General features: G+C 42.0%; 5 protein-coding genes across 11 annotated transcripts in view; 1 reads left to right on the forward strand and 4 right to left on the reverse strand.

Moving 5' to 3' along the window:
• zmat1 (zinc finger matrin-type 1) overlaps nucleotides 1–8,190 on the reverse strand; it is an 8,469-nt gene extending 279 nt beyond the window's left edge. Inside the window, exons 1-7 of one of the 4 annotated variants that reach the window (XM_014167549.2) lie at nucleotides 8,020–8,190; nucleotides 5,430–5,530; nucleotides 5,049–5,123; nucleotides 4,160–4,307; nucleotides 1,817–2,086; nucleotides 1,539–1,629; nucleotides 1–1,390 (exon numbers count right to left, since the gene is read on the reverse strand). The exon at nucleotides 1–1,390 is cut by the window's left edge and continues 279 nt beyond it. In XM_014167549.2, the coding sequence (XP_014023024.2) occupies nucleotides 385–1,390; nucleotides 1,539–1,629; nucleotides 1,817–2,086; nucleotides 4,160–4,307; nucleotides 5,049–5,123; nucleotides 5,430–5,530; nucleotides 8,020–8,158 (1,830 nt within the window). In that variant the 5' untranslated portion in view covers nucleotides 8,159–8,190 and the 3' untranslated portion in view covers nucleotides 1–384. Of the gene's footprint in view, nucleotides 1,391–1,538; nucleotides 1,630–1,816; nucleotides 2,087–4,159; nucleotides 4,308–5,048; nucleotides 5,124–5,429; nucleotides 5,600–8,019 lie in introns of all 4 variants that reach the window. The other 3 variants (XM_014167548.2, XM_014167547.2, XM_014167550.2) reach the window with 3 other exon arrangements.
• An 856-nt stretch (nucleotides 8,191–9,046) lies between these two features.
• gon2 (Progonadoliberin-2) lies at nucleotides 9,047–11,635 on the reverse strand. Its single transcript, NM_001141139.1, is given in 4 exon segments — nucleotides 9,047–9,313; nucleotides 10,223–10,306; nucleotides 10,417–10,562; nucleotides 11,453–11,635. Coding segments are annotated over 3 exon segments (261 nt in total). The 5' UTR covers nucleotides 10,555–10,562; nucleotides 11,453–11,635; the 3' UTR covers nucleotides 9,047–9,274.
• A 6,284-nt stretch (nucleotides 11,636–17,919) lies between these two features.
• ptpra (protein tyrosine phosphatase receptor type A) lies at nucleotides 17,920–76,682 on the reverse strand. 3 transcript variants are annotated; one of them, XM_014167544.2, is made up of 23 exons: nucleotides 76,251–76,682; nucleotides 40,245–40,291; nucleotides 39,937–40,027; nucleotides 39,285–39,706; nucleotides 39,123–39,143; nucleotides 36,379–36,463; nucleotides 35,252–35,325; nucleotides 34,510–34,646; nucleotides 34,038–34,128; nucleotides 33,149–33,225; nucleotides 32,146–32,182; nucleotides 31,887–31,984; nucleotides 31,402–31,521; nucleotides 30,798–30,964; nucleotides 30,468–30,603; nucleotides 29,021–29,170; nucleotides 28,568–28,661; nucleotides 28,360–28,436; nucleotides 26,292–26,426; nucleotides 25,399–25,524; nucleotides 24,832–24,983; nucleotides 24,505–24,640; nucleotides 17,920–19,644 (listed from the first exon to the last, which is right to left on the reverse strand). In XM_014167544.2, exons 4-23 carry the CDS (start codon nucleotides 39,574–39,576, stop codon nucleotides 19,570–19,572), a joined length of 2,280 nt encoding a protein of 759 aa, XP_014023019.2. In that variant the 5' UTR covers nucleotides 39,577–39,706; nucleotides 39,937–40,027; nucleotides 40,245–40,291; nucleotides 76,251–76,682; the 3' UTR covers nucleotides 17,920–19,569. The 3 variants fall into 3 exon arrangements, with proteins under 3 accessions (XP_014023019.2, XP_014023018.2, XP_014023015.2); XM_014167543.2 differs by having other exon boundaries at nucleotides 28,568–28,658; nucleotides 31,402–31,557; nucleotides 76,251–76,672; XM_014167540.2 differs by having other exon boundaries at nucleotides 31,402–31,557; nucleotides 76,251–76,665.
• A 1,310-nt stretch (nucleotides 76,683–77,992) lies between these two features.
• Nucleotides 77,993–87,716, reverse strand: LOC106583358 (isocitrate dehydrogenase [NAD] subunit beta, mitochondrial; the record flags this gene model as incomplete). The annotated part of the gene is made up of 10 exons (XM_014167491.2): nucleotides 77,993–79,124; nucleotides 79,338–79,398; nucleotides 79,477–79,571; nucleotides 79,698–79,844; nucleotides 79,912–80,014; nucleotides 80,110–80,242; nucleotides 83,208–83,341; nucleotides 85,074–85,134; nucleotides 85,246–85,366; nucleotides 87,696–87,716. Coding segments are annotated over 10 exons (966 nt in total), but the record flags the coding sequence as incomplete, so codon positions are not given.
• A 1,650-nt stretch (nucleotides 87,717–89,366) lies between these two features.
• On the forward strand, nucleotides 89,367–110,649 carry LOC106583413 (WD repeat-containing protein 1). 2 transcript variants are annotated; one of them, XM_014167545.2, is made up of 15 exons: nucleotides 89,367–89,592; nucleotides 90,314–90,435; nucleotides 90,648–90,738; nucleotides 91,154–91,301; nucleotides 91,964–92,144; nucleotides 96,612–96,689; nucleotides 97,718–97,798; nucleotides 98,468–98,701; nucleotides 99,216–99,303; nucleotides 99,754–99,910; nucleotides 100,925–101,012; nucleotides 101,176–101,286; nucleotides 105,010–105,183; nucleotides 105,440–105,584; nucleotides 109,684–110,649. In XM_014167545.2, exons 1-15 carry the CDS (start codon nucleotides 89,577–89,579, stop codon nucleotides 109,788–109,790), a joined length of 1,821 nt encoding a protein of 606 aa, XP_014023020.1. In that variant the 5' UTR covers nucleotides 89,367–89,576; the 3' UTR covers nucleotides 109,791–110,649. The 2 variants fall into 2 exon arrangements, with proteins under 2 accessions (XP_014023020.1, XP_014023021.1); XM_014167546.2 differs by lacking the exon at nucleotides 89,367–89,592 and adding an exon at nucleotides 89,787–89,805.
• The last annotated feature ends 33,530 nt before the right edge of the window (nucleotides 110,650–144,179 follow it).

Consider the following 144,179-nt stretch of genomic DNA (forward strand, 5'->3'; position numbering starts at 1 on the left):
ACTACTGCTTGTGTCATGACTGTGTAAAGTCAGTCGTCGTAAGCCAATGTTGTTGTCGTTGTTGACGTCTGTAATGTCCGGCTTGACAGCTGTAAAACTTGGAACATAACGCGTTAAGACGTCTAGTGACATCATCAAGAGCTGACAGTTGGTGATCATAAAAAAACAAGAACATGGGAGCTTGTTTGCTACAAATTGTGATGCCAAATGGATCGGTAGCATTTCTTCATGCGAGCCTACTTTGCTTAACAAAGTTACGAAAGCACGTAGAACTTTGTTGCTTTTGTTCATGTTCACCAACTTTTTATCATGTCACTAGACATATTTGCATTGAGTATGTTCCTGGCTTTAGCCTTCATGGTGGGTTCCAGGAGGGTCTCTGCATCATAAGCCTATGATGGACTCATCCCATAGCTTTTCCTCCTCTGTCCTGGTGTCCACTTTCTCCTTGGTCTTCTTCTTGTCTTTCCTGTGTTTGGCCTTGGTTTCCTTGGCCTGCTCCCTCTCTTCCATCTCTTCCTGAATCTCAGCCTGAATATGCACCTCCTTCTCTTCTCCTCCTCCCACCCTTTCCTCTGTACTCTCTTCTTTCTCCTCCTTCCTTCCTTCTTTATCTTCATCCTCTTCCCGGCGTTTCTTTGCCCTGTGTCCCTCTCTGTGACTCCTACTACTATAGTGCAGTCTTTTTCTCTTCCTCTTACTCTCTTCCTCCGCTTCTTCGTCATGCTCTCTTCCTCTTCTCCCTTCTGTGTCGTCATCTCTTAGACTCTTCCCTCTCCTCCTCTTCCTCTCCTCCGAGTCCTCCTCTCTCGCCCTCCTCCCTCTCTCCTTCCTCATCTTCCTCTTCCTCCTCTTCCTCTCTCTGTGCCTGTAGTCACTGTCACTGCTGTCACTGCTGTCACTGCTGCAGGAAGAGGAGCTTGTGTAGGAAGAGGAGGAGCTTGAACATTCCTTGCCCCTCCCCCTGGCTTTAGGCCAGCCAATAAAGCCTGCAGGAGCAGATCCTGGGAGGAAGCCCTGAGGGAAAGCGTGGCCCCAGGCTGTTTGCTCATAGGTGCCTCCCTTGAACCCAAAGTGAGTGGGAGGAGGCTGGTAGGGCGGGCACCAAAGGGGAGGAGGATAAAAGGCAGCAGCAGGATGCAGAGGAAGAGAGGTGAGAGGAAGAGGAGGGCGGGAAGAAGGAGGAAGGACCAAGGTGGTTTTATTTTGGCCGTCAACCTTGCCGAGGTTCGCTTCTCCTTCTCCCTCTTCCTCTTCCCCGGTAGCCCCGAAGCTGGTTTTTGGGGCTATACCGCGGGCCTTCTGCACGTGGATGTAGTCGGCCAATTCATCTGCGAACGAATCATACACCTTCTTCTGAGACTTGCATAGGTCAACAACCTTCTTCTCTCTGATGGGACACAGGGTGAGAGCCAAAGGGTTACATACTTTGACATAGTGCAGAGCTGGGAACTTAGTGAAAACTATCTGTTTTGGGGAAACAAAGTGTGTTCTTCATGAAATGTATTAGGTCAAAATGAATGTGGCTGTCCTCTTACTTGATCTGGTGCTTGTTTCCTTGCATGTGAGCATGGTACATCTCCACAGAGTCAAGCTTAATGTTACACACCGGACATGTGAAGGAGTTGGCTGCAAACAGATGAATAGTGGACAGAATATTATAATTACTCCTCAGAGACAGAAACCTTGTTTTTGCATTTTGGGAGAAGATGGAGCTATTTGAGGGATTAAAAGCCTTGGCCAATTGCTTCCTTTCCACCCATTTCACTGACCGGTCTATGACCACAGACAGACAGACAGCGTAGGGCATGGGTACCTTGTGCAGGGTCCTCTCCCAGGTCTTTGAGCAGCTGCTGGCGGGAGTGGTTCCTCTGGTGCTTGCGGCCGGCGTAGTGCTGCTGGGCCATGTGGGGGTTGTTGAAGGAGGCGGCACACAGGCGGCAGTGCTTGTTAGGGTCACTCAGGTCCACAGTCTCTGAGGTGTTCTGGGGTCCCTTCCCCCCCTCCTCGACCATTCCCTGGTCAATGCCAGAGGCCTGGAGTGGCCCTGCTATGGCCAACCCGGGGCCCCTTTGAGAGAGAATGTCTGATAGCGAAAGAGAGATGTGAGGGTTCAGTTTTAACCCTGACTATAATAGTATTAGATTACTTGTACTAACCTGCCTATTAGACAGAGTGAAATAAACTTTAACACAATGAACGCACTACAGTCATATAAGCAGTACTTACTTGTCTATTAGAATGATACAGGCTGTACTTACCTGTCAATTAGAGTGATATAGGCTGTACTTACTTGTCTATTAGACAGAACTTACCAGTCTATTAAACAGTGTGATACAGGCAGTACATACCAGTCTATTAGACAGATTGATATAGACAGTACTTACCTGTCTATTAGATAGAGTGAGTAATTAACAGTCAATTAGACAGAGTGATATAGGCAGTACTTACTTGTCTATTAGACAGTGATATAGGCTGTACTAAGCTGTCTATCACAGTGAGAAATAGGCTGTACTAACCTGTCTATTAGACAGAGTGATATAGGCAGCACTTACCTGTCTATTAGACAGAGTGATATAGGCAGCACTTACCTGTCTATTAGACAGAGTGATATAGGCTGTACTAACCTGTCTATTAGACAGAACTTACCAGTCTATTAAACAGTGTGATACAGGCAGTACATACCAGTCTATTAGACAGATTGATATAGACAGTACTTACCTGTCTATTAGACAGAGTGATATAGTCTGTGCTAAACTGTCTATTATACAGTGATATAGTCTGTGCTAACCTGTCTATTATACAAAGTGATATAGTCTGTGCTAACCTGTCTATTAGACAGAGTGATATAGGCTGTACTAACCTGTCTATTAGACAGTGTGATATAGGCTGTACTAACCTGTCTATTAGACAGAGTGACATAGGCTGTACGAACCTGTCTATTAGACAGAGTGATATAGTCTGTACTAACCTGTCAATTAGACAGTGTGATATAGGCTGTACTAACCTGTCTATTAGACAGTGTGATATAGGCTGTACTAACCTGTCTATTAGACAGTGATATAGGCTGTACTAAGCTGTCTATCACAGTGAGAAATAGGCTGTACTAACCTGTCTATTAGACAGAGTGATATAGGCTGTACTAACCTGTCTATTAGACAGATTAATATAGGCAGTATTAACCAGTCCATTAGACAGTGTGATATAGGCAGTACTAACCTGTCTAAAACAGTGTGATATAGGCTATACTAACCTGTCTATTAGACAGTGTGATATAGGCAGTACTAACCTGTCTAAAACAGTGTGATATAGGCTATACTAACCTGTCTATTAGACAGTGTGACATAGGCAGTACTAACCTGTCTATTAGACAGAGTGATATAGGCTGTACTAACCTGTCTATTAGACAGATTAATATAGGCAGTATTAACCAGTCTATTAGACAGTGTGATATAGGCAGTACTAACCTGTCTAAAACAGTGTGATATAGGCTATACTAACCTGTCTATTAGACAGTACTAACCTGTCTATTAGACAGTGTGATATAGGCAGTACTAACCTGTCTAAAACAGTGTGATATAGGCTGTACTAACCTGTCTATTAGACAGTGTGACATAGGCAGTACTAACCTGTCTATTAGACAGTGTGATATAGGCTGTACTAAGCTGTCTATTATACAGAGTGATATAGGCTGTACTAACCTGTCTATTAGACAGAGTGATATAGGCTGTACTAACCTGTCTATTAGACAGAGTGATATAGGCTGTACTAACCTAGCTATTAGACAGTGTGATATAGGCTGTACTAACCTGTCTATTAGACAGTGTGACATAGGCTGTACTAACCTGTCTATTAGACAGTGTGATATAGGCTGTACTAACCTGTCTATTAGACAGTGTGATATAGTCTGTGCTAACCTGTCTATTAGACAGAGTGATATAGGCTGTACTAACCTGTCTATTAGACAGTGTGATATAGGCTGTACTAACCTGTCTATTAGACAGTGTGATATAGGCTGTACCTACCTGTCTATTAGAGTGTGATATAGGCTGTACTAACCTGTCTATTAGCGTGATATAGGCTGTACTAACCTGTCTATTCGAGTGATATAGGTTGTACTAACCTGTCTATTAGACAGTGTGATATAGGCCGTACTAACCTGCTGGCTGGGTGGTGGGATAGAGGGCCTGTTTTCTCAGGTTCTTGGCATGGACCTTGCCGTCGTAGTGGGAGCGGGCCACCACCGGAGAACTGAACACCATGCTGCACAGCTCACAGAAGCGGTCCTTGTCCATAGTGATTCCTCTCTGCTCAACACAACATCAGACACCCACACTCATAATGGTAACTATAACATGATAGTCTACAACCTTTCAGAGAAAGTAACAATAATGCTCTCTAGAAGCTTATTGATTTCACCTGGATCGGGTTGGAACGCATTGGACCATGTCGGACCCATTACAATAACACTTTAGGGTTGCGATCATGGCATTCACGGCAGGTAGCCTAGTGTTTAGAGCGTTGGGCCAGTAACCGAAAGGTTGCTGGATCGAATCCCCGAGCTGACAAGGTAAAAATCTGTCGTTCTACCCCTGAGCAAGCCAGTAAACCCACTGTTCCCCGGGCGCCGAAGACGTGGATGTCGATTAAGGCAGCCCTCCGCACCTCTCTGACTCAGCAGTGTTGGGTTAAATGCGGAAGACACATTTCAGTTGAAGGCATTCAGTTGTACAACTGACTAGGTACCCCCCTTTCCCCTTCTGATGGTTAGAACGTCAACACAATGCCTAATTTTGATTTCATCGGGATTGGTTCATACAATTGCTACCAGAAGCTGGATTTACACACACACACACACACACACACACACACACACACACACACACACACACACACACACACACACACACACACACACACACACACACACACACACACACACACACACACACACACACACACACACACACACACACGACGTGCCTAGTTAAATAAAAAAATAATGCAAGTAACATTTTGTCCAGGCATCTGTTCCATCAATGTCTTACCTGGAAGTCTTTACTCCGTTTCTCATCTTTCTTGGTCTGCACGTAGAGTCTCACTTTCTGAGCATGCTTTTTTCCCTGCAGTCAGAGGAGGACATTATCATTTTTTCCCTCTAGCTTCTTTGCAGAGGAGCTCAAACTGTACAGTTGGCTAACATTAAGATGGTAAAATGAACACACTCAAATATGATGAGGAAGATGGTTTCTGTTGAATTAAACTTGGGTTGGTGGGTAGACAGACACATTGGTGGTGGGTGGAACGAGTTACCCCCAAACAATGTCAAGTGCATTGAGACCTAAAGGAATGTACTGTTTAAACGTTATTGGTTATCATAATTACAACACAAGTGTTGAGACGTGGAAGACGGACACACACTCACATACCTCGTAGTGTGCGATCCTCTGGGACTCGAACAGCAGAGAAGCCTCACACACATGGCAGTGGCTGTCCGTGAAGAGACCCTTCAGGTCACTTTCTCCCAAGTCTGCTGGGAACAGGGAACGCTCCTTTAACATTTTTGAATGTTCAGAGAACGTTCTGAACAAAAGACTGCCTGGATGAAAGACAAAATACAAATGAAACCCTCAAAACAGAAGATAAATATTTGCACCATGCTGTGAAAAATAGAGTACATCTGTTGTTGTTGTGATTGCATGAATCACTGTGTGAAATGGATAATAATGTTGAAAGAAAACACAAGAGAGAAAACTTGGGTAATCGACCCACATGTATACTGTACATAACCAAGACAAAAATAAAATAACTATGAAACATTGAGCTTATTGAAAGCAGCATCTGAGTTAAGAGCGACCATAGGTCTTCACTCAAGTCAACATCTTAGTCCATGTGTGCAGATGAATGAGAAGATATTTGGACATTTGACAGAATGGAGAGGGCAAGTTGTAAGAGTAAGGAAATGTGACCATTTTGTTGGAAGACACAATATGAAGTACAACTATAATGAACCAACCTCACTACTCAGATACAATTTTCTCGACCCAATGACTGCCAAACCTGAGTCTTGCAATAAATCAATGTCAGTCTTTGTTGCAAGTGAGTTTCCCCAGTGATGTTTAAATGTTCATATGTGACCTACAGTAACACTAATGCACTATTTTGATTCATATTAGATTGATAAGATGTCATCTAATTTGGGGGTCATTGGGACCTTTTCTACTGATCATTTTGACAGCAGAACGTAGACAAATCACAGTTCGCACAATGTAGACACTGATACGGTGCTGGAGATCATGAATGTGAGGCTAGAAAGTGCCCCTTTAATGTGATAAACTGGTATGAAAATCAGTGACACAGAAACCTACTGTGTCGATTGTGTAGGGTGAAAGCTCAGTTCATTACATGTACACTATCTACTTCACTACATACTGTATTCCAAGTGTCAGATGTCTGAAACCATAACACTCTTACTATCACTTTTACTGAATTGATCATTCCAAATGCTGTCAAGCTCATTCTGAAATATAATAACAGAAAGCAACACTCTTGCATGCAGACAGTGTATCATGTACACTACCATCTTTCTGTAGAAGGAAGGAGTAAATTGAATTCACAGATGTGGCTGAAACTTTGGGTGAGGACAATGCACTGTTCCTCTGCCTAGTCACAAATCATTTTAACTGTACCCCAATCATAAACCGTAAAGTAGGCCTTAAAAACACTACTCAATGTTACTGATAACTTATCTGTCTTGATTATAAAGTGCCCATATTTTGCCTTGACTACACCCTGTAATATTAATTTAGAAATCAACTATGTTTCCTTTCCCACTTGTTGGCTCTCCTAATTTTGAGAGGACTGCATGGAGAATAATTCACCGGCAGGCTACATACTAGGTTCATTGACGCATGCCCATGCTTGAATCTTGGGAGTTATAAATCATCGTTTCAAAACCATCTACAATTGAGAATGCACTTAGTGCTATTGCTAGAACTCAAAATGGCTATTGCTTCCACAATCTTTACTTTCAAAATATCCCATAAAGAAACTGGATTTCTACACACATATACTACTTTAAAGTACAGTACTTACCAAATGTTAACCGCACCCTTTAGTGATGGTAAACAAGATAGCAGAAATAGAACTGAAGTTGATGTTCAGAAGGTTTGAACACCAGTGTGTGGGCATTTTCAATATGGCTGATGTGAATTGACAAAAATGGCATACAAGTCCCTTAGTACTGCAAGTTATATAGTTATATTAAGTATAGCAATGAACTGAAAACAACTTTGTTTATGTTGACAACCTATTGGTATTGCAAACTCTCTCCAGACAGTCATGTTGAGCACAGTGTAAAGAGATAGCCTATGCCTAATAATGGAATTGAATGTAATACTAGACAAGTCAAACAGTTTCACAAGAGGTAACAATGTAACAATGTTTAGCTAGTTAGGCAGCAGGTTTGAATAAATTAGCCAAGACCCTATTTCAAGACTGGTGACCCAGGAAAGACAAAAACAATGTGCCTTGTTGTGTATAGCTAGTTTCTTAACCCAGGCACCGGTTCTGATTGAATAGGAGTTGAATAACTAGTCAATAATTTCGTGCTAACCAATCCAATGTGACAGCAACTGTAGTGGGGGGAATTGTGCTAACAAATTGGCTTCAATGCAATGGCAGCTATTTTAGGGCCTCTCAGTCAAGTGTTTGAGTGGGTCCTTGCTAGCGAACTAACGTATAGCTAATAGTTAGCTAGCTGGCAGAGTGATTACAAGGATATGCGTAAAACGACGTTCAAATGGGAAAGACACGATTGTTAACCGACAGAAAGTGGTCATATCGGATAACTAGCTCGCTAAAGTTGATCCTATCATAGGCTAAAGTGCCTAATTCGACATTTAACAGTTTGCTAACTTTGAGAACGCCCTTGGCTAACGTCAGCATTGCTAGCTAGCTTGCTACGAACTGGGCATCCATTCACCAGACGCTGTAATTTCGCGTTCTTAATGAACTCACCTTCAATCTGTGAACTATTGGTATTATTAGTGTTTATTACTGTGTCAGCATCTGATACAGAAGCCACGTTATGAGTAGAAATAATGTTATTTTCAGTATCTGACTCCGCTAGCAGCGGAGCACAGATACTTCCCTCCATCTTTCTTCCTATCTGAGCAACGCATGCGCAATGTGTCGATACATGTTTGCAGAACATGATAACTAAGGTTACGTATGTAACCACGGTTATGTGAGCTATATGGATGACTCCAATCCAATATAGTGAAACATAACATGATTTACTCTCTGTAAAGTTAGAGTTTTGTTTTGACTTGGTTGGGAATTCTGTGTGCTCAACTTGCATATAATAACTGAGAACCTTTTACTGTATTGTTAATGTTTTTCTGCTCAATTGTATTTTCAGATCTGAACATAAATATAAAGGCAACATGCAACAATTTCCAAATGTTTACTGAGTTATAGTTCATATAAGGAAATCGGTCAATTTCGGTCAATTCATCGGTTTGACCGATGAATTGGAAATCGGTCAATCGGTCATATAAGGCCTAATCTATGGATTTCACGTGACTGGGCGGTGGCGCAGGGCATAGGCCCACCCACTTGGTAGCCAGGTCGATCCACGCAGAGCCAGGCCCAGCCAATCAGGATGAGTTTTTCCCCACAAAAGGGCTTTATTACAGACAGAAATACTCCTCAGCACCTCAAAATAGTGGAGATATGAACATGACATTTTCTGGGAACAGCTCTGGTGGACCTTCAGCATGCCAATTACATCTCTAGCATTGTGATGTGTGACAAAATGGCACATTTTAGAGTGGACTTTTATTGTCCCAAGCACAAGGTGCACCTGTGTAACGCTGTTTAATCAGCTTCTTGATATGCCACACCTGTCAGGTGGATGGATTATCTTGGCATGAAACATGGGACCAACACTTTGCATTAAACGTTTATATTTTTGTTCAGTATATTTCTATACCTATTCTTTCTTTGGATCAAATTAAATGAAGAGGACAAAGATGAAGACATTAATAACAAAATAGATACTTTATTACAGGAAATGGAATGTGCATGATGTTACATCTGTAATTGAGTCTAAAGGGACAATAAAGAGGGTGCAAGGGTAAAGAAGGGATGCGACATTATTATCAAAATTGATAAACCATAAAATTGGATCAAAGGACATAAGATTAGAATAGAGGTCATTTGAAATAAACAGATAGACAAGAAAGGATTTAAGTCAGCTTCAGTTGATAGGTTACTTTATCTTCTCAAATTCTCTGGCCAGGGCATCCAACTGCAATGAGAGTAACACCATATGAATTACAGGTGCAATATACCCCCCCCCTTTTCCACCTCTATGCAGCATGCTTGTAACACATGTAGATACAATACACTCATATGCTCACACACAAGTGGGCTTTTATTCTTCTCCTTTAATCAGGGACTGATTTAGACCTGGGACACCAGTGCTGCATTCAGCAGGGCACAACATTAAAGGGTGGCAGGTAGCCTAGCGGTTAGTTAGAGCATTGGACCAGTAACTGAAAGGTCACTGGTTAAAATACCTGAGCAGTTAAGGTGAAAAATATGTCCATATGCCCTTGAACAAGGTACTTAGCCCTAATTTGCTCCAGGGGTGCAGTACTACTATGGCTGACCATGGAAAACAACACATTTAACTGCACCTATCCGGTGTATGTGACAATGAAACATATTATTATGCAATGTTCAGATAGAAATACATTACGTACAACAAACATGCCTCTCTGACACATTGAATAAGGATTAAAATCTGCAATGTTCAACAATGGTTGGCTACGGTACATGGCTGTCAGGCTCTGAGTGGCCAATCAGTGAAAATTAAACTAGCAGTATTCCGGCCTCCCAGGCTCAGATTTGAGGTACTGTATCCCTGGCCTATGTGAATGCCACCTGATACATTATCATTACATTAATGTACTACTGTTCTTACACAAATAAATTGCAGTTTTGAAACTGCAGTAAAAGTGCAGTAACTGCAGTCGACTGTGTTATTTTGGATGCAGAATAACTGCAGTGTTATATTGCACTCTAACTGCAGTTACTTTGCAAAATTATTGCAGTAAAAAAAACGGTGTTATTTTAGATGTAGTATTTGCTGCATACTGCAGTTATACTGCACTCTGACTGCAATATTTTTTCGTAAGGGCGCCCCTGCACTCACAAGAATGTTCCTAAGGATGTTCCTTCGCTGTGGTCTCAGGTAGCTGCATTCTCCTGCCTCACAGAGTTTAATCTCCTCTGAAATCTGAGAGAGAGAGAGAGATAATAGAATGATGGTGACACAAATGGCTACTGTGTATTTTACACATGCATAATATCCATTTGAGTCATTGTGATTGTAGTACTGTGACCCACCTCAGAGGTGGTAAATGAGTCCAGTTCCCGCTTGCCTCCTGGGTACCAGCCATGGGACCAGTGTTGGGAGGAGGACAGCTGGGCTCCCAGACACAGCAGCAGCCCCAGCATCAACACCAGCCTAGCCACACTCACCATCACTGGAGCTGGAGAGATGTAATGAGAGGGAGGGTGTGGGTAAGAGAGCATGAGACACCTGTCAGGCTTGCACACCTTTCACAAGGAAAGAAAGGGAGGGATGGGGGATCGTTATACAATTCAGGCCACGGGAACGAGAGAAAGTGCGAGAAGGGGGAGAATACTGTGATGACCCTAGAGCTCTCAAGGGAGTTAATTCTCTTGGGACTGCATGCTTGCCTTAGTCTCGTAAACCCGACCCTAGGCAACAGTAGCACATTGTGGGAGGCAACCGACTGCCTAGGGAGATTATGCTTGCCTTGGGGTTAGACAACTGGGGTTGAACATCCCTTGTGGCCGTACCTACTGCTACACGGTCGCTACATTGGTGTTAGAAGTGCGATGGCGGCGTCTGATCTGCCAAGCAAATTAGGATAATTATTCAAATCTTGGTGAAGAGGCACGATTGGAGAAGCAAACAGCAAAAAGCAACAAGCCTTAAAGTTTTTTTTGTGGGCAGCTCAGAACTTAATTTTATGCAGGATAAATATTTAATACAATACATTAATAATATTTATACACAGGGGAAAAAATCTCCACAAACAAAAACAGTACGTTTACAGTGGGTTTCAAAAATCCATTTCTCATAGGCAATTGTTGTGGTAATTTCTTCTCAAGATTCCACTTAGAGAGGCAGGCTTGAAAATAATGTTAAGCGTAATTTTTTTTTTTAAAGATCTAATTCCAAAATATATACTGGTACTGCCACCATACAATGGAACCAAAAAATGTATATGTCTATGGGTTTAATGTATACTTCATGGAAAGCATAAAACCTAAAGCAAATGCAAAAATTCTCTCAAAGAGCTCACTTTTTAACCCATTGATACCCAATAGCAAAAATCATAGCAATCCTTACCTTAGATCCTGTCTGATAATACTTGTTGTATGGAATCGGTTATCACTGTTGATGTCCACCAAGTCTGTCTATGTGCACTGTTCACTTCTATTAATTTCTAACCTGTTGGTATACAGCAACTCAGTGTCAAATCACTTTCCCGAGGCGACGATGAGTGTTGTAGAGCTGCTCTCTGATGATATCTCTGAAGCCTCCTCTTCCTCCTCAATTTATGTCCCCACCTCAAATGCCCCCCGCCACCTCCCTCCCTCCCTCACCCTACCCCACCTCGCCCCCATTGCTCCTTTCCCTCCCAGCGGTCAGCTCAGAGGTGTTAAGGGACGCAGGGTGTGCGTAAGATCCACTCAATTCCAATTATCATCTCTAAATAGTCCTGACCTCCCCTGGGATGTTCATCCTGTCTGTACCCTTCCATTACACTCCCCAGCCACCCTGCTCCCAGCCACCAAAATCAATAGGTTGACATGGTTTACTATAAACATCATGTGGATGGATGAATCCAGTTCTGTTCATGGAAAAATGGATTGGAAGAAAAATTTCAACTGGACTGGTTCAGATTTTGTCAGTTGCATTGAGATTTCAGAACTGTGTAGGACCCATAGACAACCTGACAAAACCTGAAACTAACAAAGATTGAACACATTGAATCTTCAATGTTTCTCAACCTTGTTATATCAGGGACCGGCAAGCTACGGTCCTTACTTTACCAGGGACTGGCAACCGGTTGCCCTTCCTGCTTAGAGGGACACCTACAACTAGCACTTGAGAACTGTAATTTCGTTAACAGTCTGTGGGACTGGTCAACAACATTCCAGGATCCACTGTTGGTCAGCAGACCGGGGGTTGAGGATCACTGACCAAGGCCAAATCTAATTTCCTCTGTATTTGCCCCTGCTTAAAGTGGTGCAGTGGCCTGTCTCGCACCCTCCATCACACCCGAGTGACCGTCAGAACACTTTGACCATGGGGACACCGGATGACAAGCAAACACGAGCATGGGCAAACACACCAGCCACCACCATCTCTCTTAATTCCAGTCTGACAGGCCTTTTGGCTTGGGTGAGGGGGTATCAATTGGGGACTGGCAAATTTTCATGTTTAAAATGCATAGGGAGTTCCTATCTGGCGGTTGATTGACAGCATGTCTTCTCGCCGTTGACTTAGTTAATCTGCTGACTGACACGGGGCTGCCAGCGCGAGGAGGGCGCAGGAAGCAGGAGGACATGACAGAGCGCTGCATGAGTCACAGAGGAGAATTCATCACGCGTGCCAAACCTTCCTGAGACGCGGCCCGCCAACGGAAGCGGAGAACTTGGGCTACACAAAACTTCTTAGAGTAGAATGTAGGATCAGTTAATCTAGGATCAGTTTTGCCTTTTTAACCATAATGAAGAGGGGGGACCTGATCCTAGATCAGCACTGCTACTCTTAGAAGATGTGAATAGGGGCCTTGGACCTTATCAAGGGTGTGGGACCGTCAAGTTGGATCTCGCAGAGATGGACAATTCCACTCCTGGAGAGAGCTATAGCAGGGTGTGCAGGCTTTTGTTCCAGCCCAGCGCTAATACACCTGATTTAGCTAATCACTGATCCTGATCTTCAGATTAGACCATGATTAGTTGGATCAGGTGTGTTATTGCTGGAACAAAATCCTGCACTGAGAGTGGCCTTCCAGGAAGGGGCGTCATGCACCACAAAAATCTGTGGGGGCACAAAGTACATAAGGATAGCTGGGTGGTGGAAGTTGGAGAATTTGGAAATGTTCTAACACCCAAAAAAAAAAATCTTCCTGCAACCTAGAGCCATAATCATTATGCTTATATGTTTCTTTTTCTGCATATCTAAGCATACCTCGAGCTGTCTATCCTACTGACTGGTGGTTATCTTTTTAAAGAAAATAAATATGATTCTTTGCATCTCTGCTAAAATCTGGGTAAGAGATGGAAAGAAATGCGAGTTATTCAATACATTTAGTAATTGCTTGCCAGCAGGCATGCCAGCTAAAATAGACAAGCTAGCTACTCTAACTTGATAGCATGAAATGGCTGCTTGGTAGCTAGTTATGAGGTTAGGAGATTGTGAACCTATCTGGGCTTGCTAAAGCGAAAGTCATAAACGTGCTAGGTGGCTAGTAGTATTAGAGAGAAACAAAAACAAAACAGATTTGTCCTGTATAAAAATATATGAGGGGGCACGTGCCCCTGTGGGCATGACGCCTCTGCTTCCAGGTCCAGAATCCTCCCATTCCTGCAGGAGTAGTGTTTACTCCAAGCTGTAGATTCTAGATAATGTATTATCTGGTTATGGACCACAGAAGGTTGGTGTCAACTTAATTTGGAAGGATGGGCTCGTGGTAATGGATTAAGCGGAATTAGTGGAATGGTATCAAATACATAAAACACATGGTTTCCATGTATTTGATGCCATTCCATTCACTCTGTTCCAGCTATTATTAGGTGAAGTCTTCCCCTCAGCAGCCTCAACTATTATGGACTACTATAACGTTCAAATACAAATAAACATATGGCTTCACACACATTCCACCACAACCCCTGCTGCAGTGAGTAATGTAATGTGTGTTTTGTCCTATATTTTTAAACCCAGCCCCTGTCCCCGCAGGAGGCCTTTTGCCTCTTGGTAGGCCGTCATTGTAAATAAGAATTTGTTCTTAACTGACTTGCCTAGTTAAATAAAGGTTAAATAAAAAAATATATATATAAAAAAAGAGAAATTTGATTGAGGGTAAGGGTTAAACTCTTAACTGAAAAGCCAGTCCAGACAAACATTCAATAACAGTACATGACCTGGATGTGCATTGGGGCACATAATCATCCTCATGCAGTGTAAATAGTCTCAGAACAGGGTTGTGTTCAGTAGGGAGAAAACATTTAGAAATGTAATTAAAAAGGGGAGGCCTGTAACATTACTTATCAGAACACAGATTTCCATTTTCCATTAGGTTTGGCTGTGGATTGCCCTACTGAACAGAATGCAGGTTAGATGTTGGGATTGGTGTTACCACAGAACATTTGTAACTATTGCAAATTTCACCAGATAATGCTGTAGCTAACAAACAAATAACACAGCATCTCAAGCATTTTATTAGGTTTAAACAATATCTTGCTTAGAAAGGCCATTTGGCATTATATAATTATATATAATTTTATCATATATATATATATATATATAATTATATATACATATATTCAACATTTTAATAAAACACTAGAAAATAAAACAGATGCAAATAAAAAATAGGATTTTCTTAAGACAATAATAATAACAAATAAAAAAAATAGCAAGAAAAACAAAAAATCTAATACATTTCTAAATTGTCCCAGTACAGCTCATGTACATTTTCTTAAAAAAAGCTAAGAAAAAAAAGCAAGGCAGCAGACAGGAATTAAATATAAATAACCCTACATTATGTACAGAAGGGAGTGGGGAAGTGACCGGTTATCGATGAGACAAAACCAGCCCAAGGGGCAAATTGAACAAGAGAGGAAGGAAATATAAGGGAAGGAAAGAAAGAAAGAAAAAGAAAGGAAAGAGAGAAGAGAGCGAGAGAGAGAGAGAGAGAGAGAGAAAGAGAGACAGACCGACAGAGAAAGAAAGACAGGCAGAGGCAGACAGACATCCAAGGGACAGCTAAACAGGATCAGGAGGAGAGAGACAGGTTTAAGAGGTGGGGTCGCCAGAGAGAGACAGGTTTAAGAGGTGGGGTCGCCAGAGAGAGACAGGTTTAAGAGGTGGGGTCGCCAGAGAGAGACAGGTTTAAGAGGTGGGGTCGCCAGAGAGAGACAGGTTTAAGAGGTGGGGTCGCCAGAGAGAGAGACAGGTTTAAGAGGTGGGGTCGCCAGAGAGAGAGACAGGTTTAAGAGGTGGGGTCGCTAGAGAGAGAGACAGGTTTAAGAGGTGGGGTCGCTAGAGAGAGACAAGTTTAAGAGGTGGGGTCGCTAGAGAGAGACAGGTTTCGGGGGACGAGAGACTGGTTTAAGGCTGGGAGAGACAGGTTTAGAGGTGGGAGAGACAGAGAGACTGGTTGAACCCTAAGAAGCCCCACTCCTCCAGTCTGTCTCGCTCTCTTTCTCCATCTCTGAAGAAAGGTGTGCCCTGTTGCTCAGACAGGGACATTACATTACTGGGGTGTTGCATCACATTTCTATCGGCAGCCAGCAGGGGTGTGGAACAAGGGCCCGGATGCACCTGGCTGTCCTCTGTAATAACCAGTAAACAATGTCATTGTGATTTGTGGTTGGAATAACTCAGGGCAATGGATTTTACCCACTATAGTGGGTGAAGGTTAGGTAGAGGACCTGACTAGGGGACATAATGAAGGAATAGTCAAGGGTCCAGCACTTCAGTGGAATGGAATGAAGACATGGAGCCAAGACAAAGCTGGTTCAAAACAAAGCAATGGAGTTTGATTGGAATGGAACCCGGCATTACAGCATGAAATGGAAAGGAGGCTGGTGGATCATGAACTTGAACAGGATAATAAAAGTCCCTGATCTTGGTCTCAGTGTTACAAAGCCAGGCGTCAGCTACGGTTTTAGGGCTTTGTACAGAGGCTCAAAAATAGTAGTGGGAAGGGGCCAAATAGATGTACTAATCTGTAGGATGATACTGGTTTACCAAGAGTCTATACACCTACACTCAATCAACTCAAATGAGGGAGAGTTGCAGTGAACATATTTTCCATATAAATCAACCCGTGAGGCACTTTCTAGAGTAAAGCCTTAAGTCATTAGGGGTTGGGGTTGGCAGTGTCGTGGGGGACAGGTGATTACATTCAGCAAACCTTCTGGCTCAAAATGAGAGTTAAAGCCTCTCCTCTCCAGACCAACGCCCACCCTGATGATTACAAAGATCCAACACAACCAAACATCCGGGAAGGAAAATAAAATGGCACACGGGCATTTGAGATGCTTTGGAATGGGACACGGTCTGAAATGACGTTGACAGTATTTTTTTAAGTGACTGGTCTAAGTGTGAGATCCGGTTTGAAGATCTTTACCTAGCCAGCTATGTCCTGTGGTTTAACCTAATAGAACTAGTCAGAACTAGAGGCCATAACCAGAGTCTCTAAAAAGGCCTCTTCAATGCTGACACAAAGGTTGCAAAATATTTTTCTTTAAAGACAAAAATCTGTTTTTCTTTTTCAGAAATCCTGTAATCAGAAGGGAATAAGCTGCGAGGGAATCCTCCCAACTAGAATTCTTCAAACAGGATAAAAGAAAAACATTTAAAAATAATTTTGCAACCCTAGTTGCCAAGTGATTAACTATCTCAGGGTCATGTTACCCATCTGGCCTTCGCATCACCGGTGCTGATTTTTTATTTTGATGCAAATAGTACAAGCATTCGAACAATCAACAATAACAACAATTTGTCAATACTGGTGCTTTTTTTTTGTGGAGTTTCAGAGACTATTTCTAATTTCCTGATCCCATATGATTCAATCACGACAGAGTTGGATTGTGCTCCTTCCTTTCGACCTATAAAATATAGAAAAGGGAGAAGCTAAACCAATCCATTCCAACTCCTGAACAGTAGGAGTTGTGCAGGTATTTTTCTACAGACTGGGCTTTCCTTATGTCCTAATGACAAAACAATGCTGAACCTTTATGACCGGACAAATAGGGCCATCTGTGTATAAGAGAATGCGTTTGGCATCAACTAGGTTTGGCAGATCTTCATGGCTCTCTAGTATACCCATCAACCACAGGAGGTTGGTGGCACCTAAATTGGGGAGGACGGGCTCGTGGGAATGGCTGGAGCAGAATTGGGGGAATGGTATCAAATTCATTGTTTTCATGTGTTTGATGCCATTCCATTTGCTCCATTCCGGCCATTATTATGAGCCGTCCTCCCATCAGCAGCCTCCTGTGCTGTCAACTCCACAGACCAATGAAGAAACTGGGATCAAAATGGCAGCTTTTATAATTGACCAATAATCCCCGATCACAATTGACAGCTAAAACCTCATGTCAGTTACCCTTCATACACTCAAACCTTGCAGATGTCAAGTGAGTGGGGTGGTTGGGTTTGTTGCGAAGTGGGTGAGAATCTCTTACGCATGCGCACACTCTGTTCATTACAATCCTTTGAGGGCAATTGGTAGCTGTGATTGGCTAACGGACCAGGGGCAGGGTCAATTCCATTTGCACTCAACCAACTAAGTAGACAAACTGAAATGAACTGTACATACATTGAAAGAATCCGTACAGGAACCCCCACCCCCCGACAACTTTAAGTCATTTCCTGAGTTGACCAAGCAGAGATGGAATTGACCTCAACCTTGTTGCTAGCTAACTGACATCATTTATCTTTTATTACAATCTCAACTAGACTGTGGTACGCCCGAGGGTGGCCTCATCCACAAACCCATAGCGTGTGTTTCTAGCCAAGCTGTCCTTATAGGCAGCCATTCTGAAGAGAAAAAAAAAATCACTGCAAACATTCCATCATGTCACACATTTCAACATTAAAATGAACAATTTATCCATTTGAGGGTGGGAGTATCAAAGCAACAGCATTAAAGTACAACAAATTCTCAGTATGTGGCATCGGAGTAGAATTCTATTTCAATAAAACACTAACAGATAGACATTCTAAAATTTAGAATCTAAATGGTGCAGATAGAAATATAATGAAGAGCTGACAATTTCTGTTCTATATGACAACCATATATGTTCTACACAATACATTTCTATCTGAACATTCTGTAATGTTTCATCACCCTGAACAGGCCCCAGTTGAAAAACAGAGAGGGGGTCTTCACATTTTGACGCCATCTTCTCAACCAACCTATACCGAAAGAAATATACCCAATAGATTACACACAAGTAAATGGAATGACACGTAAATAATAGATAGGAAATGTTTTCCCCCATTCCAACTGTAAGCAATTAAATATATGAAAACATACATAAGAATTGGTTCATTTCCATGATGCAACAAAGGATAGGAAATGCACAGTAATTGCATGGTTACTATATGTTGAGATATATGGACATACACCCAAAATCGACAGTTTTATACAGGGTCATTCTGAAAGAATAATTATATTGTGGCAACATATCGACCTCATACTCATCATTATTATGCAAAGGCTATTTTGAAAGCATTGCTGGCCAAATCTTCAACACGCTCCTTACATTTCAATATATTTGACGTTTGATATTTTATTTCTTTTCAGTACGGGAATCTTCAACTTCCCTAAACGTTCTACACACATATAATCCACTGTGACGCCCAACATGTGCAAGCCAATCTAAATTACACCGTTTCCTAGGTCCTTGAACACAAACACAGCAAAGCCACAATGTGTTGGAGATATGTGGCTAGCTACGCCCTTAGTCCTGCCATGATTCCTTGACCTCTGTGTGAACTGTGAACTCAACGGAAAACTAGTCGAAAGAGTTTGGACCATGTGATTAGCAAAGCCCTCGTGGCCAATTCTGGATGTGCTCCTGGCCAGCTGTAGCGTGTGTGCGTTCGTGTGAACAGAAGAATTCTGATTGGCTGTGTAAATCTATTCCTCTGAGGTTGACCTATCAGCTTTAAGCTGCAGCCTGAATCAGATGAAGCCATCAACCACGTAAGTCTCAGTCACTTAACCGTATAAAACTAAAAACAAGAGATAAAAAAACACCAACATCATTCCCTCAATTCTACATTTTTTACATAAGCCTCTAAAGTGTCCGATTTATATTCATATATTTATATAAACCAATAAAATACATTATAAATGTCACCCTAAAATTGCAGCAAAAAAGGTCTTAAAAACAAAACAACAAAATGTGACAGGCTAAGTATATGTACATGATTGGGGGATGTCTGGATGGGGCAAGATTGGGACAAGGGGGCCGTATTAACAAGATCAATATTACAAAATATTCAAGAAGGCATCTCTGATATTCACTCCCTCCCTCCGGTACACTGCAGCGCTGCACTTTGCTCTGTCACAAGACTTCCCTTCCATTTTCCTTCTAGCACACAGGCTGTCCAGTCATCTAAGCCGTGACCAGTTTCTTTGCTTCTGTTGGGTACACGTGTGTTTGCTTTGTTTTTATGACTGTATATCGATGTCCGTCCCCTGTGTGGGTCTGTCCCTACTTGAAGTTGGCATAGTCAGAAAAGGCATCAATATACTCCTGGACCACTTTGTAGCAGAACTCGTACTGCTCCTAAAACAGAGAGGAGAACATCACAATGATGATTAAAAAGGATACTACTAAATATACAACCAAGATCAATTCATTTGTACACAAATGGAATTGCAAAAGTCACTGAAAAAGTTGTTTTAAATGCTGTCCAAAAAGACAGTAGAGAAAATTGTGTATGTGAACACACACTCACACACACACACACACACACTAAAGTATCTTATATGGCGGTGATCACATAAAGAGGAAAGAAATATGGGGGAAAAAGAAAACGTGGACAGAGGTGAGTTTCTGACGTGGTGAGTCAAGAGCTCGTTGATGAGTTCATACAATCTTGTTTGTGTTTACATTTGTTGTTGACAACAAAGCTGGTATGGTAGAAATGGAGTCAAACCTATATTGTTGGTCGATATTGTCCGTTTACCGCTATATCGGTATCGGCCCATAATTAAACCGATATTCAATGAATAGGATGAATAAAGGGAATCTCATGCTTATCTGAACACTTGTGACATTCTCATGACGTGTCATTATTGGGCTCCCAAGTGGCGCAGCGGTCTAAGGTACTGCATCTCAGTGCTGGAGGCGTCACTACAGATCCTGGTTCGATTCCAGGCTGTATCTCAACCGGCCGTGACTTTGAGCTGCTCTTCCTCCCGGGGAAGGACTGCCCATTCCATGATCTCGCCATCACGGTTGACAACTCCCTTGTGTCCTCCTCCCAGAGTGCTAAGAACCTTGGCGTGATCCTGGACAACACCCTGTCGTTCTCCACTAACATCAAGGTGGTGACCCGATCCTGTAGGTTCATGCTCTACAACATTCGCAGAGTACGACCCTGCCTCACACAGGAAGCGGCGCAGGTCCTAATCCAGGCACTTGTCATCTCCCGTCTAGATTACTGCAACTCGCTGTTGGCTGGGCTCCCTGCCTGTGCCATTAAACCCCTACAACTCATCCAGAACGCCGCAGCCCGTCTGGTGTTCAACCTTCCCAAGTTCTCTCACGTCACCCCGCTCCTCCGCTCTCTCCACTGGCTTCCAGTTGAAGCTCGCATCCGCTACAAGACCATGGTGATTGCCTACGGAGCTGTGAAGGGAACGGCACCTCCATACCTTCAGGCTCTGATCAGGCCCTACACCCAAACAAGGGCACTGCGTTCATCCACCTCTGGCCTGCTGGCCCCCCTACCTCTGAGGAAGCACAGTTCCCGCTCAGCCCAGTCAAAACTGTTCGCAGCTCTGGCACCCCAATGGTGGAACAAGCTCCCTCACGACGCCAGGACAGCGGAGTCAATCACCACCTTCCGGAGACACCTGAAACCCCACCTCTTTAAGGAATACCTAGGATAGGATAAAGTAATCCTTCTAACCCCCTCCCCCCTTAAAAGATTTAGATGCACTATTGTAAAGTGGTTGTTCTACTGCATATCATAAGGTGAATGCACCAATTTGTAAGTCACTCTGGATAAGAGCGTCTGCTAAATTACTTAAATGTAAATGTAAATGAGTCCCATAGGGCGGCGCACAATTGGTCCAGGTTTGGCCGGGGTAGGCCGTCATTGTAAATAAGAATTGCCTAGATAAATAAAGCTTAAATAAAAAATATTGCAGGTAGCCTAGCGATTAAGAGCGTTGAGCCAGTAACCGAAAGGCCGCTGGTTCGAATCCCCAAGCCGACTAAGTGAAAAAAAACTGTCGATATCGCTCTGGTCACAATGTATGAAATCAACATTTGAAGTATAGTTATTGGACAATTGCTCTTTTCAAATCAAATGTTATTTGTTACATGCGCCGAATACAACCTTACCGTGAAATGCTTACTTACAATCCTTTAAACAACAATGCAGTTCAAGAAAGAGAAAATATTTACTAAATAAAATAAAAAATGCTATAAAAAGTAACAATAAAATAAGGCTATATACAGGGGGTACCGGTACCGAGTCAATGTCTGGGGGTAGAGGTTAGTCTAGATAATTTGTACATGTAGGTAGGGTTAAAGTGACTATGCATAGATAACAAACAGCGAGTCCAAAAACAAAGGGGGGGGGGGGGTGTCAATGTAAATAGTCCAGGTGGCCATTTGATTACTTGTTCTGCAGTCTTATGGCTTGGGGGTAGAAGCTGTTAACCTGTTTGGGATAGGGGGCAGTATTTCACGGCCGGATAAAAAAACGTACCCGATTTAATCTGGTTACTACTCCTGCCCAGAAACTAGAATATGCATATAATTAGTAGATTTGGATAGAAAACACTCTAAAGTTTCTAAAACTGTTTGAATGGTGTCTGAGTATAACAGAACTCATATGGCAGGCCAAAACCTGAGAAGATTCCATACAGGAAGTGCCCTGTCTGACAATTTGTTGTCCTTCTGTAGCATCTCTATCGAAAATACAGCATCTGTGCTGTAACGTGACATTTTCTAAGGCTTCCATTGGCTCTCAGAAGGCGCCAGAAACTGGAATGGGGTGTCTGCTGTCTCTGGGCGAAGAACAGCAGGAGAATTTGTTAGTGGTCAGCCTGGGAACAGTGAGACAGAGGCGCATTCACGAGAATTCTCCATTTTTTTTCTTTCAGCCATTGAATGAATACAACGTCGCCCGGTTGGAATATTATCGCTATTTTATGAGAAAAATAGCATAAAAATTGATTTTAAACAGCGTTTGACATGCTTCGAAGTACGGTAATGGAATATTATTATTTTTTTTGTCACGAAATGCGCTCGCACGTCACCCTTTGGATAGTGACCTGAACGCACGAACAAAACGGAGGTATTTGGATATAACTATGGATTATTTGGAACCAAAACAACATTTGTTGTTGAAGTAGAAGTCCTGGGAGTGCATTCTGATGAAGAACAGCAAAGGTAATCCAATTTTTCTAATAGTAATTCTGAGTTTAGGTTGTCCCAAACTTGGTGGGTGTCAAATTAGCTAGCCGTGATGGCCAGGCTATGTACTGAGAATATTGCAAAATGTGCTTTCGCCGAAAAGCTATTTTAAAATCTGACACCGCGATTGCATAAAGGAGTTCTGTATCTATAATTCTTAAAATAATTGTTATGTTTTTTGTGAACGTTTATCATGAGTAATTTAGTAAATTCACCGGAAGTTTGCGGTGGGTATGCTAGTTCTGAACATCACATGCTAATGTAAAAAGCTGGTTTTTGATATAAATATGAACTTGATTGAACAAAACATGCATGTATTGTATAACATAATGTCCTAGGAGTGTCATCTGATGAAGATCATCAAAGGTTAGTGCTGCATTTAGCTGTGGTTTTGGTTTTTGTGACATATATGCTTGCTTTGAAAATGGCTGTGTGATTATTTTTGGCAGGGTACTCTCCTGACATAATCTAATGTTTTGCTTCGCTGTAAAGCCTTTTTGAAATCAGACAATGTGGTTAGATTAACGAGAGTCTTGTCTTTAAAATGGTGTAAAATAGTCATATGTTTGAGCAATTGAAGTTATTGCATTTTTGAGGTATTTGTATTTCGCGCCACGCTCTACCATTGGATATTGGTGAGGCGCTAGCGGAACGTCTGTCCTTAAGAAGTTTTAAGGAGCGTTTTGGACCTAGACTTGGCAGTCCGGTACTGCTTGCCGTGCGGTAGCAGAGAGATGTCTTTGACATTTGTTGGGGCCTTCCTCTGACACCGCCTAGTATATAGGTCCTGGATGGCGGGTAGCTTGGCTATGGAGGTAGGCTCGCGACACTGGGCAGCTGGGTTTCTCTTTGTAGTTTGTAATAGTTTACAAGCCCTGCCACATCCGACGAGCGTCAGAGCCAGTGTAGTAGGATTCAATCTTAGTCCTGTATTGACACTTTGCCTATTTGATGGTTCGTCTGAGGGCATAGCGGGATTTCTTATAAAGCGTCCGGATTAGTGTCCTGCTACTTGAAAGCGTCAGCTCTAGCCTTTAGCTCGGTGCAGATGTTGCCTGTAATCCATTGCTTCTGGTTGGGATATGTGCGTACGGTTACTGTGGGGACGACGTCATCAATGCACTTATTGATGAAGCCGGTGACTGAGGTGGTATTCTTCTCAATGCCATTGGATGAATCCCAGAACATATTCCAGTCTGTGCTAGCAAAACAGTCCTGTAAAGTAGCATCTGTGTTATCTGACCACTTCTGTATTGAGCGAGTCACTGGTACTTCCTGATTTAGTTTTTGTTTGTAAGCAGGTCAGATTTGCCAAATGGAGAGCGGGGGAGAGCCTTGTATGCATCTCTGTATGTGGAGTAAAGGTGGTCTAGGCACCCCGATCTCGGGATATATTTCCGTCTTTTCTTCAAGCGAATGACAGGGCTTTGGGCCTGGTCTCGGAGAAGACTCATTAAATTAAAGCTCTTCGTCCATTTCGAGGTGAGTAATCGCTGTTCTGAATTTATGAGAATTCAGTGTGGGAAAATTACACTATTTCATTTCCCTGCTGTAAAACAGTATATCGGCAGATATTTCGGTATCACTACGTTTTGTTCCCCAACCCCAAAAAACGGTATCTGACCCCAAAAAACATTGGTTGAGCTCTAGGTAGAAACTTTAGTCAGCACCGTTTTCACAATACTTCCATATTTGTGACATTTAGTGTGAGCAATTGGCACTGATCGAAGTAACTGTCAAATTTCCAAAATACAGGAAGGCATATTTATTCAATACGAGTTCTTAAGCTTGTAACTCGTAATTGCATCATGTGCATCCCATGCATTGTACAGTTGGCTAAACTCAGGTTGAATAATTGCATTATTATAACGCATAGCATTAAAGCTGGAATCCTTAATTGGTGAAACTGCAACGTCCATTTGAGATAGTGTAACAGTAGTGTAACAGTCTGCATCATGTATGTCGGTGTCGTGTAACATAGCGTGTCCTCACCAGTGTCTGCACCATGTGGGGTCTCTGCAGCCGGAGGCTCTTGACGGTCTGGAAGACGTCCAGGATGGCCTCAGCTTTCACCCGCTCCAGGACCGTGCTCAGGGCACAGAAGGTCCCTGTCCGCCCCGCGCCCGCACTGACACACACACACACACACACACACACACACACACACACACACACACACACACACACACACACACACACACACACACACACACACACACACACACACACACACACACACACACACACACACACACACGTTAGCTGTGGTTAGGCACACACAAGATATGATAAATTGTTAAAACATTAGGTGTAGGTTACCTGCAGTGGACAGTGATTGGGTGGTTGCCAGATTGTTGCTGCTGCTTCTGGACCGCAGCAATGATGTTGATCATGCCCTTCCCGTCACTGGGAATGCCCACTTCTGGCCAGCCATGGAAATGAAACTGTCTCACCGTACGAGCCTTGTTCTCCTAAAGAGTGAGAAAGGAAAGAGTAAGACAGGAAGAGACACGCCCAACACCAGTGTTTCCCAAAGGGATATTTTCAGCAGCGGTTGCAAAGTTAGCGTAAGACTGCCACTACCCCGCTAGGCTATCTGAGTGACTCAAATATTATTACAAAAATCAGTGACGGACCCAAGCCATGCCATTTTTTTAAATGTTTGATTCTCCCTGACTGTCTAGTTTTTATTTTGGTAGTTATTGGTTCTCAAATTATGATTTATGGGTAAAGGGGTAAACTCTGCCCACACATACAAACACCCACTGAAGACACATAGAAGTGACTAATCAAATCTAGTTGACATTTGATTGGGGTGCGTGCGAACGTAGTTTTGAATGGGTTATGTTGACTGCTAGTGTTTTTTGAGGCAGCCTCTGTCCTCACCCTGTTGTTGGTGACCAGGAGGTCTCTAACAGTGTAGCTCTCACTCTCCTCCTCCTTCTTCAGCTCGATGGAGATGTCCCCACACACCATCACCCCATCACTGGGCCAGTACTGGGCACACTTCTCCTACAGAGAGAGGGGGAGGAGAGCAAGAGCGAGGTAAAGATTAGAGACAGACAGACAGACAGACAGACAGACAGACAGACAGACAGACAGACAGACAAACAAAGGTAGCCTGGCGGGTAGGAGTGTTGGGCCAGTAACAGAAAGGCTGCTGGATCGAATCCCTGAGCTGACAAGGTCAAGATCTGTCCTTCTGCCCCTGAGCAAAGCAGTTAACCCACTGTTCCCTGGGTGCCGAAGGCGTGGATGTCGATTAAGGCAGCCCTCCGCACCTCTCTGATTCAGAAGGGTTGGGTTAAATGCGGAAGACACATTTCAGTTGAATGCATTCAGTTGTACAACTGACTAGGTATCCCCTTTCCCAAAGATAAACAAAGAGACAGACAAAGATCTGATGGCACACTGCAATCAGCTCCAGGAAGTATTTCAACTAACAGAGAATGATCCTCTAATCACGAGACAGAACCAGGAAACAGACCAATAAGGAGACGTTTCTCTTCCAATCATTGTTCTCAGTAATAACATATTTTACTGGCATGACTGAGCTTAGCGAACACACTGTCGTCAGATTAGTTCAATGGCCCCCATCCTTCACTGCGCTCTCTCCTTTCTGCCCATCGCCTCCTTCCTATGGCCTCCATCCTCCATCCTCCCTCTCACACCTCTCAACCTGTCCTCTCTATCTTCTTCCTCCATCCCTCTCTATCCATTTCCTCCATCCCTCTCCACATGTTGTCTCTCTGTTGTGTCCTCTCCCTATCCCTCTGTACCTGTCCTCTCTCCTCCAGCTCAGTGAGCATGACTATGGAGCAGCTCCTCCACTCCCAGATCATCCTCCAGAAGTCTTCGATGGTGTGCTGCAGCGGGCCCTGGCTGGCCATGTACGAGTCCTTCTGACGGTACCCCTGGACCAGACACAGGTAGAGATACGCAGAGGTTAGGTGTGTACACACACACACAGGTTTTTCTTTATTTTTACTATTATTTTCTACATTGTAGAATACTAGTGAAGACATCAAAACTATTAAATAACACATATGGAATATTGTAGTAACCAAAGAAAAAAGTGTTAAACAAATGCATTTTATATTTGAGATACTTCAAAGTAGGCACCCTTTGCCTTAATGACAGCAATGCACACGCATGGCATTATCTCAACCAGCTTCATGAGGTAGTCACCTGGAATGCATTTCAATTAACAGGTGTGCCTTGTTAAAAGTTAATCTGTGGAATTTCTTTCCTTCTCAATGCGTTTGAGCCAATCAGTTGTGTTGTGACATGGTAGGGGTGATATACAGAAGATAGCCCTATTTGGTAAAATACCAAGTCCAAATTATGGCAAGAACAGCTCAAATAAGCAAAGAAAAACAGTCCATCATTCATTTAAGAACTTTGAAAGTTTCATCAAGTGCTATGATGAAACTGTCTCTCATGAGGACCGCCACAGGAAAGGAAGACCCAGAGTTACCTCTGCTGCAGAAGATAAGTTCATTAGTTACCAGCCTCAGAAATTGTAGCCCAAATAAATGCATCACAGAGTTCAAGTAACAGACACATCTCAACATCAACGGTTCAGAGGAGACTGCGTGAATCAGGCCTTCAGGGTCAAATTGCTGCAAAGAAACGACTACTAAAGGACACCAATAAGAAGAAGAGACTTGTTTGGGCCAAGAAACACGAGCAATGGACATTAGATTTTTGGTTCCAACCGCCGTGTTTTTGTGAGACGCATAGTAGGTGAATGGATGATCTCCGCATGTGTGATTCCCACTGTGAAGCATGGAGGAGGTGGTGTGATGGTGCTTTGCTGGTGACACTGTCAGTGATTTATTTAGAATTCAAAGCATACTTAACCAGCATGGCTACCACAGCATTCTGCAGCGATACGCCATCCCATCTGGTTTGCGCTTAGTGGGACTATCATTTGTTTTTCAACAGGACAATGACCCGAAACCCCTCCAGGCTGTGTAAGGGCTATTTGACCAAGAAGGAGAGTGATGGAGTGCTGCATCAGATGACCTGGCCTCCACAACCACCCGACATCAACCCAATTGAGATGGTTTGGGATGAGTTGGACCGCAGAGTGAAGGAAAAGCAGCCAGCAAGTGCTCAGAAAATGTGGGTACTCCTTCAAGACTGTTGGGAAAGCATTCCAGGTGAAGCTGGTTGATAGATTGCCAAGCATTTCTCTACATCCGCAATAACATCTGCTAAACACTTTTTTGGTCACTACATGATTCCATGTGTTATTTCATAGTTATGATATCTTCACTATTATTCTACAATGTAGAAAATAGTCAAATGAAGAAAAACCTTGAATAAGTAGGTGTGTCCAAACTTTTGACTGGTACTGTACATAGGCACACACATGCGCCAGCTTAGACATACACACAACAACCACTGTAGGGTCCATTTCTGCCCGTATTAGACTCATCTCCTGTGTTGTGTAGATGTCAGTAGTTGGATGTTTTTGTACACTAGGGGTCTACCCTTCAAAAAGGTCTCTACTGTATCCTCACTATCATATCTCCTGATAGGCATCTCCTTACATTGACATTTGAGTCATTTAGCAGATGCTCTTATCCAGAACAACTTACAGTAGTGAGTGCATACATCTTCGTACTGGTCCCCCATGGGAATCAAACCCACAACCCTGGCATTGCAAGCGCCACATTGTACCAACTAAGTCACACGGGACTATCTTTTCACCTTTTATGTGACGACGAACTTGTATCGGTGCTAACGGTTTGTTAATTTGTCTCATTTTAAAAACACTCATAACACAGGTGAAGTGAGCCATAATCTGGTGTCGGTTTCACAGTTGTTTCGTCTACTCACGTCAATGAAGGAGGCGTTGACATAGTCCGTGTTCTCCTCCCCTCTCTTGACTGGGATGATCACTCTGTTGAACTCATCTACGAGACACCAACAAACAGGTTACATTACATGGAGTTATGTGACCGACTAGGTTTGAATACCAGACTGCATTAATCTGCTGAGCTAAAGCCTAGGGATTAGTTTAGGGAGGTTTGGAGCCGTGACTCACACGGGATGATCTGGAGAACTCGGTTCTTCTTCATGTTAGCTGGCAGGTTGCCTGTTCTCATCTTGTCGTTCTGGATCTTGATGGAAGTCAGCTTCTGTGTGGGGAGACAAAACCACAGGCTGGGCTCTCATACTCAGGGAAAAAACACATCTAAAAAAACCTAACAATTTAGTTCTCACAGTGCTACTTCAATGGTTTAGACCTGGGTCATATTCATTGGTTCACACCAAAGCAAAACATGCTGCAAGGAAAACAAAAACAAGCATTTTCAGGTAGTCCCTCCCTGTTTCAATGTATCAATTTCTTCTGCTTGGTGCCAAATAAATATGATCCAGAGTCAAACGGACAGGCTGTCAAACATCTAAGCGTAGCTGAAGTGAGCTTGCTTAAGCTTGTGCTTTGTACTTTTGGGACTATTCCATTCGTTCCATTGTACCAGGCAAACTAAATCACCTTGAACTCCGCTTCCATGCCCCCACAGCCGGCGGTGGTGGAGGGGGCGTAGAGCTTGGCCAGGTGGGACTCCAGGGAGGTCACCTCCAGCTCGGTGTCCCCATACAGATAGTGCTCCAGCATGGCCTGGAAGATGAACACGTATTGCATCTGTGGAGAGAGGGAGGGGGAATAGAGAGAGGGGAGGAAAGAGAGAGAGTGTGGTGGAAGAGAGAGGGTGGAGAAGAGAGAGGGGGGAGAAGAGTGAAAGAGAGAGGGGGAGGAGAGAGAGGGGGGGATGAGAAAGAAAGAGGGGGGGTAGGGGGGAATAGAGAGTGGGTGAGAGAGAAATCGCTAAGACTTTTAGTGCACTTGTGATGCCCATATCATACATCCAGAAGAGGAGTCAAATGACAACACAACATAAACGGGAAATAACCACATACCCTGAACACTGCCAGTATTGAGATTTGAATGGAAACCTGGTCATATAGTATATTGCTATGAGTGTGTGATCCATTTCAGGTCAAGGTAATGTGGTCTTAGTCAGGTCAGGGTTATAATGTTATGCGATTTTGTTGCAGTCTGAGTACCTTGTGGTCTTGTGTTGGCCAGGGTACTAATGAGCAGTGGTTTGGTTTGGGTCCAGGGTACTAATGAGTAGTGGTTTGGTTTGGGTCCAGGGTACTAATGAGTAGTGGTTTGGTTTGGGTCCAGGGTACTAATGAGTAGTGGTTTGGTTTGGGTCCAGGGTACTAATGAGTAGTGGTTTGGTTTGGGTCCAGGGTACTAATGAGTAGTGGTTTGGTTTGGGTCCAGGGTACTAATGAGTAGTGGTTTGGTTTGGGTCCAGGGTACTAATGAGTAGTGGTTTGGTTTGGGTCCAGGGTACTAATGAGTACTGGTTTGGTTTGGGACCAGCATACTAATGAGTACTGGTTTGGGTCGGGGTAATAATGAGTACTGGTTTGGGTCGGGGTAATAATGAGTACTGGTTTGGGTCGGGGAAATAATGAGTACTGGTTTGGGTCGGGGAAATAATGAGTACTGGTTTGGGTCGGGGTAATAATGAGTACTGGTTTGGGTCAGGGTAATAATGAGTACTGGTTTGGGTCAGGGTAATAATGAGTACTGGTTTGGGTCAGGGTAATAATGAGTACTGGTTTGGGTCAGGGTAATAATGAGTACTGGTTTGGGTCAGGGTAATAATGAGTACTGGTTTGGGTCAGGGTAATAATGAGTACTGGTTTGGGTCAGGGTAATAATGAGTACTGGTTTGGGTCAGGGTAATAATGAGTACTGGTTTGGGTCAGGGTAATAATGAGTACTGGTTTGGGTCAGGGTAATAATGAGTACTGGTTTGGGTCAGGGTAATAATGAGTACTGGTTTGGGTCAGGGTAATAATGAGTACTGGTTTGGGTCAGGGTAATGTTGTGGTTAGTGCTTGTTGCGGTCAGTTCAACTTACGTCTGTCTGGACCATTTGGCAGCGTTGGGCTCTGATACGTGTGACAAAGCCAAAGACGTCCACCTTTCTCTCGGTGTTCATCATGTCCAACATGGCATCTATCACTATGAAGGTACCTGTCCTCCCCACCCCCGCACTGACACACAGACAGAGAGAGAGAGACAGACAGACGGAGAGAGAGGTGGAGAGAGAGTCAGAAAAGAACACGCACATAAAGATAGTATGTGGTATGTGACTAAACCTAGGGCGTGTTAGCCCACCAAGCTTAAGCCTAGGCATTAGCTTGGGATCTAAGCGTCACAGAACCACCTACACTAATAACACACTCACCTGCAGTGGACCACGATCGGGCCAGCGTACTGGGGGTTGCAGGTCTTGACCTTCTTGAGGAACTTGAGCATGCCGATGGGCGTGAAGGGGACGCCAAAGTCTGGCCAGCTGGTGAAGTGGAACTGGGTCACCAGCCGCTGAGGCTTCTTACCCCCCACATCCCCCACCTAGATAGATAGATAGAGAGATAGAGAGATAGAGAGATAGAGAGAGATAGAGAGAGATAGATAGAGAGAGATAGAGAGAGATAGAGAGAGATAGAGAGATAGATAGAGAGATAGATAGAGATAGATAGAGAGATAGAGAGATGTAGATGTAGAGACACCATTAGATTAACTGTTTTGGAGTATTATTCAAGACTAATGTTATCTTCAAATGATTTTTTGTTTTTACATTTTCACATGAGCTGCTAAGAATAACCTTCAATAGTGTATATGCTTGGTGTACATCCATATCACATGGGTTTGATAGATGGTGTCGTGAGAGGAGAAAACAAGACAAGAAAAAGGGAGGAGAAAGAGAACAGTCCCTGAGGAGAAAGATGTCAGAAGACAAGTCCAGAAAAGACAGGAGAAGGAGAGAGGAAAAGGGAAGAGCAGGGTACCTGTTGGATGCAGAACTTGCGGATGGTGTAGTCCACCAGCACCATCATGTCCTCCACAGAGACCCGGATGTTGCCGTAGGTCCAGCAGCCCTGGTCTGGCCAGTACTGGGCACACTTACACTGAGACACACAGAGAGATTGCCGCTGTATGGATTTCTTTCAAATGAAAAGAAACAAACACTCATAGTCGTACACTCATATGCCTTTTCACATTGCAAACTTGACATGCTGAACATACCTAATCATCGTCATATAGCAAATACTATGAAAGACCTAGTAGAGGTCTGTTCAGAAGGGTGGAACATCACACAACAGTTCCAATAGATTTTGTACTGTGAAGAACATATTTTAAATGCATTTCATGTTGAGTAGGCAGTTGTGTCAATTGTTTTAATGAACTTTCTATCTGCAAAATTCTGAACCTTCCACCTTCCTGAACACACCTGTTGTCACCCCTCCCCCGCTCTTCCCTCCTTCTCCCCTACCTCTTTTCTTTCCTTCAGGTTGGTCACCATGACGATGGTGGCTGTGTTTTGTTCCCAGATCATTCTCCAGAAGTCGTTCACCGTCTCCTCCTTTGGCCCTGAGAGAGAGGGAGAGAGAAGATATATTATAATCCACTGTTTATTATCATCATTGATTTAATACGTTCCTGTATGTTTGCACAGGAAATGAAATATGATGTCATATTCACATGGCAATCACCACATTAGCCTATCCCAGTGGCTAGAGTAGCCTCTTTACCTTGAGCTGCAATGAACTTGTTCTTCTCTTGGTACCCCTGTGAACAAGAGGAAGGCAGAAGAGGAAGAGTGTGAGAAAAATGTTCTGCTGTATCATCGATGTTTCATGACCAGGTCTTGAATTGTTGGGTAATGTTCTGCTGTATCATCGATGTTTCATGACCAGGTCTTGAATTGTTGGGTAATGTTCTGCTGTATCATCGATGTTTCATGACCAGGTCTTGAATTGTTGGGTAATGTTCTGCTGTATCATCGATGTTTCATGACCAGGTCTTGAATTGTTGGGTATTGTTCTGCTGTATCATCGATGTTTCATGACCAGGTCTTGAATTGTTAGGTAATGTTCTGCTGTATCATCGATGTTTCATGACCAGGTCTTGAATTGTTGGGTAATGTTCTGCTGTATCATCGATGTTTCATGACCAGGTCTTGAATTGTTAGGTAATGTTCTGCTGTATCATCGATGTTTAATGACCAGGTCTTGAATTGTTGGGTATTGTTCTGCTGTATCATCGATGTTTCATGACCAGGTCTTGAATTGTTGGGTAATGTTCTGCTGTATCATCGATGTTTAATGACCAGGTCTTGAATTGTTGGGTATTGTTCTGCTGTATCATCGATGTTTAATGACCAGGTCTTGAATTGTTGGGTATTGTTCTGCTGTATCATCGATGTTTAATGACCAGGTCTTGCATTGTTAGGTAATGTTCTGCTGTATCATCGATGTTTAATGACCATGTCTTGAATTGTTAGGTAATGTTCTGATGTATCATTGATGTTTAATGACCAGGTCATGCATTGTTAGGTAATGTTCTGATGTATCATTGATGTTACTCTACTTTTTGATGTATTGATGTTGTTTCTACTTCATGTGCATTTAGCATGGGACCTGCGTTCTACAAATGAAATATTATTTTCATTTTGTAAAAAAAGAGAGAAAGAACAAAGGAGAGAGGGAGGGAGAGAGAGCGAGAGTGATGAAAAAGACTTGTGGCGTCACTCACATTGATGAAGGATGCGTTGATGAAGTCGGAGTCTGGAACTCCCTCTAGTGATGACAAATGCACCCTGGAGTGATCATCTGAAACACAACAGAACCTTGATTAGCTGAATGACCAGCCTGTTTTAAAGGAGCTACATGTAACATTTATACTACCGCTCAAAAGTTTGGGGTCACTTAGAAATGTTATTGTTTTTTTTTTAAGAAAAGCAAATTTTTTGTCCATTAAAATAACATCAAATTGATCAGAAATACAGTATAGACATTGCTAATGTTGTAAATGACTATTGTAGCTGGAAACGGCTGATTTTTAATGGAATATCAACATAGGTGTAGAGGCCCGTTATCAGAAACCATCACTCCTGTGTTCCAATGGCATGTTGTGTTAGCTAATCCAATTTTATCATTTTAAAAGGCTAATTGATCATTAGAAAACCCTTTTGCAATTATGTTAGCACAGCTGAAAACTGTGGTTCTGATTAAATAAGCAATAAAACTGGCCTTCTTTAGACTAGTTGAGTATCTGGAGTGTCAGCATTTGTGGGTTCGATTACAGGCTCAAAATGAACAGAAACAAATAACTTTCTTCTGAAAGTATTACGTCTGTATTACGTCTTTGCAAATGGTAAGAAGCCACTATGAGATGTTAGGCGTTATTAAGCAGTATCCTTAAAAAAAATATATATATTACATGTAGCTCATTTAAAGTCTGTTCCAGGAAGAGTAGTATGACAGACTAGTGCCCGATTCAGACTATTGGGCCAAACCGATCCAAGCCGAGCTATACTGGCGCGATTACGCATCCGCCATAGATTCTGGAAAGGAAACATACAAGCTAGCACAGCGCGTTCCCAAAGGTTGAATCAGGCTTTAGCGCCATGTCGGGGACTCACATGGCAGGATGTTGACGTATCGGTTCTTGTCCTTGTTCTCCTCCTTAGAGGCCGCGTCGCACGACGCCTGAATGGGACACACCGGCAGCGCCTGGACACAGAGAGCATTAGACACACAGACAGGTAACAGTGATATTAGATGAATGCCCAGTGATGAGTGTTTCTATGGGTGATATTCTTATTCCCAAAACCAGCCCAGCTGGACATGAAAATAAAGCAAATAATGAAAGAACGGCAAAAGGAATTAGGAAGTATTGGAACACAGCCATAGGCTCTGTGTAAGGTAGTACCTCTCCAATCTGAGTCAGTAGCTAGAATCACAAACATAGAGGGTTCTAGTTGCAAGTACGATCTGCCCATTGTCCTGATGTGGCCCATAGACAACTAAAATGTGTGTGTATAAATGTAAATGTGTGTGTACGCGTGAGAGTATGAGTATATATATATATGTATGTTTATAAGGACTTCATACGTTGAACTCCTCCCGGAAGAGCTTGTTGTCGTCAGCCATGCGACGATTCATCTCCTCCTCCAGCTTGTCGACAACAAGGGGAGGGTACTTCCTGTTGGTGCTGGGTGAGCGGGCCAATAGTGGCACACTCTGGAGCTCTGCAAGAGCAGGAAGCAGGAAGGGAGGGAAGAGGGAGAGGAAAGACAGGAGGGAAGGAATGGGAGGAGAAAGATAGAGTTCCACAGGAGATAGACAGAGACAGAAAGATAGAGACATAAACCCTTATTTTTGTGACACTGCCAACAAAAAATTATACAAATACAATTAATTATATACACTATACAAATAGTATTTCAATACTTTTTACAGTAAAATACAATAAGAAAAACCTGTTGTAAGAGCCAGATAGTGACACATTCACCAACCAATGATTATAAACTAAATCAATACACTGTAGAAAAATATATTACATGTCCTAAACATTACATTCCAATCTGCACACGCAATGTCTCCAAACTGACTGTCTGTTCTGTAACAAAAGCCCACAAGGGGGCGCTGTAAACCAATCCAACACTGCTACTGAACCACAAGTCATCATATGGAACAACAGCATAGGCCGAGAACCAGTAAATGACTACAAAACCAATGCGATCTTATCCAAACAGAGAACAATGCAGAAAGTTGGCTATGATATAGATTACAAGTCCCTGTAAGTGTACCACCACAGGCAAAACGTGTGTTCACACAACTACAGTGATTTTACCTGTATCATCTGATCTTCCGTTGGTCAGCCTGAAGGAGTTGGAATGGCTGCCGGCCTGCTTGTACTTCTTAAACCTGTCAATCACACGACATGCATGAATAGATATATCCAGAATGACACACACTGCCATTGCCATGGTAACTTCTGTAACACTTAGTTTATCAATACCGTCCTCAATAGGGTGTGAGTGTATGAAAGGTGACAAGCAAGCCATTTCCGCTCTGCCCTTCGAAAAACTGTAATGAATTGTGTGAGTAGGTTTGGGTGTACAAGACAGTTAGCATTTTACGTGGGTCTCATGTCTTAATATTGTATAGCTCTACACACTTTTCTTTTCAGTTTTAATATGCCAGCCTGAGATGAGGCTGAAGACACTTCTGTCAGGCAGAAAACCAAGGATGTATTCATTATGGCGCACCATAGCAAAACGTAGTATGTGTTTCTTTTTGGACAAAACAAGCATTTTTTATTGGACAAGTTCCGGGAGCCCTCCCGGTGTCAGTGCGTTTTTTCTCTTTGGTGCCTCATGAACACGACCCAGGGGCGAGTCCCCCTAAAGCTTCGTAGCTAATGTGGCACTATTTTTACCCTGACGTAGAGTATAGATCCAGGCCCCTGGCAGAACAGCAAAAGGCTTATTTTTGAGAGCTTTGCTCGCTTCAAGCGAAGAAGATGGACAGTCAAACGTAAGATTTTACCATTCTGACTCTCTCACTGCTGTGGGGGATGGTTGTCATTTAGCCACAAAGCTGTCAGGGAACCCACCCCATGGTTGTGTTCAGTAGGGAGACAGGGAACCCACCCCATGGTTGTGTTCAGTAGGGAGACAGGGAACCCACCCCATGGTTGTGTTCAGTAGGGAGACAACTTTTGAAAAGGACAGGTACTAGCTGAACTCAGACAAGGTACTAGCTGAACTCAGACAAGGTACTAGCTGAACTCAGACAATTTTCACTTCGTTGAAAATTGTTTTGTTACCATGTGCCCTAATAAACAGGAGCCAGGTGAGCGGTGTGGGTGGGTCAGGGTTAGCGGTGTGGGTCAGGGTTAGCGGTGTGGGTCAGGGTTAGCGGTGTGGGTCAGGGTTAGCGGTGTGGGTGGTTTCTACCTGAGTGAGTATGACTGACCTGAGCATGTAGAGGATGATGATGATGAAGACAATGACGAGCAGGGACGACAGAGCCACCATCACCGCAATGATGGGCGTGTCATCTGAGAGAGACAGGAGAGAGATAATTCACAACCTATTTTAAAAGTGTATCTATCCATTGTACAATGAGTACTTGTCTTATGTTGGTCACATTACAAGACCCAACACACAAACACACGACAGGCTGGGAGCAGCACAGGGTCAGCCTCAAAGCAGCGCCCCTGGAGCACTTTGCCACGCACAAGGGCACAACGGTAGTAGGTGGCGGCGGGGCACAAGAGACACCAGAAACTCCCTGGTTGCCGGTTCACTAGCCAACATTTTCATGTCAGCACTGGGATTCCCTTTGGCAAGGCAACTTCTTTAATTCCCAGTACCTACAAAAGCAAGATGGTGGAAGTGCCTGGTGTGGGGTAATATTTGATTTGCTCTCGAAGAAAAATAACCGTGCTGAGCGTACACGTGGACACTGTCCTTGAGAGTGCAGATACATCACTATTTAATTGGCAGGCAGAGTCAATCTTTCACATGATAGGCTACAAAATAGGAGGCTTGGGTCAGGCACTGAAACTCAGTTTAACATATGCTCTCAGTACGCATCAGACTTGGGTTCAAACTGTATTTGACATTTGATTGAGCCTGTCTGGATTGACAAATTGGGTTTGGGTTGGCACTTTGCGCTAAGCAAGCTTGATCAAGTGCACAAATTAAGTATTTGAAAAGAAAAACAATTCTATTTAATATGCTTAATGGTAAACATGTTAGACAGGCTATATGCAACTCTGGCTGCTTTGTGACTTCTACACTGACTACAGGAGCTCCTAACTAAGGACATCTTGGTACCAGTTACTCTGGACAACTTTGTTATGTCTTTCGTATCATTTTCATCATAGTGACATGAGGTCCTTAACCGTCAATACAGACGTCATTAACCGTCGTTATAGAGACTTCATTAACCATTATAGAGACATCATTAACCATAGTTATAGAGACTTCATTAACCATTATAGAGACATCATTAACCATCGTTATAGAGACTTCATTAACCATTATAGAGACATCATTAACCATCGTTATAGAGACTTCATTAACCATTATAGAGACATCATTAACCATAGTTATAGAGACTTCATTAACCATTATAGAGACATCATTAACCATCGTTATAGAGACTTCATTAACCATTATAGAGACATCATTAACCATCGTTATAGAGACGTCATTAAACGTTGTTACAGAGACGTTATTAACCATTAACCATTAAGAGTCTAAGCCAGGGGGAGGGGGGGTTCTACTAAGCTATATGGAATTGTATTAATTAGGTCATACCAAGGATCATTTAGCTATTTGATTTTAAATTTCAAGACCCCTTGAAGTATAATTTTTTTTAAATAATAATTTCAAGAAATTATTTTTGGCCTTACTGCTATTAGCCCATACAAAATGCATAGAATAACAGATTCACTACCAAAAGACAAGGCATGTGAGGCCTGTGGGTGTCCTAGAGCAAAAAACAACCAACATTTAAATTTTTTGTCTATTAAAATAACATCAAATTTATCAGAAATACAGCGTAGACATTGTTAATGTTTTAAATGACTATTGCAGCTGGAAACGGCTGGTTTTTAATGGAATATCTACATAGGCGTACAGAGGCCCATTATCAGCAACCATCACTCCTGTGTTCCAATGGCACGTTATCTTAGCTAATCCAAGTTTATAATTTTAAAAGGCTAATTGATCATTAGAAAACCCTTTTGCAATTATGTTAGCACAGCTGAAAACTGTGGTGCTGATTAAAGAAGCAATACAACTGGCCTTCTTTAGAGTAGTTCGTATCTGGAGCATCAGCATTTGTGGGTTCAATTACAGGCTCAAAATGGCTGGAAACAAATAACTTTCTTCTGAAACTCATCAGTCTATTCCTGTTCTGAGAAATTAAGGCTATTCCATGTGAGAAATTGCCAAGAAACGGAAGATCTCGTACAACGCTGTGTCCTACTCCCTTCACAGAACAGCGCAAACTGGCTCTAACCAGAATAGAAAGAGGAGTAGGAGGCCCCGGTGCACAACTGAGCAAGAGGACAAGTACATTAGAGTGTCTAGTTTGAGAAACAGATGCCTCAAAAGTCCTCAACTGGCAGCTTCATTAAATAGTACCCGCAAAACACCAGTCTCAACGTCAACAGCGAAGAGATGACTCTGGGATGCCGACAGTAAGTGATAGTGATCCCAGTGGGAATCAAACCCAAACCCTGGCATTGCTAGCACTAAGCCACTCTTACCAACTGAGTCACACAGGGGCCACATTTGATTTCAAGTTGTTCAAACTGCCATCTTGGCTATTTCAGCTAATTGTTGTTCATTTTTCATTATTCTGTGGAATTTTCAGTGTTCTCTGAGGGACAATGTACACATTGAATGGTGCTGCATCACGTTGTTAGAAAGGTAATTGAAACTGATGAGGAGTAGAGAAGAGGGACTATTCGGTCCATTTCATTTCAATGTCTCATACCATGGGCATAGAGGATGGACAGAAACCACAGACAGAGGAGAGATACTGGAGGGCTTGAATACTGCGTGTGTTCGACAGGCCAGTTAAATTATTGGCTGCCACGACTGCTTATCTGTTATGCTATCGTAAATTGTCAGCGCGGTTGTATGACCGCTTGGCATGCCATTGTAATGAGACATCAACACCTCACACACACACAGTCTTACCGGTGTCTTCTTCTCCACCACCTGAGGAGGATAAAACAAGAGTCATTACTATCAAACCTAAAAAAAAACACACCAAACCCCCCCCACAGCACTTAAGTTCTCGACTTTCACTCTCACACACTCCACTAGCAACCAACATACAATTAACACACAGACACACACCTGGAACAGTAGCACTGCCAGTGGCCGACGTGGCGTCCACCGTTGGGTTTGTGTCTGTGTTGGTGGCGGTGTCTGGTGACTGAGTCTCTGGAACAGAGGTCCCATTCTCCCCTCCCCCTCCCTGACTGATTGTGGTTGGAGCAGGGGGTGGCTGCGGGGTGGAGTTCACCCCTGTGGGGATTTGGGGGGCTTCGGTTAGGCCAGGGGGTGGTGGAGGGGGGACGGGCGCAGGGGTGGCACCACTGGGGCCTGCAGTCAATATGACACCATCCACAGTTGTGGTAGTTGTCATTGTCGTCGCGGCAATCTTCGGGGCTGTGGTTGTTGGAGGGGGAGGGGGGGGGCGATGGTTGTTGTCAAGGGAACATTGGGGAGGGTGTTGGCGGGAGGGTCCTTGGATTTGGCAGTGGGGACTGGACCTCCTAGGGATGAAAGGTAAGGTGTGAGAGAGGAGGGAGAAGAAAGACGGAGAGAGAGAGAGGAGTGAGAGGAGCGAGCGAGAGAGAGAGAGATATTCAGTTTATTTAGGCTATTTCTGTTGAGTCAATTTGCAGCTTCATGAGAGGTGCAGTAAACAATAGCGTTGAATATGTCAAATAGTGTCAGCGTTGGGATCCGGCTGTGCAGGTGATGATGTCATGTGGGTCCTTACCTGTGGGGGTGGGAGGTGGTCCCTGGGCTGAGACGGAGACCCTGAGGGCCACACTGAGCAGCAGGAGCAGGGGACACACACCCATACTGCCCTGGGAGAATCGGGACACATGCCTTATTACTTAATGACATCCACAAAATTACCTTTTTCACAGTGCAAACAGATGATTGGATTATTAATCCAGATGTGTTGTAATTGTAACTGGAGGCTAATCCTAATCCTGGGCGATCACTTTTATAGTATAATCCAAGTAAATATAAATGCATTTATTATCATGATTTGAGTGGAACAAGGAGTTGATCTCTTACCTTAAGAAGCGAAGTTGGCATCAATCACTCATTCGCACAGTGTGGTCCTGGATCCAAACAGAAAGGAAGACACTGTAAGAATCTTACAGAGACACTCAGAAATGTTTCACTTGTATTATTCGTTTGCATGTTGAGACCATTCTTATATCAAAATGTAAATACTTCATGAAAATTGGAGGATGACTGTTCATTCAGGGATGGTCAAGGTGAAGGAAAAATGAAACCGCACACTGCTCTTGATAGTATCACTGATCTTTAATAAGCTTACGTATCGGCCTAACGGCCTTCGTCAGAGCTTTTGTGAGTTTAAAAAAAATTAGCACCCTTATGTAGACCTAGCCCCACCCACACACCGTTCCACGAATCGAAAGGGGTTGGAGGCGAAGGAAAAATAAATATGTGCTACCAAATATAACAATATGCATTTCATAAATATTCAAATAAAGTATGTAAATAAGACGTATTAAACACATCTGTAAAACCACAATGGGGACATAGACCTACCGAGCAAGTTTTCATTAATCATTAGGTACATCGTACGAAAAACATCAGAGTCATCTTAAATAGGGACATAATTCATGTTCAAATTCACAACATAACATACATAGGCATTTCATCATTAAGACCTTTAGGAAATAATGTCTGGAGGGTGAAAATCCAAAAACATTCTCTTTTGTTCAGAGTATTATTAATATCAACTCCCCTGTCTGATATCTTAACTTTCTCTATGCCACAAAATCTACAAAAAAGGTAGAAATGTCATGTTTTAGGTCATTAAAATGTACTGCGACTGGATAATCCCTGTCGTTTCGCCTGATTTAACTTTTATGTTCACTAATTCTCTGTTTGAGAGAGCGGGAGGTCTTACCAACATAGCAGAGCCCACATGGACATTTAATAATGTAAATAACATGGGTGGTGGTACACGTAATAATGTCATTTATTTGGAACTGTTTTCCTGTATGTGGGTGGCACAAATATTCTCACTTCATCATATTGTTGTACTGTGCGCATCCTCTGCCTTTTGAATTAGGGATGGTCAAGGTAACATATTTTTCCCAGAAGGATTGACTGATCCCAAACTTGCTAGGTGGTGATTTATCCCCAAAATATCTGACCATCTCCTCAGTTAAAAAAACAACAATACTGAATGCGCTACATATTCTGCGGTTAGGTTATCAAACAATGCCTGCATCATTTATTTTATCTGCTTACTGAGCAGTAGCTTTTATATAATGTGATTTACAGTTAGTTTAACACATACAAGCTCACAGAACGGGACCGCCGAGTGCTGAAGCACGTAAAAATCGTCTGTCCTCGGTTGCAACACTCACCACCGAGTTCCAAACTGCCTCTGGAAACATCAGCACAAGAACTGTTCATCGGGAGCTTCATGAAATGTGTTTCTATGGCCGTGCAGCCGTACACATGCCTAAGATCACCAGTCGCAATGCTAAGCGTCAGCTGGAGTGGCGTAAAGCTCACTGCCATTAGACTCTGGAGCAGTGGAAATGGGTTCTCTGGAATGATGAATCACACTTCACCATCTGGCAGTCCAACGGACTAATCTGGGTTTGGTGGATGTCAGGAGAACCCTACCTGCCCGAATGCATAGTGCCAACTGAGAAGTTTGGTGGAGGAGGAATAATGTTCTGGGGCTGTTTTTCATGGTTCGGGCTAGACCCCTTAGTTCCAGTGAAGGGAAATCTAAACGCTACAGCATACAATGACATTCTAGACAATTCTCTGTTTCCAACTTTGTGGCAACAGTTTGATGAAGCCCCTTTCCTGCTTCAGCATGACAATGCCCCCGTGCACAAAGCGAGGTACATACAGAAATAGTTTGTTGAGATAGGTGTGGAAGAACTTGACTGGCCTGCAAAGCCCTGACCTCAATCCTATGGAACACCTTTGGGATGAATAGGGACGCCGACTGCGAGCCAGGCCTAATCGCCCAACATCAGTGCCCGACCTCCCTAATGCCCGTGGCTGAATGGAAGCAAGTTCTCACTGCAATGTTCCAACATCTAGTGGAAAGCCTTTTCCAGAAGAGTGGAGGCTGTTACAGCAGCAAAGGGGGGACCAACTCCATATTAAGGCCCATGACTTTGGATTGAGATTTTCGACGAGCAGCACATACTTTTGCCATGTCATGTATATATTGGGAATAGCCCATCAATAAATAAATACATTAAAAAATCTGATTTTTTTTAGGCCATATCGCCCAAACCTACTATGACCCACGCGGGCATCGAACCCACAACCCCATTTTTGCCAGCACCGTGCTCCAAATCAAATCAAATCAATTGATATGTTCTTCAAAAGAGAGATCAGGGTCCAGAGTAACGCCGAGGTCCTTCACAGTTTTATTTGAGACGACTGTACAACCATCCAGATTAATTGTCAGATTCAACAGAAGATCTCTTTGTTTCTTGGGACCTAGAACAAGCATCTCTGTTTTGTCCGAGTTTAAAAGTAGAAAGTTTGCAGCCATCCACTTCTTTATGTCTGAAACACAGGCTTCTAGCGAGGGCAATTTTGGGGCTTCACCATGTTTCATTGAAATGTACAGCTGTGTGTCGTCCGCATAGCAGTGAAATTTAACATTATGTTTTCGAATGACATCCCCAAGAGGTAAAATATATAGTGAAAACAATAGTGGTCCTAAAACGGAACCTTGAGGAACACCGAAATGTACAATTGATTTGTCAGAGGACAAACCATTCACAGAGACAAACTGATATCTTTCCGACAGATAAGATCTAAACCAGGCCAGAACTTGTCCATGTAGACCAATTTGGGTTTCCAATCTCTCCAAAAGAATGTGGTGATCGATGGTATCAAAAGCGGCACTAAGATCTAGGAGCACGAGGACAGATGCAGAGCCTCGGTCTGACGTCATTAAAAGGTCATTTACCACCTTCACAAGTGCAGTCTCAGTGCTATGATGGGGTCTAAAACCAGACTGAAGCGTTTCGTATACATTGTTTGTCTTCAGGAAGGCAGTCAGTTGCTGTGCAACAGCTTTTTCTAAAATTTTGGAGAGGAATGGAAGATTCGAAATAGGCCGATAGTTTTTTATAATTTCTGGATCAAGATTCGGCTTTTTCAAGAGAGGCTTTATTACTGCCACTTTTAGTGAGCTTGGTACACATCCGGTGGATAGAGAGCCGTTTATTATGTTCAACATAGGAGGGCCAAGCACAGGAAGCAGCTCTTTCAGTAGTTTAGTTGGAATAGGGTCCAGTATGCAGCTTGAGGGTTTGGAGGCCATGATTATTTTCATCATTGCGTCAAGAGATATAGTACTAAAACACTTTAGTATCTCCCTTGATCCTAGGTCCAGTTGGCTCCAACCAACTGAGCCATCGGACGCACATAGAAGCCCACCATTCTGTGTGCTAAATCCCCGTCACTCTCTCCCTCTTGTTCTGGATGTGTCTCGTATCCAGGTGGTGCGCCGTAACATGAATAATAAATGACCACATAGTGGGACATGGTGAAGGAAATGGAATCTGGGAAAAAAGCATGGTATGTATGCATTTCAATTTGGGCCTAGCCCTATGTGCAAGACGGGACATAGTTAACCTACTCTTGGAAATAAATAGAGAAGTTAGGGACTGCAAAGGACCCACGAGTCGGGATTGAGACAACTTTTTCAGATTTTGGACTTGGACATGGACTTGGCAAAATTGCCTGTATTGTGTAATAGCTTTCTGCACTGACTGCAGTGGGGCTCACCTCAAACAACAATGAAAGGGATTCAGTTGAAATGTGTGTGTAGGGAAGGGCCTAGAGAGCGCCGGCATGGTGGGCTGACTGTCAGATGTAATCCCACCAGTCCACTGGGTGCGGTTTTACTGACTGAGCTGTGATAATCCCTGGCCTAATCCTATGGTCCTGACCCAGGAATAATCCAGCCCGTCTGGCTCTCTTTATTGCAATCTAGCCACACATACACGCACAGGGATGACTGCAGACAGACACACAAATCCTGGTTATCAGGAATTTACTGCCAGAACCTCCGAATTGGGTGCAAAAAACAGCTACTGTGCCACTTCTATCTAGGGGGAAAGGCTGTGATTCTTACAGTTTAGACCAGTATTTCCCAGCCCCGGTCTTCAACCTGGAGACTGTCCAAACATCAGTTGGACACTTCCAAATGGGGACCTGTTGGCCTACTCATCCACTATCAAATGTATGATATTAAATGCCCACACCAGTAGAAATGCACTTTTTTGAGCTGAAAGATGACGGCCAGAGCTTACCCATCAGGTTGCACATCGACGCAAGTCAATAAGTCATCATCAGTAAGTCAAAGTATGATATATTTGGGCTTGAAGTACCAAATCCGAATGTGTGACTTCGGATGTTACCGTGAGTCTTAAATGTATTTTCCTATGAGATGACGAGCACATTTATTACAGCCTACGTTTCGTTTCAGGGTGGGTTTTATTTAAAATGTTACCAGCCACCAGCATGGCAATGTTTATTAATCAGAAACACCTGCTGCAAATTTCTTCCTATTCGTGAGTCATCTGAGCCAAACAGCTTTTCTCTGTAGCCTACACTTCCTATTCGTGAGTCATCTGAGCCAAACAGCTTTTCTCTGTAGCCTACACTTCCTATTCGTGAGTCATCTGAGCCAAACAGCTTTTCTCTGTAGCCTACACTTCCTATTCGTGAGTCATCTGAGCCAAACAGCTTTTCTCTGTAGCCTACACTTCCTATTCGTGAGTCATCTGAGCCAAACAGCTTTTCTCTGTAGCCTACACTTCCTATTCGTGAGTCATCTGAGCCAAACAGCTTTTCTCTGTAGCCTACACTTCCTATTCGTGAGTCATCTGAGCCAAACAGCTTTTCTCTGTAGCCTACACTTGGGTTTAAAAACAGCCACAAAGTCAAAATTGGCTATATCATACAAATTGAACAGAAATGAGCTTGTTGGTCTTAATTAAAAGGTTAGGCTAAGGCTAGCGGTGTGGTTAAGGTGACAGTAAGGTTTCAAATATGATTTTAAGAAGAGAAAATGTATAAATAGTTGCCCTTACAAAAAATATTACAGTTTTGAAACTGCAGTAAATGTGCAGTAACTGCAGTCGACTGGTTTTTTGGACGCAGTATTTGCAGCATACTGCAGTTATACTGCACTCTGACTGCTATCTTTTTCGTATGGGTGGTTTTATGACTTTGCGGCACGCCTGGGCAGCAGGTAGCCTAGCGGTTAAGAGCGTTGGGCCAGTAACCAAAAGGTTGCTAGTTCGAATCACTGAGACGACTAGGTGAAAAATATGCCGATGTGCCCTTAAGCAACTTACCGTTCCTGTAAGTTGCTCTGGATAGAAATGTCTGCTAAATGACTAAAATGTAAACGTAAATGTTTCACTTTTGCCGTTTTCTATCCCTAAACGAGGACAGAGAATCAGGATTCATCCCTGTGCTAAATTTAGAAGAGGTGTTTCTAAATTTAAAGGGTGGCCTTGTGCATTGCGAGTGTTTCACTTGACTTTGCTCTTAAAGCAGACTAATCACTGCAGAGCTGAATCCAGGATAGAACTAAAGGAAACAACCAACATACCGACAAAGAGGCCTACACACTAAACAGAGTAGATTATGCATCTCATACAAAAACTTTATTGAGCAAATTTCCTTCCTTTTTAAAATGGCGTTTTGCTTCATTTAAAAGTTGCCACAATAACTTAACGAGCAGAAACAAAGCATGGAAAACAGACCAAAAAATGTATCGCCTTTTCTCTGCTTTTCTCCCTCCCTAGTAGACCATCTCCCTAGCTGATTCAGACTCCAGGAAAGTCGTAAAACAGCAAGAGCCATTGCTTCCTTCCCCCGCAGTCTGTCTGCCTGCTAGTCCCCTAAACCCCTTGCTCATCCAAAACCAGCCTCTGACCCTTTAACCCTTCCCGTCCAATGCCCCAAACCTCCCCTCACCTGACCCACAGAACAACCATCCTCATAACCAATGATTCAGCTATGACACAACCATCCCCATTAACATTAGCAACTATAAATTCATGTTAGACCGATTGAAACAGCAGCATCCTCTTTAAATTTGGCATGGTTGCATCAGTTGTCTTGTAAGAATCAGCCTTTGCACTTGAAATCGGCTTGCAACACTGGGAGCCTAAATGACCTTTTTGTACACCATGTGATTGGGCGGAGTGTTTATGGTGGTGAGGTGAAGCCATCCGATGCTAACCAGAGCTAGTAGCCGCAACTGATGGAGTCCGTGAGTGTAGTGTACAAGGGTAGCCCACCAGTCTGATCTATAGGTCTGAGTGCATTAGTCTATGGGGACACAGATAAATGTGTTTTGTTCACCTAAGCAGTCCCCAAACCCTTTCTCTGAGTGTGTGTGTGTGTGTGTGTGTCCACAGAGAGGTGTGGGTGCTGTGAGAGGCATGTCCCAGTGACTTAAGTGGAGAGAGGAAATTATTAATTCAAGAGGCACTAGTCAAGTGTTTCTACTTCATAGGCCTACCTAGGCTACACTCACTCAACACAACAACAAAGTGCTCTCTTTGCTCTCTTTTATAGTCAAGTAAGAGAACAAAACACCCTTTGGAGTGATGGCTCTTATAGGCCTATTTGTCGCAGAGACCGTAGAGAAAGCTTACTGAACAATCTGTGGTTGTAGTAGCAGTAGAATGTGAGGGACTCGGAATCATGCACATCCATCCATATGAGAATATTCAGCCTCATCACTCAAAGCTTATAGCACCCCCAAAACATCAAAGTTTGACAACACAAACATCTTCTAAGCCTAGTATGCCATGATACCCTGTACAATACCGCAAACGTACAATGTTCTCCTCTTGCTCAGTTTCCTGTTGCGAAAGCTTTGTTGACAGCTATACCCGACCAAGATATTCTGCTACCCCAGAGAACAAAGACGTGGTCCAAAGTGGCTTCCTCTCAATGCTTCATTTCGAATCGCAATCTTCCGATACCTAAGGCTTAGTTCCACACAGGCAAATCCAATTGAATATGGCCATGTCTAGAACGTTCTAGCCAGCTCATGAGAACTAAAAACTTTATCAATGTTAGTCCACCTGGGTCTGCTTGGGCCAGAATGTGCATAACTTTTCCAAAAGTGCCTAATTTCTCACTTCCTATGTTTTGATATCTTGCTGCATTATCCTTTTCACCCTGAGATGAGCCGTCTCATCAAACGTCCTATTTCCAGGGAGATAAACAATTCAGGCAGAGATATGTTGTTCTTCTACTACAGGACTGACTAATAAGGTGTTCAACAGGGCTACTGTTTTACTGTTTTGACTCCGAACCACATAAATTAGGGACGATACCAGTATCGCGGTAATAGTAAGTATTGTGGCAAGGAAACAAAATACAAAGGATCTCTCTTCTTTAGGATAACAGTTCTAATGTTAGAAACTAACATCATTATGTCATCGAGTCACATTTATTTATTTTCCAAGCACACAATATTTTACATACAGCAGGTTAACGGACCGAAGAGTTAAGTCTGCTTCGTGTTTTCATTTTTGCCTCGGGGGAAACTAAGTGATACTGGGATCATCCCGGCCCTAACGTAAGTGTAGATTTAGACTACATTGGAGGAAATGTTTTATTATTAGCCTAACGTTCATGCCACTGCATTAATAGCCACACAGGGCTCTGCATGTGACCATTATACTCATGTATGCATCCAAATATTTTGCTGTGTGACCTGGGTTCTCTTTTTGTTGTTGCACTAGTGCACCTAGAAAAAAGAAGGATTCTAGCTTTAATATCTCAAATATTTCTCATTGTGCTCCTAAATTTCTTTGTGTAAGCCTACATTTTTCAACTTATGCACACGTGCTCCTTGTAAAAAAGGTCTTCGTAAAGCCCCGTCACAATAAGCTATAATGCAGCAGTCCACAAAACACATTCAGTTCGATACTGCGAAGGCCTGTTTTTCAGTATTTTTCCTCACGCTTTGTTTAGTTGCCATCTGATCTCAAATGGATCAAAATAGGTGAACAATTTAAAAGAAAAGCCTTAATTTCAATGTCGGCATTTGTCGGTAAGACAGGTAAGGTGTTTAAGTGCAGAAGGGCGCAGGCCCAAACGTCATAATGGTCATGTGCCTCCTTATAAACAGCAACAGTGGTGCATACATACACAACCTATTCAGAACAGCGAATCCGGCGCAAACGCTGCATTCTATCTGATTGCCTAGATATTCCAAAAGCATCATGCATGTTAGTCATTGGTGTTGACTGTTGCCTCATGAACAATAGACTCCTGTCCAACACAAGGCTCAATCTTACAGGGAAAATGTCTTCCAAACCTGAACTCAAATTGCCAAAAGTGTTGCTGGATTTAGGCTTCTTGAGATCAGGACGCTGTAGGATAACGATGCCAATGTGCATTAGGCCTAACCGTATCAGCAAAGACACAAAAAGCACACAAAATCCTGTCCAAGTGTGACAGTAGTTCAGTTCATTATAAAAGATACATTCCTCACACACGATTACCTTTGCATGTTGTTTAGCCTATTGTAATTGTGTGTGATGGATATTTTATAATCCGTTACATTTTGGGTTTATAATTCCCTGCACCACATAGGCCTATATAAAACAGTGGTGGTGTTAACATTCATATTTAAAAGCAAGTGTGACAGTAGAACATAGGTTAACCACTGCACTTATGCTGCTTTTTATTTTTACACAAAACAGTGAGTTTTCTACCTGACCTCTTAGCTGATGGTTTATCAAGCCTCTGATCCTTTTCTTTCACACCAACTGTGCCAAGGCTAATACTTTATTTTTCTTTATTTCACCTTTATTTAACCAGGTAAGCCAGTTGAGAACAAGTTCTCATTTACAACTGCGAGCTGGCCAAGAAAAAGCAAAGCAGTGCGACACAAACAACACATGGCATAAACAAATGTACAGTCAATAACACAATAGAAAATCTATATACAGTGTGTGCAAATGAGGTAAGATTAGGAAGGTAAGGCAATAAATAGGCCGTAGTGGCGAAATAATTACAATTTAGCAAGTAAACACTGGAGTGATAGATGTGCAGAAGATGAATGTGCAAGTAGAGATACTGGGGTTCAGAGGAGAGAGAATAAAAATAAAAAATGTTTTAAATAACATGGGGATGAGGTAGTTGTATGGGATATTTACAGAGGGGCTATGTACAGGTGCAATGATCTGTAAGCTGCTCTGATAGCTGATGCTTAAAGTTAGTGAGGGAGATATGAGTATCCAGCTTCAGTGATTTTTGCAATTCGTTCCAGTCATTGGTAGCAGAGAACTGGAAGGAAAGGTGGCCAAAGGGGGAATTAGCTTTGGGGATGACCTGTGAAATATACCTGCTGGAGCGTGTGCTACAGGTGGGTGCTGCTATGGTGACCAGTGAGCTGAGACAAGGTGGGGCTTCACCTAGCAAAGACTTATAGATGACCTCGAGCCAGTTTGTTTGGCCGAATATGAAGCGAGGACCAGCCAACGAGAGCATACAGGTCACAGTGGTGGGTGGTTTATGGGGCTTTGGTGACAAAACGGATGGCACTGTGATAGACTGCAAATGTACAGTCAATAACACAATAGAAAAATCTATGTACAGAGTGTGCAAATGTAGACGAGTAGGGAGTAAGGCAATAAATAGGCCATAGAGGTGAAATAATTACAATTTAGCATTAACACTGGAGTGATAGATGTGCAGATGATGTGCAAGTAGAGACACTGGGGTGCAAAAGAGCAAGAGGATAAATATCAATATGGGGATGAGGTAGTTGGGTGTGCTATTTACAGATGGGCTGTGTACAGGTACAGTGATCGGTAAGCTGCTCTGACAGCTGATGCTTAAAGTTAGAGAGGGAGATATAGGTCTCCAGCTTCAGTGATTTTTGCAATTCGTCCCAGTCATTGGCAGCAGAGAACTGGAAGGAAAGACGGCCAAAGGAAGAGTTGGCACAGCAGGACTAAAGTTGGCCTTACATACCTACTTTGCAGTTCTTAACAATACGAGAGCTTGGAACTAAAACTTGGTTCTATCTGCAAAAAGACGATCCGGAGATGATTGGCTTCAAAGTTCAGAACCCTCATTGGTTTGAATGGTGTCAGCGATTTTGATATTGTATTCTTTTGAACTTAACATGAATTGGGATATTTAGAGTACAATATAGGCTAGGTAGAGAACATTGAACAGAACAAGGCTATGTCAATAACAACATTTTTACAAAAATGCAGAATCAGATAGAACCTTATAGTCCCAAGCTCTCGATTAACATGCTTTATAAACAACAGGTGTAGACTAACTGAATTGCTTCCTTATGGGCCCTTCCCAACAATGTAAAAAAAATGAGGAATAAATACACAATGAGTAATGATAACTTTGCTAAATACACGGGGTACCAGTACCGATTCGATGTGCAGGAGTATGAGATAATTGAGGTAGATCTGTACATATAGGTAGGGATACAGTGACTAGGCAACTGGATAGATAATAACAGCAGCGTATGTGACGAGTCAAAAGAGTTAGTGCAAAAAGGGTCAATGCAGATAGTTAACCAATAGCTACCTGGACTAACTATTTTGCAGTCTTATAGCTTGGGGGTAGAAGATGTTCAGGGTTCTGTTGTTCCAGACCTGGTGCATTGGTACAGCTTGCCGTGCGGTAGCAGAGAGAACAGTCTATGACTTGGTGGATGGAGTCTGACAAATTTTTAGGGTCTTCGTCTGACACCGCCCGGTATAGATGTCCTGGATGGCAGGGAGCTCGGCCCCAGTGATGTACTGGGCCGTACGCACTACCCTCTGTAAAGACACTTGTCAGCTGGTCAGCGCATGCTCAGAGTATGCGTTCTCGTAATCAGTCTGGCCCTTTCTCCCGCGTAGTATACGGTCACTCTCCACGGTTCTGAAACATAATCTTCAGTGCGCCGTAAAATTGGTGACTTTACCTATGTTGCTATGTGCATAATAGCAAAGTTAACCAGCATACCGATTCCGTGAGTACCAAGCCTCATGCAACAGAAAACATGTTGGATAAAGTAATTTCCCAGAGTCGGCTGTTTTTAATCTTTGCAATGCTTTAATAAAGACTTTACTTTTTTTTCTTCTCCTTTAGAACAGACTGGTATTACTTAGAATTTATTTAGTGTAGTTTACACTGTTCCAAACAGGCCGACAATTTCTATTGTAATTTAACAGCACATATTATGCACGCAGGTCTCCTTTTTCTTAATCTCCTTATTATTACAATTATTATTATGATCATTATAATAAGTCATGTCATTATCATTAGTAGGCTTAGTATAGCAGCCTTGTATAACCACAATCGAGCTGTAGGCCTAAGAGCACATTCTGTTTAGTCTTAATACCATAACTTACGGTAGCCTATATATTGAAATATAGGCCAAAGTATCATCATTCCTTCATGCCATTACACAGCACACGAGACATTCATGTTCTGTAATGGAATCAAGCATTTTAGTTTAAAAATTAAATAACAAAGGGAGCTTGGAATAATTAGGCCAAAAAAGAAATAAACCACTATTCACGAATGCATGCAACTGTTTTAGTCTCCTGTAATAAAGTCTTATACACACACACAGTCAAAAGTTTGGACACACCTACTCATTCAAGGGTTTTCCTTTATTTTTACCATTATATACTATTTGTATAATAATAGTGAAGACATCAAAACTATGAAATAGTTAATGTAGTACGTAGTAACCAAATTTGTTAAACAAATCAAAATATATTTTATATTTGAGATTCTTCAAAGTAGCCACCCTTTGCCTTGATGACAGCTTTGCATACTCTTGGCATTCTCTCAACCAGCTTCATGAGGTAGTAACCTGGAATGCTTTTCCAACCATCTTGAAGGAATTCCCAGATATGCTGAGAACTTGTTGGCTGCTTTTCCTTCACTCTGCATCCAACTCATCCCAAACCATCTCAATTGGGTTGAGGTCGGGCGATTGTGGAGGCCAGGTCATCTGACGCAGCACTCCATTACTCTCCTTCTTGGTCTAATAGCCCTTACACAGCCTGGAGGTGTGTTGGGTCATTGTCTTGTTGAAAAACAAATGATAGTCAGACTAAGCGCAAACCAGATGGGATGGCGTATCACTGCAGAATGCTGTGGTAGCCATGCTGGTTAACCTGTTGGGGATAGGGGGCAGTATTTGCACGGCCGGATAAAAAACGTACCCGATTTAATCTGGTTACTACTCCTGCCCAGTAACTAGAATATGCATATAATTGGATAGAAAACACCCTGAAGTTTCTAAAACAGTTTGAATGGTGTCTGTGAGTATAACAGAACTCATTTGGCAGGCCAAAACCTGAGAAGATTCCAAACAGGAAGCGCTCTCTCTGACTATTTCTTGGCCTTCTTGATAATCTCTATCCATAACAGGGGATCTCTGGCATAACGTGACATTTTCTAACGCTCCCATAGGCTCTCAGAAGGCGCCAGAACGTTGAATGGTGGCTTTGCAGGCCATGGATGAAAAACAGTAGCGCAATTGGTAAGTGGTCGATCTGAGAACAATGAGACTGGGGCGCGTGCACGAGGCGACACCATGTTTTAATTTTTTGGTCTTTGAATGAAAACAGGGTTTCCCGGTCGGAATATTATCGCTTTTTTAGGAGAAAAATCGCATAAAAATTGATTTTAAACAGCGTTTGACATGCTTCGAAGTACGGTAATGGAATATTTTGAATTTATTTGTCACGAAACGTGTCGGGCGCGTCACCCTTCTTTACCCTTTGGATAGTGTCTTGAACGCACGAACAAAACGCCGCTATTTGGATATAACTATGGATTATTTGGAACCAAACCAACATTTGTTATTGAAGTAGAAGTCCTGGGAGTGCATTCTGAAGAAGAACAGCAAAGGTAATCCAATTTTTCTAATAGTAAATCTGAGTTTGGTGAGTACCCCACTTGGTGGGTGTCAAAATAGCTAGCCCGTGATGGCCGGGCTATCTACTCAGAATATTGTAAAATGTGCTTTCACCGAAAAGCTATTTTAAAATCAGACACCGCGATTGCATAAAGGAGTTCTGTATCTATAATTCTTAAAATAATTGTTATGTTTTTTGTGAACGTTTATCGTGAGTAATTTAGTAAATTCACCGGAAGTGTTAGGTGGGAATGCTAGTCACATGCTAGTCACATGCTAATGTAAAAAGCTGGTTTTTGATATAAATATGAACTTGATTGAACAAAACATGCATGTATTGTATAACATAATGTCCTAGGAGTGTCATCTGATGAAGATCAAAGGTTATTGCTGCATTTAGCTGTGGTTTGGGTTCATGTGACATCATATGCTAGCTTGAAAAATGGGTGTCTGATTATTTCTGGCTGGGTACTCTGCTGACATAATCTAATCTTTTGCTTTCGTTGTAAAGCCTTTTTAAAAATCGGACAGTGTGGTTAGATTAACGAGAGTCTTGTCTTTAAAATGGTGTAAAATAGTCATATGTTTGAGAAATTGAAGTAATAGCATTTCTAAGGTATTTGATTATCGCGCCACGGGATTCCACTGTCTGTTGAGTAGGTGGGACGCAAGCGTCCCACTGGCCCAGAGAGGTTAAGTGTGCTTTGAATTAAAATTTTAAAAAATCTGTCAATCCCACCTACTCCATGATTCACATGGGAACAACACATGCGGGGATCACCCATTGACCTACTCGGCGGTTGGAACCAATGATCTCAAATTTGAACTCATCAGACCAAAGGACAGATTTCCCCCGGTCTAATGTCCATTGCTCGTGTGTCTTGGCCCAAGCAAGTCTCTTCTTCTTATTGGTGTCCTGTAGTAGTGGTTTCTTTGCAGCAATTCGAACAGTTGATGTTGAGATGTGTCTGTTACTTGAACTCTGAAGCATTTATTTGGGCTGCAATTTCTGAGGCTGGTAACTCTAATGAACTTATCCTCTGCAGCAGAGGTAACACTGGGTCTTCCTTTCCTGTGGCGGTCCTCATGAGAGCCAGTTTCATCATAGCGCTTGGTGGTTTTTGTGACTGCACTTGAAGAAACTTTCAAAGTTCTTGAAATGTTACGCATTGACTGACATTCATGTCTTAAGGTAATGATGAAATGTAATTTCTCTTTGCTTATTTGAGCTATTCTTGCCATAATATGGACTTGTTCTTTTACCAAATAGGGCCATCTTCTGGATACCACCTCTACCTTGTCACAACACAACTGATTGGCTCAAATGCATTAAGGAAAGAAATTATACAAATTAACTTAACAAGGCACACCTGTTAATTGAAATGCATTCCAGGTGACTACCTCATGAAGCTGGTTGAGAGAATGTCAAGAGTGTGCAAAACTGTCATCAAGGCAAAGGGTGGCTACTTCAAAGAATCTTAAATATATATTTTGATTTGTTGAACACTTTTTTGGTTAATCCATGATTCCATGTGTTATTTCATAGTTTTGATGTCAATGTAGAAATAGTAAAAATAAAGAAAAACCCTTGAATGAGTTGGTGTGTCCAAACTTTTGACTGGTACTGTGTGTGTGTGTGTGTGTGTGTGTGTGTGTGTGTGTGTGTGTATGCATGCATGTACAGTTGAAGTCAGAGGTTTACACACACCTTAGCCAAATACATTTAAACTCAGTTTTTCACAATTCCCAACATTTTTATTTCTTTCATCACATTCCCAGTGGGTCAGAAGTTTACATAACACTACCAAATACTAATTGAGTGTATCATTCAATTGTTTAACTTGGGTCAAACATTTCAGGTAGCCTTCCACAAGCTTCCCACAATAAGTTGGGTGAATTTTGGCCCATTCCTCCTGACAGAGCTGGTGTAATTGAGTCAGGTTTATAAGCCTCCTTGCTCACACATGCTTTTTCAGTTTTGCCCACACATTTTCTATAGGATTGATGTCAGGGCTTTGCGAGGGCCACTCCAATACTTTGACTTTGTTGTCCTTAAGCCATTTTGCCACAACTTCAGAAGTATGGTTGGGGTCATTGTCCATTTGGAAGACCCATTTGCGACCAAGCTTTAACTTCCTGACTGATGTCTTGAGATGTTGCTTCAATATATCCACATCATTTTCCCGCCTCATGATGCCATCTAATTTGTGAAGTGCACCAGGCTCTCCTGCAGCAAAGCACCCCCACAACATGATACTGCCACCCCTGTGCTTCACGGTTGGGATGGTGTTCTTCGGCTTGCAAGCCCCCCCCCTTTTTCCTCCAAACATAACGATGGTCATTATGGCCAAACAGTTCTATTTTTGTTTCATCAGACCAGAGGACATGTCTCCAAAAAGTACAATCTTTGTCTCCATGTGCAGTTGCAAACCGTAATCTGGCTTTTTTTATGGCGGTTTTGGAGCAGTGGCTTCTTCCTTGCTGAGCGGCCTCTCAGGTTATGTCGATATAGGACGCGTTTTACTGTGGATATAGTTACTTTTGTACCTGTTTCCTCCAGCATCTTCACAAGGTTCTTTGCTGTTGTTCTGGGATTGATTTGCACTTTTTGCACCAAAGTACGTTCATCTCTAGGAGACAGAACATGTCTCCTTCCTGAGCGGTATGACGGCTGCGTGGTCCCATGGTGTTTATACTTGCATACTATTGTTTGTACAGATGAACGTGGTACCTTCAGGTGGAAATTGCTCCCAAGGATGAACCAGACTTGTGGAGGTCTACAAAAAAAATTCAGAGGTCTTGACTGATTTCTTTTGATTTCCCCATGATGTCAAGCAGAGACACTGAGGTTGAATGTAGGCTGTGATGTACATCCACAGGTACACCGCCAATTGACTTAAATAGTGTCAGTTAACCTATCAGAAGCTTTGAAAGCAATGACATCATTTTCTGGAATTTTCAAAGCTGTTTAAAGGCACAGTCAACTTAGTGTATGTAAACTTCTGACCCACTGGAATTGTGATACAGTGAATTATAAGTGAAACAATCCGTCTGTGAACAATTGTTGGAAAAATGTCTTGTCATGCACAAAGTAGATGTCCTAACTGACTTGCCAAAACTATAGTTTGTTAACAATAAATTTGTGGAGTGGTTGAAAAACGAGTTTTAATGACTCCAACCTAAGTGTATGTAAACTTCTGACTTCAACTGTATATTACAGTACCATACAGTATCTCGGGGATTTCATAGAATGGAAGACAAAGATGCATGGTTTGGCTCATCCTTGCAGAAGTGGTCTACCTTTTGTGCCTTAGTGGGAATCGGTCGCGAACTTCATCAGTGATCGAATGTATAATAATTACAGGAACGTAAGAATTGATGGTGAACCAGGGATGTTGGAACAATGAGGAAGAGCATTCCTCTCTTTAAGGAACAGTTACATTTTCGATTGAAATCGTTGCTAATACTAGGGCAGAATCAACGCCTAATAGGGCCTAAAAGGGTCTAGGAGACAGTCTCCTTCCTGAGCTCTATGACAGCTGCGTGGTGCTGTGTTTATACTTGCGTACTATTGTTTGTACAGATGAGCGTGGTACCTTCAGGCGTTTGGAAATTGCTCCCAAGGATGAACCAGACTTGTGGAGGTCTAAAATGTATTTTCTGAGGGCTTGGCTGATTTCTTTGGATTTTCCCATGATGTCAACCAAAGAGGCCCTGAGTTTGAAGGTAGGCCTTGAAATACATCCACAGGTACACCTCCAATTGACTCAAATGATGTCAATTAGCCTATCAGAAGCTTCTAAAGCCATGACATCACTTTCTGGAATTTTCCAAGCTGTTTAAAAGGCACAGTCAACTTAGTGTATGTACACTTCTGACCCACTGGAATTGTGATACAGTGAATTAATCTGTCTGTAAACAACTGTTGGGAAAATTACTTGTGTCATGCACAAAGTAGATGTCGTAATCGACTTGTTAACAAACTATAGTTTTGGCAAGACATTTGTGGAGTGGTTGAAAAACGAGTTTTAATGACTCCAACCGAAGTGTATGTAAACTGCCGACTTCAACTGTATGTATGTATGTATGTATGTATGTATGCATGTATGCATGTATGTATGCATGCATGTATGTAGGTATGTATGTATATAGTTAGAACAGACTGTCTGGTAAACTTATTTATTCAGTGTTGCTTACACTGTTCCAAATGGTCAGAAAGATTACAATATTTATTACTTTAAGAGCAACTGTTTGGAACACATAATACTCACGCAATGCTTGCTCCTATACCCTCTTTTTTCTTGAGCTTTAATAGTTTCCACAACTAAGTCAAATGTTTTCCAGAGATCAGACTTCCCCCTTTCCCTCCTGAGCAACCAGTAAACATTTGCCTGTTTCAAGGTTCTTTTTCACATCTTCCGCATCCATTTTGCTTTCACATGTTACTGTGTTCTGGAGTTTGTAATAACCAATTTATTGATGTGATTATGATGGGTTGTAGGTCAGGCCCTATTGGTCACATGCATGCGATGCTTACATGTTACACGTAAAGAGAGCAAGGGTTGAGGGAAAAGGGAATGTTTTTCCTTAAAATTAGGGATTTCGGTAACAGAACTTTTCAGTCAGAAAAAAGTAAGAAACGAAATGGCTGAAATGATGTTGCAGCTTTAGCACAGGGATGCAAACTGGTGAAACATGAAAAACAAAAACAATATTTGAGCTACACTGCACATTATTACATTGTACACATTCTACCTGTGGACATCTGTTCTACAATGTGCCAGCAAAAGTGAGAAAGAGGGAAAGTGTGTGGTGTTCCTTTCACCTCTATAGTGGCATCCAGCTTAAGCCTGGCCCAGCTCCAGCTACACTTGATCCCTGAATCCACTTGTTTAACAAGCAACACCTCATTTTCCCTTAATTCTCTCATTCTGAAAATTAACCACATACTGTAGAGGGAAAACATTAGTTTAACAGATTGTGGTTAGTTTGTTAGCTAGTTAACGTTTCACACAGAGTGCCAGGGTCCAGTAAGCAACTAACGCATTGTAACTTGAGGAACGGCAAGGAGTCGTATACCAGTTAACCTGTTGGGTCTAGGGGGCAGCATTTGCACGTCTGGATAAAAAAAATGTACCCGATTTAATCTGGTTACTAATCCTACCCAGTAACTAGAATATGCATATACTTATTATATATGGATAGAAAACACTCTAAAGTTTCCAAAACTGTTTGAATGGTGTCTGTGAGTATAACAGAACTCATTTGGCAGGCAAAACCCTGAGACATTTTCTGACAGGAAGTGGATACCTGATGTGTTGTATTGACTTTAAACCTATCCCATTGAAAAACACAGGGGTTTAGGAATATTTTGGCACTTCCTATTGCTTCCACTAGATGTCACCAGCCTTTACAAAGTGTTTTGAGTCTTCTGGAGGGAGATCTGACCGAACAAGAGCCATGGAACGTTGATGTCCCATTAGACACCTGGCGCGCTACTTCATGTTGGGTACCCTCGTTCCAATACGTTATAAAAGGCTATGCATTCGTCCACCTTGAATATTATTCATGTTCTGGTTAAAAAGGCCCTAATGATTTATGCTATACAACGTTTGACATGTTTGAACGAACGGAAATATATTTTTTCCCCTCGTTCATGACGAGAAGTCCGGCTGGCTTACATCATGTGCTAACGAGACGGAGATTTTTGGACATAAATGATGAGCTTTTTTGAACAAAACTACATTCGTTATGGACCTGTGATACCTGGAAGTGACATCTGATGAAGAGAATCAAAGGTAATGGATTATTTACATAGTATTTTCGATTTTAGATCTCCCCAACATGACGTCTAGTCTGTATCGCAACGCGTATTTTTCTGGGCACAGTGCTCAGATTATTGCAAAGTGTGATTTCCCAGTAAGGTTATTTTTAAATCTGGCAAGTTGATTGCGTTCAAAAGATGTAAATCTATAATTCTTTAAATGACAATATAATATTTTACCAATGTTTTCTAATTTTAATTATTTAATTTGTGACGCTGACTTGACTGCCGGTTATTGGAGGGAAACGATTTCCTCAACATCAATGCCATAGTAAAACGCTGTTTTTGTATATAAATATGAACTTGATAGAACTAAAAATGCATGCATTGTCTAACATAATGTCCTAGGAGTGTCATCTGATGGAGATTGTAAAAGGTTAGTGTATCATTTTAGCTGGTTTTATGGTTTTGGTGACCCTGTCTTTGACTTGACAAAACATTACACACAACTCTTGTAAATGTACTGTCCTAACATACTCTAAATTTATGCTTTCGCCGTAAAACCTTTTTGAAATCGTAAAACGTGGTTAGATTAAGGAGATGTTTATCTTTCAAATGGTGTAACATAGTTGTATTTTTGAAAAATTTGAATTTTGACATTTATTTGGATTCAAATTTGCCGCTCTTGAAATGCACCTGCTGTTGATGGAGTGCACCACAGGTGGCACGCTAGCGTCCCACCTAGCCCCAAGAGGTTAATACTATAGTGAATTGGTTAGGTTGCTAATGTCAGCTCATCTGATGTTGTAACGTTAGCTAGCTAACGTTGGCTGTCTGACTTTATTAGTGAGATTTAGGCTACTTAAAGCTGCAATATGTCACTTTTTGGTGCGACCTGACAAAATCCTATAGAAATGTGAGTTATAGATCTGTCATTCTCATTGAAAGCAAGTCTAAGAAGTGGTAGATCTAGAAATCCCAAATGGATGGTGTTAAGAGATAGATGGGAGGGGTTGAATGGAGCTGAAGGGTGGGACTAATAACAACAAGAAAATCAATGTAAAACATACGGGGTCTGTAAAATGTATATAGGTTCAGAAATTTTGTGAAATAGCAGTTACAAATATAAATCAAACTGGATGGACATCAGAAATAGAGGAAGGACTAAAAACATACAAAATATAACTATTGTAAAATAGATTGTGTCTGTATATTATGTATAATCTGAAGGTAGAAGCCTAAGTCTTATTGTTTATTAGTTTACTCCAATTGGGGGAGGGGGGTAGGGTTTGCGGGGAATAATAAAGGTATATTCTAAGTACACACACACACACACACACACACACACACACACACACACACACACACACACACACACACACACACACACACACACACACACACGTATGCATATAGATATTTACTCCAAAAATATATAGGGGATTGGAAATGATGCAGACAATTACATTGATGGAAGCAACAATCTTTCCGCAATATTAAAGCTGTTAAAGCTGTTATATAAGTGGTAGATCTGTTATATGTGCGTAATTTCCACGCTTCACATTAAGTTTTGTTTTTGTGTCTTTTACTCTTTGAACTATTCGAATTTTAGCAAACAGTGCATCTTTAAAGGGGCATTTTACAATTTGTTTCATATTTGTCCATCCACTCTCAAAATATGAAAACAGCTAAACCACAATGCATTTTAGTGGTACGCTAGATCCTCCCACTTGTTCCCATCGGCTTTAGGTTTAATCTATGCTCATAATAAGTAGGCCCACATTGATCGCCAATCCTCTTCTTCCTGTCATGTTTGCACCTTATAACATCAATCTGAACAGAGCTCTAGACTCAGTGGATTTCACCTAATTCTCTAACGTCCTGTTTCATTCTCTGCAGTTGAAACAGATACCGAATTACAATTACATTTGACTGAGTCACCCTCTACAGCTCAAGCAAACCAGCTCATAAGGGTACATGTGCGCCAAATGCCATCAACTCTACTTCATCAAGGGTGGGTAGCTCAGACTGTCAGAACGACTTGCCAGGAGCCTCACCGATAAGAAGCCCAACGTCCTTGATGGAATGACGCCAGCAAGGCAAGCAAATACGTGAGGAGGATGTCTGGGTATTCTCCCATTCCACAGATTAAGCAAGGAGAAGTTTGTGCTCTCACTCAAGGGTGCACTGCTTCACGAGTCATCGCGGGGAGAGATAAGGACAGTCTGTCTGTCCCCATTCATGGCATATTAATACTCTGCCTGTGTCCTGAGGGAGTCCGCTGTGACAAGAATACTCTGAATGCCCCTCTTCATAGTGGCTCAAGTAGGCCATGCCAAGGGCTCAGAGGACTACTATCCCTCACCCCCAACACAGACCACGGATTATACATCCTCAACACCACATGCGTCACCCACAATCCTCTGGATTTCCCTTTGTAGGGCTAATACGGCTCCTAGTATGCTCTGTGACTGTGTTCACTCACCTCATTCATATGAGACAGTAAATCACCCAAATAGAGGGGAGGATCCAGGATTAGCGCCAAGGCAAAATGTGCAGAGCAACCTTAGTGTCCGTCAGCTGAAGCTTGCGTGAGCTCGATCATGTCCGGTTCGAAGGACCAAGCACAAACTCATTCCAGTGAGTGAATGAACATGTTGACTCAGTCAGGCTGTGTAGGCAGGCTGCTCCTTCTTTGTTGTGAGGTTTCACACAGAGCTCACCAGGGGCCTCTACAGTCTGCCCACATCACACAGAGGAGAGGATGTGGCGGCACTAGGCAGCGGCCTTCCTCCAAAGCCACTGTGACCCGTGAGCGTGGTGTAGGGCCAAGAGGAGGGCTGAAGGCCGCAAAACCCACACTCACTCACTCTACCAGCCCAATGTAGAGGCAGCGGGCTGCCATGCATTGCCCTGTACACAAAACTATAACACAAGGTTCAGTAGAGTGAACTTGGCTGCTGTTGTGTTTGGCTTTGAAACAAGATTCCAACAACCATGTTTTCCACTCAGTTTAAACCTGTGTGATGTGGGCAGACTGTAGAGGCCCCTGGTGAGCTCTGTGAGAAACCTCACAACAAGGAGCAGCCTGCCTACACAGCCTGACTGTCAACATGTTGTTGAACTTCTTTAAAATTGATTGATCACAGTGACGTAAAACAATTTAACGGTGAGTTTTAAAAGCATGATATTTCCACCCAGCCTAAATAATTAGACCGCCATTGATTTAAAAAATAAAATTCTCCCATCACCAGTTATCCTCATCATTCAGATTTTCAAATACAGGCATATGATGTTCAATTTCATTTGCATTGATGATTGATTAGAGGAAATATAGAGTGCAGAGACCCAGGTGGCAGGTAGCCTAGTGGTTAGAGCATTGGGCCAGTAACTGAGAGGTTGCTGGATCGAATCCCCGAGCTGACAAGGTAAAAATATGTCATTCTGCCCCTGAGCAAGGGAGTTAACCCACTGTTCCCTGGGCACCGAAGACGTGGATGTCGATTATGACAGAGGGGTTGGGCTAAATGCGGAAGACACATTTCAGTTGAATGCATTAGCGACCAGAGGGCCGTTAGCAAGTTGGAAATATTTTTTGAAATATTTCACGTCTACCCAGTGCGCCAAATCAAGTATACATTATATTTTCAAAGAACTAGCCCCAACCGTAAGCTCCAGGCCTATGTGACTGGGAAAACTGACCAACCTCTGCTGAGACCATGACACTTCCTTAGCTATGCAAGATAAGAAACCCATCCCGGGCTCATTAAAGAACCAGAGCTGCTCTACACCCTCTCTGTGCCATCAGTTTTTTGTATTTTTACATAGGGCAGAAAGAGATGACACCAAATAACTTTTCCACTGAAATCATGAGGCCTAGCCTAACTTGGCGGCAGCCAACCGACCTAGGTGAGATGGGCGACCCACCATAAATAATGGTTGAAAAACACTGTAGACATAAACCTACATACCATACTAGAAACCCCCCCTCTAGCCAGTTATTGTGTGACTTGTTAAGACTCAGCATGCTTCAGTTCGGCTTGCACTTAGCTGAACTCGGCTAGCCGAACGAGCATGCTCACATACTCCATTAAAAGTCCGTCGCTTGAAAAACAAGAAAAAAAAGTAACATTTGTCAATTTTGAGACACCATAGCCAATATACACTTCCTCAAAACAGACATAATTAATCTGTCATTATTTTTATGTTTTTGCCGAGGAGATCTTAGTTACACAATTTTACATCTAACTAAGATGTTTGGGGCAGTTCCTCTACGAAAAAATGTGCATGAAAAATTGTCATCTCTCGTTGAGTGACAATACTTTATTGAAGAATCCTTACTGTTGACCAATCACCGACAAAGGGGTGTAGACTTCGGCTTACCGAATTTTGTGTGCCCGAACAGCTGAAAAAACCCTCACCGAAGTCCAAAATAAACAAAAACGTCTCAAAATGTCATCATAATATATGCACAAACTCTTCCGGCTGGGAAGCATGCGAACACCTTTAGTCCATAAGCGAGTTCATGTCAGTGATTTGGGTCCCCGTTGTGACAACAGAAGAAAAAAAAAGTGCTGCTGTCAAAATGAGATCATCACTATTTCATAACCTTTAAATAGGCCTAAATTCTGGAACAAGCATGCAGGTTGACAGTGCATGTTGTAGCAGTGAAGATGGGCATAATGAATGAAAATAGCTCCACTGTAGCGTCAAACTGTCACTCAAGGTGCACTTTTTTAATGAGCTGCTACGGGCAATTCCACGATAACGGAACTCCGCTAAGAACATGGATTTGACAAATGGCCATATTTTTGGGGGGGTTTCCGTTAAAACGATAAGAAAAATTCATGACATGACCCGCCAAACCGCGCTTCTTAACACCCGCCCGCTTAACCTGGAAGCCAGCTGCACCAACGTGTCAGAGGAAACACTGTTCAACTGACGACCGAAGTCAGCCTGCAGGCTCCCGGCCCGCCACAAGGAGTCGCTAGAGCGCGATGAGGAAAAGTAAAGCCCCCACGGCCAAACCCTGTTGTTTAGATATAAAGTACAGCACAGTAGAGCTCAGTGGAGGACAGTAGAGTACATTACAGAACAGTAGAGTTCAATACAGTAGAGTATAGTTCAGTACATTATAGTGTATTCTAATGTGCATTGTACTGAACTCAATGTACTATACTCTACTTTTATTTACTGTACTCTACTGTGCTGTCCAAAGTCGTGAAACATAGAAGTCTATGATTGGTTAAGATTTGGTTCGTTCCAGGACAAATCTTAACCAATCATGGACGTCTACGTTTGGGCCAAAGGAAGGTCGGGCCAGACGTCTGTAGTCGTTGAAATCAGGGCTGGTCCAGACAGAACAAAAAACGACGTATACGGACGTTGATATTTAGGCCAGGGCGGACTGACCAAATTTCAACTTCTTATCAACGTCCATGGTTGTCAGGTGTCGGTCGGTGCTTAGTGGGTGAGGATGCTGGTTACAGTAAATGGAAAGACGTGGCTCATTGGTAGGTGTCATTAAGAGCTGGGAAAGGTGACATTAATTGGAGAGAGAGGGGGTATCTAGACTTTTTACACTCGCTTAAAACCACCAGATGACAGAAAGAAAACAGTTATCAGCTGAACATAACAGTAGGCAGGTGGAAGGGAGGACAGTAGCAGGTGACCCAACTGTGGTTTGTGACTACTATGATTTCTCATTGTAGCCAATTCAATTGCAGAAATTCAGTTACAGATTTTTGGGAAATTCTGTTACCAATTTGGCCTGTTGGGGATCTTATCCCGATATCGGGATTCATTGTCAAGAGACCAGGGCGGGAAATTCAAAAACTGCAAGAATCTAATCATTTCAATTTCTCAAACAATCAACTATTTCTCACAATTTGAAAGATAAACATCTCCTAAATCCAACCACATTGTCCGATTTCAAAGAGGCTTTACGGCGAAAGCATAAAGTTAGGTTATGTTAGGAGAGTACATTGAAAATAGCTGTGTGTAATGTTTTGTCAATTCAAAGACAGGCGTCACCATAAGCGGATAACCAGCTAGAATTATGCACCAACCTTTGACAATCTTCCTCAGATAACACTCCTAAGACATTATGTTACACAATACATGCATTTTTTGTTCCATCAAGTTCATATTTATATCCAAAAACAGCATTTTACCGAAGCGGTGAAAATCAGATTTTTTTTTCTCTCAAATGCTTCCGGTGAACAACGTTACAAATCACAAAATTACTATTCGATAACATTGGTAAATTATATTATTGTCATTCAAATATTCATAGTTTAACATTTCGTAAATGCTACTGCAATGCCAGATTTCAAAATAACTTTACTGGGAAATCACAATTTGCAATAAACCGGGTGCTGTGCTAAGAACAATAGGCTAGGCTATACAGGTTAGCACCATCTTGTAACCATGTAATATCAAAATTACTATTGTCAATATTCCCTTACCTTTGATTATCTTCATCCATTGGCACTTCCAGAAATCCCAGGTCCACTACAAATGTGGTTTCTTTTGACAAAGTTCATAATTGATGTCCAAATAACTCCAAGTTGTTCCATGTTGTTAGCGCTTCGGTAGGCTACTAAAAAGTAGCGCGGGGGGGGGGGATTCACGGCGAAAAGTAAAAAAAAATAATCTATTTACATTGTTCAAACATGTCAAACGTTGTTTAGCATCAATCTTTAGAGCCATTTTTAACGTGAAACATCAGTAATGTTTCAACCCGACCTCTCCTGTGTCTTGAAAAACGTCTTTGAAAAATGTATCGCATCACATGATTGCGCAGGTGCAGCCAATAATGAAGTGACGACATCCCAGGGAGGTCAACTTCTCTTCCTTGCCATCCGGTCTCTGTTCATCATAGACCTTCAAACAACTTTATAAAGATCGTTGACATCTAGTGGAAGCCGTAGGAGTTGCGAAATGAATCCTTTCTCACTATGGTATCTATAAAACAATGACACTAAATAGTACAGTCACAAAATTCAATTTTTTTTGGATCTATTTTTCACAGGTTTTTGCCTGCAATATGAGTTTTGTTATACTTACAGACACCATTAAAACTGTTTTAGAAAATTCAGAGTGTTTTCTATCCGAATGTGTTAATAATATGCATATCCTAGCTTCTGAGTTGGTGTAGGAGGCAGTTAAAAATGGGCACATATTTTTTTCAAAATTTCTCAATACTGCCCCCGAGCCACAACAGGTTACCAATTTGGAAACAGAATTTGGGGTTTTAATCAATTAATAATTCAAACAAAATGTATATCAGTAAAAACAAACTAACTGATAGGTCTACCTTTACTTGTTACTTCTGTGCACTTGTATTATCCTCCCTCATGAGGGAGAGAAATGTGAAAATATCTTAAATATTTTTGGTTACGGAATTTCAAGGCAACGTTTTCTTAAACTTACAGAAGGCAGAAAACATTATGCCAAACGAAATATAAGTGTTGGTATTAGTTGGCAGAGGTCTTAGATTTCAACATTATTGTGTTTTGATGTATTTCTAAAATCTTTCAACACGTTTTCTGCTAGATGTTTTCTAAGACCCGTTAAATCAAAGCCTTTGCTTATTCCTCATTTTTAGGATGGAAAATGGTTGAATAATGTATACACTGAGTATACTATACATTAGGAACACTTTCCTAATATTGAGTTGCCGCCGCCCCCTTAATATCTACAAAATATAGCCTCCTCACATGTTGGTGCTCATGGGTCCTTTTACATGGAAATGAACCTACTCCTGTGTCTAGACTCTGGGGCACTAGAAACGGTCCTAGGACTGGAAAGACAACACCCATCCCTAGTTGTTAGATAAAAGATTTACTGAAGGATCTGATGTTATTTGCTTCACTAGCTAGGCCTATGCCAGCATACCATGTTATCCTACACATATTTAGGGGAAAGTGGGAGGCAAGACAGATTCTCTTGTTTCTCCAAGTAGGCAATTGTTTTCATCTTTCCACCACTTTCAATCACTATAGTACTGAAATATAGGCCACAACTGCACTGACAAAAGAACATAAAAAAATAATAATACATTAGCCTACATCTACAGTATACCACAACTTTTTTAAACATCTCTGAACACATTTGCTGCAGCATTCAGCAATGCAGTAACACTGAGAAATTGTATTCCATGTGTTACATTGGTGGAAACAGATTATCGGTCTGTCTGCCTCCCACCCAAACAATGCCCACCCCGCCCCAACCCAAAGTACTTTTTTTTTTTTACTGTATTGTGTCAGGACTGAGAAATTGTGAAATTTGAATCTCCCAACTGTTGCAAAGATGCTAGATGAGGCCCAGTTGCTCTTACACCTAGACACCACTTTGTGAGGAGCAGTGACGAGCCCAGACATGACAACCTGATGTCAGGGCAGGCCTGTCGGGAACGCTAGGGGAAGTCCAGGTATGACGAGTCAATGTCTGAGCGAAGTAAGCAGCTTCTGCTTTGTACTTGAATAATCAAAACATGACAAGCCGAACTTGGTGAAGAGGCGAGACCGGTACAACCACTCACTAGGGATAGGCATGAGTAATTGAGTACTCGAACGGACGTCAAAACTCAATCTTTAACCAGAGATTTTTTTTTATTTGGTCAAAATGTTGGCTTGAAGACAACGCTAATTTGCTTGACTCTAGTGTTCCATGTGTATTTGCAGGGCACAACAAAAAAAGAAACCAAGCCAACAATCAAACAGTTCTTCTCCATAAATTCCCTTTCCCCTACGTCTCACTCACTCAAATTGCGTTTCGACTTCTCCCTCTACACATGCTTGCTGAGCTCCTGTTAAAGTCTACAGAAATTAACGCCTATAAAAACGTATCTACAGTGCCTTCAGAAAGTATTCACACACCTTGACTTTTCCACATTTTATTGTGTTACAGCCTGAATTTAATATGGATTCAATTTTGATTTTGTGTCACTGGCCTACACACACACACACAACACCCCATAATGTCAAAGTGGAATGATTTTTCCTAACTTTAACCAATAAGTTAAAAGCTGAAATGTCTTGTGTCAAAAAGTATTCAACCACTTTATTATGGCAAGCTTCTAAATAAGTTCCGGAGTAAAAAGTCTCATAATAAGTTTCATGTGTGCAATAAGTGTTTAAACGTGATTTTTGAATGACTACCTCATCTCTGTATCTCACAAATACAATTATCTGTAAGGTCCCTCAGTCGAGCAGTGAATTTCAAATACAGATTCAACCATAAAGATTTTCCAATGCCTCCCAAAGGGCACCTATTGGTAGATCGGTAAAAAAACAAAAACAGATATTGAATATCCCTTTGAACATGGTGAAGTTATGATTTACACTTTGGATGGTGTACCAATACAACCAGGCACTACAGGCCCCCTTCCTAATTCAGTTACCGGAGAGGAAAGAAACCTCTCAGGGATTTCACCATGAGGCAAATGGTGGCTTTAAAAGAGTTAAGAGTTTAATGAGGAGAAAACAGAGGATGAATCAACATTGTAGTTACTCAACAATACTAACCAAAATGACAGAGTGAAAAGAAAGAAGTCTGTACATAAGGCACTAAAGTCAAACTGCAAAAAATGTGGCAAAGAAATTAACTTCATGTCCTGTATACAAAGTGTTATGTTCGGGCAAATCCAACAACATATTACTGAGTACCACTCTTCATATTTTCAAGCATGGTGGTGTCTGCATGTTATGGGTACGCTTGTCATCGGCAAGATAGTTTTTTTGTTGTTGTTGATAAAAAGAAACTGAATAGAGCTAAGCACAGGCTAAATCCTGTTTCAGTCTGCTTTCCAACAGACACCGGGAGACAAATTCACCTTCAAGCAAGACAATAACCTAAAACACAAGGCTAAATATACACTGGAGTTGATTACCAAGATGACATTAAATGTTCCTGAGTAGTCTAGTTACAGTTTAATTTTATTTAACTAGGCAAGTCAGTTAAGGAAAAAATATATATATTTACAATGATAGCCTACAATGATAGCCTACCAAAAGGCCTCCTGTGGGGACGGGGGCTGGGATTAAAAATAAATTAAATAAAAATATAGGACAACACACACATCACGACGAGACAACACAACATAAGAGAACAAAGACAACATAGCAGACTGAAAATGGCTGTCTAGCAATGAGCAACAATCAACTTCACAGAGCTTGAATAATTTTTAAAAGAATAATGTGCAAATATTGTACAATCCAGGTGTACAAAAATCTTAGAGACCTAGCCAGAAAGACTCACATCTGTAATCGCTGCCAAAGATGATTCTAACATTAATTCAAATCAAATTTTATTTGTCACATGCGCCAAATACAACAGGTTACTTACAAGCCCTTAACCAACAATGCAGTTAAAATAAGAGTCAAGTAAAAATAATAGATAAAAACATTATTTAAAAAAGTTACAAATCATTTAAGAACAGCAGTAAAATAACAATAGCAAGGCTATATACAGGGGGTACCGGTACAGAGTCAATGTCCGGGGGCACCGGTTAGTCCAGGTAAATTAGGTAATATGTACATGTAGGTAGAGTTATTAAAGTGACTATGCATAGATAATAAACAGAGAATAGCAGCAGCATAAAAAAAGGGGTGGGGCAATGCAAAGCCTGGGTAGCCATTTGATTAGCTGTTCAGGAGTCTTATGGCTTGGGTGTAGAAGCTGTTAACCTGTTGGGGCTAGGGGGCAGTATTTGCACGGTCGGATAAAAAAACGTACCCGATTTAAACTGGTTACTACTCTTGCCCAGAAACGAGAATATGCATATAATTAGTAGATTTGGATAGAAAACACTCTAAAGTTTCTAAAACTGTTTGAATGGTGTCTGTGAGTATAACAGAACTCATATGGCAGGCCAAAACCTGAGAAGATTCCATACAGGAAGTGCCCTGTCTGACAATTTGTTCTCCTTCTTTGGCATCTCTATCAAAAATACAGCATCTCTGCTATAACGTGACATTTTCTAAGGCTTCCATTGGCTCTCAGAAGGCGCCAGAAAGTGGAATGACGTCTCTCCTGTCTCTGGACGAAAAACAGCAGGAGATTTTGTGAGTGGTCAGGCTGAGAACAGTGACACTGGAGATGCGCGTTCATGTGAATTCTCAATTTTTTTCTTTCTGCCTTTGAATGAATACAACGTCGCCCGGTTGGAATATTATCGCTATTTTACGAGAAAAATTGCATAAAAATTGATTTTAAACAGCGTTCGACATGCTTCGAAGTACGGTAACGGAATATTTTGAATTTTTTTGTAACGAAATGCGCTCACGCGTCACCCTTTGGATAGTGACCTGAACGTACGAACAAAACGGAGGTATTTGAATATAACTATGGATTATTTGGAATCAAAACAACATTTGTTGTTGAAGTAGTAGTCCTGGGAGTGCATTCTGACAAAGAACAGCAAAGGTAATCCAATTTTTCTTATAGGGTTAGGGTTAGTTAATAGTTAATCTGAGTTTGGTGAGGGCCAAACTTGGTGGGTGTCAAATTAGCTAGCCGTGATGGCCAGGCTATGTACTCAGAATATTGCAAAATGTGCTTTCGCCGAAAGCACCGCGATTGCATAAAGGAGTTCTGTATCTATAATTCTTAAAATAATTGTTATGTATTTTGTGAACGTTAATCGTGAGTAATTTAGTAAATTCACCGGAAGTTTGCGGTGGGTATGCTAGTTCTGAACATCACATGCTAATGTAAAAAGCTGGTTTTTGATATAAATATGAACTTGATTGAACAAAACATGCATGTATTGTATAACATAATGTCCTAGGACTGTCATCTGATGAAGATCAAAGGTTAGTGCTGCATTTAGCTGTGGTTTTGGTTTTTGTGACATATATGCTTGCTTTGAAAATGGCTGTGTGATTATTTTTGGCAGGGTACTCTCCTGACATAATCTAATGTTTTGCTTTCGCTGTAAAGCCTTTTTGAAATCGGACAATGTGGTTAGATTAACGAGAGTCTTGTCTTTAAAATGGTGTAAAATAGTCATATGTTTGAGAAATTGAAGTTATAGCATTTTTGAGGTATTTGTATTTCGCGCCACGCGATTCCACTGGCTGTTGACGCAAACGTCCCACCTTGCCCAGGGAGGTTAAGTAGTCTTTTGGACCTAGACTTGGCACTCTAGTACTGCTTGCTGTGTGGTAGCAGAGAGAACAGTCTATGACTTGGGTGGCTGGAGTCTGACAATTTGTAGGACCTTCCTCTGACACCGCCTGGTATAGAGGTCCTGGATGGCAGGAAGCTTGGCCCCAGTGATGTACTGGGCGGTACGCACTACCCTCTGTAGTGCCTTGCGGTCAGAGGCCCAGCAGTTGCCATACCAGGCAGTGATGCAAGCATTTAGGATGCTCGATGGTGCAGCTGTAGAACTTTTTGAGGATCTGAGGACCCATGCCAAATCTTTTCAGTCTCCTGAGGGGGAATAGGCTTTGTCGTGGCCTCTGCACCATGATAGTTTGTTGGTGATGTGGACACCAAGGAACTTTAAGCTCTCAATCTGCTCCACTACAGCCCCGTCGATGAGAATGGGGGTGTGCTCGGTCCGCTTTTTCCTGTAGTCCACAATCATCTCCTTTGTCTTGATCACGTTGAGGGAGAGGTTGTTGTCCTGGCACCGCACGGCCAGGTCTCTGACCTCCTCCCTATAGACTGTCTCATCGTTGTCAGTGATCAGGCCTACCACTGCTGTGTCATCGGCAAACTTAATGATGGTGTTGGATTCGTGCCTGGCCATACAGTCATGAGTGAACAGGGAGTACAGGAGTGAACTGAGCACACACCCCTGAGGGGCCCCCATGTTGAGGATCAGCGTGACGGATGTGTTGTTACTTACCCTTACTGACCCAGGGGTGTGAATACTTATGTAAATGAGATAGAGAACTATTTCATTTTCAATACATTTGCAAACATTTCTAAAAACGTGTTTTCACTTTGTCATTATGGGGTATAGTGTGGAGATGGGTGAGAAATATATTTTTAATCAATTCTGAATTCAGGCTGTAACAACAAAATGTGGAATAAGTCAAGGGGTATGAATACTTTCTGAAGGCACTGTAACTGATCGGATACACAAGTGACACTCTTTGCCAAATGACGACAGCTTTATCACAAATTCAAAATGGACTGGTTGATTGAAGTAGGGAAATATGTATTCCAACAAAGAGCTGCAGTTTTGGAATAATTGCGTCTGTTTATTTTCCGCTTATGCTACTTTACGGTTGTAACTAGTTACCACAAGCACAAAGTCAAAATTGGCAGTGTGGTTAGTGTGTGTTAGGTTTAAAATCTGATTTTAAGATGATAAATTGTAGAAATAGGCAGGGTTTATGACTTTGTGGAAACTAGTGACGACCCTACTTTGCAAACTGCCATTTAGAATTGGTTAGCATAGGTTATGACCCCCTAAACAGACAGGTTTACACTGAAAATATACAAAAACATTACTTTGATAAAGATAAAGAGCGTATTTTCCTCAGAATAATTAAGCCTAGTCCTAATCACCAAATGGGTGTCGTGGATATAATGCAGTGTTCAATGTGGAATTGTTAACCCATTTATAAAATTCCAAAGAACAGGCAGAATGAACTAAAACATCTGTATATCGAAAACATGACAGATTTAGGTTTATAACCCTGAAAGAAATTGCAATTCAACTCATTAAATTGACCCCAGTTTTACTATAAAATAGGTGTGTCTTGACTGTGCTAAGGGCTCGGGAAATAAGAGCATCTGGTCTGCTAAATTAACAAAACAAGGCTGTGTCATTGCACAGCCATAGTAGAGCTTTACAGTGCGACAATTTTACTTGAATATGTGCCTAAATATTTAGCTGTGCGACCCGGATTCTTTGGGGGGTGTGCACCTAGAAAAATTATGGATTCTGACTCTAATACCTCATACATTTATCGTTGAACTCCTCATTTAAAAAAAATCTTAGGCACACACGTGCTCCTTGTAAAAAAGGTTAGCGCAGAGCCCTGCGCCATAGGCTTCTTCTACAAGTGCACTGCTGACGTTCCACAATATAATATACCCAGTTGATATTACGATTTCAATAAATTAAATCTTAAAATGCCACTTTTTTTTTTTCTTGCCAGAATATACATGGGGCAATTTAGCTATTTGGATTTGTTATCTGTAATGGTTATGATAAATTAGGCATTGTTTCACACCCCCTGTATATAGCCTCGTTATTTTGTTACTTTATTATTTTTTACTTTAGTTTATTTGGTAAATATTTTCTTAACTCTTCTTGAACTGCACTGTTGGTTAAGGGCTTGTAAGTAAGTATTTCACGGTAAAGTCTACACTTTTTGCATTTGGCGCATGTGACAAAAAGTTTGATTTGATTTGGCATATCGATAAATGTGCAGATAATTTTCTCTAATACTGGCCTTGTTCTAAATAAAAAAAGGTTTTTTGAGGGTGTGTTCCTCTGCCCAGGTGTTGCTAATGCATGCCAGATCTTACAATGTCTGGATAGATATTTGAAGTATCAGCTAACCACGTCATGTTATAGCAAACTGTCAGTCGACGATGTGGCATGCAACCATTGGTTGATGGATGAAACCTCTGAGCAGTGGAATGCAACCTGAAGCAGTCCAGAGACATGACGAGTCACGCTCCAGGTGGACACAGCTGCACACAGCTCAGTTCACTTATGAAGGCACGCCAAGCACTGCCATAGGCCTACTTCCTTCTTGACCCAAATACTAGTTTCTTCCCTTGTGCAAGCTTTTGAGAATGTTATCCATGTTCCTGGCTGAGACTGACAGTGAGCATACATGTAGCTTTGATAATAAATGTCCAGGTTAGGCTATGTGCAGCAGGCCATATTTTATGTGTCGGACATAGGCCTATACATAGAATGTGTTTCTACTTGAAAATACATGATCTAAGTGACTGATAGTTGGTATTCAGCAGTCATAAAAGTATACCTTATTTACTTTGAATTACTACTAAAATAGTGTTTTGTCAGACAGCATAGGCAGCAGCTCTATAGAGATGAGATGATGACCTGGAATTAAATAAAGTTATGAAATAAAACAAAAGTAATATACACAACAAAACATTAAGAAAACCTTCCTAATGTTTAGTTGCCCTCAGAACAGCCTCAATTAGTCGGGGCAAGGACTCTAAAAGGTGTCAAAAGCATTCCACAAGGATGCTGGTCCATGTTGACTCCAATGCTTCCCACAGTTGTGTCAAGTTGGCTGGATGTCCTTTGGGTGGTGGACCATTCTTGATACACATGGGAACCTGTTGAGCATAAAAAAACCCAGCTGCATTGCAGTTCTTGACACAAACCGGTGTGACTTACTACCATAACACGTTTAAAAGGCACATGCATGTTTTGTCTTTCCCATTCACCCTTTGAATGGCATACATACACAAGCCATGTCTCAATTGTCTCAAGGCTTAAAAATCCTTCTTTAACACGTCTCCTCCCCTTCATCTACACTGATTGAAGTGGATTTAACAAGTGACATCAATAAGAGATCATCGCTTTCACTTGGTCAGTCTATGTCATGGAAGAACAGGTGTCCTTAATGTTTTGTACACTCAGTGTATTTTATTAAAGTGAATAAATGATGGTTAATAAGTGATAAGCATAATGGGCAGTCACTAACGTCACATGGCGCTACAGAGGGTGGTGCGGACAGCCCAGTACATCACTGGGGCCGAGCTCCTTGTCATCCAGGACCTTGCACGGTCTCTATGCACACGCACAGGACTCTACACACTCACGCACACTCCAACACAAACAAACAGTTATACTGACTCTACACACATACAATCATTTACGCTGCTGCTACTCTGTTTATCATACATCATGATGCCTAGTCACCTTACCCCAATACATATCTACCTCTATCACTCCAGTATCCCTGCACATTGTAAATATGGTATTGGAACTGACCCTGTATATAGCTTACTTTCTCGTGTTCTTATTTCTTGTGTTTTTGTTCTACCTTATGTTATTTTTAGTATTACATTGATTACTGCATCCTTGGGTTTAAAGCTTGCAAGAAATGCATTCACTGTACTTGTGCACATGACATTAAAACTTGAAACTCATGGGACTTTAATGAATTGTTTTATTCTGTGTTGTTACACCATTCAACCCACATAATGCATAGTGCACTTAATGTAATAAAACATGTGGAACCAAAACCGAGCTCAAAAAGCACTAATCGCTCAGCACTACAAGATAATTAAATATACACTCAAGTTGCACTAGGGCCTCAAGCCTTTTTTGCAGTCATGGCTAATCAAAAACGACATTAAATGACAGTAGCCTCCACCTTCATGAAATCAATGGTTTCAAAAGGTCAGCAGACAAAATGTGGAACATATTCCTTGATGACTCCTGCGTTGCCAAATGTATTTTTCATGCTAATTAACTTTTATTGATTAGAATCATTGAGGGAGTTTTGTCACAACACACCAACTATACAGTATGTGGTATGTAAACACTGAGGGCTTGCACTGAAACAAACGTTTTGAAACCAGCCTGCCTGGGACACAAGCCATGTTTATACATTACATTATAGTTATTACCAGGGTTAAGGGGGTCACCAGTTGTGACACCAGTGCACAAATAGTTAAGATTCATATTGCGTAACTACATTTAGGCTAGACTAAGTAACCTCAAGGTCCAGTCAAGCCTGAATAATTAGTATCAGAAGAGGAAATGGAGAGCGAGGCAGAGTAAAGCAGTGTACTTGTTAGACAAAAATGTAAATGTGTGCTGTGATTTGAAGGCCTGTCTGTCTAAAGCGACCTAATTCCTGGGCTGTGTTCCCACTAAGCTCCCTATCCCCCCCACCCCAACCCCGGGTTACTCCCCCACCATCTCGAAACATTTAGCAACAAAGCGTTGATCAATATGTACTTTTCAGTTAGAACGCACTGGCCCTCCGATTGTTTCCATGTCGCATTGTTACAATGTATGCGTTCACAGAACACGCTCACACTCTGGAAATCTAAAATGTATGTTGTGGCACTATTCTCCCCCTTCGCAAAATGTTTCCTCCCTGCCTCCAAGCTCATTCTGTAAATGTTCGTCTCGCTACAAACATATAATTGGGAGCGCTCCCATGATACCCATAGAACGTTATACAAAAACAACCTCTTCCCTCTCTGCCTTATCTCTCTCATCACCGAAACGATGTTAGCCGTGGAATTCTAAACTGTGATAATGATATGGGATAATCCAAAAGTGCTTATTTGTGTGACAAGTAGCCAGACATTATACCAACTTAATGAAACACGCTTCACCGTAACTAGTGACAATTTACAGCAGAATAAAAACAAAACTCACCACGACTCCCGTTTGGTGTAATACAATCCTGAATATCTGCAGTAGTGAAATTCCTTTCTTCCTTTTCACACGTTCTCAACCCCGGCCCGTCTCCACACTCCAGTAACCAAGAGCGGGGGGGGGCTGGGTCAGTGATAGGAACGATCTGGGACAGGCAATTTGGAGGCAAAAGATCGCAAGTCTGTTTATCCTAACGAGTGACAAGAACGGTCCCAAACATTCCTCAATGTTACCGAAGGTCTCTATAACACATTTGTATCTCTCCGTCTTCCTCGAGGCATAGGGGGACGTGAATCACAGTTTATTCCTTGCATCCAGGGGAGTCGCCGCCTCTTCTAGTCCGCCATGTTGCGTCTGCAATAGGAGGAATGGGAAGCAGAGAATTCCCAGGCCAGGCCCCTCCTCCTCCCTCCACGGTCCCACTGCGACATCTGGCGGATCATCACGAGACGGAGTAAACAGCGTCCCGATCCAGAAGAGCACGAGTCAACCATCTGGTCAGTTCTGTCATACACACAAAGTCGAATATTGGACGGATTTATTAATTTCCCATAGGCTTCCGGGGCACACGATCCCATTTAGTTTGCCCTCTGTCAACATTGGCCAGTGGTGGTCACCAACCCTGGTCCTGGGTTAAAGGTTGCAGGTTTTTGTTCCAGCCCACTGAGCCCAGCAGTAGCACACCTGATGAAGCGTGGCTGTCAATAGAGTTTAGTTTGACAGAAGGGAAATAAAGTATGTGTGTTTACGAGTTGCCAGTATGAGGATAGTTCAGACGGCTAGGTTGGCAATGACAGCTCTGGTGAACTCGTTGCTTGTAGCACAGCCTCCCAGGTCTCCTGTGCACACACGCCACAAATAAAAGTAGTGTTACACACACACGGTCCATTCACACAGGCAATGCCAAGCGTTGGTTGGTGTGGTGTAAAGCTCGCCGCCATTGGAATCTGGAGTAGCGGAATTGCGTTTTCTGGAGTGATAAATCATGCTTCAACATCTGGCAGTCCGACAGACAAATCGGGGTTCGGCGAATGTTACCTGCCCCAATGCATGGTGCCAACTATAAAGTTTGGTGGAGGAGGAATAATGGTCTGGAGCTGTTTTTTATGGTTTGGGCTAGACCCCTTAGTTCCAGTGAAGGGAAATCTAAACGCTAGAGCATACAACATTTTAGACGATTCTGTAATTCCAACTTTGTGGCAACAGTTTGGGGAAATCCCTTTCCTGTTTCAGCATGCTCGTGGCTGAATGGAAGCAAGTCCCTGCAGAAATGTTCCAACATACAGAGTAGAGGCTGTTATAACAGCAAAGGGGGACCAACTCCATATTAATGCCCCTGATTTTTGGAATGAGATGTTCGACAAGCAGGTGTCCACATATACTTTTGGTCATATAGTGTCAATGGACTGGCTGACATGCCTGTCTAAGTCGCCAGTAGCAATGCCACTACTCTGATATCATAACCAATACATAATGGAACAGACATATAGCACATACAGTACAAAAACATAAAAATCACTGGTCTGACATGATCAAATGGTTTCCCTTGTGAACTCAGGCAAAGCTGGTCATAGGCTCAGGTTACAATGGCTTGTTAGTTGTGAAATGTAATGATGAAAAAGCTTAGCTTTGACTGAATAGACAAACACAATGGATCCCCAAGGTCACAACTCCAGCAAAGGGCTCCCAAGATAGTGACCTCTACGATACACAGAATTTTACAGCATACACAGTAGACAGAATATTAAGACATTTTAGTTTTTAATAACTAGTGATTATGAATTGAGTATGAGTGAATAGGGTTCAGTGAAGCTAGCCAATTTCACAGTTCAGCTTGTTAGCATCCCTGCTAACGCAACAATGTGAAAACATTGATTGTAAACACTGAAAATGTTCTCCCTTCACAGGAATGACCTCCGCATTCTGCTGATTTTACAACAGTGGCGGTGTGTGTTTGTGAGAAACAGTCCAGTTTTTTATTTTTTTTATATAGTAACTACAGCAGGTTTTCTTGACGTGACTAAGGCTGTTATTGCAAAAGGCCAGTTATCCTTTGTCCATGGACACTGCACGTAGTTATGAACAAGGCACTTTATAATGCCTGCCACAACTCATTGCTGTGAAATGGAAGACCCGAAGTCCACTTACGCAGTGATAAGATTTCACTTGATTTGGTCTTGGTAAATTGTCCTCGTGGCACAAAACCAGCTTGATCAATACTGCTGAACAACCTGCAGCACAACCAGTGTGGACTGCAAGGCTAGATTAGTGGTGATCAATTTAATATAAAACCCTATGCATGTCCACAGCACAAACAAGGAAACAGTGTAGAGAGAAGGCAGAGTAGGAGAGTAAAGGGAAAGAGAGGAGGTGGTAGCCAACAGATACAGAGAACACTATAGAGGTAGTAGAGCTGATAGAAGAGTGCATCCAACAGCAGAGGCAGTACAAAAGAACCGGTTGACATGAAGTTGGAGAAAGTGTTCAGCAAGGAAAAGACTGGGAGAAAATAGAGAAGGTCACAGCAGCATAAATGGCCAAATCGAGAAACAGAAACCCTCAGAGGATGTGCAGAGCGTGTTATGAGGAATGTGAGAAGCGGAGAAGAGGAACAAGAGCTGCCAAGAGTGATGTAAGGAGAATTAGTTTAGTGGGACAGGGAGCAAAACAGTTGTGGCAAAGTTATTAGGGGATATATGGCGATATGGGGTTCAATATATCCAGATCATATTTGGTTGGCCGTCCAGTTCAGGGTAAAGGGCTGTTCATGGGACCAGGACTTCTTTAGTATGCGGGTCGGTGGCGGAGGTTCCCCACAATGGCTTGCACAAAGTCCCCGGTCGTGCTGTAACCGCCCAGGTCTTGTGTCTGCACCTGGGACACATACGTAGGACACATACGCACACACACAGGGTGCAATCCATGAATAGTATTTTTAGATTTGAAGCACAAAATTCATATACATATTGCAAAAACCCAACTGTGTCCTATCCCTGCACCAGTCTGTCCCATCCAACTGTAGAATTAATACATGCACACAAACCAACAGGATTTAAGTGTTGATACAATATAGTCACACACACTTACCTTGCCCTGTTTGATGACCCTCCGGACAGCGTCTGACACCATGTTGGAGTTGTATTCCAAGCTGTAACACAACACAGTCAGTTGAGGTTAGTGCACACACACAGGCGCACAAATCCCATTGGAAGCAGTGCCTACTCACTTGAGGTGATGGAGCATGTTGGCAGCGCTGAGCAGCATGGCCGTGGGGTTGGCGATGTTCCTGCCCACAGCCTGGGCAAAGGGGTGTCGCGCTCCCTGAGACGAAGAGAGGCCATTACATTTCTCAGGCCATTTTATCTATGCTTGGGTCTGTAATGTAACTAGTGTATGATTGCAGCGGACTGGTTAAGTTGGATCTCAGGCAAACTCCTGGACACTCACAGTCTCAAACACGGCGTACTCGGCACTATAGCTCTCTCCTGGGACCACTCCTGTCCTGCCGACCAGCCCAGCTGCCAGGTTGTCAATGATGTTGCCATAGAGGTTGGGCATCACCAGCACGTCAAACTGGTATGGGTTCTGGACCAGCTAGAGAGAGAGCGAGAAGCAGTGAGTGAGTGAGTGCATGAGAAAGAGAGAGAGAGGTGGGGCGTACCTGCATGCAACAGTTGTCTATAATAATGTTGTCGTATTTGATCTTGGGATACAGCTCTGCCAACTCGGCACAGCACTGTAGGAACAGGCCATCTGAAAGCTTCCTGTAGAAAGGCAGAAGGAGACAAAATCCTTGGCTGTAGTTGGATAGATGTGTAGAAGCTTTTAAAAGAAGGTTGTTTCTGGCACCAAGACTCACATGTTGTTGGCCTTGTGGAAAGCCGTGACCTTGCTGTGACCCTTCTTGGTGGCGTAGTCGAAGGCAAACTTGGCGATGCGCCGAGACTTTTCCCTGGTGATAATCTTCAGACATTCAATCACTCCAGGAACACAGACACAGAAAGCACAGAGTTCAGATCAGGACAAACTTCCATCAGACTGTGGTTTGGCCATGGTGTTAGAGCACTTACATATGTGGTCATACGTGGTCGTGTTCTTTCCCGTGTACAATGCCTCATGCATGATTTCAATGTGTATTAGTCATACAACAAACTAATCACCATCAGGACCGAGTCAATCGACTTTAGCTAGCCAGACCCCCCAGGGCGAGTGGAGATTTCCCTCAAAGTGCTGACCAATTAGTGCTTTTTGACGTTGGTTTGGTTTCGGTAATTTTTATTTTTTTAAACATCACTATGCATTATGTGGATTGAATGCTGTAACACAGAATAAAACAATTAATAGAAGTCCAATGACAGTAGTGACTGCCCATTACTGCTTATCACTTATTAACCATTTATTCACATTACTTTAATAAAATATCAGTTGTGTCTATTACATGTTTTATTCCATGTCGTCATCTCCCCTCTATAGAGCTGATGCCTATGCTGTCTGACAAAACACTATTTTAGTAGTTCTTCAAAGTAAATAAGGCATACTTTTATGACTGCTGAATACCAACTATCAAATCACTTAGATCATGTATTTTCAGGTAGATGCCTCTAAGCAACTGCTCTCTATCCCTCTCAATCGTGCATTCTGTCTCCTCTCTGTGTCTGTCCCACACTAACCTAACATAGCAGGCGTAAAAGAAACAGACCGGACAAGTAGGAGCGCAATGGATTATGGTCATTGTAGTTAATGGCCTGTTGGAAACTACAACTCTGTTTTGCGCTTGATCTGATTTATCTCTAGAGAAACTGTACAATGTGAACATTGAGCTCACAATTTTTTTTGGGGGGGGGTGGGGGGGGGGTTTAAATAATTCAGTCCATTAGTTGTTTAAAAAACAAAAAATAACAGATTTCAGTTAATCGCTCAGCACTACCAATGAAATGTCCTAAAATTGGAAAAAAATTAAAATCCACCTAACTGGCACTCTAGGTGAGCTAAAATAAAAAACACACCCATTGTTTGGTTGCATGGCAATATGTGATGTACCTCGTGCTCCAGAGAGCTGTACTCTCCCTCGGTCTGCTCTCGGATAATGACCAGGTCCAGGTAGTTGTGGCGGGTGCTATAGCCAGGCAGGCTGTTCACGTGAACCACATTGGCAAACAGGTCCAGTCTACGCCTGAGGAGAGCTTCATTAATGAGATCAGCCAACCAGCCAGCCACACGCACACACTAGGACAGCCATACAACATGTGAACCGTGACCCGGAACCAGAACGGGGTCAATACCCCAAGAAAAATTCAAGTCAGGCTTCAAATGAATATGGTTGAAAGTTGTAATAGAATGCACAAGATAGAATTTCAAAATTTGTTAGTGCATGGGCAGTTTCTCTTATGTCATTAACGGAGACCTGGCGGTGCCAGAATAACAACCTGTCCCTCAACGTAACCAAGACTAAGGAGATGATTGTGGACTACAGGAAAAGGAGGACCGAGCACGCCCCCATTCTCATCGACGGGGCTGTAGGTTGGGGGCTTGAGAGCTTCAAGTTCCTTGGTGTCCAATTCACCAACAAACTAGAATGGTCCAAACACACCAAGACAGTCGTGAAGAGGGCACGACAAAGCCTATTCCCCCTCAGGAAAATCAAAAGATATGGCATGGGTCCTGAGATCCTCAAAAGGTTCTACAGCTGCAACATCCAGAGCATCCTGACTGGTTGCATCACTGCCTGGTAATTAATCGGCCTCCGACTGCAAGGCATTAGAGGGTAGTGCGTACGGCCCAGTACATCACTGGGGCTAAGCTGCCTGCTATCCAGGACCTCTACACCTCAAAGACCCCAGCCATAGACTGTTCTCTCTACTACTGCATGGCAAGCGGTACCGGAGTGCCAAGTCTAGGACAAAAAGGCTTCTCAACAGTTTTTACCCCCAAGCCATAACACTCCTGAACTGGTAACCATATGGTTACCCGGACTATTTGCATGGCAATATGTGATGTACCTCGTGCTCCAGAGAGCTGTACTCTCCCTCGGTCTGCTCTCGGATAATGACCAGGTCCAGGTAGTTGTGGCGGGTGCTATAGCCAGGCAGGCTGTTCACGTGAACCACATTGGCAAACAGGTCCAGTCTACGCCTGAGGAGAGCTTCATTAATGAGATCAGCCAACCAGCCAGCCACACGCACACACTAGGACAGCCATACAACATGTGAACCGTGACCCGGAACCAGAACGGGGTCAATACCCCAAGAAAAATTCAAGTCAGGCTTCAAATGAATATGGTTGAAAGTTGTAATAGAATGCACAAGATAGAATTTCAAAATTTGTTAGTGCATGGGCAGTTTCTCTTATGTCATTAACGGAGACCTGGCGGTGCCAGAATAACAACCTGTCCCTCAACGTAACCAAGACTAAGGAGATGATTGTGGACTACAGGAAAAGGAGGACCGAGCACGCCCCCATTCTCATCGACGGGGCTGTAGGTTGGGGGCTTGAGAGCTTCAAGTTCCTTGGTGTCCAATTCACCAACAAACTAGAATGGTCCAAACACACCAAGACAGTCGTGAAGAGGGCACGACAAAGCCTATTCCCCCTCAGGAAAATCAAAAGATATGGCATGGGTCCTGAGATCCTCAAAAGGTTCTACAGCTGCAACATCCAGAGCATCCTGACTGGTTGCATCACTGCCTGGTAATTAATCGGCCTCCGACTGCAAGGCATTAGAGGGTAGTGCGTACGGCCCAGTACATCACTGGGGCTAAGCTGCCTGCTATCCAGGACCTCTACACCTCAAAGACCCCAGCCATAGACTGTTCTCTCTACTACTGCATGGCAAGCGGTACCGGAGTGCCAAGTCTAGGACAAAAAGGCTTCTCAACAGTTTTTACCCCCAAGCCATAAGACTCCTGAACTGGTAACCATATGGTTACCCGGACTATTTGCATGGCAATATGTGATGTACCTCGTGCTCCAGAGAGCTGTACTCTCCCTCGGTCTGCTCTCGGATAATGACCAGGTCCAGGTAGTTGTGGCGGGTGCTATAGCCAGGCAGGCTGTTCACGTGAACCACATTGGCAAACAGGTCCAGTCTACGCCTGAGGAGAGCTTCATTAATGAGATCAGCCAACCAGCCAGCCACACGCACACACTAGGACAGCCATACAACATGTGAACCGTGACCCGGAACCAGAACGGGGTCAATACCCCAAGAAAAATTCAAGTCAGGCTTCAAATGAATATGGTTGAAAGTTGTAATAGAATGCACAAGATAGAATTTCAAAATTTGTTAGTGCATGGGCAGTTTCTCTTATGTCATTAACGGAGACCTGGCGGTGCCAGAATAACAACCTGTCCCTCAACGTAACCAAGACTAAGGAGATGATTGTGGACTACAGGAAAAGGAGGACCGAGCACGCCCCCATTCTCATCGACGGGGCTGTAGGTTGGGGGCTTGAGAGCTTCAAGTTCCTTGGTGTCCAATTCACCAACAAACTAGAATGGTCCAAACACACCAAGACAGTCGTGAAGAGGGCACGACAAAGCCTATTCCCCCTCAGGAAAATCAAAAGATATGGCATGGGTCCTGAGATCCTCAAAAGGTTCTACAGCTGCAACATCCAGAGCATCCTGACTGGTTGCATCACTGCCTGGTAATTAATCGGCCTCCGACTGCAAGGCATTAGAGGGTAGTGCGTACGGCCCAGTACATCACTGGGGCTAAGCTGCCTGCTATCCAGGACCTCTACACCTCAAAGACCCCAGCCATAGACTGTTCTCTCTACTACTGCATGGCAAGCGGTACCGGAGTGCCAAGTCTAGGACAAAAAGGCTTCTCAACAGTTTTTACCCCCAAGCCATAACACTCCTGAACTGGTAACCATATGGTTACCCGGACTATTTGCATTGTGCCCCCCCCCGAACCCCTCTTTTACACTGCTGCTACTCTCTGTTTAACATATGCATAGTCACTTTAACTATACATTCATGTACCTACTACCTCAATTGGCCCCACCAACCAGTGCTCCTGCACATTGGCTAACCGGGCTATCTGCATTGTGTCCCACCACCCCCTCTTTTACGCTACTGCTACTCTCTGTTCATCATATATGCATAGTGACTTTAACCATATCTACTTGTACATACTACCTCAATCAGCCTGACTAACCAGTGTCTGTATGTAGCCTCGCTACTTTTATAGCCTCGCTACTGTTTTTCACTGTCTTTTTACTGTTGTTTTTATTTCTTTACTTACCCAACACCTTTTTTGCACTATTGATTAGAGCCTGTAAGTAAGCATTTCTGTCACGTGCACCTGACGTAGTCGGTGCACCTGACAAATAAACTTTGATTTGATCTGACAGACCTTAGAGAGCTATATCGTGTCAGAAATTCCCAGTTGATAAACTAATCCCATGTTACCTAGGTAGGAAAGATGGCCTATCTAAATCTTGTAGTTATCATGACCAGATTGTGTGCCCATGGGGGCCCACATTGATTTTGTGGACTCAGGTATCATAACACACACAAGACATGGCAAAATGTGTAGAATTGCAGGAAATTCACTTTAAACTGCATATTTTTCATTCCAACAAAAGGGGGTGTGAACAGTTTGGGGTAGCGAAAGGGGGGGGGGGGGGGGGTTGTTGCCCTGTCAATAAAGACAATATCCATCTGGACCTTGCCACCTAGGAAATTGGTGTGACTGGACTTTCTCAAATAGTAGTTGAGTACCCCATGCACTAGTTCCCATAACCTTACAATATTCATTGATTGTGTTGGCTTGCTCCAGTAAGAGTTGTGGTGGCGTTAGATCTAATATGGCCTTACCTGATTTTCATCTCAAAGCCAGCCAGCTCCCCTTTAAACTCCATGGGGGTGTTTACCTTTCCTACACACAGACAGAGAAAATAAAACCCAGTCAGAACACACTGATCTGATAAAAGCATTCAAGTGGAAGCAAATCTCCTGCATAGGAAATGAGAGGAGACGAGTCAGTTACCTTTCATGGCCACCCTGTTGGTCTTCATGGAGGCTAACACCTGCTCCAGCTTCTCGTTGCTGTCCATGTGCTGCACCTCACTCAGGTGAAACTCCTCAAACTCCAATGGGACGTCAGCCGCCTGGATGGGAATGGAAAGGCAGGTTTAAGGCTAGAAACAAGGAGATAAGACAAAGGGATGAAAAACAGGATGGACATATTGAAGATGAATGAATAAAGGAGTGAGCGAATGGGCTACAATAACTTATAAATTAGTCTTGTATATTCAGTTATCAATGAACACAGAAAATATTGGATTGAGCTCAGAGCACGCTTGAAGCATGGTGCAGGCAATATCAAGACAGTGGGCTCCATTCCCACATGGGCAACATAATGTGTGTGTTTACCATGTGCAGAAAAGTGGCAATCCGGTCTCGAGTGTTTGGGTGGGGGGCACCGAGAGAGGTTCATGAGCTTGGGGGTACGGTGCGGTGAAAGTTTAAGTAATAGGACACTTGGAGTGGAATGTGGAGTGGAATGTGCCAAGGAGATGAGTTAGTTAGCTGAATGTCAACAGAGGGACCAGACATCCACACCAATGCACTCTTAAGGCGCTTTCACATATCTCTGTGAGATCCGGATCCTGGTACCTTAATACATGCTATAAAGCACGTGTGAAACACAAACAAACCCTGGCTGAAACAAATACTTGACCTGCGTGAGTAGCGGGTTCAAGGTCCAGGACCAGAGTACCAGGTATTGTGACACAGCAGCGCAAGTCACGTGGAACTTTTTGTCCATTGTAAACAAGCTAGCTTGCTAAAGCCATGTAGAATATAAAATGCTCAAAAAAATAAAGGGAACACTTAAACAACACAATGTAACTCCAAGTCAATCACACTTCTGTGAAATCAAACTGTCCACTTAGGAAGCAACACTGATTGACAATAAATTTCACATGCTGTTGTGCAAATGGAATAGACAACAGGTGGAAATTATAGGCAATTAGCAAGACACCCCCAATAAAGGAGTGGTTCTGCAGGTGGTGACCACAGACCACTTCTCAGTTCCTATGCTTCCTGGCTGATGTTTGTCACTTTTGAATGCTGGCGGTGCTTTCACTCTAGTGGTAGCATGAGACGGAGTCTACAACCCACACAAGTGGCTCAGGTAGTGCAGCTCATCCAGGATGGCACATCAATGCGAGCTGTGGCAAGAAGGTTTGCTGTGTCTGTCAGCGTAGTGTCCAGAGCATGGAGGCGCTACCAGGAGACAGGCCAGTACATCAGGAGACGTGGAGGAGGCCGTAGGAGGGCAACAACCCAGCAGCAGGACCGCTACCTCCGCCTTTGTGCAAGGAGGAGCAGGAGGAGCACTGCCAGAGCCCTGCAAAATGACCTCCAGCAGGCCACAAATGTGCATGTGTCTGCTCAAACGGTCAGAAACAGACTCCATGAGGGTGGTATGAGGGCCCGACGTCCACAGGTGGGGGTTGTGCTTACAGCCCAACACCGTGCAGGACGTTTGGCATTTGCCAAATAACACCAAGATTGGTAAATTCGCCACGTGACAGAGTCTGGAGACGCCGTGGCGAACGCTCTGCTGCCTGCAACATCCTCCAGCATGACCGGTTTGGCGGTGGGTCAGTCATGGTGTGGGGTGGCATTTCTTTGGGGGGCCGCACAGCCCTCCATGTGCTCGCCAGAGGTAGCCTGACTGCAATTAGGTACCGAGATGAGATCTTCAGACCCCTTGTGAGACCATATGCTGGTGCGGTTGGCCCTGGGTTCTTCCTAATGCAAGACAATGCTAGACCTCATGTGGCTGGAGTGTGTCAGCAGTTCCTGCAAGAGGAAGGCATTGATGCTATGGACTGGCTCGCCCGTTCCCCAGACCTGAATCCAATTGAGCACATCTGGGACATGTCTCGCTCCATCCACCAACGCCACGTTGCACCACAGACTGTCCAGGAGTTGGCGGATGCTTTAGTCCAGGTCTGGGAGGAGATCCCTCAGGAGACCATCCGCCACCTCATCAGGAGCATGCCCAGGCGTTGTAGGGAGGTCATACAGGCACGTGGAGGCCACACACACTACTGAACCTCATTTTGACTTGTTTTAAGGACATTACATCAAAGTTGGATCAGCCTGTAGTGTGGTTTTCCACTTTAATTTTGGCTGTGACTCCAAATCCAGACCTCAATGGGTTGATAAATTGGATTTCCATTGATTATTTTTGTGTGATTTTGTTGTCAGCACATTCAACTATGTAAAGAAAAAAGTATTTAATAAGATTATTTCATTCATTCAGATCTAGGATGTGTTATTTTAGTGTTTCCTTAATTTTTTTGAGCAGTATAGTACATTCTCACTAATGCTGCAGGAAACCAAATTTCATATTTGAAAACACCCTTAGACACATCATCTCTCCTGGTCAGACTTGAGAAAGGGGAGCCACCATAATGCACATACCTTAAACCTCCTTGACAGCAGTCATTAGCTCAGGTCCCACTCCATCCCCGGGCACCATGGTGACCTTGAAGGTGGCGGTGATTTGAACCTGGCACGCTAGGGTCCAACAGAGACAGACTTATTGCACTGCTCCAAGAAAGCTAACTCCCTTGGGGAGCAGTAATCTGTTTTTATCGGTCTGCGTGTAAAGAACGTCACGCTGCTTGCTTAGCGATAACCACTTCCCCCGATCCAGCTCATACCTGGCTCGAACTTTCGACATCTGCCTGGCAAACACGTGACCGCCCTCCTAAAGCATTACAACACATTGCGCCACCGAACAAAGCCTTCTTCAAAGGTGCAAGGGGCGACATTTCAGGCTGAGGAATGAGTTTAAAAAATCTCCATCGGCTACATTCACCCCCCAAACTCGCGGCTGATCTGAGCGCAACTGCAGAACAATTGCTTGCTTAGCGAGTACAACTTCCCCCAAATCCGGCTCATCATGCCTGGCTCGAACTCGGGACATTTTACATTTACATTTTAGTCATTTAGCAGACGCTCTTATCCAGAGCGACTTACAGTAGTGAATGCATACATTTCATAAAAACTTTTTCTGTGCTAGCCCCCCGTGGGAATCGAACCCACAACCCTGGCGTTGCAAAAACCATGAGCTACAGGGAAGGACGTCTGCTCTCCAGCACTTTGCTCTGCTCTCCAGCACTTTGGATTTGAAATGATACAATGACTATGAGTTTAAAGCTTTAATTTGAGGGTATTTTCGTCCATATCAGGTGAACCGTTTAGAAATTAAAGCACTCTTTGTACATAGCCCCCTCCCACTTTAGGGGGCCAAAAGTATTGGGACAAATTCACATATTTAAAGTAGGTCAAAAGTTTAGTATTTGGTCCAATATTCCTAACACGCAATGATTACATCAAGCTCGTGACTCCACAAACATGTTGAATGCATTTGCTATTTGTTTTGGTTGTGTTTCAGATTATTTTGTGGCCAATAGAAATTAATGGTAAATAATGTAGTGCGTGATTGTGGAGTCATTTTTTGTTGTAAATAAGAATATTATATGTTTCTAAACACTTCTACATTAATGTGGATGCTACCATGATTATGAATAGTCCTGAATTCGTGAATAATGAGTGAGAGTTACAGATGCACAAATATTATACCCCCCAAAGAAAATGCTAAACTCCCGTGTTATTGTAATGGTGCGAGGTTAGCATGTTTTGGGGGTATGATATTTGTGCGTCTGTAACTTTCTCACTCATCATTCTTCACGATTCATTCAGGACTATCCGTAATCATGGTAGCATCCACATCAAAGAGGTAGTGTTTAGAAACAGCACTCGCGGCCCTGGACCGAGTTTGGGGAACCCTGTGCTAAATAACTCAAATGTAAAACATGGAAACCATGTGTTTGATACCGTTTCATTAATACCGTTCCAGTCATTACAATGAGCCTGTCCTACCCAATTAAGGTGCCACCAGCCGCCTGTGCTGGGGATCCCATCCCCACATCCAGTGCTGATGCTTGCATAGCTGTATGAGTGTGTTAGGTTTTAAAATAGTAATTTTTACCTATTTGTCACCACATCGATTCCATAACCTCTGGGGCAAAGTGTCCTTTATTTACCTTGTTGGGTATCTTCTTGAATTACTTGACTATTCAAGGTAACGTCATTTCCTCGACAGGCAAGTAAGCGCAAGTCTAGTGGGCGACAGCTGCTCGCGTCGAAGCCGAGTTTACTATATATGGGCAAAGCTAGGCATACGGAGAGTGGCGTTCGCTTCCGTGTTTGTGCGATTAGCAGTCCAGAACTGCCGGTGGTAAAGGGAGGTTTGGCGTTTCATTCATCGGAGGAATTAATACAAAATCAGCGAATATGACCTATGAATTGAGTAAGTCGTTTTAGTAGTTTCATTTTTGAAAGAATATACATTAAAGATGGACCTTTAATCGTTCCCTCAGTACAAATAGTGCATCACCACAGAGAAACCGCTAGCTAGCTACTGTAACTACGTGTGTAAGCACTAACCTCGCCCATTCTGCATTTTCAATCACATTTCTTGTCTTGAGACATCACACCGCTGCTAAAGTTCTTCTGTAACTAGGTAAATAGCCACGTATTCATAATTGATTTGAGTTTCCTCTGATTGGATGGAGTTTGAAAGGGAACCTACTCGGTTTTGAAAATGTTTGTGCCATATTTCCTAATCTCGATTTCTGCACGAAATATGCAACGCATTGTTGACATGTCACTGACTGTGAGTGTGCGTGATTTTAGTAAGACTACAGTCGTATGCATATTTTACATTTATCTGCTAACGTGTAGTTATTGAATCAGCTAAAAGCAGAGGTACATGACGGCCTATTTATTGTATTTGTTACAGAAGGCTATTACAGGTCGTCTGTTATGTATTTCAGAGGCCTGGCATCATACATAATACAAGCAACAGTGTAATTTAGTTTGTATTAATTGATTGAAGTATAGTTCTGATTTTTTTCCGTTTTTACAGCTGCTGTAGGCTGATCTTGATGTGTGTTATTTACCAACCAAATAGGTCAATGCCTAGACTAATAATAATAATAATAATACACATTTCCTTCTTGTTCACACAGAGCATGTATTTGCCAGCCTCCCGCAGATGGAACGAGGAGTTGCCAAAGTCCTTGGTGGAGATCCCAAAGGCAACAACTTCCTCTACACCAACGGGAAGAGTGTCATCATCAGGAACATAGATGTAATTCCTTAAATCTAATGAACATATCACCTGACACATTGTTGGCAGCTGATAACCTGAAACTCACAGGCCTATATTTGGGTCTGTTCATGTACTGTAAAATGTGTGAACTGGGCTGGTCAGATTTTATTAAAGGATATAACCTTTACCCCAGTCTATATTGTGTGTGAGAACCTGTACTAACGTTCAAGTTTTGCCTTCATCTCTGACAGAACCCTGCCATAGCTGACATCTACACCGAGCACCCTCATCAAGTTACTGTTGCCAAGTACGCTCCCAGTGGCTTCTACATTGCGTCTGGAGGTAGCTAGATAGTTATGACCTACTTGTTGTGTGTATGTACTGACATGTATGTGTAACTGATAGATGCGTGCACATAGACACTACATGTTAATGTATTTTAATTGTAGTGTTTTTTATTTTTTTATAATTTGTTTTTTTTGGGACCCCAGTAAGACTAGCTGTTGGCTAATGGGATCCTAATAAATCATGTCTTATCATAAAACATGCCAAGAAACGTGAACGCTTTTTCAAATTCACTCAGATCTCATCTGTCAATGGATTTGTCTTAATTGTGAATAGTGACAAGACCTGTACCTAGTCTTCTCATTCATGTGGTGTCTGTGGAGAACATCTCATTTGCATAAAGCCAAATGGGCAGAGATCATTTTTATGGTAGTGATGCCAAATCTACAATGTTCAAATATGTTTCCTACAGATGTGTCTGGTAAGATCCGTATCTGGGACACTACCCAGAAGGAGCACCTTCTGAAGTACGAGTACCAGCCTTTTGGGGGCAAAATCAAGGACATCGCCTGGACTGAGGACAGCAAAAGGATTGCTTGTGTGGGAGAGGGACGTGAGAAGTAAGTCTGTAGGGCCTAGTTCAGGCCACATGCAGGACAGGGACATGGAGCCTCTACCGTTATCTTCCAAATAAGAGCTCAGGTCCTGCTAACAGTGCAGCATTTACACTTTGGTGAACAATGGTTGTACGTCATAGAGGATTGCATAAGCTTTAGGTCAGCTGTTAATGTGTTATGGGGTGTGCAGGTTTTTGTTCCACATCAGCAATATCATGATCAGCTAATCAGGGTTGTGTTCAGTAGGCATAAGACAAACTCTTTTGAAACTAAAATTAACATCCTTAATGGGTACGTTCAGGTGATGCCTCCTTTTGTTCAATTGCTTCCTCCCGTTTTGTCTTCTGAACATGTCCCCAGCATGTTAACCAGCTCTCAACTGTAGTGGCTAACCCTGTTGTAAACATTCCAGTATCTGACATTAATTGAATATTCAATTACTAGACATTGCTTGAACCCCTTTAAAATGAGATTTTGGGACATGTCAGAAGATAAATTCAAAAACACCCTTCACCAAGACTTTCATAACTCCCCTAAAACTTGGATAAGGTTGTCTCTTTCATCTATGCACTTATGAATGATTTGCGTCTATCTAGTGAATCGCTGCACATTTTACATTGCATCATGTCTTGTCCAACTTTGTAAATGTGTGTTCTTCCTTCCAGGTTTGGGGCTGTGTTCCTGTGGGACACTGGCTCCTCAGTGGGCGAGATCTCGGGCCACTCCAAAATCATCAACAGTGTGGACATCAAGCAGACTCGCCCCTACCGCCTCATCACCGGCAGTGATGACAACTGTGGGGCCTTCTTTGAGGGACCCCCTTTCAAGTTCAAGTTCTCAAGCACAGTGAGTGGCCTTTTCTCAATGAGAGTCTTAACTCATGTGTCTCTGGCCTTTTTTAGAAAAAGGTAATCGAGCCGAGGCAGAGAGGGAAAGTGGACAAATGTGCTTGTATGAAATTACTCCTCCAATTGTGCATCAGGCAAGTTATGTTTACAGGGTGTAATCCCAAAATAAATGTATGAAGTGATATCAAATTTAGCTAGTTGTGCAAGAATTTTTGTAGTTAAAAAGATAAGTAGCATATAGTTTTTAAATGTTTGCAAGCTTTTCTCCTACAAGAAAACAATTAGCTGATTCAAGGGGGGGTGGCAGATTTCAGAACTCTTCGGTGAAAGGACTCCAGTAGGATATACTTGTTTCCTCACCAAAAGGAGACTATTGAGGAGGGGAGGACAGTCTTCCATTTGCCTACTAACTAATTGACACTCCACTCGACCACTTATCGGTTTGTGAGTTACAGAGAGAGGGCAGAGGACAGACTTTTCCCCAAGTTAGAAAAGGCCAATGTGTCTGACATTTCTGAAGAAATTTGGGAATTGGTTCTGGATTAGTTTTTGTTTTTGATTTTTTTTTTAGTATTTCCTTTTGGTACTGTAGACCTTTTCACTCGGTTAGCCCTGTCGTGAGCACGGACGGAAGCCACGGTGGGGAAAAGTACTCAATTGTCATACTTGAGTAAAAGATGCCTTGATAGAATGTTACTCAAGTAAAAGTGAGTCACCCAGTAAATTACTACTTGAGTAAGCCAAATTATTTGGTTTATAATATACTGAAGTATCAAAAGTATATAAACCATTTCAAATTCATTATATTTAGCATACCATACGGCACCATTTTTATTTACGGATAGCCAGGGGCACACCCCAACACCGTTACAAATTAAGCATTTTTGTTTAGTGAGTCTGCCAGATCAGAGGCAGTAGGGATGACCAAGGATGTTGTCTTGATAAGTCTGAATTGGACCATTTTCATGTCTTGCTAAGCTTTGAAAATCTAATGACTACTTTAGGGTGTCATGGAAAATGTATGGAGTAAGAGTACCTTTTTTTTTTTTTTCTTTAGGAATGTAGTGAAGTAAAATATAAATAGTAAAGTGCAGACCCCCCAAAAAGACTTAAGTAGTACTTTACACCACTGGGAAGCCATATATTTGTTGACCATGGAATGTATCGGTGTGTGTAAGAGTCAAGCCAACTTTGATTTCTTTTAAAGTGTGAAAGGAGATTTTGACATTCTCAGTCACTTAGCTCATGGTGCTGCGCTGCTGATGACATTAGTCTGGTTAACATGTTGCAGAATTTCTCTATTAAAAAGAAGCCGAGTATTTCTGATGAGGCTTTAAAGTAGGGCTGGGAATTACCAGGGACCTCATGATAGGATATTACCACGGTACTTTGATGCTGATCCGATATGTATTGCGACTCACGATTCTCACAAGTTATGTATTGCAATTCGATACTGCACATTTGTTTTGTGACTTGCTGTTATTGCTCACCATATGTCTGCTGCTGAGTGACGAGCGAGCCATGAGAAAGTGAGTTTTGATCAGTCATGGAATTAAAGTGCTGAAAACAAATTGGCTCACTGTTTAAAAAGAACATGGAGAGCAAACTATGAAGGACAAATACTGGAATTTTGGTGTGGGTACATCCGACTAATATTCTACTGTATCTTTTTTTCCCCCCCCTCCATCTCAAATTTAAAGAGGGTTCCAGAACAGCAAAAAACACTCAATAGTGAACATATTGACAATATTGTAGTCAAGGTGAACTACACTCTGGTCTTGGGCCTATGCATTTACAGTTTATTTGGACCCCTTGACCTTTTCCATGTTATCTTCTAACCTTATTCTAAAATGGATTATATGCATTTCTTCCTCATCAGTCTACACACAATGACAAAATGAAAACTGTTTTTTTTGTATTTTTTTTTGCAAAAAATAAATAAAACTGACCCTTGGCTATGACACTTGAAATTGAGCTCAGGTGCATCCTGTTTCCATTAATCATCCTTGATGTTTCTACAACTTGATTGGAGTCCACCTCTGGTAAATTCAATTGATTGGACATGATTTGGAAAGTCTCTATATAAGCTCCACAGTTGACAGTGCATGTCAGAGCAAAAACCAAACCATGAGGTCGTAGAGCTCTGAGGCAGGATTGTGTCAAGGCACAGATCTGGGGAAGGGTACCAAAACATTTCTGCAGCATTGAAGGTCGCCAAGAACACAGTGACCTCCATCATTCTTAAATGTGAGCAGTTTGGAACCATCAAGACTCTTCCTAGAGCTGGCCGCCCGGCCAAACTGAGCAGATCAGGGGAGAACGGCCTTGGTCAGGGAGGTGCCCAAGAACCGGATGATCACTCTGACAGGGCTCCAGAGTTCCTCTGTGGAGATGGGAGAACCGTCCAGAAGGACAACCATCTCTGCCGCACTCCACCAATCAGGCCTTTATGGTAGTGGCCAGACGGAAGCCACTCTTCAGTAAAAGACACATTGCAGCCCGCTTGGAGTTTGCCAAAAGGCACCTGAAGTTCTCTCCGACCATGAGAAACAAGATTCTCTGGTCTGATGAAACCAAGATTGATCTCTTTGGCCTGTATGCCAACCATCACGTCTGGAGGAAACCTTGCACCATCCCTACGGTGAAGCATGGTGGTGGCAGCATAATGCTGTGGGGATGTTTTTCAGGCACTGGGAGACTAGTCAGGATTGAGGGAAAGATGAATCGAGCAAAGTACAGGGAGATCCTTGATGAACCTGCTCAGGACCTCAGACTGGGGCGAGGTTCACCTTCCAACAGGACAATGACCCACACTGCCAAGACGATGCAGCAGTGGCTTTGGGCCAAGTCTCGGAATGCCCTTGAGTGGCCAAGCCAGAGCCCGCACTTCAACTTGATCGAACAGCTCTTGAGAGACCTGAAAATAGCTGTGCAGCAATGCTCCCCATCCAACCTGACAGAGCTTGAGAGGATCTGCAGATAAGAATGGGAGGAACTCCCCAAATACAGGTGTGCCAAGCTTGTAGCGTCATACCCAAGAAGACTCGCTGCCAAAGGTGCTTCAACAAAGTACTGCGTAAAAGGTCTGAATAATTATGTAAATGTACATTTTTAAATTTGTTTACATTTTATTCAAATCTGTTTTTGCTTTTATTATGGGGTATTGTGTGTAGATTCCCAAATCTATTTTAGAATAAGTCTAACGTAACAAAATGCGGAAAAAGTCTAGGGCTTTGAATACTTTCCAAACACACTGTACATTCTTGGCTATTTTGAGTGGTTCTGTTTTTTTCACAGTATCAGTGTTTTATGTACTTTCACATGTCAACTGCATTTCCTACATTTTGAAAGTGTGAAAAGGGGAGGTACAGACTGACCAACTTATTCAATAAGTATCCTTTTAGAATTTTTTTTTTTTTTTTTTTTTTGTGCATTATGCTTAGCAAACACTACCTGCCTTGGAGCAGTCAGCTTTTTTGCAGTTTTGGAATGATGTGTCTGGACTAGGGTTCGCTACAGGCTGCCACCAGTCACTGTTTGTGGTCTTGGGCCAAGTCCATACACATTTAGTGCTTACAAATCCACATTTTAGTCCCATTAGGCTAATTTAGCAAAAAATATTGGGGGGGAGAAACGACAATCAATACATTACAGAATTAAAACCTACAATTCAATGTGATCCAGCCGGGGGAAAAAAGCATTTACACCTCTAACAGATACTTTATTAAGCACATGACCTCACTCGTAGAGATTAAATCACTTCTGCTGTGTTGCTGAACATTACCATTTGGTCTATTAGTTAGGATGCAAATGGGATACCCCTTTCAATCAGTAATTTAAAAACTATATGATATGCGGTCTCAATAGTCAAACGAGGCAAGATAGTGTTATCTATTTGTCAGAATGTTGCAGTCTCCATTCAAGCACATCCTGATTCTGCTAATCTCATACTCCTTGATAGTTAGTTATTAAGAGCATTGCGTTTAGATCAAGTATTTTGGCACTGACTTGCTTTTGATATTCACGCTGCTATGGTTTGTTGGTGCCAGTCTGCGCTCCGTGTAGGCTTTTTCCCATGAACTTTCATCAGAGACTACGCAATAATTGAGACTTATGAGATCTACAATATGGGTGTCACTGCTGGTTGAAAAGGGAACCTTATGTAACGAAACAACTGAAATTCCTCTGAAGAATTTCTGCTAAGGGTCTCCAGAAGTAGGTTGTCCCTTCTGTTTGTGTATATTCTGTTTTTAAAACGGAAGGGGTTTGTAGAAAGCTGGATCAATGCGTTAGTCAGGTAACTGTCAAATTACTTGCAATATTTTCCAGAGACTTAAACTTGACAGTATAATTGATAGACAACAACCAGTTTCCAAATGTAGCTTTCTTAAATTAACCAGAAAATCAATAGTTAATAGTCCTTTTTGGAAAAGCTCAAGTCTAACAATCTCCTACCCCATCCTAGGACCACAGCCGGTTTGTCAACTGTGTGCGTTTCTCTCCAGACGGGAACCGCTTCTGTACGGCTGGCGCTGACGGTCAGGTGAGTCCGCTAGCTATCAGAGCTGCTCCATGGTCAGGGACCCAGCATCACTAAGGTGGTCTCAGAACCCACCACAGATGGTAGAACATTGACAGCCTGTCTTAATTCTTCTAGAATTGTATTTTATACTGAACAAAAATATACACACAACATGTAAAGTGTTGGTCCCATGTTTCATGAGCTGAAATAAAAGATTTCAGACATTTTCCATATGCTCAAAAAGCTTATTCTATCAAATTTGGTGTGCATTTCTTTTTTTGCCAAGATAATCCATCCACCTGACAGGTGTGGCATATCAATAAGCTGATTAAACAGCATGATCATTACACAGGTGCACCTTGTGTTGGGGACAAAAGGCCACTCAAAGGTTTTGTCACAATGCCACAGATGTTGTCTCAAGTTGAGGGAGTGTGCAATTGGTATGCTGACTGAAGGAATGTCCACCAGAGCTGTTGCCAGAATTGAATGTTCATTTCTCTACCATAAGCCGTCTCCAACGTCATTTTAGAGAATATGGCAGTACACCCAACCGGCCTCAACTGCAGACCACGTGTAACCACGCCAGCCCAGGACCTCCACATCTGGCTTCTTCACCTGCAGGATCGTCTGAGAACAGCCACCCGGACAGCTGGTGAAACTGAGGAGTACCTTTGTCTGTAATTAAGCCCTTTTGTGGGGAAAACAAATTCTGATTGGGTGGGCCAATGCCTAGTTGTGAACTACATAGATTAGGGCCTAATGAATTATATTTCAATTGATTTCCTTATATAAACTAACTCAAAATTGTTGAATGTTGCGTTTATTTTTGTTCAGTATATTTTAGTGAATGTGTGTTGGAAGGGGAATAGAAGTACAGTAGAAAACAGCTGTGACTCAGCACATTATGTCAGATACTTTCCAGTGAACCGACAATTGCTGACTGGAGGGCAGTAGCAGACGGATGGGTGTTTCTACGTGGCTGTTGAAATTACATTTTACCCTACAGTACTGGTTCTTACTAGAAGTGTCACATTGCCCTGTTTTCCTAGATCTTCCTATACGACGGAAAGACTGGCGAGAAGCTTGGGGTTCTGGGCGCAGCGAAGGCCCACGAAGGAGGAGTCTATGCCGTAAGTATCTCGATGGAGTTTCTCTTATCGTTCAACTTTGTCTGGTGGTTTGAGACATGTAGGCATTGGGTTTTTACGTTAGCCCGCTGAGAATGGAAACGTCAGTCTTTTTCCTCTTCAGCATAACTTGTCAGGCTTCACTGGTGAGGGGTGAACACCCAGTCAAGATTAAAGCTGCCATGCAGTTGCTAGAGGGACATGAACGTAAACAAACTAAATGGATGCTTTCCTTTTCAAATTAGAAGTGCGACGTGTTCCTGTCAAAAGTCAGACTTTCTTATACCCCCTGCATTTTAAAACATCACTCTATTTCACTTTGCATGCCCCCAACAATATTTTATTTCTAGGAATTTGAATTGGTGATTGAGTATAACTTAATTAGACTATCTAATGTATTCCATCACTGGCATATCTGAACTGGGATACTAACCCATGACATGCACTGCAATGCAGCGTTGGAATGTCTAGCTCCAGTGTGACTACTTCAGGTCACAGGAAGACCGTAGTGTCTAACTTAGCCATCTGCTTAATAAAATGCATGGGACTGCACATTTTGCATTACCAAAGAGAAACTATAGCGGCACAGCTTTCTTCTGAAAGCATTGTGATAACCGACAGTGATGCCTATTTGTCACCCTGGGTCCACTCCTTCCCTCTGTTCTCCTTCAGGTGAGCTGGAGCCCTGACAGCTCCCAGCTCATCTCTGCCTCGGGTGACAAGACTGTGAAGCTGTGGGATGTGGGCACCAGCATGGCCCTCACCACCTTCAACATGGGCGGCGACGTCATGGACCAGCAGCTGGGCTGCCTGTGGCAGAAGGACCACCTACTCAGCATATCCCTGTCGGGCTACATCAACTACCTGGATAAGAGCAACCCCGACCGGCCGTTCCGCACCATCAAGGTAAGCCCAAACCTTCTTTCACACTACAGGGTTTTCAGAATGCAATATGGTGTAGTGTGAACACATCTTAGAGTTGGGGATTGAGGGTGTTTAATAAAAAATAAAATTACAATTTGGACACAATTGGCAGGCTTAATCTCCTGATATTGATGCTCTGCCCAGAAACGGTCCCTAGCTGACTTAGCTTATCATGTCTACAAACATTATCTTTATCCTGATCACATAATCTTCCTTTAAAGTTGTCTTCAAGTCACTTGTTACTCAACACAAGCACATAGTTCAGTAACAGGATAGGAGATGGCATACAAGTGGTTTTGTCAGCATTCCTCAAAATTAAATAGTTAATTTTGACAGTTTGCTAGGGACCCATGAAATTGCACATTGATTGGAAATGCTGAATTCATGCCAAGACAGGAAGTATCACAACTGTGACACTTGAGTCAAATAGAATGAATGTTCTTAACTGACTATTTGATGACTGTGCTAAACAAATCTCACATTATGTGCCTTACAGGGTCACAGCAAATCTATTCAGTCCTTGACCGTTCACAAAAACAAGGGGCGGGCCCACATCTACTCTGGCAGCCATGACGGGCACATCAATATCCTTTCACTGGGAAAATGAAGGCATGCTGTGTCAACACTGAGGCATATTAATGATGAACTGTGCTTTCTGCACAGTCGATTTATTATTATTATTTTTTTTTTTTATTTTTTTTTCTTCCCTTGAATGAATGGGGCTTATCTAGGTGGTTGGCATTTGGAACACAAGGAGCCTAATAAATTCCCTCAAGTGCTAATAGTTAAAGCCTTGTGTATTCATAATCCAGTAGCAACATTGGCACCTAATGAAGACTCACATAAAATGTAATAGCCATGTCTGCTTATATTACATAAATGTACTGCACATAACTGCTGCGAATGTCCTTGTTAGTTTAACAAGAGGCCCACACCACCAATGTTATGGTCCCTTGTGTTAGTTAAGCTCATGTTAAGATCTGCTCTACTGCCCTCCTGGTGTCAGTCAGACGATCCTTAACTGTGGCTTCCACATTACTGGGATGCGGAGACCGGGGAGAACGACTGCTTCTCAGGGAAGGGCCACAGCAACCTTGTGACCAAGATGGCGGTGGACGAGGCCGACCAGCTGGTGACCTGCAGCATGGATGACACGGTCCGCTTCACCAGTGTGACAAAGAAAGAATACAGGTGGGTCCCGAAGTGCTCTATACTTAGGGTAGAAGATGAGATTAAAAGACAGATTTCACTGAAATATTTATCAGTTCTCATATCAGTTCTCTCATATCTAGTGAGGGTAGCTTTGTAATAACGCTGCTTCCTTATGAGATTCACTTTTTGTCATTGGACAAGAGAGCTGTTATGATGTCGTACTTTCATTCGTAAACCAATAGTGACATGTATATTTGACACCTGTTCACTGGACATGCTACCTTGTCCTGGACCTGCTGTTTCAACCCTCTCGCTCTCACCTGCTGTCTTGACCTCTGAATGCTCACCTATGAAAAGCCAATTAACATTTACTCTGAAGGTGCTGACGTGTTGCACCCTCTATAACCACTGATTATTTGACCTTGCTGGTCATCTATGACCGTTTGACCGTCTTGAAGAACGATCTGGCCTTAATGGCCATCTACTCTTATCTCTACCTGGCACAGCCAGAAGAGTGTGGTTTCTTCCTAAGTTCCTGCCTTTCTAGGTATAAATGCTACAGCTGCGTTACTTTCTCTTGGGGGTTTTAGACTGGGTTGCTGTATAGTACTTTGACTTCTGCTGATGTAAAAAGGGCTTTATAAATGCATTTGCTTGAACACTGTTAATGATATTGAAAAGGGCAGAGGTGGGACCAAGTCATTGTTTTACAAGTCACAAGTAAGTCTCAAGTCTTAGCACTCAAGTCCCAAGTCAAGACAGGCAAGTCTCAAGTCCTAAACTGAGTTTTGAGTCCTAAACAAGTCATAATGTGCTCTTTACCAAATGTAATACCATTTCATATTTTTAACGAGCAATAATTAGTATTACATTTACGCAAATCATGAATGCTTTTAAAAAATATATTTATTGCTTTCCAAATAAATGTTATATTTCCATGGTATTACATGGGTAGCCATGAGAAAGCCCCCCTTAATTTTTTTTTTAATAGGGTATTACTTTACTTGCATATTTGTGGCTGGAAACGTGGTTACTAACAGTTTATTTTTGCAGCGCTTCCAACCTGGTAAAGATGGACTTCCAGCCTAAACATGTTTCCGTAGCAACAGGGGGGCTCACATTGGCCGTGTGCATTGGACAGGTAACAAAATCCTCTCCTAATGTGTGCCAACTCATGTCATTCAGGCATCATAGTATGGTAGACAGTGTTGTCAACACATAAGTATTTCGTGTTATTCATATATGGGTGACACCATTAAATTGTCTGTTCTGGATAGTGTTAATATTGACTGTGTGGTCATCAGGTGGTGTTGCTGAAGGACCAGAAGAAGGTGTTCACGCTGGACAGTCTGGACTACGAGCCTGAAGCAGGAGCCATCCACCCAGGGGGCAGCACTGCGGCAGTGGGCGGGGCAGTAAGTCTACATATAGCAACTTCATTTGAACTGGAACTATTATAGATCATACTACTTCTGATCCAACACTAAGCTATCTTAGTGTGGTATCAAAAAGAATGGAATGTTATGTTTGAACTTGCATCGGGCACTATTAAGGCCTTGTCTAAAAAGTTAGATCCTCAGCCATCTTTAGTCCACCACACTCAAAGAACTTTAGCTTCCCGACTCTTGTATGTTCTCTACTCAATAGAAACGGGCTACATAGGCGAATGGTGCTCGTTTTAATAAAGTTATATCAAAGCTGAATCGATGTCTGCAAGATCACACAATGATTAGGGCTGTGGTGGTCATGAAATCTTTTCAGCCGGTTTTGTCATGCGAAAGCCTGCCGGTCTGAGGGCAATTGAGCATTAATTAACATAAACAAAAGTAATATACACCATCGCAATAAATCTGTTATTTATTGTAGTTGGGTCTAAAACATTATGATATTAAAAGTGTTTCAGAACAGAATTTGAGTTGGCATACTGTATGTTATCTGGCTTTGCTCCATGCTGTAGGCTTGTTTATTTAGCTGACAAGATATTCTTACAAGTTCTGTGCAAATATATGATTTTATAGTTAGAAGAATTGAAGTTAGCTTAATAGAAAGGATATTTTTCCCATTCCGGAGCGAGTGCGCATATGAAATGGATATGTTTCGCGTAAGTGATCATTTGAAACAGGTCCTATATGCTAGATTTTAGTGTTATTTGGTAACTATAGTTGTTAATGATACAAACCTTAATGTCTTAGAAATCAAAACATGAATTGGCTTCATGATGTGACTTTAGGCAACAAAAAAACTTGTTCTCTGTTCCTTGCCTCAGGCTGCACAGCTGTTCTTTCTAGTGATTTATATTTTCACCCACCAGACTTCTCAATTTTAATGTAGTCTTTACTGATATGTGAAGTTTGTTTCTATTTAGAATGGCACCTTAACAAAGGGGCAGGAACGGGGGAACGACATCATCTGTATATGCTCGACTGGGGGGTGCGCATTCCCGCCGGTCCATTTTTCAATGATGCTGGTTAGGCTTCTTCGGTTTTATAGCAGAGCATATGCTTAATATGAGCAGCTGAGAAATAAATATAAGAACACGTATTAACCACTGTTTGAAGAGCATGGTCTCGCAGTGCGACAGGTGATATTCTGCCCAAACTCTCTGTGCCATGGTCTCTCCAACCCTGTTCCTGCAGCTACTCGGTGCTTAATTTGGGAAACCAAGTGGAATCTTTTCAGGCACATCGATAGATTTAGTTGTGAAAACATGTTACTAACTGTTGACAGCATCTTTACTCTCTTGAGAAAGGAATAAAGTAGAGCAATTTTTACTGTGGCCATGACTCATGACTGCCGTGTGGCGGTAATATGGTCACCGCTACAGCTCTAATAGTGATTAGAGGTCGACCGATTTTATGATTATTAAATACCGATTATTGGAGGACCAAAAAAAGCCGATGCCGATATTTTATTTATTTGTAATAATGACAATTACAACAATACTGAATGAACACTTATTTTAACTTAATATAATACATCAATAAAATCAATTTAGCCTCATAAATAATGAAACATGTTCAATTTGGTTTAAATAATGCAAAAACAAAGTGTTGGCACAATGCCCTTTTACTTTCTTCTCCATGTAAGAAAGCTAACGTTTAAGTTCCTTGCTCAGAACGTGAGAACATATGAAAGCTGTTGGTTCCTTTTAACATGAGTCTTCAATATTCCCAGGTAAGAAGTTTTAGGTTGTAGTTTATTATAGGAATTATAGGACTATTTCTCTCTCTACAATTTGTATTTCATATACCTTTTGACTATTGGATGTTCTTATAGGCACTTTAGTATTGCCAGTGTAACAGTATAGCTTCCGTCCCTCTCCTCGCTCCTACCTGGGCTCAAACCAGGAACACATCGACAACAGCCACCCTCGAAGCAGCGTTACCCATGTAGAGCAAGTGACGTTTGAAACGCTATTAGCGCGCACCCCGCTAACTAGCTAGCCATTTCACATGGGTTACACCAGCCTAATCTCGGGAGTTGATAGGCTTGAAGTCATAAACAGCGCAATGCTTGAATCATAGCAAAGGGCTGCTGGCAAAACGCACGAAAGTGCTGTTTGAATGAATGCTTACGAGCCTGCTGGTGCCTTCCATCGCTCAGTCAGACTACTCTATCAAATCATAGACTTAATTATAACATAATACAGAAATACGAGCCTTAGTTTCCGGATTCGACCATATTAATGACCTATCACGTTTATTCTTTCAGTGAAATACGGAACCGTTCCCTGTTTTATCTAACAGGTGCATCATAAGTCTAAATATTCCTGTTACATTGCACAACCTTCAATGTTATGTCATAATTACGTAAAATTCTGGCAAATTAGTTCGCAACGAGCCAGGCGGCCCAAACTGCTGCATATACCCTGACTCTGTTGCAGAGGTGACACATTTTCCCTAGTTAAAAGAAATTCATGTCAGCAGGCAATATTAACTAAATATGGAGGTTTCAAAATATAGACTTGTGTATTGATTTTAAGAAAGGCATTGATGTTTATGGTTAGGTACACGTTGGAGCAACATGTACCTAAGCGATTATATGCAACGCAGGACAGGCTAGATAAACTAGTAATATCATCAACCATGTGTAGTTGACTAGTGATTATGATTGATAGATTTTTTTATAATATAAGTTTAATGCTAGCTAGCAACTTACCTTCTTACTGCATTCGCGTAACAGGCAGGCTCCTCGTGGAGTGCAATGTAAAGCAGGTGGTTAGTGTTGGACTAGTTAACCGTAAGGTTGCAAGATTGAATCCCCGAGCTGACAAGGTAAAAATCTGTCGTTCTGCCCCTGAACAAGGCAGTTAACCCACCGTTCCTAGGCCGTCATTGAAAATAAGAATGTGTTCTTAGCTGACTTGCCTAGTTAAATAAAGGTGTAAAATAAAAAACGGCCAAATCGGCGTCCAAAAATACCGATTTCCGATTGTAGTAAACTTGAAATCGGCCTTTCCGATTAATCGGTCGACCTCTTATAGTGATCACAGTATTCAGAACATAACCAAATAGCATAATTTATGTTACTGTAAGACAAACACCACCACATTCAATCATGCAGAATAATTCAAGTTAACGGTGAAACATTCTGCTTAGTAACCATTTTGATCTCAATCAGTTTTATGGGGATATGTATTTAGATCTTGGAGTTATACCGTTTCAAATTTTAGAGCAGATTGGCGTTAACAAACTGTAGCATAGCCGACTACCTGTGTATTTTGCCAAGTGGCGAGCGCTGTTGCGTTTTGGCATCAGAGCGAAATGTGGTGTTTTTGTCTAACAATGACGTTATGCTATTTGGTTCTGTTATGAATACTGTGATTGTGTGATCTTGCAGACATTAATAAAGTTAGATCATAGGAGCGCCATGACAGTTTTCATGAATAGCATGATTATACACATGCACTTAATGTGATACGCAGAAGCTCCAGATCTTTTGGTGCAGCTGACTAAAGATCCCAAGGTGTTGGCTCCACAGCCACTCTGCACTATTAACCGGTGCTATGAAACTCTGAGGGAATGACACTTGTTCAACTGATTGCTTATTTTATTTAGGTGTGGGTCGGATCTAACTACTCAATATTCCTCCCCTTGTCCATAGTATTTCTTTGACACCTCTCTCCCTCCTCCCGGCAGGATGGGAAGGTCCGCTTGTATTCTGTCCAAGGCAACACTCTGAAGGATGAGGGGAAGAGCATGGAGGCCAAAGGGCCAGTTACAGACATGGCCTACTCCAAAGACGGAGCCTACCTGGCCGTCACTGACGAGAAGAAGGTCGTCACAGTTTTCACTGTGGCGGATGATTACTCGGTATGCAGTCTCTCACGCATCCATCTCAAGCAAAATTTGCTTAAATAACCTATTAACATGTCCCATATTGATTGTCCTGAATGCTCAAATTATGTACAATAAATATATTCCTAAAGCCCAATGAACAGCAAATGCCATTTGGGTTTGTGAATATCAGTCGGTGGTAGTGTAATGCATACAATCATCCCATCAATTTGAGTGTGAGTGGAGACTTTGTTGGATTCTGTATCCATTTCTGTTTATCCCCCTCCTACAGGTCAAAAATGATTTTTATGGACACCACGCTAAAGTAGTTACCTTGGCCTGGTCCCCTGACAACGAGCACTTTGCCAGCGGTGGAATGGACATGATGGTCTACGTTTGGACAGTGAATGATGCAGACAAGAGGCTGAAGATCCCAGGTGAGGGCCAAAATAGCTTTCAGAGAGCAAAGGTGGCACACACACACCCAGAGAGAGAAGTGTCTGGAGTTATTTAAATCCTCTCTTTGTTATCGTAATCGGATATTTGAAGTCATGGAAACTGAAGATGCTGCTGGGATAATGTGTCACCACTCTTGACTGTGGGATGGGGTTTTAAACTGCTGATCTTTCTGTAGCAACCATTTTGAGCTGGTAGCTAAATCTACCATTTTGTGGGGTAGTTTGATTTGTCAGGACAACAAATGTTAACATTACAAAAAGGACGGAGGGGTGTTGGGATAATATACAAAAATCTGTATTTTGTAGTACCATTGCTGCAGAATTTCCCCAATGTTCCCAAATGTAATTATTTTCACCACCGCTAGATGGCAGTATCCTCCTTAGACACCGTCATTCTAGGGCAGCCTTAAAGTATGGACCTGTAAATGGTGGGTCGTGACGTCTCACAGTAAATGTATAAATATTTCATTAATTACTGGAATTGATTTGGCCAAGTGCATCTACGGTCTCTGCTCAGTTTGGCAGCTGTGCGAGTGTGAGAGGGGATACCCGTGTGCTTCGCGGTTTACCACATTTTCTTCCTGTAGTTTTCTTGATCACTCCGCGACACACACTGCAGCGCAGTCAGCCACTGACTTGTCAGTCCCACTTGCCATAACTCACCGCTGTTATCAAATGGACTCATGCTAGCAACAAGTTCTGACTGAGCTCAATCGTTATGAAACGGCTATACAGCGATGAGTTTCTCTCTTTCATACAAACTTATAACGAGGAGCGCCCACAATGTGTTTTGAGCGGTTAAGTGCTTAGTAATGGCTCTCAAATTAATAAAACTACACGTCCTGACCAAACATCCACAGCATGATGGTAAACCCAGGGAGTTCTTTGAGAACAGGGCAGAATGCTTCAGGAAACAGTGCTTCGACAGTGGAAAATTTAAGTCTGCTAGCAAGGCATTGTTGTAATTTTATAACAGGTTATGATGAGCAGAAATGAGGGAGTAACTAACTCATCGTAGATGTGAGTTTCTCTTTCAAACAATCCCCTGGCCTTGTACACAGGTAGTAGCTACCATTTACCAAAGCAAGCTAGCTACTTGTGACCATACGTCCTCTTTTTCCCGGACATGTCCTCTTTTTGGACCTAAAAAAATGCGTCCGGCCGGGATTTGCTTTCTACAGTCGCCATTCATTGTTCGTTTTTGGGGTTTTGCATTGCTTTGACCTTTTTCTTTAGGTCCCGCCTTCTCACACGCCACCATTGGTGGCTCATGCAGGCCTATGCAAACATTGGTCAAACTGCATCTCAATCATTACCCTCACCATGGCAACAGCCAAAAGACAGAGCAGCAGCTTGCTTGTAAACAGTGGCACATGGCTCCAGAACAGCTTAAAAATGCCCAAACGCAAATGTAAATCGTCTGTGAATTTACAGAGAAAATTCCCGTGTTTGTCTTGGTCGGGATCCGTGTGAAGCAGAATGCATGACCTGCAAAGCTGGCACGTACGTGTCAGTGTCAAAGGTGCTTGCGACCTAGAAGCCCACAAGCTCCGCAAAACACTAAAATGCCGCTAAAGGAGAGAGGTCGTCAGGTAAATTAACCGACTATTTTGTGAGAGCAGGTAAAACAGAAGATGCTGTTTTTGCATTCCACAACACGATGCATCACAATAGCTACAGATCAATGGACTGCACGCCTGCCTTGTTAAAAAAGGCTTTCCCTGATTCCGAGACTGCGCGAAAAATTTCAAGCGCTCGTACTAAGACCGACGCAATTGTTAACGCTGTGATAGCACCACATTTTGTCGACATAGCTCAGAAAGCACTAGAAGACATGCCTCACTGTGGTGTTTCTACTGATGGGAGCAATCACGGTGCTGTGAAAATATTCCCTCTGCTTATTCAGTATTTTGATTGGAAGAATGGTGGCGTGCAAAGTAAATTAGTCGAAGTTAAAAACACTCCAAATGAGACAGCTGATACGATCGCGCAATACATCAAAGAAACACTGGAAAATAATGGGATTTTTTTCCAAATATATTGCATTTACAGTTGACAACCACAATACAATGTTAGGGGGAATCCGGCGTGATGAAGAAGGAAATAATGTTTTGCAGAACAAGTCTTTAGTCGGTGTGCGCTGCCCAGCACACGTCTTGAACAATTGTGTTCATTACGGGGCAGACACACTAGATGTCGATATTGAGAACATCATCTTCAAAATATGTCAATACTTTCACATCTACACTGCGCACAGAGAATCTGAAGGAGTACTGTGAATTTGTTGATGTTGAATACAGAAGTCTCCTTTCTCACAGCAAGACGCGATGGCTGTCATTATTCCCAGGTATTGAGAGGCTGCTACAGATGTTTCCAGCCTTGAAAGCATTATTTTTGTCACAGGAAAAAACACCCTCCTTGATCAAGAAGTTTTTTTGAAGATGAGTTCAGTGAAATTTACCTCGGTCACATGCACTCACTCATGTGTGTTTCATTCACACATTCAGGAGATGGAAAGGGAGAGTAATTCAATTGTGGAAGTGAAGAACCTTTTGAACAAAGTCCACACCATGCTTCTTGAATGCAAGACAAATAACTTCATGTCCCTTAAAGTTAAGGGACTATTGGCACAAAAGCACAAGGATGGACTTGGTAAGAATTGTGACCATTTCAGTGCTCAAGTACAGGGTATGTACAGTTCATGCCTGGAGTATCTGGAGAAATGGATGGCACCCATGGAGGAGTTCTCCTCTTTCATGTGGATGGATCTGAGTGAGACACCTGACTGGAATGACATAGAAGCCTGTATAAAACACCTGGGAGAAAAGGGGGTGCCAATTGATGCAAAGTGCTTTGATCAGGTCACCAACCTGAAGAAATTCACAGAAAGGTGTAACGGTGATGGAGAGTTCAGTAATCTGCAAGCACACAAGAAGTGGACCAAATATTTTGAAAAGTCCAAAAGCATAGATTTTCATTCAGAGCTACTGAAGATTGCACAGTTTCTTTGCTATTCCTTCTCACAATGCAAATGTAGAGTATTTTATTTTATTTTCACTGATGCAAAGCGATCAGGCCTACTGTAGAAATTATTTAAAACTAGTCTAGGTTGGAACTGTTGCTGTTAAAATACAATTTTTATTCTTAACCAAACGCCTAGTTGTGGGTTGTTCATCTACAGCAGGAAGCAGTCTCCTACCTGACTGAGAAAGCAGTAGATGTTCTGGTCCAGTTTGGCACCACATACCTATGTGAGTCAGGGTTCACAACTGACATACTTAAAAAAAACAAGTACAAGAAGAGTATGACCTCAGTGTTGCACTTGCAAAAACAGAGGCCAGAATATACATGCTTTTTGAAAACTTCAACCAGCCACACCTCTCATTAGGACTCTGTGTGTGTGTGTGGTCTACATCTGTGTGATGTGATCAGTTTATTCCAGTTCAGAATAAAAATATGTATTGTATTTTAACAGGAACAGTTCTAACCTAGACTTTCTTTCAACAATAATTTCTACAGTAAGATGTACAGTAGGCCTGGTCATTTTTCATCTGTACTGTTACTCAGTGCAACCCTTTCAAACTGAGCCTGTGTGTTCTGTTGTACATCTGTGATCGATCTGTTTTATTCCAGTTCAGAATGAAAAGGATTTATTTTAACAGCAACAGTTCCAACCTAAACAGATGTGTAAGAGTGTTTTTAATGGTGGAAAATACCCATGTAAATATCTATTCATGTTTATTTAATTTCATTGTTATTTTTGTCTAGATTGCATTTGTTTTAGGCATAAGGGCAATGAAATGTACTGACTTTTATTTATAGTTGCATATTTTCCTAAGCTTGGGTCCCAGGAAAACAAAGAATTTCTCATTTGGGTCCTAGGCTAAAAAGGTTTAAGAACCCCTGTTCTAGGGATACATTCAAATGCTCACACTTTCCAGTGGAAAACCACATGCTCAAGTTTTTAGCAGCAACACATACTGTATATTCACGGCCAGTTTTTAAAATGTTAGTCATATGACATCGCTTGATAACTAGTGTCACTGTAAAATGACTGTTCTCGCATCCCTTTCCACAGACGCCCACAGGTTGCACCATGTCAGTGGCCTGGCCTGGATAGATGAGCACACGCTAGTGACCACCTCCCATGATGCCAGCATCAAGCAGTGGACTCTTAAATTCTGATCTGAACAAGAACGGATCATTAGAGACAAGGACTACTGTAGACCACTCTCTCCCTCTTACTCGTATAATATTGTATGTATCTAATTGATGGTCTGTTGTCAGCAACCCCTGAAAGTCATTGGTCATTGCAGAGAAAAGCTTATCTAAAGCAAGAATCCGAACGCAGTCTTTCTTTGATTCTTTTAAACGGTTCACTAATGCACGAACAAAGAGAAAGAACCCAAATAGCTGCATTGATATCAAGCTTTTCTGGTCAAGGAAACAAATTGTATGCTCAACATTCCAGAGGGAACAGCCTTATGTCAGTTCAAACTGAAATGCCCGTGCGTGGTTGGAGGGTTGTTTCATTTGAACTCGGAATGAAAACATTTATGGGGGAAAAAATTATCCTTATTGACAATGGAGGTATATTTCACTTACATTCCTGAATGGGATTGAGTTGCAAATGAATGGCCCTCTGATTGTGCTTGCCTGTTAGTTCATGTTTTCAGCCGAGGTTGATGTTACCATTTGTATGGGAGTGGGTATTTAGCTCTTATTTTTTTTAATTTTTTTTTTGCCTCGTCTTTCTTTGACTCAATAACATCAATGTCTTTCAGAATGATTTCTAGTTGGAACAAATGTGATTGGTGGAGCAATAGTAGGAACTTAAAACAAGAGAAATGAATCATGTGTACAATCAAAATGCTGTGTATTCAATGAAGCTCCTATACTGTTGCCATTTTTCTTTTGGGCTCACGATGTTCCCGTCTCACACTTTTATATATATATATTTTTTTTTTTGATGCTTCCCCTTTTTCCTAAGGGTGGATATGATTTAATAATATTAATGACAATAATAAAACAAACGTTACTCATTTCTAGCAACTCATGTCCATTTCGTGCTACTCATGTTTAAAGCAATACTGCGAGTTTCTGTCAATTAATTGTGGATACCATTTCTATGTCTCTGCGTGCAGTATGAAGGAAGTTTGCGTTAGTTTCTCTAGCCAATTCCAACTAGCTTTTGTGGAATGACTGGAAATCAACAGGTACCAGACCTGGGTTCAGATACTATTTCAAAAATCTCAATTACTTTCACATACAATGCCTATAGAAAGTCTACACCCCCTTAAACTTTTCACATTATGCTGCCTTAAAATTTAAATCTAAAAAGGGATTAAAATAGATCAAATGGATTTAATTGTCATTTTATGTCAATTGGGGGGTGGTTTACCTTGATTTAGATAAGTATTCAACCCCCTGAGTCAATACATGTTAGCATCTTTGGCAGTGACTACAGCTGTGACTCTTTCTTGGTAACTCTCTAAGAGCTTTGCACACCTGGATTGTACAATATTTGTGCATTATACTTCAAATTATTCAAGCTCTGTCAAGTTGGTTATTGATCATTGCTAGACAACCATTTTCTTGCCATAGAATTTCATGGCTTTTCAATTATTAAAAAAAAAAAAAGTATTTATAAAAAAAGCACAAACTAACTAGGCTACTCAGCAACATTCAATGACGTATTGGTAAGCAACTCCATTGAAGATTTGGCCTTGTTTTAGGTTATTGCTGCTGAAAGGTGAATTTGTCTCCCAGTGTCTGTTGGAAAACAAACCAACCATGTTTTCCTCTAGGATTTGGCCTGTGCTTAGTTCAGTTTATCCTAAATAACTCCCTAGTCCTTGCTGATGACAAGTATACCCATTACATGATGCAGCCAACACTGTTTCAAAATATGAAGTGGTACTCGTTTCGGGCAAATCCAACACCACACAAGGCTTTGTTGATTTTCTAAGCCACATTTTTTAAAAATAGTTTTACTTTTGTGCATTATTACAGCTGACTGAATATATATTTTTTTCTTTACCCCTTTTTTTTTACCCCCCCCAAATGTTGTGGCATCCAATTGGTAGTTAGGACCAGACCTATCACTGCAACTCCCGTATGGACTGGAGGCGAAGGTCGAGAGTCGTGCATCCCTGGGGCGGCAGGTAGCTTAGTGTTTAGAGCGTTGGGCCAGTAACCGAGAGGTTGCTAGATTTAATCCCCGAGCTGACAAGGTAAAAATCTGTCCCTGAACAAGGCAGTTAATCCACTGTTCCTAGGCCGTCCATTGTAAATAAGAATTTGTTCTTAACTGACTTGCATAGTTAAAGTTTAAATTAAAAATCCTCTGAAACAAGCAGCACTGCCCACTTAACCCGGAAGTCAGCCGCACCCATGTGTCGGAGGATACACCTGGCGACGTGTATGCGCCCAGCCTGCCATAGGAGTTGCTAGAGCCCGATGGGACAAGGACATCCCGATGCACCATGCCACTCGAGAGGCCTGAGTAACTACAATGTTGATCCATCCTCCGTTGTCTCCTATCACAGCCATATAACTCTAACGGGTTTAAAAATCACCTGGTTTAAAATTCCTCTCCAGCAACTGAGTTCATGAAGGACGACTGTTTCTTTAGTGACTGGGTGTATTGATACACCATCTGAAGTGTAGTAACTTAACAGCCCAAAACATAATTCCTCTTTGACATGTGGCACTAGCCTACACAATCTCAATTTAAAATTCAGGCTCTAACACAACAAAATGTGGAATAAGGAACTGAATACTTTGAAGCCACTATCACCCTGATGTTCCTGTACTGCCGTGTCTGAGTAAAGGAAACTGGGAGAACAGGCCGTGGCTGGTGTCCCTAATTATCTTCTTGGCCTTCCTGTGACACCTGGTGCTGTATATGTCCTGCAGGGCAGGCAGTGTAAATCCAATGGTGTCCTCTGCTGAGGATGGATCAACATTGTAGTTAATCCACAATACTAACCTAAATGACAGAGTGAAAAGAAGAAAAATCCAAAACATGCATCCTGTAGCAATAAGGCACGATTAGTAAAACTGCAAGAAAGTAACTTTGTCCTGAATACAAAGCATTTTGTTTGGGGCAAATCCAACACATCACTGAGTACCACTCTTTATATTTTAAAGCATAGTGGTGGCTGCATCATTTTATGGTTATGCTTGTCATTGGCAAGGACAAGGGAGTTATTTAAGAAACTGAACTAAGCACAGGCAAAATCAGAGAAAAAAAATATAACCTTTTCAGCAGCATTAACCTAAAACAAGGCTGAATTTCTTCAGCATCCTGAGATTGAAGAACCGTTGACATGCCACCTTCACCACAGTGTCTCTGGTGAAGATGACCGTTTTGGTTTCTCAGAGATGCACACTGAGGAATTCTCCACGACGGCCCTGTTGATGAAGATGGGGACATGCCCAGCCTGGTTCCTCCTGAAGTCCGCAATCGGCTCCTTTTTTTTGCTGACATTGAGGGAGAGGTTATTAAACTTGGCACCATGCTGTCAAGAGTGCCTACCTCCCTGTAGGCCGTCTCGTCGTTGGTAATCGGGCCTACTCCTGTTGTCAGCGAACTTAATGACGGAGTTGGAACTGTGTGAGGTCATGCGTACAGTTGAAGTCGAAAGTTTACATACACTTAGGTTGGTGTCATTAAAACTCATTTTTCAACCACTCCACAATTTTCTTGTTTCTTGTAGTTTTGGCAAGTCGGTTCAGACATCTACTTTGTGCATGACACGAGTAATTTTTCTGACAATTGTTAGACAGATTTAACTAATTTACTGTATCACAATTCCAGTGGGTCAGAAGTCACATTAAGTTGACTGTGCCTTTAAACAGCTTGGGAAACTCCAGAAAATGGTCATGGTTTTAGAAGCTTCTGATAGTCTGACATCATTTGAGTCAATTGGAGGTGTACCTGTGGATGTATTTGAAGGCCTACCTTCAAACTCAGTGCCTCTTTGCTTGACATCATGGAAAAATCTAAAGAAATCAGCCAAGACCTCAGAAAAAAAATTGTAGACCACAAGTCTGGTTCATCCTTGGGAGCAATTTCCAATCGCCTGAAGGTACCACATTCATCTGTACAAACAATATTACGCAAGTATAAACACCATAGGACCATGCAGCCCTCATACCGCTCAGGAAGGAGACACATTCTGTCTCCTAGAGATGAACGTACTTTTGTGCGAAAAGTCCAAATCAATCCCAGAACAACAGCAAAGGACCTTGTGAAGATGCTGGAGGAAACAGGTACAAAAGTAACTATATCCACAGTAAAATGAGTCCTATATCGTCATAACCTGAAAGGTTGCTCTGCAAGGAAGAAGCCACTGCTCCAAAACCGCCATAAAAAAGCCAGACTACGGTTTGCAACTGCAGATGGGGACAAAGATTGTACTTTTTGGAGAAATGTCCTCTGGTCTGATGAAACAAAAATAGAACTGTTTGGCCATAATGACCATCGTTATGTTTGGAGGAAAAAGGGGGAGGCTTGCAAGCCGAAGAACACTATGCCAACCGTGACGCACGAGGGTGGCAGCATCATGTTGTGGGGGTGCTTTGCTGCAGGAGGGACTGGTGCACGTCACAAAATAGATGGTTATCATGAGGATGGGGAAATTATGTGGATATATTGAAGCAACATCTCAAGACATCAGTCAAGAAGTTAAAGCTTGGTCTTCCAAATGGACAATGACCACAAGCATACTTCCAAAGTTGTGGCAAAATGGCTTAAGGACAACAAAGTCAAGGTATTGGAGTGGCCATCACAAAGCCCTAACCTCAATCCTATAGAACATTTGTGGGCAGTACTGAAAAAGCGTGTGCGAGCAAGGAGGCCTACAAACCTGACTCAGTTACACCAGCTCTGTCAGGAGGAATGGGCCAAAATTCACTTATTGTGGGAAGCTTGTGGAAGGCTACCCGAAACGTTTGAACCAAGTTAAACAATTTAAAGGCAATGCTACCAAATACTAATTGAGTGTATGTAAACTTCTGACCCACTGGGAATGTGCTGAAAGAAATAAAAGCTGAAAGAAATCATTCTCTCTACTATTATTCTGACATTTCACATTCTTAAAATAAAGTGGTGATCCTAACTGACCTAAAACAGGGACTTTTTACTTGGATTAAATGTCAGGAATTGTGAAACTGAGTTTAAATGTATTTGGCTAAGGTGTATGTAAACTTCCGTCTTCAACTGTATACTGTTTACAGGAAACTCACTCTACAGCCTTAGATGAAGTTGCGTGGAAAAGGGAATGGGGTGGTGAAATAATTTTCTGTCATGGACAAAGGAACTCAAAAGGTGTGATGTTATTAATTAACAAAAATGTTGATCTGAATGTGTAAATTTTCAGGAATGATTTGCATGGAAGGTGGATCCTTTTGAATATGAAAGTGGATGAAAAAGAGATTTTACTCATTAATCTATATGGTCTAAATCAGGATGGTTCATACTACTTCGAAAATATGTATACCAATTTATTGAATTTACAGGCAACAAATGATCATTATGGTAGGAGACTATAACACAGTGTTAAGTACCGTAATGGACCGTAAAGGTAATCACTCTACAAACTATCATCACCGTGCCCTAAAGGAAATCACAAATATTATTGACACATTAGAAATAGTGGATATTTGGAGACTAAAAAACCCCGACCTAGTGAGGTATACGTGGAGGAGATTTAATCAAGCTTGTCGTCTTGACTACTTTCTTGTCTCTTTCTCTCTTGCATCAAAGGTTAAAAAAGTTTTAGTAGGAGACAGAATGCGATTGGATCATCATCTAATTGGCATTCACATAACTATTATAGATTTTCCACGTGGATGGGGATATTATTTAATCACAGTTTACTGGAGGACAATTTATTTTTAACTAAGACAAAATTATTTATAACTTAATTTTTCCAGTATAAAATCGGTTCAGCAAATCCCCTTATTGTTTGGGATACCTTTAAATGTACCTTCAGAGGTCATTCAATTCAATATTCATCAATAATAAAAAAGCAGTTTCTGGCTGAAGAGACAAGACTAACAAGGGAAATACATGAAATAATAGTACAGGTAGATGGCAATAAAAACGATACTACAGAGATATAAAATAAGTTAGAGGAAAAACAAAAAGAACTTGAACTTATTCAAGAACAATCTAATGTAATCTATTACAAAAATACAACTTTTACATTACCCTGCAGTTTACCTATAAAATGGGCTGATGGTGAAGTAGACAGACTTGGTATTCATATCACTAAATATATATAAATAAGCTTTCCACAATGAATTTCAATAGAATAGATCCTGCAACTATGCAGAGGTAAATACCTGTCTGTTTATGGAAAAATTGCCCTGATTAACTCCTTTAGTCATATCTCAGTTTACTCACTTACTTATGGCGCTGCCTACTTCTGATGATTCGTTTTCAAATCATATGAGCAAAATATATTTTGCTTTATCTGGGACGCTAAACCAGACAAAATAAAATGTGCCTATCTATATAATGAATAGGAATTGGGTGGGTTGAGATTATTAAATATAAAAGCACTAAAACTCTCTAAAGGCTTCACTTATTCAAAAGTTTTACTTGAATCCTAAATGGTTCTCAAGTAGATTATCAAGTAGAAAAGCTCATCCATTGTTTAAAAATGACCTTTTTGCCTTTGTGCAGATTGCCATGTCTCATGCCCCAGACCATGACGGACCCTCCACCTCCAAATCGATCCCGCTCCAGAGTACAGGCCTCGGTGTAACGCTCATTCCTTTGACGATAAACGCAAATCCGACCATCACCCATTGTGAGACAAAACCACAACTTGTCAGTGAAGAGCAATTTTTGCCAGTCCTGTCTGGTCCAGCGATGGTGGGTTTGTGCCCATAGGCGACGTTGTTGCCGGTGATGTCTGGTGAGGACGTGCCTTACAACAGGCCTACAAGCCCTCAGTCCAGCCTCTCTCAGCCTATTGCGGACAGTCTGAGCACTGATGGAGGGATTGTGCGTTCCTGGTGTAACTCGGGCAGTTGTTGTTACCATCCTGTACCTGTCCCGCAGGTGTGATGTTCGGATGTACCGATCCTGTGCAGGTGTTGTTACACGTGGTCAGCCACTGCGAGGACGATCAGCTGTCTGTCCTGTCGCCCTGTAGCGCTGTCTTAGGCGTCTCACAGTACGGACATTGCAATTTATTTCCCTGGCCACATCTGCAGTCCTCATGCCTCCTTGCAGCATGCCTAAGGCACGTTCACGCAGATGACCTGGGCATCATTATTTTGGTGTTTTTCAGAGTCAGTAGAAAGGCCTCTTTAGTGTCCTAAGTTTTCATAACTGTGACCTTAATTGCCTACCGTCTGTAAGCTGTTAGTGTCTTAACGACCGTTCCACAGGTGCATGTTCATTAATTGTTTATGGTTCACTGAACAAGCATGGGAAACAGTGTTTAAACCCTTTACAATGAAGATCTGTGAAGTTATTTGGATTCCTACCAGTTATCTTTTGAAAGACAGGGTCCTGAAAAAGGGACGTTTCTTTTTTTGCTGAGTTTACTAATAATCTTAGTAAAAATATTTATCTTCAACTCACAATCTTTGGATTCTATTCGATTAGATAGATTGAAATTGTACGTTAAACATCACAGCATAGTTGAAAGCTATGTGTTGTGTAGAAACCTGAAGTGGGTGGCCAGCAGAGATGGATGGGATGGGCTGAGGGGCAGGATGTGAAATTAGAGACAAGTGGGAGTGGAGTTGCTGTGCGGGAGACAAAGAAAAAGTCAAAATAAACATAATAAAAGGTATGTTTGAATGACACTGAGGGGCAGTCTTTTTACAACTAATGCCGGTTTGCCTGAGGCTGATGCCATGCAGGTGTTTGTACACATGCAGATACACACACTCTCATTCAAATAAACGCATACAAGAACACACACACACGTGTAATAGTGCCAGACATGCACACAAACATATACAGTTGGCATTGCTGTTATGATTTTAGTTGTCCTTGATGTCCTTTGTTTTACATTTATTTTAAAAAACTCCTCAGCCGCTCAGAGTCATCGTTGTACTTGAAGCATGAGAAAAAGGTGTTTAGCTCATCCGGTAGGGCGGCGTTGATGTAGCTAGCTAACGTCAGCTATACTAGCGATGATAATCAGAATATACATAACCAGTGTATGCTCTAGCTACCGGTATGCTCTTCACCATTGGGGACCAATGAACTCCAGCCACCTATTCTCCATGATAGGGTCCTTCGGCAGGGCATGCAAACAATAGTTGGCTTTGCATCCTGCTGGAAGCATGCATTGTTGAGCCGGAGTCTCAAACAGCCGTGATTCTTTGAACGCGCTAGGGGCTATGAAACAACGGCAAGGGGGGCAATTTGCACATGGAGCTTGACAAAAGCGGGCATGAATTGTCGACATAATTGTAATCCAAACCCAACCTTCATTTACTCTTATCCTATTTACACTTTAGTCAAATTTGACATTTAGAATACATCTTTGACTCGTATCGATGCCACATAGGCCGTTTTCAAAGGGATTAGTTGGTATTAAGGGGCAGTCTCTCTCTCTCTCTCTCTCTCGTCTGATGCACCTGTGTGTCAATCTAATTAACAGAAGGAGAAAAAAACAGTTTAAGCTAGAGATGTTTTTTTGCATGGGCTGCGTCTCAATCAGACATCCGCCTATGTCTGCCTTCTGCATCTGCGGTGGAAAGTGGCAGAGCTACAGCACTGTTTGTCAGATCGGAGGTGCGTTCAACAGGACTTCTGTTTGCGAACGCTCATGGCAATTTTTTCATTTATTTTTTTGACACTTTGTTGAACGTTTTTAACACGAATGTTCCATTTTCTGTTAGTTCTTGGCAAAACTGAAATGTATGCTGTGAGAAGAGCAGCTGGAGTAGGTGTGGAAGATTTTTTTGATTTTGGCCCTGATCCTATTGAAGCATTGCTTCCCCTACTAGCAATCACTATTGATGGGATTGAAGATGAGTCCGGGAGAGTACTGATTTGTGGAGAAGGTGATCCCAACATACAGTGAGTGACCTTTTCCTTTTGGGCTCACTTTCGGATGGGTCGGTAGACCTTCCAGGTAATTTGCAATAAATTTGCATATTGTATTTTGTTTCAGATGTATTTTTATGATATGTGCATCTTTAACAATGTCTGAATGCTGTCTGATTTCCTGTATAAAATCAATCACAATACAAAAAAGGCCAGCCTCAATGATCTAGCTGGCTAACCAACCACAGCTTTGCAGTCTCCATTCGCATTGTTTGGTCAGTAGGATTGCCTCTTATGCAACTGAATAAAATACAACACCATTGTGTGTGTGTGTGTGTGTGTGTGTGTGTGTGTGTGTATATATATATATATATATATCAAAATTTAGGCCAATAAGTGTTTGTGTCCAGACAAAGTAATGCTTTAACAATAATTTACCAATAATAACACTGAACAAATATATAAACCCAACATACAACAATTTCAAAGATTTGACTGAGTTACAGTTCATGTAAGGAAATCAGTCAATTGAAATGCTTCATTAGGCCCTAATCTATGGATTTCACATGACTGGGAATACAGATATGCATCTGTTAGTCACAGATACCTTAAAAAAAACATCTCCTTTGCATAGAGTTGACCAGGCTGTTGATTGTGGCCTGTGGAATGTTGTCCCACTCCTCGTCAATGGCTGTGCAAAATTGCTGGATATTGTCCCGAACTGGAACAAGCTGTCGATCCAGAGCATCCCAAACATGCTCAATGGGTGACATGTCTGAGTATGCAGACCATGGAAGAACTGGGCCATTTTCAGCTTCCAGGAATTGTTTACAGATCCTTGCGACAAGGGGCTGTGCATTATCATGGTGAAACATGAGGTGATGGTGGTGGGTAAATGGCACGACAATGGGCCTCAGGATCACGTCACAGTATCTGTGTACATTCAAATTGCCATCGATAAAATGCAATTCTGTTTTTTGTCTGTAGTTTATGCCTGCCCATACCATAAAGCTACCATGGGGCACTCTGTTCACAATGTTGACATCAGCAAACTGCTCGCCCACACAACGCCATACACTGTTTGCCATTTGCCCGGTGCAGTTGAAACCAACCAGTATTCCTCCATTTCCGAACTGCAGTTAGGTCAAGGTCAAGACCCTGGTGAGGAATGCGGGCCAGATTTTACCCAGAGCTACAGAGAATCATATTTAGTTTATTTAAAAAAATAACCACCAGTCAGGATACAGACAGCTCAAGAGGTAACCTTTTAGATATGCAGAAAAAAAACAGATATTTTACATTGAATTAAGAGGAATGATTATGGCTCTAGATTGCAGGAAAAAGGTATTTCAGGTGTTTGAAAACAGCTAAATTCTCCAACTTCAGATGTATCAAGTAAATCAAGTGTTATATGCATGTGAAAATGTCATTGGATGTATTTGCTCCATTGTAAAAAAAATGTTTTGGGTGGTGCAGTCTTTGGCTATTCACAAATTAAACCAATCACAAAGTACCGTGACAGCATGATAAAACATAGACACAGTATTTAGATAGCAGTTAAGGAAAATACTGTACATAACAGCATCTAAGGTACATCAGGAATGTTGAGTGACACTAGGTCAGAATTGAGTGACATTTAATTTGAGGCATGCAGTGACATTTGTTAATTTAATCTTCATCATTATATTTTTGGCCATACAATGCTATTAAAGGAAAACTCCACCCAACTTTGATATGACGCAAAATACAGCATACCGGCTGTATTTCAGTATTTTGAACGTTTTTATATATCTTAAGCTTGATTGCTGACATGCAAAACTTTTTGGGACTATATCAACAATGGACTCATGAAACAAATACCAAAAGTTTTGGGGTGGAATTTTCCTTTAAGGGTATTCCTTTAAATATCAATTGGAAGTTATTGGTGAGCTCTGTCCACTGAAAAAAGGTCAAGTACCAAAAAGGTCAAGCACATATAAAGTATTTTTAATGATTTAAACCCAGGTCTGACAGTAATGACTAGCAATAGTTTATGGTTACGGAGGTGAGAGCATTCCACACCCACTCAAACTTTACTCTGGGCATATTCTGTCAAAAATGTATAAATGCCATGTACACCTATTTTGTACTCGACAAAATTAAATGTCACTTGCTGCATCATGTGTGGGTGTGGGCACACACAAATCAGAGTGCTGAATTTGCCATCATGTTGAAAGAGCCTGAATGTCTTTTTTTAAATGCCATGTATGCTCACTGGTGCCAAAATTAAATGTCACTTGACTGATAAATTGAATGTCACTCAACCCTTACTCAGTGTCACTCAACGTTCCTGATGTACTTTAGATGCTGCTATGTACAGTATATTCCCTCACTGCTATTTAAATACTGCGTTTATGTTTTTTGTCATGTTGTCACGCTACTTTGTGATTTGTCTAATTTGTGAATACCCTCAGACTGGGCCACCAACAAAAAATGTAACAATTGAGCAAATACATCCCGTGACATTTCCACATGCAAGTAACACTTAATTGACTTGATACATCTGTAGTTCTTAAGTAATGAGATTGAGAGTTCATCCGAGCGGTTAGCATGCAGGCTCTTTCAACATGATGGAAAATTCAGCACTCTGATTCGTGTGTGCCCACACCCACACATTATGCTTATTTTTCTTTTCAACAAAGGCACCATGCGTAGTAAACTAAGATTTTATACACTCTGACCACATTCCCAACAAGTTAGATAAAAACAAAGTAGCTAATTTGTGTCAAAAGTCACATTGTTTACTAATTGTCTCATTTTTTATACCAGTACTATAATTGGAAATTCCTGAAGGTTCAATGGCATTTAATTCAACAGTGGGAAGTTGGCTTAATGAAAGTAGTTGATGTGGTTATTAAAACCGCTGTATTGATTGGTAGTAGATATTTCTGTTCTGATTTCAGATTTGAATGGCAGAGAAGTAAATTTCAAACACTAAGTTTTTGACTGACTTGATGGGAAAGTGGTACAAATATCCGTTACACAGTACCAGTCAAAGGTTTGGACACTTACTCCTTCAAGGGTTTTTCTTTCTTTTTTACTATTTTCTACATTGTAGAATAATAGTGAAGACAGCAAAACTATGAAATAACACATATGGAATCATGTAGTAACCAAAAAAGTGTTAAACAAATAAAAATATATTTTATATTTGAGATACTTCAATGTAGCCACCCTTTGCCTTGATGACAGCTTTGCGCACTCTTGGCATTCTCTCAACCAGCTTCACCTGGAATGCTTTTCCAACAGTCTTGAAGGAGTTCCCAGATATGCTGAGTACTTGTTGGCTGCTTGTCCTTCACTCTGCAGTCCAACTCATCCCAAACCATCTCAATTGGGTTGCGGTTGGGTGACTGTGGAGGCCAGGTCATCTGATACAGCACTTCATCACTCTCCTACTTGGTCAAATATCCCTTACACAGCCTGGAGGTGTGTTGGGTCATTGTCCTGTTGAAAACAAATGATAGTCCCACTATGCGCAAACCAGATTGGGTGGAGTATTGCTGGAGAATGCTGTGGTAGCCCTGCTGGTTAAGTGTGCCTTGCATTTTAAATAAATCACTGACAGTGTCACCAGCAAAGCCCCATCACACCTTCTCCTCCATGCTTCAAGGTGGGAACCACACATGCAGAGATCATCCGTTCACATACTCTGCGTCTCACAAAGACACAACGGTTGGAACCAAAAATCTCAAATTTGGACTCATCAGACCAAAGGCCAGATTTCCACCAGTTTAATGCCATTTCTCGTGTTTCTTAGCCCAAGCAAGTCTCTTCTTATTATTGGTGTCCTTTAGTAGTGTTTTTTTGGCAGCAATTCGACCATGAAGGCCTGATTTATGCAGCCTCCTCTGAACAGCTGATGTTGAGATGTGTCTGTTACTTGAACTCTGTACAGCATTTTTTTGGGTTGCATTCTGAGGTGCAGTTAACTCTAATGAACTTATCCTCTGCAGCAGAGGTATCTCTGTGTCTTCCTTTCCTGTGACGGTCCTTATGAGAGCCAGTTTCATCATAGCGCTTGAACGTTTTTGCGACAGCACTTGAAGAAACTTTCAAAGTTCTTGAAATGTTCTGCATTGACTGACTTTCATGTCTTAAAGTAATGATGGACTGTTGTTTCTCTTTGCTTATTTGAGCTGTTCTTGTCATAATATGGATTTGGTATTTAACCAAATACGGCTATCTTCTGTATACCACCCCTAACTTGTCACAACACAACTGATTAGCTCAAACGCATTAAGGAAAGAAATTCCCCAAATTCACTTTTAACAAGGCACACCTGATAATTGAAATGTATTCAAATCAAATCAAATTTTATTAGTCACATGCGCCGAATACAACAGGTCTAGTAGACCTTACAGTGAAATGCTTACTTACAAGCCTCTAACCAACAATGCAGTTAAAAAAAAATACAGATAAGAATAAGAAATAAAAGTAACAAATAATGAAAGAGCAGCAGTAAAATAACAATAGCAAGACTATTATATACGGGGGGGGGTACTGGTACAGAGTCAATGTGGTTAGTTGAGGTAATATGTACATGTAGGTAGAGTTATTAAAGTGACTATGCATAGATGATAACAGAGAGTAGCAGCGGTGTAAAAGAGGGGGGCATGCAAATAATCTGGGTAGCCATTTTATTAGGTGTTCAGGAGTTTTATGGCTTGGGGGTAGAAGCTGTTTAGAAGCCTTTTGGACCTAGACTTGGCGCTCCGGTACCGCTTGCCGTGCAGTAGCCGAGAGAACAGTCTATGACTAGGGTGGCTGGAGTCTTTGACAATTTTTAGGGCCTTCCTCTGACACCGCCTGGTATACAGGTCCTGGATGGCAGGAAGCTTGGCCCCAGTGATGTACTGGGCCATTCGCACTACCCTTTTTAGTGCCTTGCGGTCAGAGGCCGAGCAGTTGACATACCAGGCAGTGATGCAACCAGTCAGGATGCTCTTCATGGTGCAGCTGTAGAACCTTTTGAGGACCTGAGGACCCATGCCAAATCTTTTCAGTCTCCTGAGGGGGAATAGGTTTTGTCTTGCTGTCACGTCCTGACCAGTAAAGGGGTCTTTTGTCATTGTAGTATGGTCAGGGTGTGGCAGGAGGTGTTTGTTTTGTGTGTTTTGGGGTTTTTGGTCTAGGGGATTTTGGTTCTAGTTTTCATTTTCTATGTTCGTTTTCCAGGTTTGGCCGAGTGTGGTTTCCAATCAGAGGCAGGTGTCTTTCGTTGTCTCTGATTGGAAGCCATACTTAGGCAGCCTGTTTTCCTTTGGGTTTTGTGGGTGATTGTTTTCCGTTTTCTGTAAGTACCTGACGGAACTGTCGGTTGTCGGTTTTGTTATTTTTTGTTAAAGTGTTATCTCATTAAAATTAAAGAAGATGAGCACTATAACCGCTGCGCCTTGGTCTGTCCTTTACGACGCCCCTGACACTTGCCCTCTTCACGATTCCAGGTGACTACCTCATGAAGCTGGTTGAGAGAATGCCAAGAGGTTTGTCCTTTTGACTGGTACTGTGTATATATATATATATATATATATATATATATATATATATATATATATATATATATATATGATAGTGTGTGTATATATACATATATATATATATGTATGTATATATACATACACTATCGTTCAAAAGTTTGACGTCACTTTCATTAAAAAAGAAAAGCAACATTTTTTGACCATTTAAAATAACATAAAATTGATCAGAAATACTGTGTAGACATTGTTAATGTTGTAAATGACTATTGTAGCTGGAAACGGCAGATTTTTTTTATGGAATATCTACATAGGCGTAGAGGCCCATTATCAGCAACCATCACTCCTGTGTTCGAATGGCACGTTGTGTTAGCTAATCCAAGTTTATAATTTGATAAGAAAACCCTTTTGCAATCATGTTAGCACAGCTGGAAACTGTGATGCTGATTAAAAAAGCAATAAAACTGGCCTTCTTTAGACTAGTTGAGTATCTGGAGCATCAGCATTTGTGGGTTTGATTATAGGCTCAAAATGGCCAGAAACAAAGACCTTTCTTCTGAAACTCATCAGTCTATTCTTGTTCAGAGAAATGAAGGCTATTCCATGCGAGAAATTGCCAAGAAACTGAAGATCTCGTACAACGCTGTGTACTACTCCCTTCACAGAACAGCACAAACAGGCTCTAACCAGAATAGAAAGAGTGGGAGACCCTGGTGCACAACTGAGCAAGAGGACAAGTACATTAGAGTGTCTAGTTTGAGAAACAGACGCCTCACATGTCCTCAACTGGCAGCTTAATTAAATAGTACCCGCAAAACACCAGTTTCAACATTAACAGGGTCTTCCCTGTGGCTCAGTTGGTAGAGCATGGTGTTTGCAACGCCAGCATGGTGTGTGCAACGCCAGGGTTGTGGGTTCGATTCCCACGGGGGGCCAGTACAAAAAAAATGCATTGTATGAAATGTATGTATTCACTACTGTAAGTTGCTCTGGATAAGAGCGTCTGCTAAATGACTAAAATGTAACAGTGTCCTGACCAGTAAAAGGGGTTATTTGTTATTGTAGTTTGGTCACGGCGTGGCAGGGGGTGTTTTTCTGTGTGTTTTGGGCATTCTATGTCCTTTTTTCTATGTGTTTGTATTTCTTTGTTTTGGCGTGGTATGGGACAGCTGTACATCGTTGTCGCTGATTGGGAGCCATACTTAGGTAGCCTGTTTTCCTTTGGGTTTTGTGGGTGGTTAATTTCTGTTTAGTGTTTTGTAGACCTGACAGAACTGTTTGGCTGTCGTTTTTCATTGTATATTGTGTTCTCAGAATATATATTAAATGATGAGCACTCACCACGCTGCGCCTTGGTCCTCTTCTTCCAAAGACAGCCGTTACAAACAGCGAAGAGGCGACTACGGGATGCTGGCCTTCTAGGCAGAATTGCAAAGAAAAAGCCATATCTCAGACTGGCCAATAAAAGAAAAGATTAAGATGGGAAAAAGAGCACACACACTGGACAGAGGAACTCTGCCGAGAAGGCCAGCATCACGGAGTCGCCTCTTTACTGTTGATGTTGAGACTGGTGTTTTGCGGTCCAATCACATTCAGGGTATATGGACAGCAGTGTCTTTCTGACTCACTATTGGTTCTGGTTCCCTGCAGTTGAAAACATAGATAAAATGACAAGCAATAGCAAAGGTCTGTTGGTTTAGTGATAAAATGAAAGACTGTGTGGAGGAAACATCCATATGTCAATAGTTCTGAGATCCATCATTGATATGTATGAATGTTTTGTCTTAGGGTATTTTTCACATATTGGATTAGTTTGGCAATTCTCAAGGCTAAAACCTGAAGTTAAGAGTTTTACTGTTTCAACCTGTAATTATACCCTTTTCCTCCCTCAGTTCAGTCTTATGTCCCTGTTAAATAAAAAACAGGTCACCTGATTCCTATAAAAATGCTATCTCCATGCAGGGAGGGCATGTTTCAGTTATTACACAGTTCAGGGGTTACCCTATATCTCACAATCTTAACTTTTTTTTTGTTGAATACAGATCCAAACAATATTTTTTTTGAATAGAGTCTTCTCTACATGGCCTTGTGCATTATATCCTGTGATGTTAAAATGTACCCAAGTGAGAATCGATGTGCATTGCGACATTACTTATATAGGCCAAATGAAAGGGAAAAGAGGGCAAGAGTATAAATAATTAAATTATCCTTGTCAACAAATCTTGAGTTGCTGTCTCAATTGGACTAGCGTAACAAACATTACTGTCATCACGCAAAACAGATTTACAAAAAATGCAACAAATACTTAGGCTATCAGTAACAGGGATTATCCACCCTGTTACACTGGTATGTGTTATGACCATTTACATAAGTGGATTTGACACGGTTACAAAATAACATTTCTTATTTGCAATCACATCGATATATTTAATGTATATTCAGAATTACTACAGTAATTGCAATTTATTTCAGATGAAAGTAATACGGTTAAAAAGATAGTACTGTAAGTTATATTATATCACATATTGTGGGAAGGGAGCCACATACAGTCAAACCTATCGGTCAGTGTGTGTCTGTGACGGCCACGTAACGCACAGCTAAATATCTCTGTCCTTTGCACTTTAACATTTAATTTGCATGGCTTTCATTTCAAATATTAAAGACATCTTTATTACATTGTTGCATATATTTACCTAACAAATTGTTTTCTATGATTTAATATTTGAGTTTCTTGCAGCTCTTTCCTGGTGCCTGATGGGCTCCAGTCTCTTCGGAGGCGTTTCATTTCACACCAAATTTGATGTGCTCCTATGAACTTCACATTAGTCCTTACGGGGATTTTTACATGGAAATGTCCAACTTTTAATTTTCTAACTTCCATACTGTGCGTTTGTGTTTGATTATTTACAGGACCTCACATGTGCTACACAATTTTTTTTCAGTCAGTGCCTGTTAAGTACTTCTAAGGTTTTCAAATGTATTTCAAATACTGTTATAGCAAGGAGGATAGTTTTAAGGGTCAGTGTTAGGTTCCCTCCTTGTGTATATGCTCCCGGGAAAGAGTCTTTTAACCCTGTGACGTCACATTCCTTCTCTGCTAATATAGAGAATGCATTTATAATCTGAGCCTTGAAAATTGCATGGGGATTTTAGAGGCTGTATTTGTGTTCAGTTTGATTTCCTATTTGTTAACCTTTGATTATGGCTTTGATTGTTTGGCTGGTAACACTGGCAAAAGTGGTTTAGTAGAGGGTATTCATCTGAATATCTCCATGAAGGATGGCAGGTAGCCTAGCGGTAAGTGCTAGGATGGTAACCGAAAGGTCGCTAGTTTGAATCCCTGAGCCGAAAGCACCTAACCCTAATTTCTCCAGGGTCGCCGTTTATAATGGCAGACCCTGTCCGCGACCCCACTCTCAGATATGGGATATGGGAAAAAAAACAATTTAAATTCAAGCATGCGTATTAATACACACTCGTAGATGTAAAATAGGACAGATATAAGCACCCACCAAATTATTATGAATGTATTTCAGGTGGTTTGGTCTCTGAAAAGTCTTGTTTTCGAGACATATCTTTGTTAATTTGGTTGTAGGATATTTGACTACTGCAGAGGTTGTTTACAACCTGCACTATACAGTCCTTGATCAAATGCATACTATTTGTTAAACACTTTCAAGTTCTCGAGCTAGGCTAAATCAAGCAAAAGTATTGACATATGATATTACATTAGGTTTGTTATTGGTTGTGATATTAAATGTGTACTGGAACATTTACCAGCAATATATTTTTGATTTAAAGGCCCAGTCTAGTCACATGTTCCATCTTTATAGATATTACTGTGCAACGATTAAGATTTATGCATTATCGTTCATGATTTTACAACAAGATGTTAGATAGTTCCTCACCCTTAAAGTGGTCTATGGGCCTAGATAAATTGTAATCCATGGTTCCTTCTCTTTAAACATCCACTACACACTTCATGTAATGGTCGTCTTTGGAAGAAGAAGTAGACCAAAGCGCAGCGTGGTACGTGTTCATGATATTTATTAAATACTTGAACACTGCAACAACAAAACAAAGTGGAACAAAAAGCAACAGCTCTGTCAGGTGAACACACCAAACAGAAAACAACTACCCACACCAACCCTGTGGGAAAAGGCTACCTAAGTATGGTTCCCAATCAGAGACAACGATAGACAGCTGTCCATGATTGAGAACCATACCCGGACAAAACAAAGAAATACCAAAACATAGAAAAAGGAACATAGAATGCCCACCCTAGTCACACCCTGGCCTAACCAAAATAGAGAATAAAAACCTATCTATGGCCAGGGCGTGACACTTTAGTTAACTTTAGCCACCACAAGCCAACAATCAATGGAAGTGATGGGCATGTGAGCATGTATTATTATACTTAAAAAAAATGGTTGACCATCACATTTTAAGTAACATCAAACCAAATATGTAGTTAATATGAATTGATTTCAGGTGATTTGGACAACCTTTTTTTATACATGCTCTCATGCCCCCATCACTTCCATTGATTGTTAGCTTTTGGTGGCTAAGGTTAGCTGAAGTTTGTGGTGGCTCTTTAAAGAACTGAAACATTAATTTGTTTCTCCTGGCCTATAGACTACTTCCAGGGTGAGAAACAATCTAACATCAAGTTGTAAAAAACTACTCCTTTAAATGCTATCTGACTGCCTTCAAAAACAAATATTTATATAAAATGATACCTTTTCAGACAGATGGAAAATGCTGCCTCGGGAAGTGCCTGAACTGCTGATTTTTGTCGCTTCTGAAGCTCCTTTGTAGGCGGGACTAATGTCCATCGCTATGCATCTAGTGCACACATTAGCATTTCTAATAAATATTCTGTTAACCTGGACAAAGTAGATGTAGCGGATTGCTAAATTAGTATCATGTGGTGGTCACTGGTCCCCATTCCCTGAGCTGGTTGGCTAAAGAAAAATAAGAAATAAAAGTAACAAATAATTAAAGAGCAGCAGTAAAATAACAATAGCGAGGCTATATACAGGGGGACCGGTACAGAGTCAATGTCAGCGGGCACCGGTTAGTCGAGGTAATTGAGGTAATATAAACATGTAGGTAGTGTTATTAAAGTGACTTATGCATAGATAATAACAGAGAGTAGCAGCAGCGTAAAAGGGAGGGGGGGAAATGCAAATAGTCTGGGTAGCCATTTGATTAGATGTTCAGGAGTCTTATGGCTTGGGGGTAGAAACTGTTTAGAAGCCTCTTGGACCTAGACATTATTTGATTAGATGTTCAGGAGTCTTATGGCTTGGGGGTAGAAACTGTTTAGAAGCCTCTTGGACCTAGACTTGCCTTGAGCACTGCATTATTGAAAAAGTGCCCTTGTTATCAACAAATCAGATTTCCTATAAAATAACCTCTTGTCTTAAGTTTGTATTTTGTGGCTTGCTGTGGTACAGTCTCTGTGCCAAATTTTGGTAACACTTTATTTGTGTTTTCTTAATTAAGTATTACTGGCTTTTCCTTACTCTAATTGTTAGCCATAATAAAGGCATTTAATAAAGAACAAGCTACACATTACACCAACTTAGCAGTGGCGACCCATCATTTCAGCTTAAACATATATTTTTGTATAATTTTTTGTTGCCTGTTTAGCACAAACAATGTAAAAAAAATAACTATTTGAGGTAATAAAGCCGCATACAAACATGGTCTCTTTTTTGTTTTCTTGAGTAAGGCAGCTCCAAAATGCAGGTGTTTCAGGCTAGCTCAGTGTTTTCTGTGGTGGAGGGGTAGTCAGCGGAAAATACACTTGTGCTGTGATTGGCTCAGTGTTCTGTCAATCATGAGGACACTACGTCACTGCAAAATCTACAGGGAGAGCAAGAAAGTTCAAGCCCCCTTGGGTGCTGCCATAGATTTACATTAGAAGTGCCCATCCAAGAAGGCTCAAGGTCATCGCTCACAGATAAAATTACGTCAAATCATTGATTGGACTGATCATGTCAACATCATAATTTCAAAATCTTAGCTAGCAAGCTAGACAAGCAATCATCATTAGTTGGGAATCGTTGGAAATTGTAAATTCAACAATGAGTGGTCTAGATGGAATTAGTGGCCTAGTGCAAACTATTCAAAGCAGTCACTATTTTGCTTCCTGTGCTATTCGGTAGAGAGGGTGTGTGGTCTATTTCTGGGTTTAAGGGTGTCTTTTCTAAGCTTAAAAAGATAAACATTTACACACAACACCATTGGCCAGAAAAGGTTGAATAAATTGACCATGCTGTCAATCCAGCATGACTTCTGCACGTTCAAAACAACCGGAAACTCAGAACTGGGAAATCTCAGACTTCAAGACAACTGGGAGCTTGGAAAAAAATAATCTCAGACTGGGAAAATGAATTTTGAACGGTCATCCAACTCGGAATTCCAAGTTGGGAACTTCTTTCTAGAGCTCCGACCTGAAGATCACTGACGTCATGATTCAACCTTGTTTTTTTCCGAGTTCCCAGTTGTCTTGAAAGCACTACAAATCCAGAGACTGACAGACTTTGATGACAACATTTTCCCACAAGGAGGACCGCCACGCCACCTTCCTGTTCAAGTGAGCAAAGCACAACGGTGAGTCCAGAAATGTTTTGTGTGCAGCTGCATAAATTATGTAATATGCCAGGGATATATGTATACTGTAGCTAAGAAAGACACACTAAGTGTATGTTCTGTTTTAAGCTGTTAGTAGCCAATGTGCCTCACCCTAATAATTTGGTCTCTTCCCCCCTCATAACTTAGCCTACTGTTCTAACTTGGTGGTGCACATGTAGCTTATATCCTGTTTTAGCGAAATTTCATCATCGAATATTGTAAGAGCTTTCATTGTCCGCTTAAATGCCCCCTTTATTTATCCTATGGTTCTGACTTGGCGTACAGGGAGAATACTATAAGAGCGGTCCATGTTCTGAATTCTGTCGCTGTACATTTCAAAAGTGATGAACAAATAGTTATATTGACTGCACCCATCATAGCTCGCTCATTAATCTCAGACAAGGCTCCGCTGATAGCCAGGTGTAGCGGTGGTAAGGATTCACTCCATGGTGCTGAAAAGAATACTCTGCTGTTGGGACAGCTTTATGTACTGTAGGCCCTAACAGTTTGTGGGCAGCCTTTGTCACCATTATAGTGCAATTTATGTATTGTTTAGTATTGTGTTGTGTAATGGCTTTGCTGGCATGCATACATTTTTTTTTGTGAGACGCTAAAATCACCACTGAGTAGAGGCTGCTGAGGGGTAGACAGCTCATAATAATTTCTGGAATGGAGTCAATGGAATGGTAACAAACACACCAAAAACATACTTTACATGTCATTGATACCACTCCATTGACTCCATTCCAGCCATTATTATTAGCCGCCCTCCCCTCAGCAGCCTCCACTGTTTAAATCACAGTCCCCAGATCCCGAACAAATTCATGGAAACGTACAGTATTATACAGAGCTGTGATTGCATGGAACTCCCTTCCATTTCATATAGTGCAAGCGAACAGTAAACCTGCTTTCAAAAAACAAATATAGCAACACCTCACGGCACTCTCCCCATGTGACCTAGTTTTTGTGTGTATGTACTGACATGTATGTGTAACTGATAGATACGCACGCGCGCCAAGTCTTTTGCATGTAATGTCTTTTTTGTTATGTGTCTGACCCCAGTAAGAATAGCTGTCGCCATTGGCGATGGCTAATGGGCATCCTAATAAAATATAATAAATAAAAGATCCAAAGTATGGGCTTATTGAGGCAAAGTGAGGGCAGCCCTCACCAGATTTGGGCTGCTGATACTGGGCCAATAATTCATCCCGCATTGCCCACATGAAAAAAATACTACAACTTACTGTAGAATACTATACTACACACTGTAATATCCCTCGATCGGGTAGGGCTTAATATAGAATTCTGTAGTACACTGTAGAATACATTACACACTGTAGTATCCCTCGGTCATGTGTAGTACTTACTATATAATTTTGTGGTATACTGTAGAATACTATAGCAAATACTACAGTATTATAAAAAAAAAACCTCTGTAGTAAATACTACAGTAATGTCTGCAAAAACACTACAGTATCTGCGAAAACACTACAGTCTTTTTTAACTATAGTAATACTACAGTATTTAATGTGCATATACCCCACACATTCTCTTCCCCCATATTCCAATGCATGCCACCCGTGAGTGAGAAACCTGCATGCCCAAGTATAGACCAATATTAAAGAAAATAACAGAAACTCTGACTCCAGTCCTACCTACCTACAGGTTATGGCAAATTATCTCTTTTAGTATACTGCTAAAAAAAAATAAAGGGAACACTTAAACAACACATCCTAGATCTGAATGAAAGAAATAATCTTATTAAATACTTTTTTCTTTACATAGTTGAAAGTGCTGACAACAAAATCACACAAAAATAATCAATGGAAATCCAATTTATCAACCCATGGAGGTCTGGATTTGGAGTCACACTCAAAATTAAAGTGGAAAACCACACTACAGGCTGATCCAACTTTGATGTAATGTCCTTAAAACAAGTCAAAATGAGGCTCAGTAGTGTGTGTGGCCTCCACGTGCCTGTATGACCTCCCTACAACGCCTGGGCATGCTCCTGATGAGGTGGCGGATGGTCTCCTGAGGGATCTCCTCCCAGACCTGGACTAAAGCATCCGCCAACTCCTGGACAGTCTGTGGTGCAACGTGGCGTTGGTGGATGGAGCGAGACATGATGTCCCAGATGTGCTCAATTGGATTCAGGTCTGGGGAACGGGCGGGCCAGTCCATAGCATCAATGCCTTCCTCTTGCAGGAACTGCTGACACACTCCAGCCACATGAGGTCTAGCATTGTCTTGCATTAGGAGGAACCCAGGGCCAACCGCACCAGCATATGGTCTCACAAGGGGTCTGAAGATCTCATCTCGGTACCTAATGGCAGTCAGGCTACCTCTGGCGAGCACATGGAGGGCTGTGCAGCCCCCCAAAGAAATGCCACCCCACACCATGACTGACCCACCGCCAAACCGGTCATGCTGGAGGATGTTGCAGGCAGCAGAACGTTCTCCACGGCGTCTCCAGACTCTGTCACGTCTGTCACGTGCTCAGTGTGAACTTGCTTTCATCTGTGAAGAGCACAGGGCGCCAGTGGCAAATTTGCCAATCTTGGTGTTCTCTGGCAAATGCCAAACGTCCTGCACGGTGTTGGGCTGTAAGCACAACCCCCACCTGTGGATGTCGGGCCCTCATACCACCCTCATGGAGCCTGTTTCTGACCGTTTGAGCAGACACATGCACATTTGTGGCCTGCTGGAGGTCATTTTGCAGGGCTCTGGCAGTGCTTCTCCTGCTCCTCCTTGCACAAAGGCGGAGGTAGCGGTCCTGCTGCTGGGTTGTTGGCCTCCTCCACGTCTCCTGATGTACTGGCCTGTCTCCTGATAGCGCCTCCATGCTCTGGACACTACGCTGACAGACACAGCAAACCTTCTTGCCACAGCTCGCATTGATGTGCCATCCTGGATGAGCTGCACTACCTGAGCCACTTGTGTGTGTTGTAGACTCCGTCTCATGCTACCACTAGAGTGAAAGCACCGCCAGCATTCAAAAGTGACCAAAACATCAGCCAGGAAGCATAGGAAAAGAGAAGTGGTCTGTGGTCACCACCTGCAGAACCACTCCTTTATTGGGGGTGTCTTGCTAATTGCCTATAATTTCCACCTGTTTTCTATTCCATTTGCACAACAGCATGTGAAATTTATTGTCAATCAGTGTTGCTTCCTAAGTGAACAGTTTGAATGCACAGAAGTGTGATTGACTTGGAGTTACATTGTGTTGTTTAGGTGTTCCCTTTATTTTTTTGAGCAGTGTATTTGTCCAGTAGGTGTCCTCAAGGAGATAGCCCCCACTTCTATGTCAAAGCTAATAAAGCAAAAACACTATAGTAAATAATACAGTACATAAATATAGTAATACTTCAGTATACTATAGTATTTTTTCATGTGGTTGGGCCCACATCGTAACAATGTTGTGCATAGCCTAAAAACTCATACCTCATTCTGAAAATTGGATGGATACGAGTCCAGCTGGTATCTTAACAGTGAAACAAACCAAAACAGTTATATTCGATTGTATTTGACTGCAATTTTTGTTTATGTAAAGGCAAATAGACATGTTGAATTACAATAATGTTGAATTGTCCAATAGTGATGGTTTTCTAATACAGTTGATGGGCTGATTCCTAATTTGATACACCATGCATGTAACTCAACCGCCTGAGCGAATTAACATGGCTACCATTGGCTCTCATTCCCTCTATGTTTAATGTAGGTTGGAGTCACTTCAAAGTAACTGCATAGTTATTTTCCTAGTCTTATCATATATTTAGATAGTGTTTTAGATTTTGAAGTATTTCCTCTGTCGCTTATCTTAAATACATGGTCTTGTCAGGGTTTTGAAGACAGGACGTACAGTAGCCTACGTTATATCCAGTTAATAATTATTGTCTGAGTATCAATGTAAAGCGATTTGCATTTAGAGTTGTAATAAACTTAACACCCATCAGCATGGGTGTTAAGACGACTGTGGGTGTGCATCAAAATCCAACGCCCCACAAGATGGCAGTTTTTCAGGTTACAGTGAAGTAATAGGAAGCAGGGCTGGAGGCATGTCATCTTATACCTCCCATGGGAGGTGTGTCATATTATACCTCCCAATATCATGAATAAATTCCACCCATAGTCTATCAGAAAGTAAGGAACTGTGAGAAGTGAAATAAAATGTCAACCACCAGATGGCAGACTTACTTTACCTCTGTTTCTTCATCCTTTCCTTGTCAACCACTGAGCAACAGAGGACAGTGTGGTTCAGGTGGCTATTTTTAGAACTGTGTAATACAGTTTAGGTAGTATGATATGGATCATCATCAGTCCACTACTACAGATCATGTTAAATCAAAAATGGCTTCTTGACATTTCCAGGACGAAGGAAGCTAAATATTATTTATTCAGCCAATTCTGTGAGCGATCCTTTTTGTGTTAGTATCCTGTTGAGTTTCTTTTTGTTCCTCTTGCACATACTAATAACTTATTTTAGAAGAACATTGATTCAATTGTGCATGCTTGGAGCTTATCTTTACCTGGAAACTTCCAGCTTTGTTTGAATAGAAACGTTTTGCACCTAATATTGCACTCATCCACCACATTTAAGCTCCCATGTTTAGAGTCACAAGCTACTTCCCAAAAATAACTTTCCTTACCATACTGCTTGTCTCCATACATACACTAGGGTCGGAAATTATTGACAGCCTTGATAAAAATGAGCAAAAATGACTGCAAAATAAATAATTAAAATACTGAGCAATATTGTATGTAAAACAGTTTTGGGGTAAATTATAGAATATAAACTAATACAATTGCTCAGAGAAAAAGATTTGGTTTAACAAGTAATATATATATATATATATATATATATAGGGTAAATTATTTATATATATATATATATATATATATATATATATATATATATATATATATATATATATATATATATATATATATATACACTGCTCCAAAAAATAAAGGGAACACTAAAATAACACATCCTAGATCTGAATGAAAGAAATAATCTTATTAAATACTTTTTTCTTTACATAGTTGAATGTGCTGACAACAAAATCGCACAAAAATAATCAATGGAAATCCAATGTATCAACCCATGGAGGTCTGGATTTGGAGTCACACTCAAAATTAAAGTGGAAAACCACAGTACAGGCTGATCCAACTTTGATGTAATGTCCTTAAAACAAGTCAAAATGAGGTTCAGTAGTGTGTGTGGCCTCCACGTGCCTGTATGACCTCCCTACAACGCCTGGGCATGCTCCTGATGAGGTGGCGGATGGTCTCCTGAGGGATCTCCTCCCAGACCTGGACTAAAGCATCCGCCAACTCCTGGACAGTCTGTGGTACAACATGGCGTTGGTGGATGGAGCGAGACATGATGTCCCAGATGTGCTCAATTGGATTCAGGTCTGGGGAACGGGCGGCCAGTCCATAGCATCAATGCCTTCCTCTTGCAGGAACTGCTGACACACTCCAGCCACATGAGGTCTAGCATTGTCTTGCATTAGGAGGAACCCAGGGCCAACCGCACTAGCATATGGTCTCACAAGGGGTCTGAGGATCTCATCTCGGTACCTAATGGCAGTCAGGCTACCTCTGGCGAGCACATGGAGGGCTGTGCGGCCCCCCAAAGAAATGCCACCCCACACCATGACTGACCCACCGCCAAACCAGTCATGCTGGAGGATGTTGCAGGCAGCAGAACGTTCTCCACGGCGTCTCCAGACTCTGTCACGTCTGTCACATGTGCTCAGTGTGAACCTGCTTTCATCTGTGAAGAGCACAGGGCGCCAGTGGCGAATTTGCCAATCTTGGTGTTCTCTGGCAAATGCCAAACGTCCTGCACAGTGTTGGGCTGTGTCACCTGCAAATTACCCCCACACCATCACACCTCCTCCTCCAAGCTTCACGGTGGGAACCACACATGCGGAGATCATCCGTTCACCTACTCTACGACACGGCAGTTGTAACCAAAAATCAGACCAAGGGACAGATTTCCACTGGTCTAATGTCCATTGATCGTGTTTCTTGGCCCAAGCAAGTTTCTTTTTCTTATTGGTGTCCTTTAGTAGTGGTTTCTTTGCCGCAATTTGACCCTGAAGGCCTGATTCACTTAGTATGAACTCTGAACTCTGTTACTTGAACTCTGTGAAGCATTTATTTGGGCTGCAATTTCTGAGGCTGGTAACTCTAATGAACTTAGCCTCTGCGGCAGAGGTAACTCTGGGTCTTCTTTTCCTGTGGCGGTCTTCATGAGAGCCAGTTTCATCATTGTGCTTGATGGTTTTTGCGACTGTACTTGAAGAAACTTTCAAAGTTCTTGACATTTTCTGGATTGACTGACCTTAATTTCTTAAAGTAATAATGTAATATCGTTTCTCTTTAAATATTTGAGCTGTTCTTGCCATAATATGGACTTGGTCTTTTACCTAATAGGGCTATCTTCTGTATACCACCCCTACCTTGTCACAACACAACTGATTGGCTCAAACGCATTAAAAGTCCACAAATTAACTTTTAACAAGGCACACCTGTTAATTGAAATGCATTGCTGGTGACTACCTCACTAAGCTGGTTGAGAGAATGCTAGGAGTGTGCCAAAGCTGTCATCAAGGCAAAGGGTGCCTACTTTGAAAAATCTCAAATATAAAATGTATTTTGATTTGTTTAACACTTTTTTGGTTACTACATGATTCCATATGTGTTATTTCATAGTTTTGATGTCTTCACTATTACTGTACAATTTAGAAAATAGTAAAAATAAAGAAAAACCCTTGGATGAGTAGGTGTGTCCAAACGTTTGACTGGTACTGTATGTCCACATACTTTGTATATATAGTATATTTACATTTCTCTCCCTCAGCAAGCCGTTTATTTATTTCTATTTGAAAAATGTATTGCCATGTTGCAGTGAAACAATTGCCCTAAGCTTAACTCAGTTGTAACCACAAGAACTAAGCAACATTTTCACAAGAAATGAGTTCACTGTAATGTGAAAAACACATTAACAGATTCTAAACCAACTATTAGAATGTAATGGGATTCCAAATCCCATACACGCCTACAAAGTCTCTGTCAGATCCAATTGAAAGATTAGCCCAAGCGCACATGTTAGCGGTCCTCCTTTGTCCGCTCTTCATGGCCAACCCCTCTCCTCCCCTTACTCCCTTCTTCACTTCCTCCCTTTTTTCCCCAGGTGTAGTGTGATGTTGACAAAGGCTCTTTGTACTGCACTGTGGCTTGGTCTTGTTGAGTCACCCACAGTAGAGGCCGGTTGCCTGGGGAATAGTACATTGCATTTTTACCTCGGATGTAATTCCTCATTTCATCCTCCTGAGATTCAGATACATTTCTGCTCATACACTAGATGGGTATTGGTCTTGGAGTTGAAGAAGGAGTCGGAAATGCATTCAGCCAAAAACAGAGAGGGGCAATGATTTGCTTTCCTGCTAAGATTTCTCTGGGGTTTCACATTCTGATCAGATAACTGGGAGGAACCTTGTAATTTGTTTGATTTGTTGACAAATATATAACCACAAATCTATTGTACCTGTGCTATAATCAAAAGAGTGATTAACCACATGCATTGTTATGTATAGTTTTTAGTTGTTTAATCTCTATGGGGATTTCTTATATGGCTGTGAGGAGTGGATTACCCAGAATGAATAAGCAACCAAAAGGTTTTGATGTAATGGTTCACTGATTAAATTGAGAAAACAACATAGTGAACTGTACTGTACTATATATTTAGCTATAACTGGTTAAGTTTTTAAAAGCTGCAAAGTTTGATCATCCCTATACACTGCATTCTGTCACAGTGACAGTAATATAATAGTGCAATGTTCTAGTCTCCCCCCCACACACACATTTTGGTTTTTGCCCTAGCACTATGCAGCTGATTCAAATAACCAACTCATCATCAAGATTTGATTATTTGAATCATCTGTGTAGTGCTTTGGCAAAAAAACAAAACGTGCACCCAGGACAGAGTTTGGGAAACCCTGCTCTAGGACATATGGGGGAGGCCCTGGACTTGTGGCCCAGATATATACATGGATTGTCATTGCCAGAATACCCCTGCTTCTCACCCTGGCCTTGATTGGATTGTACATGCACATGAAATGCAACTGTACAATGACATGACCTCTGAAATGGCTTAATGTGGTTTGTGTGTGTCTTTATTTTTAGCCACAGCGCATCACAGCCTGTCTGGTGAATGCAGCCTTCTTCGGTGCCCTTGGCTCATTTTATCTCTATCGTTACAACCTGTCTTTTGTCAACGCTCCTGCACTGGTGAGTCAATTTATTGTGTCACCTCGGATGTACTCCCTTGTGAAACCTTGTTGGCACTCTTCGAAAACCTATAAACCTTGAAGACAAGCTGTACTTTAATGGCTCAACTTTTAGCCCATTACTATACAGGTGTAAAACAGTTTTACACTGAAATCTAAAGGGAATCCCACCATTTGGGATTAGACCAGATTAGATTGCCCGTCCATCCTCTTCAAAAAAGTAATTGGACAAAGCTCAGTAATCATCACAGTTTTTTGGTTTATTGGGTCTGCCACTTCTCTCCGAACGTGTACACACACACACACACACACACACACACACACACACACACACACACACACACACACACACACACACACACACACACACGCACGCACACACACACACACACACACACACACACACACACACACACACACACACACACACACACACACACACACACACACACACACACACACACACACACACACACACACACTAAAGTAATGGATTGCTGTACTCCCTGACAATCAGTTCCATTGAAACAAAAAGGAAACCACTTATCTCTATGGTTACAACCTGTCTGTCGTCAACGCTCCTGCACCAGTGAGATTTATTGTATCAACTCGGATGTACTCCTGTAGCTAAAGGTGCCATCTAACATTGATTTATCCCCTGTGAAACCTTGTTGGCGCTCTTCAAAAATCTATAAACCATGAGCCTCATGTGTAGTTTTTTTTGGGGCCTCAAAAAGGGCAAGGATAATATCTTATCTTATGACACTCACCTGATTAATCAACTCATGATATACCCTTATACCATCAACGTGCATTATATAGTCTCTGTCCATGATAACCAAATGGGCTTACCGGTGGGCCTCTAGCTTTGTACCCACATTCATATGATGTGTTACTTAATGAGGATTGCCAGTTTGTTACCCCTGTCCTGTTAGGCACCCCCCTTGAGCTCCTTTTGCTTCCTTTCATGAATGCTAATAGAGTCTAATTGCTACATGCACTTTATTGTTGAATGTAATGTCCTGTCATGTGGGTTTTTAATGTTCACGATTCCCACAAATGTTCCTTTGGAAGGTTTCTTCCACGTTTCTTGATTTCTTCTAATGAAATCTAATCTACAGAAGGAAAGTTGAGAAAATAATCTCCCGGTCCATTGGGAGCTCTTTTGAGGTTTAAGCAATAATTAGAATTTAGCAGACTGAAGCAAGTGAAAAAGGCAAGTTTTGTCACGTCCTGACCAGTAATAGGGGTTATTTGTTATTGTAGTTTGGTCAGGACGTGGCAGAGGGTATTTGTTTTATGTGGTTCGGGGTGGTGGTTTGTTTAGAAGGGTGTTTGATTGATTTTTTCCGGGTTTTGGGTTATGTTCTATGTTTTTGTATTTCTATTTTCTTTCTAGTTTAGTATTTCTATGTTTAGGTATTGGGTGTTGGACTCTCAATTGGAGGCAGGTGTTTTCTAGTTGCCTCTGATTGAGAGTCCTATAATTAGGTATGTGTTTGGAGTTTGTGGGAGATTGTGCTAGGTATAGCTTAGTTGCCTTACCAGCCTGTTATGCGTCATTATGTTTTGTGTATGTGTTTATTTTGGTTTCCCTTCTTTTCCTAAATAAAGAAGATGAGTACACATGATCCCGCTGCGTTTTGGTCCGACAATGATTTTTCTTTATCGTCTGACAAAGAAGAATGTGACAGAATCTCCCACCAACCAAGGACCAAGCAGCGGGGTAAGGGGCAACGGGATAATAATATGGACTATCGGTAAAAGTGGACGTGGGAGGAGATTATGGCCGGAGAGAGCCCATGGAGAAAGTGGAGCGAAGACCGGGAACGCTACAGGGGAACACGACTGGCGTTTAAGCCGGAGAGGCACCCCCAATAATTTTTTTGGGGGGCACATGGGTAGTTTGGCTGGGCCAGACAGTAGACCTAAGCCAGCTCCCCGTGCTTTTTATGGGAAGCGTTTGGAGTGGAGAGCGCCGAGGTATGCGGAAGTGTGCACAATCTCGCCCATACGCGCACACAATCCGGTGCGAGTGATCCCAGCCCCTCGCAAGTGCCGTGCTAGAGTGGGCATCCAGCCTGGTAGGAGGATGCCTGCACAGCGCATCTGGTCACCGGTGCGCCTCCTAGGTCCAGGGTACCCTACGCCCGCTCTACGCACGGCAACCATCAGGCCCCTGCACAGCGCAGTTCGCCCTGTACTAGCAATCTGCTCGTACAGGGCTACTAGTTCCATCCAGCCAGGACGGGTTGTGCAGGAGGTGCAATCGAGACCGCCAGTGCGCCTCCACGGCCCGATACCTCCAGTACCAGCACCACGCATCAGGCTTCCAGTGCGTCAGCCCAGTCCAACTCAGCCCGTTCCTGCTCCCCGCACTAGCCCTGAAGTGCGTGTCCCCAAACTGGCACATCCAGCACCACGCATCAGGCTTCCAGTGCATCAGTCCAGTCCCGAGCTTCCGACGACAGTACTCAGTCCAGAGTATCCGGCATCAGTGTCCAGTCCAGAGTATCCGGCAACAGTGTCCAGTCCAGAGTATCCGGCAACAGTGTCCAGTCCAGAGTATCCGGCAACAGTGTCCAGTCCAGAGTATCCGGCAACAGTGTCCAGTCCAGAGTATCCGGCAACAGTGTCCAGTCCAGAGTATCCGGCAACAGTGTCCAGTCCAGAGTATCCGGCAACAGTGTCCAGTCCGGAACCGAGTGAGTCTGCCTGCAGTCCGGAACGAGTGAGTCTGCCTGCAGTCCGGAACGAGTGAGTCTGCCTGCAGTCCGGAACCGAGTGAGTCTGCCTGCAGTGCGGAACCGAGTGAGTCGGCCTACAGTCCGGAGCCCCCAGAGACGTTATACAGCCCTGAGCGTTATGCAGGGGTGGACATGTTGGGTGGGGGTTGTAGACCGGAACCTGAGCCACCTCCAGTATTAGGTGGGTTGGGGAGGGGGGGGGGGGGTGTTGCACGAGTGCCATCGGTGACGGCAGCCACCCTCCCTTTAGTTTAAGGGGATTGTTTTGTTTTGGGGGTATTTTGTTTATTCATGTGAGGTGCATCCGGGGTCTGCACCTTTGGGGGGGGGGGGGGGGTACTGTCACGTCCTGACCAGTAATAGGGGTTATTTGTTATTGTAGTTTGGTCAGGATGTGGCAGAGGGTATTTGTTTTATGTGGTTTGGGGTGGTGGTTTGTTTAGAAGGGTGTTTGATTTATTATTTCCGGGTTTTGGGTTATGTTCTATGTTTTTGTATTTCTATGTTCTTTCTAGTTTAGTATTTCTATGTTTAGGTATTGGTTGTTGGACTCTCAATTGGAGGCAGGTGTTTTCTAGTTGCCTCTGATTGAGAGTCCTATAATTATGTATGTGTTTGGAGTTTGTGGGAGATTGTGCTAGGTATAGCTTAGTTGCCTTACCAGCCTGTTATGCCTCATTGTGTTTTGTGTACGTGTTTATTTTGGTTTCCCTTCTTTTCCTAAATAAAGAAGATGAGTACACATGATCCCGCTGCGTTTTGGTCCAAAAATGATTTTTCTTTATCATCTGACGAAGAAGAATGTGACAAGTTTGGCGAAGACCGAATTAGTTCGAAACACATCAGCTTTTTAAAAAACCTATGTATCAGAATAAACTTCTGTTGTTGCATTATTTTTGGGAGATGCCATCACCTATGATATTTAGGGAGGTGAGTGGTATTTCAGTCTTAAAGCATTTCCGTCTGCTAGCCTTAGAGCTTTCTTAAAGGTTTCCATTTGGCACATAAGCAAGACATCACAAGGAAGCAACAATAGCCGGCAGGAAAATAGTGTTGATTTAACGTTGTATGTGGTACTGGCACAGGGCCCAGACTTATCAGGGACTGTAATTCTCCACTTCGATCTGAACAAGTGTGAAATGTGTGTAGCCCTTCAAATTGTCATGAAGACAAGAGCCATCATCCATTTTCAGTTGGAGACACAGCTGTCGCTGTTTGGTTTGTTTGTCATTGTTCACTCAGTGCTGGCTTTGTGTTTGTTTTTCTGTCTTCCACTGGTAACTTGATTTATTTTAGAATGAGGGGAACATCCTCTGCAGTGGTCAGTATTTTCCCGGAGGATATCATAGAGGTTCCAGGCATCAATTCCATAATATACTGTGTCTTATACAGTTCATTATTGATAATAAGTATTGGGTTCTAATTAACTTACCTAGATATACAGTATATAGAAAAAAAATACAATAAAAAAGAAAAGGCTTGCGGAACTGTTGTTGAATAGTTATTACAATCATGCATATATATTGCATAATCTCTCGTGGACAGACTACGTAGACATAATCGAGCATCTGACCAAATTACGTGAGATTTTTGTTTTGGGTTAACCGAGATTATCTATTGTCTAGACTATCTTGGGTTGAAGTTATCCTAACTGTGTTTAGTTTTTTACATCACCAAGGTATAGTTCTGCAACATCACTTTTCCTCCAAGACAGCCTGTACCAGGTTTTATCAGAGATCTAACCATGTATTCTAAATGGAACCAAACTACAGAAAAAATTGTTTCATAGTGTTGATATAAGGCTGGTAAGTGAGGTTACTTTAAACAGACTTTCATGGGAGACTTGCTCCCATTTATATTTTATTCAACATACAGCTATGGCTCTCTGTTATGTTGAAATGTGTATCATTCCAAATCTTTATTGAACTAGGCAAGTCAGATAATAATACATTGTTATTTTACAATGACGGCTTACCCCGGCCAAACCTTCCCCTAACCCGGACGACGCTGGGCCAATTGTGCACATAAACATATACAGTTGGCATTGCTGTTATGATTTTAATTGTCCTTGATATCCTTTTTAAATTTTTGTTTTATATCTATATATATATCTATATTTTTTTGGTTTATAAAAACAAACAATTGTATTGGTTGCTGTTTTCTGTCTTTTTCTTTTCTATTTAATTCATTCTCTTGGTTGTTGGTGCATTGGGGGGTTCTTGTGGGTGGGGAATGGAATGAATTGTATTTTTTATTTGTATTTTTCTTCTTGGGGGGGACTGTGGGAGGGGTCTCGAATGGTTGAGGGACAACTATTAGGGAACTCTGGAGGGATTTCT

Source organism: Salmo salar, chromosome ssa22, assembly GCF_905237065.1.
Source record: "Salmo salar chromosome ssa22, Ssal_v3.1, whole genome shotgun sequence".
Lineage (NCBI taxonomy): Eukaryota > Metazoa > Chordata > Actinopteri > Salmoniformes > Salmonidae > Salmo > Salmo salar.

What these genes read in the sequence shown, in the direction of transcription:
- ptpra (XM_014167540.2), bottom strand. Translation starts at nt 39,576, where the DNA reads ATGACAACTACCACAACTGTGGATGGTGTCATATTGACTGCAGGCCCC. An exon ending in TGGTGGAGAAGAAGACACCG is followed by an intron (nt 36,464 to 39,122) that starts GTAAGACTGTGT and finishes TGTCTCTCTCAG; the next exon opens with ATGACACGCCCATCATTGCG. An exon ending in TCAACGCCTCCTTCATTGAC is followed by an intron (nt 26,427 to 28,359) that starts GTGAGTAGACGA and finishes TGTCTGGTCCAG; the next exon opens with GGGTACCGTCAGAAGGACTC.
- LOC106583413 (XM_014167545.2), top strand. An exon ending in TCATCATCAGGAACATAGAT is followed by an intron (nt 90,436 to 90,647) that starts GTAATTCCTTAA and finishes CATCTCTGACAG; the next exon opens with AACCCTGCCATAGCTGACAT. An exon ending in CTTCTACATTGCGTCTGGAG is followed by an intron (nt 90,739 to 91,153) that starts GTAGCTAGATAG and finishes TGTTTCCTACAG; the next exon opens with ATGTGTCTGGTAAGATCCGT.